Below are 144,179 nucleotides of genomic sequence, written 5' to 3' on the forward strand. Positions count from 1 at the left end.
ATGACCTCATCGCCCACCTCAAAACGATGGGCCCTGGCTGTCCGATCATAATAAACCTTGGCCCTCTGCTGGGCCTTTGCCATTGCTTCACCTGACAACTCCTGTGCCCTTCTTAAGCGCTCGAGGAGCCTAAGCACGTACTCCACCACGACTGGGTCGTCGCCCCTGCCTTCCCACGATTCTCGAAGCATGCGAAGCGGAGATCGCAGCGAGCGACCGTACACCAGCTCAGCTGGCGAAAACCCCGTAGCCGCATGCGGCGCGGTCCGTAATGCAAACATCACCCCACGCAGACACAGCTCCCAGTCAGTTTGATGTTCAAAACACAACGCTCTCAACACGCGCTTCATGACGGAGTGGAGCTTCTCAACGGAATTCGACTGGGGGTGGTACACTGAGCTGTGTAACAGCTTTACCCCGCACCTTTCGAGAAAGGCTGTCGTCAAAGCGCTAGTAAACACTGTGCCCTGATCTGATTGGATTTCCGCAGGAAAACCAACTCGCGCAAATATGGACAGTAGTGCACTGACTATCTCAACTGAGCTTTCTTTAAGCGGCACTGCTTCAGGGAACTTTGTCGCTGGGCAGATCACAGTCAAAATGTGTCTGTACCCCGTGGCTGTTACCGGCAGAGGTCCCACTGTATCAATAACGAGCCGTCTAAAAGGCTCCGTAATGATAGGTACCAACTTCAACGGCGCCCTCGATTTGTCCCCTGGTTTGCCTACCCGCTGACAGGTGTCACATGTCCTCACAAAGTGGTCTGCGTCCCGAAAACACCCTGGCCAATAGTACTCTTGCAAGAGACGGTCCTTAGTTTTCTTAACTCCTAGGTGTCCGGACCACGAACCCCCATGCGACAAGCGCAACAGATCCTGACGATAGCATTGAGGCACGATCAGCTGATCGAACTCCACTCCCCTGCGGTCTAGATACTTCCGGTAGAGGACCCCACCTCTTTCCACAAAACGAGCATTTTTCTTGGCGATACCTTCCTTGACAATGCAGCGTATGTTTTCTAGGCTGCCATCCTTTTTTTGCTCGGCTATCAAAGCCGACCGGCTGACTTTTAGCAACCTATCAAGTCCGTCTGACGTAGGCGCGATGAGCAAATCTGCAGATAGCTCTTCTAACTTTCCCTTATCGGGCATTTCCTCTCGAGTATCTGGTGCCTTTAACGCTACAGGCTCAATTTTATTCAGTTCGGGTGTGCTCTGAATATCAGCTTGCTGCGCCTCTGACCCTTTCTCATTGTTCGACAACGTCGGCCCCGCAACTACCGCCTTTGCAGCGAGCTCCCGAACCTTCGATCTGGTTAAGGCCTGAACGCTAGCCTCACCAAACAAAAGCCCCTTCTCGCGCAGGAGGTGATCGGACCTGTTCGAAAATAGGTACGGGTACTGGGGGGGCAGCATAGATGACACTGCGGCTTCCGTCTCAAGTGCTCCGAAAGGTCCTTCAATAAGCACTTTTGCTACGGGCAGACACACGCTATGAGCTTCCACGGCTTGCTTGATCCATGCGCACTCGCCCGTGAACATATCGGGTTCTACGTAAGAGGGGTGAACTACATCCATTGTAGCTGCGGAATCGCGAAGCACTCGGCACTCTTTCCCGTTCACGAGGAGGTCTCGCATGTAAGGCTCGAGAACCTTCATGTTCTCGTCAGTGCTACATAATGACAAAAACACGACTTTTGTTTTTGTTTCTGGACACTGCGCCGAAAAGTGACCCGGCTTCTGGCACGTATAACACACGCGCGCTTGCCTCGCCTCGAACCGCTTTCTCATGGGCGTGAACTTCGGCCTCTCAAACTTGGAGCCAAATTCACCCTTTTGACCGTCCTTAGCTCCGCGAGCCCGACGCGTCACAAACTCTTCGGCGAGCTCAGGGGCTCTAGCCACCATACTAACGTCTGGCCTATCCAAGATCCAGTACCGCACGTTCTCAGGTAACCGACTATAAAACTGTTCCAGCCCGAAACACTGCAGAACTTTCTCGTGGTCACCAAACGCTTTCTCTTCTTTGAGCCACTCCTGCATGTTTGACATTAGCCTGTAGGCAAACTCTGTATATGACTCACTTCTGCCTTTCTCATTTTCCCGAAACTTCCGACGGAACGCCTCCGCTGACAGCCTGTACTTTTTTAGCAGACTCGATTTCACTTTGTCGAAATCCTCTGCCTCCTCTCTCTTCAAGCGAGCGACTACGTCGGCCGCCTCGCCGGGTAACAAAGTGAGCAAGCGCTGTGGCCACGTTTCCCGAGAGAACCCCTGCTTCTCGCACGTTCGCTCAAAGTTAAGCAGGAACAAACCAATGTCCTCTCCAAGCTTAAACGGCCACATCAGGTCAGTCATTTTGAACGATACTCGTTCTCCTGCACCGTGTGCCTGACTTCCATTACGAGCGCGTTCCATCTCTACCTCGAGACGCTTCATTTCCAAAGCGTGGTGACGGTCGCGCTCTTCTTTTTCTTTCTGTTCTTTAAGTTCCCGCTCCTGTCTTTTTGCCGTCTCCCTCTCCTCAATGGTCTCAAGGCATTCCGACAGCTCGTCATCCTCAGCTTCTAACTCAAGAATAGCCCTTAGCAGTTCTGGTTTTCTGAGTTTGTCTGAGACATCCAGACCCAACTCTCTTGCAAGCTCCAGCAATTTCGGTTTGCGCAACGACTTCAAATCCATGGCTGCTCTGAATGCTGCTTTCTCTACTGCCTACTATTGTCTTGCCGCAAACTAACCCGGCAGCAACGACAACCACAATTACCAGCTCTGTTTCTGACTCTAACAAAAGCCTGGCAAAACTCGGAAGAAGAAAGTCCCGCACTCACGAAACCTCGCAGCCAAGAATTCAGCGCAGTCGTTCCGCTGCAGGCAACCAGTCATCACACAGGGCTCGTTGCACTGCTCCCGGATGCTCGTTGTGCTGCTCAGCATACAGTCAACCGCATATCTTCGCTGCTGGCCTCCGTTGTCGCGATCTCACCGCTGGCAGACAGTTGTTGGTATCTCAGCGCTGACACCCGTTGTTGCACCTGGGTTGCAAGCCCCAAGGGTAGCGTTGGCCTGGCGGCCTGGGGCACAACTGGAAGCATCCGAAGGTCCTGGCAAAGCATGAGTCGACTGCTAACAGAACAACTTGTTTATTCTAGCATCGCAAAAGAGCGGGTGGTCAGGTCGACCGAAGTGGAGAGACAGGAGACCACGTAACACAACGGAAGAAATCGGAGCCTCTCTCGGCGTCCGGGAGCAGCTGCTCTTATACTCTCGGAGTCGAGGGCAAGAGGAAGGCCTCGTGACGAGGCCACGTGACGGCGGGGCACGGACAGGCTGAGAGACACGTTGAGACGAGTGTAGTGACGCATCCGCCAAGCCGGCGCCGGTCAGACCTCCTCGCTTCACACTTGGGGAGCTCCTCTCCCCGGCTGCCGCGCTTTGACAAGCGTGGGCACCAACATGCACACACACACACACGCACACTTGAAGACACGTGGCACTGAAACATGCCTGGACGCGCGTGGCGGGGAGGCGTATCGGCGGCGCTGAACGGGCCAAAATGTCCGCCGCTTTGAACGAAGCCCCGGCGTCCGTTGCATCCGCGCCGGCTATACCGCGCGTCGTAGGCGAAACGTAACAGTGGCTTCATTTGCGCGAGACTATTGCCGAGACACCACGGTGAGCAGACAACCACTGAAGGATAATTTCGTGGCCTCTTTGTTTGTCATTTAATAATAACGCTCTTTGATTTCAACTATCACCTGTTTTTTTTTTTCTTGTTAACCACGTCGGAGAACTTACTGTAGACGTTGTAATGGTGGTTTAGAGTCAGAAAATATGACTCATTGCTTCGGAGGTTCTCGAAACAATGAAGCAATATTCTCGAAGCTATATATACTTGAGAGCGCCTCGCGTCGGTGCGAGTTAGGCACTTGTAGATGTCGTGACATGTGTAATCTTTACCTGGGCTGTCGTTAATCTTTTCGGGACAGCCACAGCTCCGACTAAGCTGGTGGAAGTAACCGAGCCGTCAGTACAGACGTGCGTGTGTTTGCTGTACTTCCAACACAAACTGAAGAAACTGGGAGTTGTGTAAGCACAGCATTGAGCAAGTCAGACTTTTAATCCCCGGAATCGTAAGGTGAACTTGAGCCTGAGTGAGGCACCACCGGATTATCGTGCTGCTGACGCGAAGCCCGACGTAACATAAACACAATTCGAAGACTCGAAAGAGATAAAAATAAACGAATATATCATGGAGGTTAGCTGATTTTGAAGAATCAGTCGCGCTGAACGTTGCGTGTGCTCTTGTGGCTAGATTGGCAAGATAGTTGGGGTGCTAAGATGGTTCGTAAGAATCGTGCTGGCGTGATGGCTAATGATGGAATCAATATAAAAAGTGCCGGTTAATGACAAAATCTATTTGGCCCAAGATACCGATGTACAACTTTGCACGAATAGAGTAAAGGTTAGTACACACCTGGACAGTAAATTCTCCTGTACATCATTCAGGAACATAAAAAAGCTAAGTTGCAGTTAATTATCGGAAATATCATTGCCTCCCCTCCACTACCTCACAGTTCGTTCGTTTTTTTCCCCTGAATTTTTCGCCAGTAGACTTTCTCTTCTTCTTTTAATCTTTCCGTCCCCTTTTCCCTTTCCCCAGTGTAGGGTAGCCAACCGGGCTCAGTCCTGGTTAACCTCCCTACCTTTCCTTTATCATTTGCTCTCTCTCTCTCTCTTCCCCTGAATTTCTACCTTCACAACAAGTCTACGAAGGGGGAGTGCGCTTTTATATGGTAATGGATATTTTCGTATTCTCTCAGGGCTGCGTTCTGAAGAAATGGTGGAACCGAAACCGCATTATTTATGCGAGATAACATTTCAAGAACGCAAAAACACATTAGAGTCAGAGCAGATTAGTCAAAGTCAAAACTTCCCACACCCTACTCTGCGCACCAGCTTATTCTCCACCTCCTTCCCAAGGGATGACTGAGCTACGCGTACATAAGCGCTGCTAAGGAAAGTAGTTGCTGCCCTGACGAAGGGTCCCCTCGTCCAAATGTTGGCTACAGCGGCACTTCTTATTCTGCCACTGTTAATCATTTCTTTGATGAGGTTAAGTTAATACACTTACACCGCTTTCACTGACATATTAGGGTGTAACCGTAGGCAATAGGTACGACAAATGCGACACACGACATTCTGTGTTTGTGTGAAACACTTATGCGCTCATTGTTTCAGTTGACGTCGTTGAGATGACGGGGGTGGCGATGTGGGCTAGTTGGTCAGTGATATTGTATTGGGATGAAGTGTAGCGCAACACAGAGACATGGACACAAGATAGGGACGACAGGCAGATGATGGCTGTAAAGGTGACATGCGTCGCTCGCACCGTCCCACTTTGCTGTGTTGGCTATTGCCGAAATGACGCATTGCAAAGCATCACAGTGATGCATTTTACGTCGTCTTTCAGGTACTGACATGTGCCTTGAGGATCGCGTTATGAAAGACAGCGTATTGTACGACTGGGGAGGGGGGGGGGGGAGGACTTGGCACATGGGCAAGAAATTGAATTTACGGGGGTTTACGTGCCAAAATCACAACTTGGTTATGATGCCCGCCGTAGTGGGGGACTGCGGATTAATTTTGACCACCAGGGGATCTTTCACTTGCCGCCAATGCACGGTACACGAGCGTTTTTGTATTTCGTCCCCATCGAAATGCGACTGCCGCGGCTGTGATTTGATCTCGCGGCCTCGTGCTTAGCAGCGCAACATCATATCCGCTGAACCACCGCGGCGGCTATGGTACCTGGTGCGAGCTCTAGCGAAGCCAGTCATTGTTTGTCTGACCATGTTGTTGGCCTAGTTCGTCATAACTAACTTTACCGTTAATAGTTGGGCTTTACTAAGCACCTAGCAAAATATTTGGCAGCGAGTTATTTATGTTGTGTTAGTAATTGTTCCAGAATACTATATATATATCTATCTATATATATATATATATATATATATATATATATATATATATATATATATATATATATATATATATATATATGGTTAGTATATGGTATGTGCGGGCATCTTATAGCTAGCCAACAATGCGCAACGCGTCCGCACCAGTCATGTTGGAATCTGGCGATATCGCAACCAGACTGGCTGTAAATGCGCCCAACTTGGAATGCTTGTATGGATTGAATGGAGGAACGCGTTTACAACTTCGGCGAGCAGTGGCTCTTCTGTTCTGGGCTACTTCGCCGCGCATGCGAAAGTGGGCGCACAGACGGTGCGCGTATATGAGCGCGCGTGCGGTACAACGGCCCTCACCGCAAACCGTATCGCACCGCAGCTTCCTTCCCTAGAAATTTCGCCAACTTCCCGAGGGGTCGAGTGCGAGGGCCAATGGGAAAGGGTGACCAGGCGGCAGCGTATGTACGCGAAACGTTTCGAAAGCGCCGCTGAGACAAAGGCTCGGGTAGAAAGTGTGCAAGGAAGGAGAAGAAAACGAGATCGGGCGAGGGCGACTCGTGGGAGAGGAGGGCGCCCCCGGCGGGGGAGGCTCGTGCGTGGTTTCGGGCGACGGCGAGTTCGTGAGCGCGACCGGCACTTGCACGGCGACGTAGCGCCAGTCGGGCCCTTGCCGAGTGCGGTTGCGCTTTCTCCCCCGCTGCGAGGCGAGCATCCACGCGGACAGAGCGACGCACCTCGGGTTTACCCACAGCGCGTGGCGGATCGCCGATATTACCCGAGTGGATCATCGTCAGGGAGGCCACGCGGACTGTGAATGGGCTGCGACTCCATGCGGCTAAGAACGACATGGATTGGCGTCAGGTGAGCTTGGAATCCCGGTGCTCGACGGAAGCGCGTGCGGTGGGACAGGCCTCTCGCGCCGGGCTGCCACCCTCGGACGCGGTAGAGATGCACCCCCCCTTTCCCCCATGGAGAAAAAGCTGTCGAGAGAAGTGCACGCGGAATTCATGAGCAGAGACGGCTTTTGCTCTTTGTTGGACACCTACCCAAAGTGTCCAACAAAGAACCTTTTCGAAAAGGAAAGAAAAAAATTATCCGTTATCTCGAAGGCTGATCAGCGCAACTTTGAGACGGTCGCCAAAAGACGTGTCCTCATCTGCATTTTGTAAGCATACAAGCGGCCGTGTTTCCTTGCTGGGCGGTGTCGTGTATAACCTAACAGCCGCAGTAGGTGACCGCATCTAATCGTAGGCGCTAACCAGCAGTGTAGCTAATAAGAATGTATGATTATGTCAACATTACCTGAAGAGTAGTGCCTGTACCAATTCTGAAGATTGATAAAATTAACGTTAGACCTCTGCCCTCACATGTGCTCATAGAGAGGTTTGTATGACGTAAGAAAGAGGTCGCTGCCAGGAGAAGGTACTAATGTAGATAGTTGATTTTCAAAGTATAATTACAAGGGCATTATCACATTCTAAAATAGTTTCTTCTTTCTTTCTATTCTGATTTCTTCTAATGCAGCATTTGGGAAATGTTATGTCATTTTTTGTTATAGTATACCATACGCCATTTGCAAACTAACAATAAGCCGCTGAACCAGTATTAATTCCCGGCGTAATGCCGCTATTGTAACACCTTGTGCGAAGTGGCCACGTTGAGGCTTTATACGCGCTTCTTTAGTTTCCCTCTCTGTATGCTTAACGTATGGAAGGCGTTTAGGTGAACGCGGTACATGACTGTCGAAATGTATCTTAGCGTCACGAAAAAAAAAAATTGGACATATATTCGCTCCAAACGGCTTATGATTGACTGGCCCCAAAGTGCACTGGCTGTTCATGGTAGTCACCAGTATGACACAGAAGGCATCGTCCAATCTTAAGCCATCATAATGTCCATATGTAATCTTAAATGCCGCGTCTCATCGGCTGGCGCTTAGATGGGCTTTGAGTATGCTGCACGATTTTAATGGGAAAGAAGATAAGGCAACTGTCTTAAAATCATCCGAACTATGGTGTGCACGTGAAATCTTTTGTAATAGAGGTCGCTGTTCATTCTGCCACCAATAAGCACACCTGTACTTCTAACGGAACAGAGCGCCTCGGATTTTGAAGATGTGTATATAGTATTGCCGAAGACTTCTGGTAGCCTGTTCCTGAGGAATGTCGCTCGTACGCCGCGGTTGCATTGGAGGATGAGTTGCCTGCAGAGCCAACAATAAGTAAAAGGAATACTGAAAGCAGTCGCGACAAGACCGTGCGGAGTGGGAAGGGTAAGAGCTCAATGGTGACGCATGTTCGCTTGTTCTACGACTTCGAATCCAAAGCACGTGTACACAGGAAGTTACGAAGTAGTTTCATCATACATTTTGGGTCCAGAGCTTGCGTAGTTGAGCGCGTGGCTTGTAAAACCACCTTCCCCTCGTCACAGGCGTCGCGATTCCAGTTCTCCGCTTCCCACACTCACTGCCTCCCTTCCCCCGCTTGGACGACAACGCAAAGTAGCGCACGGCGCGCATTTTCACTTGCTTTGGTATGTCCTTCTGCGGTGTTTTGTTCATCAGGAAGCCCATCAGCGTCAAACGTGTTCTTTTGCAACGCTAAGCCGCCGAAAGTAAACGTTCGCTCTGGAACTATAAAATACAAGACGTTGCATTCTGGTGTACAATTTAACAAAATATATATCCTGCCATACCATAGTGCATCACGCTGGAAAACCAAAATATTTTTTACCTACGACATGTCTTACAGCCAAGTGCAGTGCACGCAAACCGGTAGACTGATTCACTGCCAGGCTAGGACATATCGAAAATTTTCATATTCACAACAAGATTACATACACGGCGTTCGAAAGCAACAAACCTCTGAGGAGATTTTTTTTTTTTTTTTGCAGTGCGGTTACGCATCCCCTGACAACAGAGCTACCGTTCTTTGCTGTTTTTTGCTGTAATTCTGTGCCTGAATAACAAGCGCAAGTAGAAACAATGGCGACAGGGACTCGATATAATTGTGGCGAAAAAGGTCGTACGTAGGTGGGAATCCGTTACTTTTCCACATGGTTCAACAAGGAACAGTCGCGGCTATGCAGCTCACTCTTCGCAGTGGCGTGGACACTATGCATCTTCGCAATTTATTATGTTTCATTTTAAGTAAAATGTCGATTGTATCCAAAATATTTAGTTAGATTAGCGCTCTCGTGAGCGGCGACATGCACCTGTTTTTTCAATGATTTGCGTACCGCCTGTCGCCCTAGCATTGATTTTTTACCGCCACCTATACGTACGTTTCTTGTTAGGACTACCTCTTCCTTGAAGATAGGAAGTGGTTTAGAAGGAACTTTAGTTCCTACAGAACATATAATCTGTTCTTGTTGTATCAACCTCTTTACATTGGAACTAGCGTTTCAAGACACTTCATGTTTCACTCCGACTCTTCAAGTTCTATGCATCATATACCTCCTTATTTGTTAGGCATTAAAGAACAGCTAGCGCGAAATCTAAGATCGTACGTTACATGAAACAATGTAACATATGCCGTCATGTGGTTGCAATTATAATGAACATTAGATTTTTAAGGTCATTCATATTCCCCTTTAGCGCAGGCCTTGTCTCACTCAGATGGCATGCCCTGAAGGAGAACGGCAGTTTTCGTTGCGGTCATCCCCATGCCTTTTTAAAGATATGAGTAGAACATTCATTCAGGTAGCCGCATGTGGTTCGGGTCATAGAAATTTCCAGGCTTAAGCTGTTCAGGAGCTTCCGCTGTTATTTGTAAAATATATTGCTGCGGTAATGGTCGAGTATTGATAGCTGCAGGAAGTGAACTGCTGTTACGAAGCTCTGAGAAGAGAAAAGGATGTGCCCATCCATTTCTGCGAAGAAATTAAAGGCAGCGGCAACCAGCCAGATGCATATACAAAAATGAGACACGGCTGTTACCAGTGTCACATCAGCGCGCCTCCTGGATAGGTTGAGCGACCGCGTCGAAACGACGTTAGTCCCGGGTTCGGACAAAGGAGAATTGTTCTACAACTGCAAAAAAAAAAAAAAAAAAAAACTTTCAGATACGGTTTCCTTCGTAGATTCGTTATACTGTGATGACAATTTTTTACTTTGATAAATCTTTCTCCAGCTTTCGGATTGCCTCAAATCTGACAGATGCGCTTAACACAAAACGCAACCTATTGCCACCATTTCCTGTTAAAGCTCCTTTACGGCGTTGAAACAAAACTGTAATTGCAGTCTTCAGAAATTCCGGCCTCGTATGTCTAAAACAACGGAAGTATAGTTATCGTTACAAAGGCCAATGCAATAGCTCACGCTTAGTGACCCATGTAAAAGCGACCAGACATTATGTTGCTTATAACCAGGCATTCGATTATATTAGTTCGCAACGCCCGAACAACCTAACACAGTAATATGGCTCAGCCAAGATATGTCGCCAAATGGAATACTAATTGTAAACATTACACGCCATCGAGCGTCAAATAACACAGTTATCCTGTTTTCCAAAATGTTGCTTTCGCCTTTCATATTTTCATCGTGTAGTAGATTACGCGAACAGCGCCGTAGGAGTCCGGACTTGGTGTTGTTCGAGAGCTTACGATTCTTGTGACTGCGCGCACTTTCACGGCGACTTACTGCCGTGGCCATGAGTGCTTGACGCTCGTGCAATGGTCCTGCTCGCTTGTTCATATGTCGCTTGAGAAAGGCTCTGTCCGAGCAGCCAAGAAGGGCTGCTCGGACAGAAGGGCTATCCGGTGTGTATTGTAGCGTATTTCCGTTTTTGTAATGCACTTTTGTACCTCACCGCTTTCGCTTTCGTCCCAAATTATCGAGTTATTTATTGCATTTCTTTCTGTTTGTAATATTTTTGACCTGTGGGACATCTCTTTCATGCATGTTTGAAACCATTCCTGTATTTAGCCTCATACAGCGTGGTATAAAAAATAAGGACACTTAATTATATTTAAGTGTTACGACAAAAAATCGGTCTATGGCAACACACGAACTGGGGCTCGTAGAGAGTGCACGTTTGGGAATGCGCCTCATTCCCGCCTATGCGGTAGCGCCCTCGTCTACTATAAGCTGCCTCAGTGTTTCACGCCAGTCTCCGTGCTAATAATGCGGCCAAAATGAAAAAAAAAAATGTACTGTCTACTACTTCATTGCCTCACCTCGACGCCGTCCATTGTATGCTGCCTAAGTTGGCAAACTTCCACTCCCGCCATGTGGTCGCTGATGAAGCTAGGTGTAACTAGTTCTGGCGGCTGCGATATACCAGAAGCACAGCGGATGCCAGCTCCGTGCTACGGGCGGCTGTCTGTGTATCTCAGAAACGACACTTGCTGCTACTATAGCAGGGATGCTGGCTACTATTGCTGTAAGTTACTTAAGCAAGACTTAGAAATAAAGAAGAAAGAACAATCAACGTTCCCGCTATAGGAAACTTTCCTTGTTTAGCTTTTTTCTTCTTCTCCTGCTGTCATACATATGTACGGTCGAGAGCGAAAATCTAAAGGTGATGGTACCAACAGAAAAATCTAATTTCTTCTGGAACAACTGTGCAAAGTGGAATTGTCTTAGTGCATGATGTTGGTGAAACAGGCACACGTAGGCTGTACGACTTAAATAAATGAAAAAAAAAAAACATTCTGGAATTTTACGTGCCAAAATCACGAATCATTATGAGGCATGCCGTAGTGAGGTACTCCGGATTAATTTTGACCACCCGGGGTTCTTTAGCGTGCACCCAATGCACACACAGTGCACGGGTGTTGTTGCATTTCGCCCCCATCGAAATGCGGCGGCCGCAGGCAGAATTTCATACCGCGACCTTGGACTCAACAGCGCAACACCAAAGCCACTATAAGCCACTACGGTGGGTCCACTTCAATTAAGCCTTCATTCGTAGACCGAAAAAGCAAAAAACATTTTTTTTCTTGACACCTGTGGTTCCTAGACTTTTGCTCTCGACTGTGCATTTGATTTTGAATAAACTAAGCTAGTGAACTTATGTTAGTGCTGGGTAAATGCAAAGACGAACATTGTTTATTTCCGAATTTCTTTGAAGACAGTTGGGTGATTGTAGCGCGGGTGGCGGTTCTACAGTATAGCTGGGCCTGGCAAATCGGCCCGCAGTTGTTCCGCCTTGGCTTTTGTACTACGGTAACACAAGTAGCGACGTGAGAAGGGAAGGGTAAAGCGGGATTCCTATTTTTCTGGTTGAAATTTCCTGAGGGTGATGTGGCTTGGCAGCGTAGTGGTCGCAAATGAGCGGCCTAGCACCTCCACCCTATTCCTTCCCCCCCTCCCCCTCCCCCCCAACTCCGTCACTCACACACTCCCACTGTGGAATGAGAGCTAATAGCAATAATTATGTGAAATAAACATATCACGCGCGAAATTTAAGCAAAGTGCTTTTTTATTTATCACTTATGTTGATATCTTAACAATAACGCGAGAAAATGATGTCTTCAAGAACATAAATGATAGCCAAAAAGGCGGCAATTTGGGCGAGTTGGTATGTCATGACTTTTTTAGGCTTGTAGCGCCGCTCAGAACGAGTTGCTCGTTCTGAGCTGCGCTACAAGTCTAAAAAAGTCATAAATAATAGCGTCGTGAGAAGTTGCTCGCAATTACACACCTGCGCATCTTTCTTTGTAATTTCTTTTGTGGCATTAGTTGGAAGTATCGTGAGATATTCTTTTGAAGTAGATAATATCGGCTGTTGCCTTCGTAAATACATCCGTCCCTAATTACCGCCGAATCGCCAATAACAGTTTCTCTGACGACACTTACACTGCTAATCGAATATCGAACCGCTTTTCCCCGGCCAACAAATATTAAACGTTATCACTCGGCGCAGGGCGTGCCTGCATGTATTGATAGTCTCTCGAATGTTATCGATGGCTCTACACTCTAAAAAAAGGTTACACCCTTTGGGGTGTATATCTGACGCACAACAATAATCATCTGCCTTGCTTGCGTTTCGTTTCTTGAAAACGCCGCGCCCGCTACTTTCCTGTCCGCAATGCTATGGCATGCTGATAACGCGCATGCCGTTCGTTACTGGGAAGTACGGGGCTCGCAGCGTTACAGAAAGGAAATGCAGACAAGACAGATGACGTTTATCGTTGTGTGGCAATAGACGACTCAAAGGTTGTAAACTTTTCTTAGAGCTTATCCGTTTTATGTTGTGATGATGATCCTTTGAATTTATTGGTGCAAAGGCCAGATGTGGCCAAAGAGCGCCAAGTTTTATGTTGTCACCGACCCTTGTGTAACCTGATTGTATGCGCGACGCGAACTGTGTAGTACTTTCTGGAAGGCACGCGGGCACCAGCGATTACGTTGGAACCTTCGACCAGTCATGTAGAAAAACCGACGCGCTTGACCCGCTGATCAGGTTTCGACGATCGCCGATTGCGCTCGCCGCTATCGTTGTGCTTTCAGTGTCACATGCTTTCGTGGACACAGGTTCGCCTAATAGTTTGTTTCGTGATTCACAGTGTTGCTACCGTGTTCTTCACAGTCACTACGAGGTGACATTACATCTGTGGCGAAACGTTTAGATTACGAAGACTTGCAAAGGCTGTCATCACTGGCCACTGTTTTTGAGCTATACACTCTTAAACAAATGTACAACCTTTGGGGTGTATATCTGCCACACAATGATAATGGTCATCTGCCTTATTTGCACTCTTAGAAAAATTTACACCCTTTGGGGCGTATCTTGTCCCACAACAATAATCGTCATCTGTCTTGCCCGGGTTTCCTTTCTTTAATGCTGCGGGCCCGGTACTTCCCAGTCACGAACGGCACGCGCAATATCAGTATGACGCAGCATTCTCGACAGGAAAGTAGCGAGCGCCGAGTTTTCAAGAAAGGAAACGCAAGCTAGGCAGATGACGATTATTGTTGGGGGACAAATATACACCCCAAAGGGTGCAACCGTTTTAAGAGTGTGCGTTTCCTTCTTGAAAACGCCGCGCCCGCTACTTTGCCGTCGGGAATGCTATGTCAGTATGATAACGCACATGCCGTTCGTTACTGGGAAGTACTGGGCTCGTATAGCGTTAAAGAAAGGAAATGCGGACAAGAGAGATGACGTTTATTGTTGCGTGGCAAGATATAACCCAAAGGCTGTAATTTTGTTTTAGAGCGTAACATCTCAAGAACAGCTGGTAAGCAAGATAAATTTTGAGAATCCGGCCCTTGTTTTGTGGCCGCGTACGCACTAGTTCCGTTTTCCCAAAAGCAACGAACGGTAGCGTCACTTCCTTGGAATGCATGCGGACACTACCAACGCCACGCCCGCAGCCAATACGTGACTCTGAGAGCCATAAAAGCCTGTAAATTCGGAGGTAAGCAGGATACTAACTTTGGTGGCACGTTGCACCGTTTGCGCTCGCGCCATCAACATTCCCCCGCCCGTCGTCCGTGAGCTGAAAACGGCAATGTGTAATGACGCAAACGTCCCGTGACGTAACTCTGTACTTACTCACTCGTGCAATCGTGTTTCGCTTACATATTCGAGCATTGAACAGCGTCCATGGTCTCACCGTGTAAGGCAGTGCTTTCGTCAAATACGACACGGCTGTAGAATACTCTATAGTGCTGGTTCCCCATTTCTATATTGGCCCTCCTGTTACGCAGAGGCTGTTCTTATTCAATTAAAGATGGGCATTAGCAGAGGGTATATTGGATGAATTTGTCTCAGCCCCAAAACTTTCACGAGGCACTGCCCACACTGCCGATACGGAAGCAGTATAGGCGTTTGTAAACGCGACGACCAGCCTCAAGCGAAAGCCGCCTCGCAATGAGATAAGCCAGGCGGCAGACGAAGGCTTAATGTAAGACCCTTTCGCTTTATACGAACATAGGCCCTGGACGGCTTCCGGTTTAGCTCACTGATGTGTTTAGAAAAAGTTTATTTCAAGAAGAGACGATACGAACACTGAGTCGCAATCACGGTACAATTCCACCAGCACGATAACGTATACAAAATAGGCACGTTTTCAAAGTAGTGTCCGAATCCTCGCTCACTAACATATAACCACATAGACGCACGGAAACGCACAGTTACACATTATCTAATGATTACATCTAACTAATTATCACATATATAAAATGATGTTCTATATATACAGTGTACACAATGGTTATGTGCAATGATGACGTGACAGAGACATTTTACATAATTTTGCAATGATGGTACGAGATGTGCATATACAACAATGAGCATGTGTACGAGAGCACGCACACACAGAAATCACGGGCGCCTACATTTTGTGCACAGTCAGTGAATACTTTTGATGGCCTGGCGGCATTGGCGGCGATATCGAGTGGCAGGAGTGCGTTAAAATCTAAGCCCGCAGATTTTCAGCACTTTTCCTCTGTGCATAACGACAATTTTACAAGTAAAAGTTGCCGTAAGTTATACGAGAAATTTTATCTACTAGCCTTGAGGAATAATGCGCATGTCTTTTATCTCAAAACTTAAAGATGGGCTTTCCGCACAGTAGAACAACTTAAAAACGCGCTCTGTGTTCCGGCGCAATGGACTGATAAGGCCCGTGACCGGAAGTTTCTTGGGGCCGCACTTTCGCTGCCGTTATCGCGCGGTCAAGACAACGCATCCTATGTAGCGGGCCTGTGCACTCTGTTTTATGGGCTCATGGTACTTGGACCAAAATTTTCATTGCCAAGCCCGGCGTGACGAACGCGGTGACGTCGAAATTCCCCCGGCTTGCTCGGGAGCATGTGGTTTCGTGCAATGATTACTAGAGGGAACTCTGGTGTATATGAGAGCTGCAAAGTTCAGCCAGCGTGGGAATAATGGTTAGTACATGCATTCGCCTAAACTTCTTCCTTCTGGATTCAAACGGCTTTGTGATCTTGCAAACGCATCATTTTAAACAAAGTAGTGTGTTATAAATAAATAAATAAATGCCATTAATATAGCCCGATGGCAGGTTCCGAACACAGGACGTCTAGTAATGAAGCTGGATATCGAAACCTTGACGCTACGGATGCATGCGTCGACAACCGGCCATGGAACACCCTTACAAATATCTCGCGGGCAAGCGAACGCGTTGAGACGCTTGGCGCGTTTCGTTTTGGCCCCTCGACAGGCTGCAATGCTGCAATTAGTAGTGATTATGCGTGTTCATGGGGTCTTCTGCATTTATACAAGTAAAGATTGCTTTGAACTTTCAAACAATGAAGGCAGGTAAAAGCGTAATAAACAAAGCCGCAAGAACGTCTCAAGCCACAAGCACGAAGACTAGACAAATCCGTGTACTTCTCATCATTGCCATGGTGCATGGCTGGATCGCAGCGCCCGAGTTCCCTTTAGTATTTATTGTAGGAAACTCTACGCTCGGCAGAATCCCCACTAGATTCCATGGGCAAGGTAGCTTGACTTCGTGGATCAATGTGCACCGGCCTTCTGTTATCTTAGGAGGCATTGTTCAAGCGGGTCAAGGTAGTGCAGACAGGAGTTGGCAAATCCTACTCTGTTAATGACTTATTGAAAGTAGCGCAGTTGGAAAAGGACACAAATAATGAGGACCCATTTTAAATGCTTTAGCATTAGGAGTGTCCAAGTGGAAATAAGTGTGGGTGGGTGAATTTTTTATGTATATATATATATATATATATATATATATATATATATATATATATATATATATGCAACTGACGGCGGTCTGCCCCAGACCATCGTCAGCTGCGCTTCGCTCCTCGAGGAGGCAGGTCGTGTGTCGAGTATGGTCTCGAATAACACCTTCAAATGTGGTGAACGCGGTTTAAATCATGTATCCGTGACCTCAGAGAGGTGCGACGTACTGCTGACAAATTTCTCTCGCATTGACCACTAAACTGCCACTGACTTTTTTCTGTCCCCGTTTTCCAAGAGCGGCGCTTTTGTACAAAGTCATGAATGTCCCATCAGTACTTGTTAAACACTGTGTTCCACTGGCCTAATGTACTGCGTCGAGCAAGTATAGGAGTAGTTGCCGCGCTGCCTCAAGACTCAATCACACCGGCGACTTGAAGAGGTCGCGCGACCATTTGCGACTAGCGACCAAAAAGCGACTGAATTCGGGCGATGCTCACACCGCCAAGCCCGGCTGAGCGCAACCTGCAAGTCGCATTCCCGCAGATTATCGTTCTCAGCGAAACTATATAGGGATCTACGCAGTTCGCGCGCACTTCGGTGGCTTCGCGTTCCGGCATCAGCCATGGATTTTCATTCGAGCAAAGAGGAAGACGTCGTCACTGCGCTGATGTGCTCTGCCGTGGTGTCAGCTGTGGCAGCGCGGAAGCTTCCCAACAAAAAGCGACGCTAGTAGGTGCGCCCGTGCTTCCTTTCGCGATAAGTGGCCGGCCATGCTAGCCGCCTCCTACACGAGCTCCGTGCGCATCACGAGGAGTATTATCGAGAGTATGTTCTAATTTCTCGTTCGCCTTGTGTGGGAATAGGTGCATACTTTTTGTGCATTCGTTTGCAGCTATTTTGATTCCTGCGAGTGCTACCGCGTACATTCGACATATTGCTGGAACTGCTGCGCCCCAGCATCACGAGTCAAGATACCAGTTACATTCCTGTCATGGTGGCGTGGACTTTGTATTTTGTGCGACGCAGGAGGACGCCTGGTGAAAACACAAGATAACTTTCGGCACCCCGCTGATTGGTTTAAAAGTTTTGCGACCATGGTCGACCAACTTGGTCGCGCGACCGCTGTCAGTCGCCGGTGTGAAAGAGCCTTCACAGTGCACGTGCGTCGTATTTCTGCATGGGGCGCTTGTGTATTCGAATATTATGTCGTGCTTTGGCCTACTTAGACGTGACGAACTAGATAAGGGACGCTTAAAGGACGTACATGCAAGTAAAAAAGAAATGAAATATTATGCAGATTCAACGCACAAGTATGAATTCTGTGCGGTATTCATGCAGGATACAGATACGTCGAAACGGTTGGCTTCAGTACAGCAACCTCTTCAACTTCAGCATTCATAATACCGCACCTCAACAAACAAGCATCGTTTAAGCTAGCTCGTGCGACTTCGTCCACAATGGCAGAACTGTTCGCAATCCTATGTGCGATAAAACTTATATTGACAGTAAGAGATGCGCAAAAATGGGTAATTTTCAGTGATTCACAGGCGGCTCTAACATCAGTCTGCAGCACAAAAGGAAAACAATCAGTGATAGTGTAATATACGAAACACTTAAGGACCTCACGAAGGCTAGCCAAGCAAAGCATGAAATAGCATTCCAGTGGATACCAAGGCATTGTAACATTCCTGACAACTCAGCAGCCGATGAAGCAGCACGACAAGCGCACCTCAAAGATGACGTGGTTCCGCTCCCAATATCAAAGAATGAATTACACTGTACTATAAGGACGTCTTTCAGAATGTCTAGAAATACGTGGTTTGATCAGAATTCTAAGAGCTCGAATTTGTATCATATTGATCCGTTTATTGAATTCAAATTTTCCTTGTCATCAGACAGAAATATTGAACCCCTTATTCATCGATTAAGGCTTGGTACTGCCTACACAAAACATTTCTTACACAGAATTGGCCGTACGGAAACCCCCGAATGTGATTGTGGATTTGTAGACGAAGATATATATCACCTCCTTCTAGATTGCCCCCATCACGACACACCAAGGCGCCGACTTAGTTCAACCCTAATTACATTAGACCGCAGACCTTTCAGGTTAAAGAAACTTTTGGGTCCTTGGCTCACAACGTCCTCGCAGAAGAGCGCTTTAAAAGCACTAAAGACTTTTTTTTGAAGACAGCGGCATCGTTGGCCGTTATTAACGCTTTTATTATTCCTTTCATTTCAATGTCGCTGTATATATGCATGTGTTTGTGGATTATGTTATGTTGACTGTTCTGCTGTGACTATATGTGATAATGCATTTACACGATGTATGTAGCACCCGCTGACTAGAGACTGCGTTATTAGGTGAAAGTATCATTTGTCTTTTTGATACTTTTTTCTAGACAACTGTAGAGTCATTTAACTTCTATATTGTATGTACCATGTGCTTCTTACGTCATAGTGTTACTGTGAAAACGTTGTTTGACAAGTCCTGGTGCTTCTATGAAAAGGTTATGTGATATGTAATCCTGTACCCTGTATGTTGTAAGCTAGACCCTTTTAAGAGCTAAGGAGTAGCCGGCGCCATAAATTGTAAGTCAACATCTCCTTATATCATATCAATAAAAAAATTCATGTGAAGTTAAACACTTTTTAACAAACAGCGATTCCTATAATTTTGTTTCCTTTCATCCTATTCGAAGGAAAATGTCGCGCATCTTTATGTTTATTCATCACAAATGCCGCAGCTTTATTCTTATGCAAGCTTAATGTTTATCCTCTACACCGCTCACAAGCTATGCCGAAATGCAAACACAAAATCAGGCACAGTGTCGGATGTCTGCACAGTTAGCCGACGCGGTGGCTTAGCGGCTATGGTGTTGTACTGCTAAGCACGAGGTCGCGGGATCAAATCCCTGCCGCTGCGGCTGCAATTCGATGGGGGCTAAATGCAATAACGCCTGTGTCCCGTGCATTGGGTGCATATTAAAGAACCCCTAGCGCTCAAAATTAATCCGGAGTCCCCCACTATGGCGTGCCTCATAATCAAATCGTCGTCTTGGGCGTAAAACCACCAGAATTCATTCATTCGTCTACACAGCGATGTCACGTGGACGAAAACGATGTATGATGCCTGTTGAGTGAAGAATTGCGATGACGTGTATGCTCAAAGAAGTGCGACACATATCTAGCTAGATTTAACGATTCTGTAGTAACCTCTACTTGTGTCTCTTGTGTCACAGTGGAGCTACACGACGGCACACGAAACAATTTGGCGAAAGAGCTGGGCCTCACTTTGTAGTTCGCTGCATACGGCAAGCGGTTTCGGAAGTTTATGGCGCATACTGAAGGCTCTCCGAACTCCTGAGATCTGCACGAATCCAGCTGCTGCTATGTGCATAACGACCCAACGGTCACCAAAAATTCTCACTTAAGCATTTGCCTACTTTTTCGTATTTGCTATGTCAGGAGACAACACAAACGGCGACCTTAATTCTCTGTCACGGTAGTCACGGTACCACAACCTCCTGCTATGGTCCTGCTTGCGAGATGAATGAGGCGAGCTTTACTCTCGAGGAGCTACGCTATGCGCTTAGCCTTTCTTAACGCCGCACTGACACCCAGGAGAAGAAGCTGTCACGTGTCACGTACCAAGCCTTACGAAACATCGATGAGGCCTTTTATCAGCTTAACTTGGACGAATATAATGGAGTGTCGCGAACGAGTCAGATCCCTAACGAATGGAAATCACCTGTGGTGATACATTTTTCAAAGCCCGGACTTCCTGCAAAACACCTCAAATCATACCTGCCAATATCACTAACATCGAATGTTATGAAGCTGATAGAACGAAAGGTACTGTTTCGTCTAGATAGCAGATTACAGGAACTGAAGTTCTTTCTTGATATCACGAGCGGCTTTCGTAGCCGCCGTTCAGCCCTCGACAGCATTGCAGACCTTGTATCATGACTTCAATCTGCTCGAGAAGACAAGCACTCTGCATATATACTATTCGTAGACATAGAACAAGCATTTGATTCGGTACCACATAGGGCTATTGTTTTCGCACTTATGGCTGCGGGAATTTCAGGTCGTTTGCTTCGTTTTGTAGGCCATTTTCTATCGGAGCGCAAAATGAAAGTGCGCGTTGGAGGAGCAACAAGTGGATATCGCACTGTTAAGTGTGGTGCCCCACAAGCCAGCGTCTTATCGCCGCTTCTCTTCAACAGCGTACTTGTTGGACTTCCAAGCCTATTGCCTCAAGAATGTGACTTTCCAATAGGCACAGCAATCTATGCTAATGACATCGCACCGTGTATCAGCGGCTCTTCGCACCATGGTCCACGTCTTCGTGAAATCTTGCAGAGAGCTCTGAATGTCACATCAGAATACATGGATTAAGTTGGTTTGCAGATTTCAGCCGCTAAGTCAGCCGCAATTGCATATCATCCTAGACAACGCGCTCGTCGAACCATGAGCCGGCTATACCTCGGAGAAACACCTATAGATTGGGTGCAGCAACACCGCTACCTGGGCGTAATTCTCGATGATCGCCTATCATGGCGCCCTGCCGTTACCTCTGTGCGGCGCAAATCGCAGTTCCTACTCAGATATGTGGCCGCCTTGATTGCTAGGGGTGCCGGCTGTGACCGGATGACAGCACTGTAGGAATATCAATCATCTGTACTTTCTGGTGTTATGGTTGCCTTGCCAGTGTTGAACGTGCCGCTTAGTTTGATGTCTCAATTGTAACGCCACCATCGTGTTGCCCTCCGAGTCATTCTTGGCTTACCTCGTGAGGCGCAGTCTGTTCCATTACTCACTAAAGCACACCAGCTGCCCCTGAAGGATGCAAGCAGACCAGAGAGCGTTATATCACGTAGAGCATCTGCACCGAGCATCAGATGGACAAGCACTTATTAACCGGCTGATTCAGCGACCGTTCTCCCGCATGGGGAAAATGGCGGCATTGTTCATTGCCATTCCTGGCAGTTCAGAAAATACTACCTCACTGACAAATATAGAGACCATCTTAAACTATTTACGGACGAACCGGTAAGCATCGACGCTGAAGGCGCTGCAGCAGCTGTCTTCTCCCCTCCGACTGACGTAAGAAGGGTGTTCCGAATACCTCATCCATCCTCATCAAGAACTGCGGAGCTGGCAGCGATTGATGTTGCTCTGAAGTACGTACAGGAAGAAATAAGCACATCGAAGGTCGTCATCCTTACAGACTCCGGTGCTGTCCTTAGCAGGCTGTTGAGAAAGAATGCCAATAGCCCAATTCTACGCAGTATAACAGAGCCCGCCGACAAAATTATTTCTCGTGGGGTGCCCCTCATTGTCCAGAGGATACCTTCGCACGTGGGTATTGCTGGAAATGAGGAGGCAGATCGCCTCGCTTCAACATGTGCTCACAATGGGAGTGACTGCCCAGAAATGTCTTGTACTATTGACAACGCCCTTGTGTTAATCCGCCGATACCTCCTAAAGGAGCACTCAAACCACCGTGTTGCAGACGGCTCGTTCTAGCTTCCCTACAGTTCTAAACAGAACAACCACAAAATGAAGCCTATAGAGAGTCAAAGCAAGAACCAAGCACTCACCGCAGACACAGCACCACGTCGCAAAGTCCATCTCACCGCTGTCAGCCAGTTGTCAGGATTGCGGGCTCAATCCCATCACTCGTAATCAGTTGTCAAGATTGGAGTCAGGCATGACTTATAAGGTAGCTGGCCCATGCCGTCGTCCAACTTATCCAGGCTGAGGACGTTGTTGAAGGGAAGGACTGCTTCTCATCGAGAACGAGGAATATGAGTTTATTTACAGTATCTACAACAGGATGTTGCAGTTCATCAGTCTAGCATGACTGCGAGAGAAAGTGTACTGAACAGCCGCACAACAGCGGTTTATAAACACTCGGTCTTCCCTCGATCCCAAGGTGAGGGAAACGTTGGACCCGGTGACGAGCCGCCTCTTCGCGAGGGATTACACACACGCAAGCACGCACGCACGCACGCACGCACGCACGCACACGCACGCACACACACACACACACACACACACACACACACACACACACACACACACACACACACACACACACACACACACACACACACACACACACACACACACACGCACGCACGCACGCACACACACACACACACACACACAAGTTCACGGTACACCCCCCCCCCCCGAGGGCAGATGGCCTTCGCAGATCTCGTAGCTGACCCATTGCGGCCGCCGTGGTGTCCATTGTTTTGCGTCTTGCACAGCGCGTGGGAAGGGACCTTCGTAGACGTTCCGCGACTCATAGCAGATCAGGTCTGTGGTGGCGGGTTCAGTAACAATAGTTGGTCCGCCAATCGCGTTTAGTCACAACAGCGACGAGGCTAGAGCGTAACGGTGGCGTTCCAAGAAAAGTTGCCGCCGCTGTCGCAACGAGCTGGCAAAACTTGCACTCGAGCGGGCCGTTCTTAACAATGTGTCTGCATCCTTTCAGCGGCAGCTATATCCTTCAGCAGCTACCAAGCGGTTGACTGAAGAGCGTATTGACAGTTCTTCAAATCCGCTTCGAGATATTAGATTGTCAAAGAGTAGCGCCAGTGCTGACTATAATATATGCTTACGACCCGTGCAGCTAGACCTACTGCTGTAGAGAAGGTTTCGATAAAATTGCAATGTCCTGAAAGGTAGGCGAGTTATCACGGTCTGTCTAAGGAACTTTAAGATAAAAAGAGCAGCGGGCCAGAAAATACACTCGGTAACGGAAACGGGCACAGAATAGAGATAAGCGTAAGATTGGATTTCATGCAAAGGAATTCAAGAAAAATGTTTGCGGGCTTCACTATGTTGATTTTGTGCTTTCACATGCGAATCTATGTAGAGTCTTTTTCAAGAATTTAGAAGTCACAGGGCGCGTGATTGTACCTGTCGATGGACCATGCACTACGACGTGTACCCGGGTCATTGGGAGAACCAATGTCCCTAGAGAGCCTTAGATAATGATAGGGTCATTATAGGGCGAATATGCTGCTCCTCACTCAAGCCTCGGAGCGCCTTGTGTGTCGTATGGACACTTTGGCAAGGCTTTGGCTTTAGTTTCTAAATTTATGGCGGGAAAGCTGTCTGTATCCTGAGAGGAGTATATGTGTTCGTATCCTAAGAGGAGGCATTTCTCTTAGGTTATTGTGCTAACCTAACTTGAATGGTTACTCGGGACCCCTCCACTACGGCGCCATTCATAAACGTACTATGCCAATTTCGGGACGTTAAACCCCAGAATTTAGTTTTAAATAAACCACTGCATTTTGACCGATTTTATTTCCCACATGCATGTGCACAATGATATGAAGACGCACATGACCCCAAGCCGTTGAAATCAACGTACTAGGAGTACTTTGTTCACATTTATGTAGCAGATTATCCCTGCATCTCTAGCACGGTTTCGCAATCAGTGCTAAATTGTTCGGATCAGGTTCACAGGGTTGCTGTAATACTGCTGTCCGCTGACTTCATAGTACATCCTGCATTTACTATTTGCACTAATATGAACATGGAACTACACCTATTATCGTTTGTGCGTAAATATGCGCACAAGAACACGGGGCAGTATTATTGAAAGATGAGCGGTTATCAAAGAGAGAGAGCAAATTATGGCTACCCAGCAGTTATCAAAATACTCGTGGCGACAGCGTCCTTTCTTTGATGATTATATTAGGCATTTAAGTCGATTGTTGTTGAGTGTTGAACTGGATTCGTAATGGGAAGACTTGTATATGAATTTCTTTTACTTTCTGGCAATACTACCGTAGCGCTAAGACGAGGTTACAAGAAAAGCAGATGAACACACAAAAACACAGAAAGTATTCATGTGCTCTTCATGTGTCCTCGTCCCGTTCGCGCTACGGTAGTATTTCATGATGGCGTACCAACAAATCCGCATTGCAATTTTGGTTTGTCGTTGAAACGAAATGCGAACAGACTTGCTAGACGTATATTGTGATGCATTTTATAACTCTGGATCAGTTCTATCAGAGGAAGAACAAAACGAAGGTGGCGCGAGGAGGTCAGTTAGAAGGGCAACAATTTAATAACCTGATCTACAAGACACATGAATAACTATAATTCTGAAGCTTAAGTATGCATGGCTGCACAGTTACCTCAGTGGCCGCACCATTTTCATGTCCACTTCGGATGGCGAGCCTGATAGACAGGACCTTCGCAGGGGTGTTTCGCAGAGTGGCTTCCTTAGACCAATATTGTTCAATGTCATACTGGTGGGCCTTGCAGACGAGCTACCTGAAACAACGCATATCAGCACGTACGCGGATAATATCTGTATCTGGTCATCTGTGGTCACACGTCCACAAGTGCGTGCAAGGCTTCAACGTGCGGCTACCATCACGGTGAAGTATTTGCTCCGTGGAGGCCTGCAATCTCAGCAACTAAGTGTGCAGTGCGCACTCACAATATCCAATCGTTGTCGACGGAACGGCGCTCCCTTTAGTCACCCACCACAGATTTCTTGGCGTGATAATAGACCGCAATCTTTCTTGGACCAAACATGTTACTGCGCTTAGAGCTAAACTGACCAACTTCATACACGTTCTTCGTGTAATATCTGGACTGAGAGTGGGCCTCTCTGAGCGAAGTTTGCTCTAAGTGTACCAGGCACTTGTTGTGGGCTATGTACGCTACAGCATGCCTGTGCTATCTAACATGGGATCATCTTGTATACGAACGCTGAAGAGCCTTCAGGCAGAAGCACTGCGGATATACCTTGGCTTGCCACGCTGCACGTCAACTAAGGGCACAATAGTGGAAGCACGGGCTTGTCCAATCGACATATGCAGGTCTTGTGAACCTGTGCGAACCTATCTTCGCCTGCTAACCAGACACTCACACCATCCTCTGTCAACACTTCCAAGCACCAACCTTGACTGTGGTTTTTCTAAAGCAATTCCACGTCACGCAAGCATTATACCTGCAAGGTTCTTGGCCCCCAACATCCCCTAGACATCTCCATGAACATTGCCAAGAGCACTAGTGAGGCTTCAGATACCCGGAATTATGAAGAAATCACACGTTTCCTCCATTGACTTGAAAGAGCTCACCCTGTCTCATATATTTACATTATATAGTGGGACTGTACAAGTATATACCGATGGTTCAGTCACGCCATCTGGCACAACGGCCGCATTTGTCATCCCACAACTAGGAATTACTCGGCGATTTCGATTAGACCACAAATCGACATCTACGGCTGCGGAACTTGCGGGAATAAGGAAGGCTGTCAGTTTTATGAGACCGCAGACACCTCATAAATGGACGGTATTCTGCGATGAAAAATCAGCGCTACAGGCGCTAAAATGCTTTTTAAAGGAAGAACCATACTACCTGCTCCTGCTGGAAATCGCCGAACTTGATCACAGTGCCGACTTAAGTGGCCACGTGATCACTTTTCAATGGGTGCCTAGTCATTGTGGTGTGATTGGCAATGAACTCGCTGACAGTGAGGCAAGATCGGCATTCTCTTCCTCTGATGAAGTGTGAAGTACGGATTGCCTACTCGCGACCTGACACCAACTCCATGATCAAGGCACTCATGCAGGACCTTACAACGGCATACAGAGCCCACGATGACAACATTCACAGACGCCTACGCATATGATCGACCCAGGCAGTAAATTCTGTTTGCCCCCGAAGGTTACGCGGAGCAAAACGTCACTGCTACACAGGATTCGGCTAGGCGTTGCTTTCACCCGTCGCTACGCGCACCTCATCGGCCAATCGAAGAACCTTGATTGTGAACACTGCCAGATGCCTGAAACACTGGAACACATACTGTGCGATTGCCTAGCATATATGCTGGAGCGAAAGATCTTAGAAAGTTTCCTAGCCAGCGTTGGCGGGCAACCACTGTCGGAGGAAGCTATCCTTGACCCATGGCCTGACACTGCAACTTCGATGAGTGCAACTAAAGTGTTGAAGTTTCTGCAGGACACCAAGCTCGACGAGCGGCTTTAGCAGGACAGCTGTCCCATATACATAAGCACTCCCCACTTCTATCATCATCATCATCCATCCCAGTACTTTCACTCCCCTTCCCTCTTCCCCAGTGCAGAGCAGCAGACTAGAGCGCACTAGCTCAGGTCGACCTCTCTGTCTTTTCTGTCAATAAATTCTCTCTCTCTCTCTCTCTCTGCAGTTTAAAGCAGAGCTGACGTCACCATCCTGTGGTCTCGCCAGACAGGTACAACTTGTGGTGGTCTTGCGGCAGGAGGGTTTATACAGGTGTGTTTGGCCGGTTATTCCGCCTGAGCTTATCTCTTACGCCATTAGCGACGATGTTTTACCAAATGTTCATCAATTCAGTGTCTCGGAGGAACGCAATCAACACGCGTAGAACTTTCCTAATCACTCCAGGTCGTTCAGAGTACGGCGTAAAAGGTAGCGTGGAGAAGACCCGTGTTCTCTCGATTCAAGCAACGCCTTTCTTTCAAATCGCGAGTAGTACTATCCCATACAGGTAACGCTCGCAATTTGTTTGCACTAGTATGTGCATGACGTGACTGGCTGCAGCTGTGCGTCGGCCATTACCCCATCGTCCATGCGCCCGACTTATCTCCGAGGAGTGTCTTACAGCAGCTGCTTGGACTTAACATTAGTGTCGCATAGTTTAAGTTCCAAAGTGCAATGGTTCACAGATATTGAAACTCATGGCAGCGACCATATTCCTACCAACATGACTATCAGGACTTGACAGTTCTCTTTACCCTGGGCGCTCAGGACAGATAGACTGGCAAGAGTACCGAATTTCGATCGAGGAAAAGTGCAGACATGACCATCCCGAGCCCCTCGAAGACATGATAATACAAGCTCTGCAGGCTTCTACGCGGACGTTTACAACATCTACAAGACGCACAGATTTCGACCAAGAATTGGAGAGGTTTCGGGTGATCCGCCGGCGGGCCGCGAGACGATCGTGGGCCATTTTCTGAGATTCCAATGCAGCCCTACAAACTCTGCAGTTTGTCCTACGTCATGGGTTTCACGAGCAGCTAGCGTACGAAATAAGGCACGCTCATAATCACGCGCTCGAGAAATGCCACGACATTGTATTTCAATGGTTGCCAAGCCATTGCGGAATTGTCGGCAACGACAGCGCCGATGAAGCTGCGCGTTCGTCTCACCAAAAACATCAGTGGGTTCCTATGCCACTTTCAAGGACTGATGCTACGCGACAACTTCAATCACTTGCTCGCCACACCACAATTCTACGATGTAATTCACCGGGTTTCACCAACTTACGCTTGCACTCTCTCGACCCTAACTTGCGACTTCACCTGCTACCTGGACTCTCCCGTTCCGAAACAACTTTACTGTGTCGCGTGTGGTTGGGCGTCGCATTTAGAAATTCCTATTCATTCCTGATAGGAATCGCCAACAGTGCGGCGTGCAATTTGTGCGGGTGCGATGAGACTCTAGAGCACCTTCTGTGTCACTACCCGTTCTTTGACACTCAACGACGTACTTTACAAGCGAAACTCAACCTGCTAGACATAGAGCGCTCTCTGAAGAAAAGATCCTTGGACCATGGCCCAGGCGTTCTTGCATGCAAAAGGCCACAAAAGCCATTCTGCGTTTCTTGAATGACACTCGATTGTATGAACGCTTGTGACAGTGGATATTCCTCTGCGACTGACTGTGAATGACTGACTATTATTTTTCTTTTCTCTCGATCCTTATCTGTTCTTCCCTTTTCCCCTCTCCAAGTGTAGGGTATCCAACCGGGCACGTCCTTGGTTAGTTTCCCTACCTTTCCCTCTTCGTTTCTCTCTATCTCTCTTTCACTCGGGCATGCTCCTAACCTGTCGTATCCGAATTGTAATGTAAATAGTGCGTTCATTCACTCTTTCCTGTCCTACTTCGTGCTGTCAATAGTCGACGTGCATTTGGGCCGCTAGGTCCTTCTTTTGCTCTCAACGCTCTCCGCTTTCTCCTGCTCTTCAAGTGAAAGCTAGCCATTCATTCATGTTAGCAGTTTTGCTAACTTGAACAAGCTAGCACTTGCGCTTATCTGAAGATTGATGAATTCCACATGAAGGGTGGCTGTTTGGGCTAGTTGGTTCTCCATAGTCTAAGTTTAAAGCCCGAACCAAGACGGGACGACAAGAAACACCGACAAGCGCTTGTCTGTGTTTCTTGTCGTCCCGTCTTCGTTCGCGCTTTAAACGTATTAGAATTCCACATGATTCATCGACATTCTAGATAAGCGCGTTGGTCTTAAGAGGGTATTGGCGTTAAAAAGGGTGAATAATTCCATTTAACATAAGGTTAACCCATACGATAAGCCCATAACTACTGATGTATTAACTAGCCTGCAAAATCGTCGGTAATCTCTGTCGCTCTCCCATTTCTTTTGCCGATTCTTTTGAGACCAAGACAGTTATTCTTTGACTTTTCCATTATTTGTTCCAGATGCGTATCGCACCCGAAAGCATCAAATATATTTTTAACTACAGTAAATGAGGTATAGAATACCATGGAGAAAACCTGCCATAGAAAAGAAAATAATTAAAAAATAATTAAAACAGCATATTCTCTAAATAGGCCGAATAGCGTCATTCTAGGCCGCGATTTTATTTAGTCTTAAACGGCACAGACAAAAGCAATCGTTACAAATAGCAAATGTTAGGATCGCGTGCTCATTATTCGTGCCGCATTGAATTGAATCGTGACACGCCCCCTTCTTACCATCTCACTGCATTATTAACGCTGTGCGCAAGTATATATGAAGGCTGCTTTTCAACGTTCGCTTTTCTGCTACATATATTTATAAAGTGTGCTCTGAAATTCAAGTAGTGTTGAGTGTATACAGTAAGTACTAAGCATGTGTGTGTGTGTGTGTTTGTGTGTGTGTATGTATGTATGTATGTATGTATGTATGTATGTATGTATGTATGTATGTATGTATGTATGTATGTACGTATGTATGTATGTATGTACGTATGTATGTGCGTGTGTGTTAAGGGGCAGGCATATTAAGCGATATTAAGGGACAGGCAGACGGCAGTATGGATTAGAGAGCTGTTGCAGCCGATATTCTAAGAATCGCCGGATTGAACGTTCCGAAACTGTGGGTTATGAGGGACGCCGCTGTGAAGGACTCCGGAAAAATGTCGACCACTTCGGGTTTTTCACCCCACATCTAAAGCTAGCGTTGTCAAATTAGAATTCTTGCATTCCGTCCTGAGTGGAATGCCGCCGCCGCGGCAGGGAATTGAACCCGCAATACAATGCTAGGCAGCAGAACGGCATAGCTGGCTACCACGGCAGGTCGCTGCTATTCTGGTTCAGATTAAGAGAAAGAAGCGGATTTGGGCAAGCCATGCATTGCGTGGAGCAGATAACTGGCATTCGATCAGAGTAATGGAATGGGCGGCGAGGGAACGGAAAAGAAATCGAGGATGGCGGACGGCTGGGGTGGTGGGATTAGCTAGGGAAACTTTCACGCATAGGAGGGTGTCGACTGACGCAAGACAAGGTCAGATGGAGACCTCACGAAGGTGCCTTCGTCCTGCAGTAGTTATAAAATCACGTTGCTGCTGCTGCTGCTGCTGCTGTTGATGATATAATGATAATAATGTGAATAAAGGTTATCTATATAGATCACGAAAGCCTGTAGAGCAAGACTAATTATTCATTATTATTATCATCGTCGTCAGCTTACTTTATATCGATTTTTGGGGCCGTATTCAGAAATCTTTTTGTTTGTATGAACTGTTCGCCACTGGGCGGCCGCCTTCGCTAATTGTACGCGAGCGTTTTGCGTTTTACGACGATTGGTCGATGGCAGTTCTTACAGGCCATTCTATAGCGTACTAACTCTGTAAAGTTTGTCACACGTTCGCACGTACGAACAAATATGAGAACTCACCTTTAAAACTATCTGTTAAAGATTGTAATGAATGGTCTGTATACATATTCGCAGATAATTATCGGACCTATATTCAAGAGGAGTTGATTGATTTGCTTATTCATCACGCTCCTTGATGCTGACATTTATTCATCTTATCCGCTTTATACAAGAGCTGAATTCTCACTTTGTACACTGTGATATGTATATAAATACTTTCGCTCAATTATAGGAAACATTTATAGTGCTCTGTTTCGCTATTCCGTTGTGAATTGTTTTAATATGCGTTTTTTTTTAACAGGGCTGTGCGAAGCATCGTGTGAGGGAGGAATTAAGCAGTGAATTTACCAACCTTGTGTTGTGGGCGTTTACTTTGCTATTATACTTACATAACAGTGGACAATGACAGCTGGAATTCGGCGTTTACCCTCCGATTGTGACGCTGCAAATGCCACATAAAAAGAATACAAGCAATTTAATTTTCCTAGCGCGCAAAAGACCTTGGTCCACCTTATCCCTGAGAAGTTTCTAGTTCTCGGCGCTGCTGAAATAGCAGCAATGTTCTGCAAGCCGGACAAGATCGCATGTTAACATGTCGATGGAAATTATGCGAGCATTATGTAGGTCAAATATTATGCTTTCGCCCTTGGTCTACCTCAACGCTCTTCGCAATACCGATTTCTCCAATACCTGTGCGATAAGGAAGCAGAACGAGCCATGTATGCGCCTTTCTAGAGTCGATCTATTTTATTATTCACCTAAGGCGTTCTAAATCTCACAATAAAATTTGTAAATGTCCATCAGTTGAACAAATTAAAGGAAAGTACATAACCCGGAGCGTTAAGGCCCATAACAAAAATTGTGCGTTTCGAGAGCACACTGAGAATTATGTGCAGGCCTCATCAAGGTCATTCATAGGGATGTGGCTGCAGGCATCATCATCATGACCATCACCACCGCCGTCGTCGTCACCATCATTATCATCACAACCATCACCATCACCATCATCATCATCGCCAAAGGGGCTGCGCTATCTACGCGTCAACAACCAAATTCAGCCATTCACGTGTGGCTTTTGGATAATAAATTGAGTTCTAGAAAGCTATTTTCGAAGCAACTTTTCTAACTTTGAAGTCGCTAAAATTTCGCCACTTCTTCGGTCACGTCGCTAAAAAGAAATGTCGCTGGTTGCTAAATTGAAAAATTTCTCTCTAAGCAGACAAATGACAAAATCGCTAAAATTTCAACACTGGTTAATCGTTTGTCTCAACTTTTACTTCCAGTCGCCTGGAGTGCGACGAAGTTGATAGCGCCTGCTGTATTTTTTCTTTCTTTTTTGTAGTTGTGCTTACTACAACCAGCGCTGTGCCCATGAAGTGTGTGTGTGTGTATATATATATATATATATAAAAACGTGCACCTAAATCTAAGTACACGGGTGTTTTCGAATTTCGCCCACATCGGAATGCGGCCGCCGTGGCCGGGATTCTATCCCGCGACCTCGGGCTCAGCAGATGAACTTTTTGGAAGTAAGACCTGCTTACTTAACGTTGTTGGCTGGTCCACCAGGCCGTATATATATATATATATATATATATATATATATATATATATATATATATAATGGCCTAAGGAGCCTCTCCGGTATTAAAGAGATAAAAATTGCGCCGTGAAGATGGACCCTGGTTCCCATGTATATAATGAAATTACTTTATAGGAGTTATCGTACGATATACCGGGTGTCCCAGCTAACTTGAACCAAGGGTTTAAAAATGAAATATTGGGGTCAGGAGAGTGAAACTACCTGCATATTGGTGACAGGCATTTGGCGCACCACAGGAAATTTTTTGTATTGCAATTACTTAACTAGTAATTAAAATAATTTTTTTAAAATTTTTAATATTGACTTTAGACACTAAGTGTGATTCGCAAAGTTGGAGAGCACTTTCAGAAACCCCCATTCCATTATTCGCCATAAAGAAAACCTTACGTGTACCTCTTTTTTCGAGCTCGAAAGAAAGCCCGCGAAATACAAAAAAAACCACGTGACGAGCGCATTCGCGCGCCGCGATCGTGCTGCTCTCAACCGTGCTTTCAGTGAACGAAATCAGCTCCGGTATTCATTCGGCGGCCCCGTTTCAGAGGCAGGCCGATATCTTGGTGGTGGTTTCTTCGGCCGTGTCAGCCAGTTCGCGCGTGACGGTGTAAATTGCAGCGAGTGCGCTGCGCTTTGCAGTCGCGATAAAGACTGCCAAGCTCGAAGTTTTCAAATGAGAGGAGTTTTATTTGCCAGTTGCAAAGAAAATAAAAGTGGCGGTTTATGGCTTGGCTGTGCGGCGATGACAGCCGTGGCATGCGGTTGTCCTGACTCCATTTCATTTCGGTTTCTTACCAATTATAAAAAGTGCTCGAATAGGTCACCTTGTGCGACGATACAGCTATGGCATCTTGTAACCAAATCAGCCGTTGCATTTCGTATGACAGCCTCAGGCATGTTTAAACAGACTTCCGTTATTTTGTCTTTAAGGTCTTGCGGTGTGGAAGTTGGTGTGCTGTACACCTTGTCCTTGATATGACCCCACAAAAAGTAGTCCAGAGGTGTCATATCAGGAGACCTGGCTGGCCAGTTCACGGGACCTAGTCGTCCTATCCATTTCTGCGGGAACGCTGCGTCGAGCCAGGTCCGAGCCTTGGCGCTGCTGTGCGCGGGGCGCCATCGTGTTGAAACCACACATTTGTGGCCCTGGCGAGCGGTAGATCCGAAAGGAAGTCGTCAACGGGTCCTCTGAGGATATCATTGGTGTAGCGATCTGCTGTCAGCGTCTGGTCGAAAAACACAGGCCCGATCAAACTACCGTCGAAAAGTCCACACCAAACACTAAATGACCACTGGTACTGGTGCTGCGTCTGTAAAACCCAGTAGGGATTTGAATCGCTCCAGTAATGAGCATTGTGCAGGTTCACCTGTGAATTGCGCGAAAAACTAGCTTCGTCACTCCATATCACTTTGTTCAAAAAATCCGGGTCGTCCTGCATCTTTATCAGAATCCAATTAGCAAAATCGGTCCTGTTTTGGAAGTCCCGTGGCAACAGATTTTGATGAAGCTGTACGTGGTACGGATGCAGGCGGTGTTTGCGCAGTATTCGCCAAACTGATGACCTGGAGACTCCGGTATCCTCGCTCACGCTGCGCACGCTTGCTTGGGGTTCCAGAGCGAACAGCGATAAAATATGCGTCTCGAAGTCCTCGTCAAAAACAGGTGCTCTGTGTCGTGTGGACGTAAAACTGCCCATCCGTCGCAGCGTCTCGAAGGCACGCAGGATCGTTACTGAACTTGGCCGCCTGCCTGGGTGCCATTGTTGCATAAGGTCTGCAGCGCGCCTTCTGTTCCCATGACATGCACCTAGAGCCAGAACCATGTCTGCTTTCTCTTCATTTGTAAACGGCATGTCTGCAGTGCTAGTAATCACTACACCAAAGATTCAGTCTCGCATGAGAGTGGCATAAGAAGAGCACACGACAAACTGTGCTTCACCGCTGCTTCCAGCTTTCAAAATCCTCATTAGGAAACTGCAACACACAGCCGCCAACACCTCGCGGCGAAACATTATTCCCTGTATTTCTCTTTTGCTTCTGAGTGACAAAGCAGACTCGCCATCTCAGTATCTTATCAGATTGGGACTAAGTCGTCGTCGCCGGGTGCCAACTAGCTGATGCGGACGAAAAACCCCCGCCAAGATATCGGCCTGCCGCTGCAACGGGGCCGTCGAATAAAGGCCGGAGCTGATTTCGTTCACTGAAAGCACGGTTGAGAGCAGCACGATCGCCACGCGCAAATGTGCTCGTCACGTGATTTTTTTTGTATTTCGCGGGCTTTCTTTCGAGCTCGGAAAAAGAGGTACACGTAAGGTTTTCTTTATGGCGAATAATGGAATGCGGGTTTCTGAAAGTGCTCTCCAACTTTGCGAATCACATTTAGTGTCTAAAGTCAATATTAAAAAATTTAAAAAAATTATCTTAATTACTAGTTAAGTAATTGCGATACAAAAAATTTCCCGTGGTGCGCCAAATGCCTATCACCAATATGCAGTTAGTTTCACTCTCCTGACTCCAATATTTCATTTTTAAACCCTTGGTTCAAGTTAGCTGGGACACCCGGTACATTTGCGTGTGAGCTACATCCTGGTTTGCAAGCGTTTCTCAGAATATTTATAAAACGACATCTAGGAAGTCGGGCTAAATTAACTCTAGCTGAAGGGTATCAGTGAGCCACGAGACAACCGCCCGTTTGCAACCCTCCAGAAAAGATCGCTCACGCTGCTTCAAGGTCGTCTTAAATCACTTGTTCTTGCCGAAAGAAATCGCTGGTTTCCCAAATAGCTGGTCTGTGTGAGGTCACTCAGTTATATGGGACATTCTCTTTACGAGTAACGCCTACCATCTTCACGAAGTGCGAATGTGGAGACTTCCTTTAAAATGTGACGGATCGATATTTGATGCGGGGCTGCGAACAATCAGGCTGGGAGCTCTGAAACTTCCGTTCTGCTGGAGCACTTGCTATTGTACTCCTTCCGCTGGCGTACTAATCACAAGTCATCCATCACAAACGAGTAAGTGAGTTGTTAAGCGCACGGTGAGTAGGATGAGCACGTTCAATTGCTACAGGACAGAAAAAAAAAATGTACTTACGAATATGAGCTGTTGTAGCAATTTTGTGCGTACGAGCGCTCGTTGGGCTGCCTCCTCACGCCAAGTGGTCATCTGGTGGGAAGTCCTCAGTATTGAAGGTATACTTGTTTCTCCTTTCCACTGATTGTGGTTTATTTTTGCTTGAAGCGTTTCTGTAGCGTACAATTCATCCGCCGCTCAGAAGTGCACTTCAGATATGTAACCACCATCAAAAGTATAGCTTTCTGGTAACAGCATATATTGAAAGCGCCTTTGCTTTTCGCAAAGGCACGTCTGCTATATGTATATTCAGATGATGGATATACGCAAATTACCACCTGAGTGCTTGCACTGACACTTTGAAAAGTTCTATGTGGCACTTCTCAAAGAGCAACTTGTAGCACTGCTGCATTAGGTGTGCGTAAGCGATATTTAATACTTAAAATGAATTCCCGGCCTATATTCGAGGCATCAGTCATCGTATCATATGGCACGAGCATTTTTCGCTTGTGCAGTGACGAGAATGCTCTTCCTTCCTAGGCAGGCAGTGTGCCACGAACTACCGCCGTGTTTTAGCGGAGGTTATAGAGTCCGCCGGTGACGACTTCCCTCTCTGCCGTCGGTGGGCGTCTTGCGTGCGCCGGCACATCTTGTGCTCATTTCCGCGTTGGCCAGACACCGGCCTGCGCGAGCCAGCGGACGCTTGCGATTGCTTTCTCTTTGTTCTTGACTGCCCGCACGCTAGGCTCTTCAACTTGTCGGCGGGCTGATGCAACGGAGCCTTCAGCCTTCGGGACGTCTGTGCTGCCGCAACGGATGGTTACAAACAAGAGCTCCGCGCGGGCTTGTCGGGGGCGCGTGCGACGTGGTCGTAAAACCCATCAGGTGTCTTCATCGGCTGGCGCCTTTTTCTGGGTCACGGACGCGACGGGCCCTGCTGACCCGGCGGCTCACGTCCCGCGCGCTTCCGATGTGCGCCCCATCGCGACAGCGCCCCCGGCGGTGAAACTCTCTTGGCCGCCGATCAGCGCGCGATCGACGACGACGACAACGCGTCCAGCGGCGCGCAAAGCGAGGGCACGACGGGGCCGTTGATAGATCATCACGGCTCCCCGGGCTGGCCTCATTGGCATGCGCGTGGCGGCATCAGGCCCCTCGACGGTCCTGCAGCCAATAGGACACAGCGTGACAACCGCGAAGACGCCGGTAGCCCTTGGTGGTCCCCGTTAGCTGAGGGCTTTCGCCTTGGACGACGAGCAGATCGCGGCGCCTGATAAGCGGCCCCTGCCACGGCTTTCCCGCCACGCGAACGCTCTGTGCGGCCCATGAGCTTTGCGTCGACGTCACCTCCGCTCCCAAGATAAGACGCCGATTGGGGCTCCCTGCTCGCGACCTTCTGTACAAAATGCGTCGTTGGGGTGGTCGCAAAGTGTCCCAAGGGAGAACCGCTTTCCCCGCGTCTCGAGGCTGTGACGTTTCCTATATATCTCTTGGAGTATAGTGTCGGAAGTGAGACAATGCCAAGAAAGCGTCGACAGGATTGCGAGAGTCTACTTCCTCAAGGTCATAAGTTCTGCAATCTTACATATGCAAAAAATATGCAGAGCTGCACAAACCTCGACATGTATATCTGCGGCGGCATCAGCTATGTTTGGCACAGTGTTGAAAGTAAGCTGAACTGGCTGTTGTGACGAAGTGTCGAGAACCACAGTTCCGGGACGTTGGTTGATGCGCTTAGCATAAACGTCGGAGTGTAGCAAAATGTACCATCAAACCCTTTCCTACCAGAAGTCATGTTGCTGCACTGCCCAAAAGCTGACAACCGTGACTGCGGCATTGTCACTGGATGAAACTGACAATAGCGTGGAGAAATAAGCTTACCACACTTGGTGGCATACGTGAGTGACATGGATCTGTGAAAGAAGTGTCCGGCCAGTTCCCATCCATGGTATGTTAAGGAAATCGGTGACTGAATTCTCAAAGCTTCTCGTTCGTAAGTGTCGTTTGCCTGCCACGGTCGCTAATAATGTCCACCATCGCGAAAGACTGGCATTGGGGCATAGCGGCATAGCCAGGGTAGGGGGCAGGCAGGGGGAGAAACCCCCCACCTCAATCTCTGCGCACGAGAGCGAGAGGGAGATAAACGGGGTGAGAAAGGCAGGGAGGTTAACCGGAGAAGATTCTGGTTTGCTACGCTGCACTGGGGCGAAGGGTAAGGGGAAATAAAAGACGGAAAGAATAGCGAAGGAAAAGCAAAGGCAAAAAAAAAAAAAATAGAGGAGGTTGGGAACATCCGCGAGGACTAAAGTCTGCCTAATAGGCCACTCGAACGCAAAAACTTCAATAGTGCCTTGGCTGTCTTGTGTTGTGACGAATGTATATTTCGGCGTTCCAGGATGGTCTGCTCCGAAAGTGACCGGTCGCCAAGACGCGCCAGCGCGGTCGCGAGGGACTGCCTGTGTGTGCTGTATCGGGGACAATGGCAAAGAACACGTTCGATGGTTTCCTCATTGCCGCAGTGGTCACGCGCAGCACTATCTTCCCTTTTTATGCGGAAAGCAAAGGATTTTGTAAAAGCGACACCCAGCCACAGTCGCTAAAATACCGTTGTCTCAGGTCGGTGTAGTGCAGGTGGAGGACCAAGTTGAAGACAGGGGTCCAGTTGATGCAGACGTGTGTGCTGGAAACTAGGTGTGTTTTACAACGATTGTAAAGCACCATATGCAAGAACTCGAAGTTTCGCTGTTGCATGTGTTTTTTACAGCGGGATTGGTTCCTGCACGCCGTCTTCATGAGCAGATCGAGCAGCATCATCGGCATGTTCGTTGCCCATTACGCCACAGTGGCCAGGGAGTGACTGAAATATGACGTCGTGTCCTTGCTCGACGAGGCGGTGAAGGAGCTCTCGGATTTCTAGAAATAGTTGTTCGTAGGGTCCACGGCGTAAGGCAGAAAACAAACAATGCCTTGTAGTCATCGAAGACACTCCATTTTTGAGGCAGTTCCTCTCGAATTATGCGAAGTGCAGTGGGAAGAGCAACAAGTTCCGAGGCTGTCGATGTCGTCTGGTGCAATGTCTTGAACTTCAAGGTGGTGACTTTCGCAGGAAAAATCACTGATCCTGCAGAACCGTTCATGGTGGTTGAACCACCAGTTTATAGACATAGGCATAATTTCTTTATTTTTCGTAAAGCAGGAGCAGCGAAAGTTGCTTGAGAGCTGGTGACAAGAGTTGCGCCTTCGTTCGAATTTATGGCACTAGGAATATCTGGCGTATAACGACGTGCGAGAATACTTGCCTGACCCCCATCCCCCCGGAGATCAGCGAATCAGACAATTAGTTTAGCATCTCTACGTCTTCGACAGCGAAAAAAATATAAGAATAAGAGAACGTATAACAACTATCGCCGCACGTTGCACGTAAATGAAGTCGCCATTATTGTAAACCGCACATTCGACTGGTCGTTTAAGCGTCTAAACTTTGTCGCCACAGTAAGCACGCTCCTGTATGTAGATTTAAAGATCGGGTAGGCTCGCAGCCGTAGTGGGATGCGCGAAACGTTGTCCGCGTGCTGCAGAGGGTGTGTAGGCACTGGGTAGAGAAATGACATAACCAAATATACAAGTTACATTTATTCACGCATTAGAAAGCTCACAATTATAACTTATGTTACACATATTGCGGGAGCTTAATATATAATTTTACAATTGCGACCGCTCCCTATTTGTAGTGAACCTGTTAGTTTTGTGAACTATGTTCGGGCCCTAGAGGTAAATAAATGACTCCCCTACTGGTGGCACCGGAGCCTTTTTACCTTCCGCATGCGGGGGGCTCGATCAACCATACGAGTGCGCTAATTGGTGGTTGGTGCTCCTGCGCTAGCCTCGATTTCATGAGCTTGCGCTCTCTGTGGCGATGGACGCGTTCCGACGTGGTGAAAGGGGTTGGCTATTTCTCTGTCTTACTGCCAGAGTCTCTTCACACCGTTTTTGGACCCTGTACGTGTCGAACGCAGAGGCGCCGTAGCCGAGCAAGCGTGTAATTTCAGCAACAAATTGTACACTTGTAGGCCTTGTAACTCCTGACGAGCACCGGTTTGAGCTTGATAAATTATACCTGCTATAGCATAGCGAGCTCTCTCAAATGCGACCACTCACGCACGCACGGACGGACAAACGTACACCTGTCGAGCTACGCCCCTCTGAACACCACGCGAGAGGCTAAATTTAGCTCCGATTGCGCCATATGTAGCGCGAAAACGACGCCGTATGTGTGCGCGATACATGCACCATCGAGTAATGGATTCTTTCCTCTACACAACGATATCAAGGTAAGGCGCGTGGGTAATACTGTTGCAAAGGTATAAGCGATAATAATGCAACATTTTTTCGTTACATGCAGCTAAGCGACCCTCTATGGCTGAGCAAAGAGACGTCACACGATCATGAGAGTGTTGCCAGAGCACTCTGAAACAGCCAGTCGAATGTCCTATGAGGTGTGCTGTTTACAAGTGACGCTTAGTGTTTCTGATATCCACTACTGTAAAAACACAACAGTAATTATTGAAAGTACGTGTTATTGCTATAAGCAGTATTTATTATTGTAATACACGCACCGATAACTTATTCGGTCAATGAAACGTTGAAATGTACGCGAAAATTCTCGTATACTCTGGGAATGCCAAGCTCGACTATTAATGCGCAGCGCTTTTTGAGAACATTATGCGCAAGTGTACGCAGTCAAACACTAAGAGAGAAAGAATGTGTAATCAACGCGTTTCACATGGCTCTTGCATGTTCATAGAAATGCAATCTCAAATGCATACCATTGGCGTAATTATTTTTTACGCCCACAGGTCTGTTATCCTGGGCATATGTTTAGTCGCACAATATGCCCTTTTACGTGGTGCTCTACAAGCCACTCCTTAGTCTATCGAAGGGGGTAACCTTCGGGCAGAGCCGTCCTGCCGTGTTCGAATATCTTCCGAGGAGTACACTATATAGTAAGATTGCGGCAAACAAATTTCCATTGAGCACGCGGATGCGCAGTAGACACACCAAGCTTTTTGTTTGTTAAGATTTATTGCCATGGGCCAGCCACCTTCGTTAATAATGAACCGACTGGGCTCTATAGACCGAGTCAAAGATTCTTGAGACATGGCCTCGTGTGAAGCAGGCTGACAAATCAACGTGATCGTTGCTACTATTATTGCAATCGACTGGCCTCAGTGACCGAACTTAGGTGCGATGATGATGATTTGGGATTTTGGGATGATGATTTGGAATTTGGGATTTGGGATGATTTGAGCCGTGCGGACTATAATGCTCCAAGCACATAGGTGTAATGGGTAGGTGTAATGTAAGCACTTAGGTGTAATGGGCAGCTCCACGTGAGCGCACTGCTAGTGCCTCCTTTTGTCGCTCCTTCCCACTCTCTTCCTTTTATTTTATTGATGCGAAAGCATCATATGACCCATTGAGCGAGAGAGAGAGACAGAGAGAGAGAGAGAGCGTTATTCGTCAGAGTGGGGACCTAGTCCAATGCTCCTCAGGAAGGCCTGATGGCCGCCAGGCTATGCGTGACGGCGAGCTCTTCGGCTCGCTCCACGGCTCGGAGTTGCACGTCCGTGCTGGAGCTAAGCAGCGCTTCCTCGGGGGAATTTAGGTGCCGTTTCGCTGCTACATAAGCCGGCTTTTTCACTCAATGAGAAATTGGGAGGAGGAGCCCCCTCCCCCCGATCTCCCACTGAGCGAAAAAGCCGGCGTCTATAAACTGCGACGCCACGTCACGTCACGAGCGCGCCTCGACGGAGCAGATACGGCGACGTGACGCCATGGGGCGAGACGGGTGGTCGGCTAGGCAGTCGCGTAACGTGCGCCTGCGGGTGGCGTCGTCTAGCCCTCAAAAGGCGACGTGCGGTCCGTAGCTCTCTCTCTCTTTCACCCCACTGGGCTGCTGCGCGCGCTGCCGGCCTTGGTGGCCGCTGCTGCTTCCCCGGCCTGTCGTCGCGCAGGACGTCGGTGGTATGCGGCGTCCTTGACTGCTTAGCACTATCGTCCAAATGATTCCGGTATACAGCCAACATGCTAACGTATAAACTGTACAAAAAAATAACTCGCACCAATTTAATCACAAAACTCAATAACATACCTCGCAGCGAAACTCGAAAACAGTATTCGAAGCGCGAAACTCGAACGACCGCTCAGCGGCGTTCAATTCGACATTAACGTTTTCGCATTCACAACTCATAAGAAGTGTTTAGGTGTCCCCAGATTTTTTTCTCCCCTTACCCCATTTCACCGATCCAAGGTAGCAAAACACCCACCGTGGTTGCTCAGTGGCTATGGTGTTAGGCTGCTGAGCACGAGGTCGCGGGATCGAATCCCGGCCACGGCGGCCGCATTTCGATGGGGGCGAAATGCGAAAACACCCGTGTACTTATATTTAGGTGCACGTTAAAGAACCCCAGGTAGTCGAAATTTCCGGAGTCCCCCACTACGGCGTGCCTCATAATCAGAAAGTGTTTTTGGCACGTAAAACCCCATAATTTAATTTTTAAGGTAGCAAATCGGACGCGCGTCTGGTTGACCTTCCTGCCATACTTCTTTCTCTCTCCACCTCTCGTCTTCCTCCTCCAACATCATGACTGGTTGGCACCTCCTCTCACAAACAGTTCTAGAGCAAAACTTTTGTGGGAATACACGCCTAGATTTATCAGGGAGCTATAGCAGATCGCTAACCTGATCCTGCATGGTAGGGTACACAGCCATGATCACGCTGTGAGAAATTCAAAGCTGCTCATGAGCAGTGTGGAGTGTGCGGCTCACACATCGCATACTGTGCTGTAGCCGTGTACATTATCGAACTCTTGCCGCTATCGAACGTGAGCCTTGAATCTCACGAAACATCAGACGCACCTAGTTGATCAAATCTTGGCGGCTGAATCCAGTCATCAGGCTTTACTTACTTTTCGGCACTCACGGTTTCTGCAGACTTCCAAAACGTGCAACGATCGGGAACATGAACGCTCGATTTCTAGCCCCCACCTAGCAGAATCGTATTCCTTTAGCGAGGGCACTTGCCCATTGTGTGCCGTAACTCGTCTTCGTTTTCCGATAGGTGTAACTTCGTGCTTGTCGTAGAAATGTATGCGTGCGGCTCCCACCGCGGCCCTGGCTATCTTGCCAAAGACCACAATTTATGGGATAGTGCTGGAAACAAAGCACTTAGAATGGGAGCAGGCGGCTGCGTGAACTGCAGGTGACCTCGCGTGCCTAGCCCCTCCTTCGCGCTGCTTTGGGCGCCCGGCATCGACGGATCTCGCAAGGGTTCAGTTCGCCCCCTTTTCCAATTCAAATCTTGAAGTGCAAGAATCAGCGAATGGACCTTGGTTCACCGCTCGTCATTCATTGCTCTCGCTACTGCCTCCTCCACCTTTTTTTCTCAGGTCTCCGGGGCTTTTCTGTTCATCTTGGGCGTATGGACGGGCTAGAGTATTACGAGTGCAGAGACGAATCTAATCAGACTTTGTGCTGGGTGATCCTTTCTCTCGAGCGCACCTTCCTCACGCGATTCAAGGATGCGATTTCGTGATCCACATATTCTCGCTGCTTTTGCGCCGAAGGAGAAGCAGGCATGCGAACAGTCTTGTCCCGTTTATTCGGCTTCGAAGCGCCCGCTGGAAAGGAACGATATTCATCTCCTGCTAGGGTGTAGAAGTAAGTGTGTAGTTTTCGTCGAACGTGCCGACCATGGGGAATTCCTTGCGTAATGCGTTTGCTTGCGTTGTACGTGGCTTACGCAATGCTTACTGATCTTTCAGATTGTCCTCCTTCAGATTTAGTCGCTTGTGCGCCTGCTATACCTCACCTACCTGAACGAATACGCATTCGTTGATAAATGGCTTAAGATGAACTCGACAATGGGTGCTAAAGGATAGGCAGAACTCCCAGTGAGTTCCCACTTCTGCTCCTAATGAGCTGTTGCATGCACGTCCCCTACAGCAAAGAATCGTGATATACGCGTTGCGGTGCTGGTGGCAAAACTCGAAGACTCGAAAACTCGTCACCAAGGCTGTGCAAGTCTCTTTCATGAGGACTTGCCAAGATTTGTCAGATGTAAATGTTTTCATTTCGTAGATGTTCTAGCAAGGTCTTGAATGTGCCTGTCGCGAGACTCATGTCAATTAGTGTACATAACACTAAGCACTGTCAAGAGGATAAAGAATTTTATTTTTGATCACTTTTAATGAAGGAACTCCAACATGATTTTCTGTACAAAGGTCAAGTTCACAAATCCTCGAAAATAAAAAAAAAATCTGGGCTTGGCGTGTCAAAACAACGATCTGATTATAAGGCGCGCTGTAGCGGGAGACTCCGAATTAAGTTTGATCTCCTGAGGTTATTTAACGTGCAACGAAAAATAAGTACACGGGCGTTTTTCCATTCCACGCCCATCGGAATGCGGCCACCACGGCCGCGATCGAACCCTCAAATTCTCTCGTCTACAAGAAGCATTTATCATTGGACGACCCTCTTCACCAATAATATGCGCGCTGTCACAAAAGGCGTGTGCCTGTTTTTACGACATCCTCTTTCATACGACCTGCTTTGTGAATAACGGCCCATGGAGTCCATGTATTTGCAACGCAGGTCGTACGCTCCAGCAGTCCGTAAGGTGCCAGAGAATTGCGGTAGCCAGCGTGGTACCAGGAAAGGCAGCCGGATAATGAGTAGTAGTTTTTTACAAACAAAAGCATTCGTAAATTTTGTGAATATTTTAGAGCGCAGCACTTAGGCGCCCGTTCCTGCGGCGAGCGTCGGCGTCCCTCGTAACCGAGCGAACGAGCACACTCGAGGATGAAACAGCGAACGCGGAGTGCAGCGGGGGATGAAAGACGGTGATAGCGAACATTGCGCGAGGAGGAAAGCAGAGGAGGAGGGTATGGCAAATGCGTGAGAAGAAAAGCGTAGTGCGACGCAACACTGGCTATGCGGCTGCGATGGCTACGAGATCGCATCAGAGTAGCGCGCGTCGTAAGGTCCCAGAATAAAGCTTAAAGGTAGCGACATGCTTTTATCTTGCCGCCGCCGCTGCTGCGAAGAGCATGAGAGGAAGCAGGAGTGAAGGTCTGCGTCTCCCAGTTGGTTGAGCGCCGTCACGTGGTATTTCTCACGCCCTTTTCCCTATTTTTTTTTCTTCTTTTCCGCGTCTCGGCGCACTCACCACCATGACAGTTGGCCGTCGAGCTTCGGCGGCGAGGCTTTCGCAAGAGATTTCGGATGTTTGGGCTAAGTTTCGTGGCTAACCGCGTCATTTAAGAACTCCGTTTTTGTTTTCTTTTATGTTAGGGAGTGATTTTAAGATTACTATAGGAGCAAACGTGTACGAACGGAGCTTTTTCCATTGTTGACGGGGTACGCGTAGCTCAGACATAGGTAAGCTTATATGCACAGGTGCTATTCTAGGGGCTCGTTCAGATTTGTTTTTCTGATCGCGCTATCGTAAACAGGTGTATGAAGCTATGGAGTGCGTGGGCTATGTTCTCTCATATATCGTTCTAAAAACGTAACACGTGTTATTGTTGTAGTTCTGAGAGTGCGTAACTTTGTCAGTCCATGCTTTTGTTAGGTACTGCAAATGTATTTTGCGAGGACAAGCTGTTCACTACCATCGCAAATGATTTTGTCTTTTGTGAGTAGGCTTTCCCCGCTTCGCCGTCTCGGCAGGATAAAATTCACGAGTTTATTGGCTCATATTGACTTAATTGGAACTGCGCAAAGAGGGAAAGTGCTCATTCATGGAAACTATTTCTATGTGTAACTTTAGTCCTTGCACACGCTTTGTTCACAAATGAAGTACAGGTTTCACTGTGATGTTTGCGCTTCAGAGCCAAGGGCGCCAGTTTGTCATAAAAGCGTAGGAGCAGCTTCACTGCTTAAAGCGATGCCAGCGTCATGACGAAACGACGAGAATAGCTGAGATGCTCCGCGTTGAACGCGCGCGTTTCTACATGACGCTCGCGTTATTCAGGCCAATATGTCACGCACCTTGCGTTCGGTCATCATGATACTAAGATGATTAAATTATGAAGGTGCACAAGCTGGACACAAGGCAGTCGATCGGGTACACGCAAGTACACAGGTACGCACTTCGAGCAGCGCAAACGCATCCGAGTTGTTGAATCGGCAGCTACATAGTGCTGCACACACGCGAACGCATTGCCTTTGGCGTGTACCGGCGAAACCTTCGTCGTAGCCCTTTCACGCCGGGCAAGTGTCTTTAGAAAGCCAAATAAAGAGTCTGATTAATGCAATAGAAATAACTCGCGAAGCGGGTTGATCTGTGCAAGCCGCGACAGTGTTCTTGCCTACGAGTACAATGCATGGCACTGGACGGCATAACACTCAAACAAAGCTCTGGCATGTATATAAACATCGTGTACATTACGTATACCTTACTGGAGAGACAAAGAATTCTGATTTATGTGCTAGTTCGCGACACTAAAAGGAATTCGTCCACCAAACTAGCCTCAAGAGCCTCCTTCTAACTGGAAGAAGGCAGCCAACCCGAAGCCACAAAACAAGCGCGCAGTTACGCGCTGAAAATGCACAAAAAACAACTGCTTCCGCCAGTTTCATAGCGTTCCATCATCATTCCTACAACAGGACACAATAATAAAGCCTTAACTGCGTTAAAAATTCATGCGCAAACAGCCAACCACAATTTTTAATGTGTCACCTCGTGTAACTTTATTGGCGGCTTCCTAGCGAGCGGCCAAACTGCGAGGGCGAGCTACGAGAGAAAGAGCGAGCTGCGAGAAGTCCAGGAGAAGGAGAAACCGCGCGAGGAGGAATGTCGCTAGCTTTATTCAGTTTTGTTCAGGGATCTTAGCGCGTCGTCTGTTCACCGTTGACGCCACCGATAGTATATATGGAAACGGAGCGCTGCATGAACGAAGGTCTGTCTGCGGCGGCTGCTGTGAATCGCGCTTCACGAGTCACCCATGCGCTGCCTCTCGCGATCTCCCAATTAGCGAGGTAGTAGCGCCACACTTCGCTTTGTTTGCAACGTGCCGCACAAGACAGATTGTCCGGGCCAGCCAATGTATCGCGAAATAAAAACACGTACAGAGCTTCGCCCAAATTTCGCACTAGGGAGTGTCGTATCGTCGATGAAAATTTTGGGCTGTAATTGTTTCCGCATGTTGCTTGCTCTGTAACGTGTGAATTAAGAACATCGAGCTTTCGTAAAGCAAACGGTTAGTTTTGACGCACAGTCGTTACATTATTGTGATATTTTATTAGAATTGTTTGTTTATTGATTATATAACGCTGCCCGTATTACTTAAAAAGACGTGAAATCAATTGCGCGAGACACCTCCTTTCCATGAGATCATTTTCTCGTTGGCCAGCAATCAGGTGCCCTTTACTCATGATAGCGATTGGTCTGAAAACGAGTCTATCACCGCGGCAATAGCCAATCGCGGACGTTAGTGACACAGGAGACGATTTGTGAGTGCAGGCCATTATTCCAAGAAATGACAACGCTGCAGGCGCCAATGCCTGAGACGTACAGGAAGTTTCGGTCGATATCATGAAATATTTGCGCATAGGGTACACATTGTGGTAGCGTAGTATACTTCGTCTCATCGTTTGCTATATCCGACTGACGGTGTCATCCTGTTAGCGTGTTTTCTTGCAATAGCAATTATATTGACACTTGGTTCGCGCCGTCGGTGTCGCTGTCATGCTGTCACGGTATCGACAGCGCACCTGTGGCACGCGCGGGGAGCTTTGGAAGGTTATGTGCACACCACACCCTGGTGCACACGTAGTGGACTGAACGGAACGGACGGCACACTTCAAGTTGCAAGCGCGGACGGTTTCGTTTCCCTGTCTCAAATCACGATATGCAGTATCGAGGTGCGGTGCTCTTCGTCACGCCAGCTTTGTGCGACGCCTATGACCGATGAAATTCTATTTGTGTTGAAAGAAAAAGATAAGTGGTACCACAAATGGAAGGAACACAGGCCTAACTCCTATTTAGGAGCCGATTTAAATGCTTCAGGAATAAATCAGTATCTCTTATGTGGGAACGAAAAAAACAATATTACTCCTCGATGGTACAGCAGACCGACGGAAACACGCAAGAAAATATGGATTATTGTAAATGATGTAATCGGTAATCGCTCAAATCAGCCTCTATTACCCGAACTAGTCGACTAAGCTGCGGTAGATGCTTTTAATGACTACTTTTCTAACATACGGCCGTCACTAGCAGCGCAGTTTCCTCCGGCTTATGAATCCTGCGTACCAATACAACCTGTTAGTGATGGCTTTGCGATGCATGATATAGAGTAGGTGGATATTTTAACGCCAGTCAAAAACCTTTTCTGTAGGTAAGGCGGCGGGACTAGATGGAATACCCTTCAGGTTATTGAAAGATAATATAGATATATCAGGTATTCATCTGTTGCACATGTTTAATCATTCCTTGGAAGCTGGAAAATACCCTGACGCCCTCAAAGTAGCAAAGGTAGTACCAATTTATTAGGAAGGAGATCTTTCTGCCCCCAGCAACTATAGACCAATATCTGTTCTGAGCATATTTAATACTTTGGTTGAGAAAATTATTTCTACACGTATGCAGGAATTTTTAGGTAAAGATAATATTATTTGTCCTAATCAGCATGGGTTTCGTCCTCATATATCCACATCATCTGCTGTTCTTGCACTTACACAATTGATTAATACAGCATTACATGATAATAAGATTGCCGTTGCTGTGTTTCTAGGCTTGAAAAAGCATTTGACGTGGTTAGTCATAATATTATTGCATATAAACTGTATACTTACTATTTTAGGGGGAGAATATCGGATCTGCTAAATAGTTAAACGTTAAGGGATAAGAAAAGAGCAGATTGGGTGAGGGAACAAACGCGAGTTACTGACATCATAGTTGAAATCAAGAAAAAGAAATGGGCATGGGCAGGACATGTAATGAGGAGGGAAGATAACCGATGGTCACTAAGGGTTACGGACTGGATTCCAAGAGAAGGGAAGCGTAGCAGGGGGCGGCAGAAAGTTAGCTTGGCGGATGAGATTAAGAAGTTTGCAGGGACAACATGGCCACAATTAGTACATGACAGGGGTAGTCGGAGAAGTATGGGAGAGGCCTTTGCCCTGCAGTGGGCGTAACCAGGCTGATGATGATGATGTCAGCCTCAAGTAGTGTTTCGATGGGCGTTCCGCAGGGCTCAGTCCTTTGGGCCCGTCTTCTTCTCCCTATACGTGAACGATCTTCCGTCGGTGTTAACGTGCTCTCAAGTTTTATTATACGGGGTTGATACGGCATTATTTTTTGTTGGGGACACTATTGAAGAAGTGCAGGGCAAAATAAATCAAGAACTCTATCGTGTCGCAAAATGGTTCATGCAGAATCAGTTTACACTTAACATCGACAAAAACACTTGTGTAGTCTTCTATTGCAGGAGGAAGGGGACGACTTGTGACTCTCTGTCTATATTTTTGAATAATGTACGGTTGAACAGAGCATGCCGCTACAAGTATCTAGGTGTTTGCTTTGAATCGGATATGCATTGTAAATATCAAATTGGTAAGGTATGCATCCTTATTGGCATATGGTTGTCATGTATTGTTAAAAGCCCTTCAATGTTTTCACCCTCAAGTTTTAGGGAGACTTTGCTTCTATACAGAGTCACCTTTATTATTGTTTAGAGTCTCGGGGCAGTACGTACAAAACCTATGTAGAACCTGTCGTCGGTAATCAAAAGCGGGTGCTACGAATAGCTACCTTTTCCAAACATATTGATCCAAGTAAACCTCTGTTCCAATTGCTTCGTGTTCTGCTGTTCCGTGAGGCGTATAAAGTAAAAGTTGCTCAGGCAGTTAATGCAATAATACGTTTTACTAATCTCCTACCCATCACGATAATTAATTTTCCGGCACGAAACACAAGGGCAGCTACTAACAACTGTATTAAATTACCACCATGTCGCAATGTATATGAACAGAGACTCGTGGAGTTCAACAATAATATGGAACGCACTCCCACTCAGTATGAAGACTAGCCAAAAGTTTGTACAATGCTTAGAAAACACATTTCATGAATGCTGACAGGGTTTTTCTATTTGTATTCCCTGATGTCATAACATAGTCTTTTGTTTATCCTATATTTTCCCAGTAAGAATGCTTTAATAACGTGTGTTTAAGTTGTCTCGTACAATAAGTACGGTGTTCTTCTTATGCCCATTTTGTTATTGGACCCCAAACTGGCCGCCAAGGCTATGGGTCCAAACAGTGTTGCGTAATGAGTGTATGCAATGAATTAAATAAATAAATAAATAGTTGCCACTTCCTGCTGCGCAGCCGAAGTTGTCTCACATGCTATGTCGCCGCCAACATTTTACCCCCCCTCCCCCATTTATTTTTAGATAACCGTCTGAGAAGCTTCAGCGCAACGCTAACCCTTGCTGTCACTTTCAGTGCTTCGCCATTCGGGCGAAACTGCCCAGTCTGTAATGCCAAGTCTTCTACTCCGAGTCAAGCCAGTTCTTGTGGTGTATCTCGCCGTGTATCTCACCGTTTTCATGCGTCAACAAGCAGACGACTACCACCATCTGCAGTCCAAGACGGGAAGTAGCTGACGCTTCGGTTGGCGGCCACGGGGGAGGACCACGGAAGCGAACCAGCCAAGCGCGTTGAGCTCATCGCGCACGTGCGACGACGCTTCCCTGATCTGCCAAACACTTACCCTGGCCAACGATGCCGTGATGGAGCGCCGCCAGGGTCACCCGTCCTGCCAGGTGTGCGGGGGTGGCGGCCGCGAGGGGGACGCACACGAGCGTGGCGCCGGTCTACAACAATATTGTATAAACATAATGCATCTTCTTACAAACAGTGTGTCTTAAATATTTAATAGAAATACAAACACTACAACATATAATCTCCGCATAACAGTTCGCTACAGGACAGTTACATTATGAATAGAATCATTACGTTGATGTCGACTACAGTTGAGTCTGCCACTTTTTTTTTTGTGCTTCCTTGTGTATGTGTGTGCGGGCGCGTGTGAGCGCGGTGAAGCTCTCGTAATGATTTTAGTGACTTCATTTCTCTTTGATGACATTCACTATGCGCCTCAGAGCCAGTAAGCTCGGAAAAAGAAAAAAAAATAGGCTAGGTCACAAGCCACAGTGAAAAAAAAAATTTGAAATAAAAAATGATCCCATGTAAGAATACGACACAGGTGTAATGTGATCATAATCAAGAATGGTTTAGCATGTCAGCTTGAGCTTACACTTCTTGTAGTGCTCCTATAGTTCTTTCTTCCCAATCACCGCCGCACTCACGACGATGTCGACGCAGGAAGAAACGTACCTCACGCACTCTGCAGTATGTCAGGAAGAGGACACGGCCGCGCAGGTCAGCGGCCGCCAGGAACAGAGGAGAAATGTTTGACTCCGCAGCGGTCTCGCCTTGAAACTTCTTCTGCCAGATGAACGGCGCTTATCGGAGTGCGGGGCGCTACAAGCGGTAATTACTGCGACACGGCTGCCTGGTCATCCAGCAGTGCGGAAGCCACAGGCGCGGGCTTCGGTGGGCACATCGCTCGCTTCTCGCGCGGAGCAAGCCGCGCTCTTCCGCGACGCTGGAATCCCACGTTGGTGCACGCAAGCGGAGCGGTCGCTCGCTGGGTGCGTCCGCGCTTGGATTCCGCGGGTGCACTTCACCACCCGCCCCCCACAAAGGTGGGCCGACAGTACTGTACAGCGTACACTGCGCGATTACACTCGCCCGTGTCCGTACTTCCGAGTAGTTCTGGCGACGCGGTTGGTATTTCCGCTCGCTGTTTCGCCGACAGCGTTGCAACGCCAGAGACGGGTTTATTACTGGCGCTATCAAATTTCTAGTTATTCGCTTTACGATAACCGCTGTATCTGTGAAACCGACTCTTCGGCTGCTAGGGTTTAATCACAATAGCAGAAAACAAGAAAAAAAAAAGAAATAATAAGAGCGTCACATGTTGATTAAGATTTCACTGTACATTTAATTTCAGGAAACTGCTGGCTGGATCTCGGGTATAGTGAAAGACATGTGAAAGAGTCCTGGCATTGCCTACATGCGAAGCACAGAAAAATGGAGATACATATTATTGAAGCAGAAATAAAGAAATCGAAAACAAAAAAAGAAATACTCTATAACACTTTTACGCTTCAGCTCGAACAATGGGCGAACAATCACGCCTGGGTGAACGGACCAGCAGGCAACCGGAGCGCCGATTCATCAGCGGCTACAAAGTCGCGAGACGCGGTGGACAGTTACAACGGCGCAGGGCGAAAGGAAACGGCTGACTAGCATTCAATCAGCGATCCCTTCCTTGCACGTGCTGGCAGTTAAAACCTGACAAGTGAGTAGGCAGCGGTTATTTTTCCCGTTGAACAGTCAGCCACGTTGAACACCTTTACATCCGACCCGATGAGATTTTGACTACGTTGTCTGTCATGTTGCACGAAACTGTACCATACCGCACCAGGCTTCCTGGGCTCCAAGCCCGAAAACAATTACGTAACGGCTATTCAAGAACTTAGCCCTTTGGCGTTGTTTATGCGCGTCATCGCCCTCTCAAGCGCTCGCACTCTTGAAGGCTGACGAAAACTACATAAGGCTTCCTGACGCGTGCTGGAATTGAAATGTTCGAGGAAAGACAGCTGACCCCACTGGCGACTACGCCCTGCATGTGCGTTTGCCGCTGTGTGGCTGTGCCTTCGGCAACGCGCAGACATAACGCGTATTAAAGTAATTATAATAAAATAAGGGAAAGAAAACAGGAAGAGCTCAAGACGGTGCGAGGCCGGCGAGTGCACGTGGCCGGCGCGAGCCCGTGCACTTACGTATGCACCGTTCTCATCTCCCTGCGTGCGGAAGTATTCATTTTCTCCACGCTTCCTAGGGAAAGCATATATACGTCGCATATGGTTTTTACACTCTTTTTGATATATACAATCGTGTTTTGGGGGGAATCGGCAGTGAAGGAAAGCCGTTCCGTTAAGCAAAAGAAAGCATCATATATGATGTTTGATTAAAAGGGAGGTTTTAACTTCGTTAATGAACGCAACTGCAAGCGGTTACTTTTGGCCGAAGTGTTGAAAACTTGAAGACATGAATGTCCGTAAAACTAACATTTGTCTTGTCGCGAAATTTGACATAAAATAAAGCGCGGTAAGCGGGAAATCGAACAAAATGTTAAAGATGAATATTGGCACTGTCTCACAAAGCGATAACTGGAAGAAACGAAGGATTTCACATTATTTTTATCTTGGCGCCTATCAAACTGCAATTTAATGCACTTGTAATAATACGGTATAAGGTATAACACATGACGATGTGTGAGTTTGCGAGTGTAATCTTCTACCTCTTTTTTTTTAATTTTTGCCAAATTGCCCTGAAATAGTGAGACCAGGGGCCCTATAACGTAAAACTATTCCAATATGTTTCTATTCCAATCTCCTGACGTCAAATTTGCGTAACCACCGACGCAAGCACCGGGCGGTCACCTGCAGTGTTGTCTGAACAGACCAATTAAACACTCTCCTCGTTCATAGGAGGTCACTTTTTGTTTGCTTGAAAAACGAATAACATTGCCTACACTGAGCGGCTTGTCGTATCTAATTGGCTGACAACAGGCGAGGAGCACGCTCAAGTGGAGAGGGTTTCGATGAGGCCGAGCCAGTGCACTGAAAATCGATAACCGGATGAAGAGGGTTGTGCCGGCGTCTGCAATTGGTCGGCTTTCCCTTACTTAGCTTGTGGTGGCTGGTCGAAAATCACGGCGGCATGCAACGGAAGCTTAAGAATGACGCTAAAACGGACCCTCAGCAAAGAAGAGTTGGCCGAATGGGGTGGTAAACGTGACGAAAGTGCTTGAAAACGTTACACGGCCACGCAAGAAGATTTATTATACGCAAATACACCCATGCTCTCCGGCAGGTCTGAGTAGCCAGCTTCTCAGCGATCGGCGGCAGCCATCTTTTATTCCTTTCGGAACGGGGCAGCCTGCGGCTATTCCGAAGAAAATTCAGTTTTGTTCGGCATATTAATGCATCTTTATCGCGTACACGTCACTCTGACGCGGTGAGTTTGTGCGATTTTGTGACGTCGCGTGACAGGCAGGTGAAGTGGGTGCAGCCCGAAAACTTTTTACCAATAGCCGAGGGCTAATGGCGAAAAGGGGTCGAATCAGAAATAACTGTATTTCTTTTTTCTGTCAAATCATGCATAATCAGTGTGTACACATCATATCATATGGGGAGCTATCGCGGTTTTCGTTACGTCGCGTGACAGACAGGTGAAGTGGGGATGGTCGAAAAAAGTTTTTCACCAATCGTGGAGGGCTGATAGCAGAATTGGAATAGTTTTACGTTATAGCGCCCCAAATTCACAAAGTTTTTCGTTCTTAGGTATTGCTTATCAATGGCGTGGCCGCCTTCGCTTATTCAATATTCGCTGTTACGATTACGTTTGATCAGCGTCTCTCCTTAAAAACTGCATGAGAACTGCTATCGGAATACGGGCCGTGACCAAACTTCCAAAATAAGTTTGTGGACAGAATTGATCTCCGAAAGTAAACGCGTTTCTCAGTGCTAAGCCAAAACGTGAAACCCTCAACATATTATCAAAGGCGGCTCGTCAATGACAAGCAGTTCTCGCAACGAAAAGCTTTGTGAATTTGTACATTGTTCTACACGACATCTTCAAGAGCGCAATTTGGAAAGTTACAATTGCCCGAAAGTAGGCAGCGACAAACATGGAGTACTCGTTGTGACGTCTTTAGGAGCGAAACTCGTCCCAATTCGGCTATCAACTTGACGCTTTATTTTTGGCAAGCCCGTATTGTCAACTCTGGAAGCCGCTGTTTTATCACTTTCTCATTAAATATAGAAGTGACGCATAGGTTAATACAAATAAAACATGCACAAGTCGTTATAATTACCGGTAACTTGATATCCCGGAGCCACATAGCTCGTATTGTTGGCGCTAAATGATTATCAGGAACGAAACGAAAGTCCCAGCCTAATGACGTTCAGCACGCCTCGTGTCTGCCTCTTTGCTCGAAAGCACACCTGTAGGAAACGTAATTACTCCTTCGCGGGTCTTTGCCGGCTGTCCCGCCATCTTTGTCACATTCTGTTAGAGAAATTTCTGCCACCAGGACACATAACTATACTGGCGGCCAGTAGACGGAAGCCACTAAACACATAGATAGCACTTTACTGTGCGAAAAGGGAAACGACTCCACTTCTCTCGCCGGTCCGCTGCTTCTCAAGCGCGCACCATGCATCGTACGTTTCGCTGGGAAACATTGATATGATGATTTCACGCTGTCGTAAGTGAAACTGCAGAAGTGAGAAGGCTATGTGCAGCAGCCAAGGCGGTCGCGTGGAGTTCTCCTCGAGTGCTCCGCATATCGTTCCATGTGCGCGGGCGAGAGCCGTGACAGAAGGCAGGCCCGCTTTTCTTTATCGCACTTCCGAAAACGAGCTCGCTTGCCTGCCTCCCTCGTTTTTTTTTTTCTTTTTTGGCACGCTTGAGCGCGCGCTGAAGATGTCTTGACCGAGATGCACCAACGCAGGGCACCTGCATGCGCTCGCAGCGCTGATGCGGCAGTTCGGATGCTACGTGAATGCACGGCACTCTGCCTCTCGGTGCTGCCTCCCCCTGAAAGCCTTGCGTGGTTGGAGGCACTGATTTCGCGAAGCAGAGGCTTCAGTCCAGTTTGCGTGTGCCAGCACAAGTGCTTCGGGTTACACGGCGGGAGGCATTGTTCAAGAAGCGGGCAGTTTGCTTAACGGAGATTACAGGTGGCGTGCAAACCAAGTGGCGGACTTTGGCGTGAAGTGGCCATGGCATCAAACGATGACGATAAGAATTTTTTATATAGGATTGGCTCGAAGGCCTGTTAGGTAGAACGGGAACGTCGAAGAACAAAAGGAGACATTTTGATTGCATTCGTAGTGCGTGCGTGTGTGTGCGTGTCTGTCTGGGGTTCGCCTGTGTGCAAGCTTTGGCCAGCAATGATAGCCGAGGCGCTGGCACATTACGCTAGTGAATGGGAGATTTAGTGAAACAGTGACCCGATCACCACAAGCCTGCTTGCCTTAGCTTCTTTTCCTTTTATGGTTACTCTAAGTGGAACAGTTCGCATTATTTTTTCGTCCGTTGTGTATTAAGCTCTAGTATTTTAGTAGAGTCATGCACAGTAATCCGCATAAAAGTGTCACCCGTAGGCTCATCTCTGCATAGAATGGAGTAAAGAAGTAGCCTCCGTTCAATATAAGCTTCAAAATACGAAAAAGAAGCGAACTTAGTATCAAATCTAGTGGTGATCACCTCAGGGTCCTTTGATGTCAAGAGTGACACATGCGTTTGAACGTAGGAGCGGTGCGTGGAACCGGCCTTCGGTTTGTCGAACACTATTCGGTCATAGCAGGTCGTTGCTATGGTTATCATGTCTTCTGTGAAAAAAATCAGGTTTAGCATTTGATGTGCTTCCAAATCATTACGTAGAATGTAAACCTATGAGTAATATCTACGGAAATGTTGTAAAATCCTGCTATTTGATCCTTTCTCTTGAAAAAAAAAAACTGTGCTGGCGATATTTAATCGTGATGTCTGAAAACGCTTGTGTCTGAAAGCGTGTGAAAAGGTATCGGGAAATATCAGGCTCAGTTATGGTTGTTTGTACAATTCGAGACGTGTGCAGAGTTGCCTAATGCAAGATGCGTTGCTGCAACATCGCGTGACTAAGCGAGCGGTAGACCGACGTCTCGGTCGCGTAGTCTTCTTCCTGTTGTTGTAGCGGCGCTTGCGCAAAAGCGAGGACGGCTCGCAAATGAAATGGCTCCGCGTGTCGGGGAAGAAGGCACTGGCCGCGAAGTGAGCCGTGGCTGCGCCCTGTTCATTGATGTCGCCCGTCACGCGGGTGTCACTGAGCTGCGCGGCCTCCTCTCGGTTTCGCCGCGCGCACTTTAACAAGGCTGCAGGCTCTTGGCGCTGACATTCTAACCGGCGCCCAGAACAAACAACACCGGCGGGGAGGAGGACTGACAGCGGCCCATGAATCGGCCTTTGCGAAAGAAGAGGGCCTGACACGTTTTGCAAGGTGCACCGGCGGCAGCAACAATGCGCGCGGCGTGTCCCTCGAGAGTGCCGAACGACTCAGCCGCGTTTTGACATCACTTTCGGCAATAACCTGGCCCCACCCGGCGGCGGGGGTCAAGCCCCGAGCATGCACACACAAACAGACGGAAACCAGCATTCCCCCGGCGCGCGAACAGCACAAGCGACAAAAAACCGGTTGGCGGCGGCCGGCGTCGTACACGGACTGACGTGCCCGGCTCCGCATGCGTCGCTCGGTGCAACAACAAAGGCCAGCAAAAAGCACGGACACGACTTTTGGGAGGCCCGCAGACGTTCGCCTGCCTGGGGGGAGAAGGCGCCGGTAATGGTCGCTGCCGTGGCGGCACGGCGGGGGCGGGGAAACTTGCTTGACCTCAGAGGGTCACGCCGGGGCCTGACCCGTAATTTGGCATCCAGCTATCCGTGGGAAACACACCGGCGCCAATGGCGGTCTACCACACCCGCTCTATCGCGGCGCATGCGCACGCCGGCTGCTCCGGCAAGAGTCTCGGGCCGCGACCGCGTCCAACGCACGGCCGCGACTATGGCCGCGCTGCCGCGACCCGCTGGATGACGACGTGCGGCCAGGATTACGCGCCAGGATTTAACCCGGTCGGCCAGGACCATGACGGCGCTGGGACCCGGGCCCCAGGTGAGCGGCGCTCAAGAGCGGCCCAGAGCATGCTCTCCGCCGCCGGCGGAGAGAATCTTCTCGGCCGCTGCTCCAGGCATCACCGACGCTCCCGGCGCCAAGGAAAGACGTTCCGCTATGATCGGGGAAAAAAAAAAGGCTGTGCTTTTCGACCGTGTCGGCCAATGGCTGTCGCCCAAGTGGATCACAGTCGAAAATATCGCGCGCTATTGGACTGGCTGTAACTGACAGAATAATTGTACGAGGACTGAGAGAAGGATAGCAGCCCGCGATCTTCAATTTGGACGTACGGGCATCCTCGCATGGTCTACTCATTTCTTTCATCTTTCTTCCTTCTCCTTTCGTTACGTACCACTCGTTGTGGACCTCATTAACTGCAATCGTCGTCCCCTGCGCACTCTTACCTGGCCTTCTAGGTTTTGTTCTTTTTCTTGCTTTTTAACACCGAATAGGCTCGATGAACTTTTTCGTTGCTTTTGATCGTAGTTTCTTGTGGTAGTGCAAAAATTTAACTTCTTCTCAGCTCAAAAATCCCGAAGGACCCCCCCCCCAAGAACATAAAACATTACGTGCCCACTCTTTCATGTATTTTCCTTCCAGAGATTTCAAATTGGTCAACAAAGCGCAGGGTATTCACTGAGCCGCCGTTAACATAAAAGTGACGCAATTCATTCGCAGCAAGAATGTACCTTTTCCTAAAGTGCTTTTGCTTGAACACAGCCGAGAGATGAATGGTCTTCCCAGAATGTCTGTGATCTATACCGCTCTTCCAAATGCTTAACGAGTGCGCATATAAAACTATGCACTTTTTAATGAATCCCATATCAAACGTCAGGAGATAACGAGACGATGGCACCGAATTACCATTCGTTAGCGCCTAACTGTAAATCGTAAGCGCTAATTGTGAATTGGTGTATCACTGTGCCTTTGTGCTACTTGTACATAACCATTGGATCTTATTATTTCGGTGCAAGCCGAACGTGCTGGGATATTTGCTACTACCGTGGAGTAATAATTTATTTGTGTGCGTCCTTTGGCGTACACAGGCTCAAGTAGATACGCACGCAACAGATTGAGTGCTGAAATGTCGTTTGTGGGGCGGTCGGTCAAATCAGCTAATTATTATCGCCGCTCACTGTACTCCTTTGGACCACAAGACAGATGAAATTATTGCGTGAACAGAATTACACCAGTATAAATGGAGCAAGTCAGAAGTTAGCCAAGACTTTATAGCCACATGATTTGCTTACGCCAATGGATTGAGTACAGTCACGCTGCCAACCATTCTATAAGGTTTCTAATGGCTGTAAAAAAAACCGGTGTTGTGCTGCTTCATCATAAGGTCCTGGCAGTTGTTGCGAGTGTACTTAGTTGGCCCGCGAAACGTTGCCAGGAATGAAGAATCCTATCCCCATTAAAAGGCAAATATAAAAAATAAGCAATTCCATTTATCATAGCATGTACACAGGGACTGAAACAAATTTCTTGCAATATTTAACAGCCCTAAAAAGAAGTAATTTCTTCCACTGCCCTTTCTCTTCACACTTCACCTTTAATATTGATGGAAACGGGTAATCATTTCGCACTCAGTAATCGAAGCTGCGTTTAGGAAGTACATGTCTATTGGTTTTTTGAACTTTCTGTCTGTATTCGAGAAATAAGACAGACTTAAGTATAGCCTTTCCGCTTATACATCCTAACAGTATGACTACAACTACGAAAATTGTGCGCACACGACTGCCCATTCTTAGGAACAACACTTCATCGGTGTTCAAACGCTCACAACTGAATAAACTTAGAATGTAAGGTTGCAGATTAATAGTTCATTAATAACTATCAGCTAAATCGTCATATGAGCCACCTGTTTTCCTGTAAAGCACAATAGACGTTGAAGTTGTATCGGGATAAATAATCATATATGCGGAAAGGCGTCGTACGCTGGACTTGCACGTAAACTAGCGCCTGGCAATCGCGATAGCCAGCATAATACCGGAGAACGCGGCTAGCTGTTGACGAATAATTCTTGCGAATAAACTGCTTTGTGAATATGACTCAGGTGTTTTTACGAAGAGGGCACGACCCTATAGCGTTACTGAAAAGTGCTGTCACTTCTTTACAGCTTATTAGCACCGCTACAGGCTGTACAATAGCTAACCATTACTGCTCTTTTAGCTACATTGAGGCTTGTGCGCTTTTATGAGATGTTACTTTATTTTGACAGCTTCTAAAGTCAATCTATAAAATGCAGGCTGATCATCTTGCTCGTAAATGTCATTCTAGTGTGGCTCTTATACATTGTTCGCTGCAGACGTGAATGCACAGCCTGATGCATTCGCTATGGTATGTAATGGAGATTAGTAATGACGTGTTCCAATTAAGGGTTTCTGTGCCATACCGCTGACATCATCTCTCTTCTTTCAAGGTTTTCTCTCAGTCATTGGAATCAGTGTGCGCTCTTCGATTTGCCCCACGTATTTCACAACATTCCAATGAAAACTGTAGTAGCTAGTTGTAATGCTTCCAACCATGTTACAGTTTTTGACGATATAGAGTTTGTTGCGATATTGAGAACATTTAGAGTATAGTCCAATAGTATCATCATCAGCAGCAGCAGTAGCCTGTTTTATGTCCACTGCAGGATGAAGGCATCTTCCCTGCGATCTTCAATTACCCTTGTCCTGCGCCAACCGATTCCAACAAGCGCCCGCGAATTTCCTCAGTTCATCGCTCCACCTAGTATTCTGCCGTCCTCGACTGCGTTTCCCTTCTCTTGGTACCCATTCTGTAACCCTAATGGTCCAACGGTTATCTAACCGGCGCATTACATGACCTGCCCAGCTCCATTTTTTTCTCTTGATGTCAATTAGAATTTCGTCTATACCCGTTTGCTCTCTGATCCAAACCGCTCTCTTTCTGTCTCTTAGCGTTATGCCTAGCAATCTTCGTTCCATCACTCTTTGCGGGGTCCTTAACTTGTTCTCAAGCTTCTTTGTCAGTCTCCAAGTCTCTGCCCCATATGTCAACACTGGTAAAATGCACTGATTGTACACCTTCCTTTTCAATGGTAATGGTAAGCTTCCAGTCAGGAGCGGACAATGTCTGCCGTATGCGATCCAGCCCATCTTTATTCTTCTATGAATTTCCTTCTCATGATCAGGGTTCCCTGTGATTAATTCACCTAGGTAAACGTACTCCTTCAGACTCTAGAGGCTGACTGGCGATATTCAGTTATTGTTCCCTTGACCGGCTATTCATCATTATCTTTCTCTTCTGCATATTAATCTTAAACCCCACTCTTACACGCTCTGTGTTAAGGTCCTCAGTCATTTGTTGTAACTCGTCTGCATTGTTGCTGAATAGAATATGTCATCGGCAAACAGAAGGTTGCTGAGATATTCACCGTCGATCCTTACTCCTAAGCCTTCCCAGTTTAAAAGCTTGAATACTTCTTCCAAGCACGTAGTGAATAACATTGGAGAGATTGTGTCTCCCTGTCCAACCCCTTTTTTTATAGGTATTTTCCAGCTTTTCTTGTGTAGAATTAAGGTAACTGTAGAACCTCTGCAGATATTTTCCAAGGTATTTACGTAAGCGTTCACTAATCCTTGATTACGTAATGCCTCTATGACTGCTGGTATCTCTACGGAATCAAATTCCTTTTCGTAATATATGAAAGCCATATAGAGAGGCTGTATCTACTCTGCAGATTTCTCGATTACCTGATTGATTACATGGATGTGATCCATTGTAGGGTATCCCTTTCTGACGCCAGCCTGTTCCCTTGGTTGACTGAAGTCCAGTGTTGCCCTTATACTATTGGAGATTATTTTGGTAAATATTTTATATAATACTGGGAGTAAGCTAATGGGCCTGTAATTTTTCAATTCTTTAACGTCTCCATTTTTGTGGATTAGTATAATGTTTGCATTCTTCCAGTTTTCTGGGACCCTTGCAGTCGATAGACACTTGGTACAAAGAGCCGCCCGTTTTCCAAGCACTATGTCTCCTGCATATTTGATTAAATTGACTGTTATTCCATGTTCTCCTGCCGCTCTTCCTCGTTTCATGTTTTGCAAGGCCCTTCTGATCTCATCGCTAGTTATAAGTGAAGTTTCTGTATCCTGTTCATTACTGTTTCTAATGGAGATATCCTGACTCCTAGGGGTACTGTACAGGTCAGTATAGAATTCTTCCGCTTCTTTTACTATATCTTCGAGATTTCTGATGATATTACTCTGCTTATCTTTCAGTGCATACATCTTGGTTTGTCCTATGCCAAGTTTCTTTCTCACCGATTTCAGGCTGCGTCCATTTTTTATGGCTTCTTCCGTCTTTCTCACGTTATAGTTTTGAATATCACTTATTTTCGCCTTGTTGATCAGTTTTGACAGTTCCGCGAATTCTATCTTATCTCTTGAGTTAGACACTTTCATTCCTTGTCGTTTCCTTATCAGGTCCTTTGTTACTTTGCAGAGCTTGCCTACTGGTTGTCTGCATCGTACGTACATGACATTCTGTACGTACATGACACTTTGTGCGCCTGCCCGCAGTACAGTCCACAGAGGGCATGCCTTCGCCACGAACTTGACCAACTGGACGACCAACCGCTATCCGAAAAAAGAATTCTACAACATCGAAACGACCTACCGTCACAGAAGGCCGTGCAAGCGCTATTGCGCTTTTTGCGATCTACCGACCTGTGTGAACGACTTTAACTGGAACGCCTTTTGTGTGTGTGTCTCCATGTGTGCGCGTTCCTTTTTTTTTCCTTTTCTTTAGCGTTTTCCTCCCTGTCATCTTTCTAACCCCTATCCCCCATCCCCAGTGTAGGGTAGCAAACCGGAGACTCATATCTGGTTAACCTCCCTGCCTTTCCTCTTCATTCTCTCTCTCTCTCTCTCTAATTGCCTACTGGTTGCCTTAGTGCTCTGCCTCCCACTTCAATTGCGCCTCTGAAGCCAGCCTAGTTACGGTTTTATTCAATATCTCTGTCATCTTTATCTCTCTGTTCTAAGGCTGCATATTTGTTTGCAAGTACCAGCCTGAATTTGTTTGCTTTTGTCCTTACTGCCTCTAGGTTGACCTGTTTCTTCTTGACCAATTTTACTCTTTCTCTCTTCAAATTGAGGTGAATCCTAGCCCTCACTAACCTAAACTGCACTTTACCCTACCTATGACTTCTACATCCTGCACTATGCTGGATCAGCAGAAAGCATGAAGTCAATTTTATTTCTTGTTTCACCATTAGGGCTTTTCCAGGTCCACTTTCTGTTGCTACGCTTCATGAAAAAGGTGTTCATTATTCGAAGCTTATTCCTTTCTGCGGATTCTACCAGCATCTCTCCTCTAGCGTTCCTAGAATCGACGCCGTAGTTGCCAATTGCTTGTTCATCAGCCTGCTTTCTCCCCGCTATTGAAGTCGGCATTACTACAGTATATTGAGTTTGCACTTTTCTAATGGCTATAATTCAACATCTTCATAAAACTGATTTACTTCCTCATCATCGTGACTGGATGTTGGAGCGTAGGATTGTGCTGCATTTATTCTACACCTCTTTGATTACTTTCAAGTTTGATTACGACTACAGCTACCCTCTCATTAATGCTGTAGAATTCGTCAGTGTTGCCCGCTATATCCTTATGGATTAGGAATCCTACCCCACATTGCTTCTTATCTGACAGACTTCTATAGCAGAGGACATGGCCGTTATTCAGCAATGTATAAGCCTCACCAGTTCTAATCTCACTAAGGCCGATATCCCAAACAATGTCTGATAGTTCCTCAAAGAGTCCTGCTAAGCTAGCCTCACTCGACAGAGTGCAGCAATTAAAGGTTTACAGGGTCAGTTTCCATTGGCGGCCTGTCCGGACCCAGAGATTCTTAGCTCCCTGTGCTGCGTTGCAGGTCTGACCGCCGCCTTGGTCAGGTGCTCCGCAGCTGCTGGGGACAGAGGCCCATGGGTTTATTGAAGGAATCATTTGGGAGGTAATGGCCGAATACTGCACCAGGCAGGCCAGTTTCTGTTCTGGTGAGGGAGTGTCTTTGTTGAAGTTTAGTAGGCCTTCCTAATTTGGTTGTACCTGGATTAGTATAGACCTATTGGCTCTCGGCATCTTTTGCCGGTGTCAGGCGTCACTCCTAGCCTGCAGATGTAGCGCACTGGAGGAGATGAATTTCAAGCTCACCATCGTCAAACTATATTAAAAAAAAACTTATCGAAGGATTCGAACTTGTGAATATGGCCACCCAGCATTCTAGCCTCACCAGTTAGTGTGGCTTTATAAGTATAGGCTGCTTTGCATAAAGTGGCGTGCCTATGTGAGTATCTTCGATCGTTATACTGACATAGCACTGAATAGGGAGGTGTGCGTTATCAAACTGTGCCGCATAAATTTTAATTTCTTTTTGTGCGAAGTGTAAGCGAAGACGCGAAGCATGAGTCAGGACACGACTCTTTCCATTCTACTTGATTAGTATCGCCGTCGACTACGTTTTCTTTCTTTTTTTTTTTTTGGCGATGGGAGCCTCGACGATAGACTGGGATCAGGGAAGAATGAAAACACCGTTGCCCGTTGCTGCCGCGCCGATTATTCCCACGGCCCGTTTACGGCTTCGACGCCCTTGGAGTAAGCATGACTAAGCATCCGGTTCGCCCTCGTATGCGGCCGGAAAATGATCGCAGGACCGAAATATAGGCCATTACTCGGAGCTGATGTCACCGGTGACTCGCTGCGATGGCGCGTCTCACCGCACGCACTATGCACTACGCTGCTGGACGCCGCGTGATCGGCGCGTGAATGCGAAATCCTCGCGCGGCGGCGTCGCACTGCGGCGCAGACGGTTAGCTCATTTTTGTCACTGCTCTCACAGGCATGTCCTCTTTGTGTCTGGATGTGAAAGAATGGGATATGTGCATATAGGCTACCAACCCATCGCACCTTCGTACTCCTTCTCCCTCGTTACCATTGTGTAAAGGTAACTGATGCTTTAACACAATAACATTGAAGAGCGTAGTTAATGCGCCCCCATGCTCCAGCGTGCGCACGTTGATACGGATATTGCTGTTGGAGCGTGCGTTGTGTTTGATATCAGTAGATCACTACACTTCACTGACGAAGCGTTTAGACTATCCTGAACATGTAGCGTTGCACAAGACTACGCGACACACACACGCGCACGCACACGCGTTGCGGGAGCACAAACAAACAAACGAAAAAATGCTCTGTAAGACGTGAAGGCTGAGACGCTACTGAGACAAGGCGGGACTTTAGAATCTCATTGTCGTTTAACTGCTGACAATGTAAATGCGCAGAGAACTACACTTCAACCGCACATGCAATAAAGTTGCCTTCGACCACTAGTTTATACGCTCCACGCGGCTAGGCATTCATGATGCTGGCTCACGCATGCAGCTGCTTTGAATAGGCCGCAAACGCAGCTAACGTCCGTCAAAGTAGTAAGTTGCCGGCGACAGAACGCCAGAAAATTCTAAGTGGGGAAACTGCAGTCTTTCTCAAGAAAGCAACGCTATTTCTGCACATCTATTCGTGTCAGTGTTGAGAGAATCGTGATCAACGAGCGATCATATGGAACACATGGCGCGTAAAGCGTTTTTATTGGGCGTCTAGTCGGTTCCTGACTAACCGTCTGGATTAGCCTCTGCGTGTACCCACGCGTGTATGTTACAGCGGTTGTTGCTGAAACTCGACATGTGCAGTTTTCAATTATATTCTGCACATCTGTATTCCATTTATTTCCAGATTCATGTCAATGTTTTTTTAACACTGCATTTCAAATAATGGACAGCTTGTCACTAAGAAGGGCCATAACAAGAAACTCAAAGGCAGCCTTTTTTTTATTATTTCATGTGCAGTGTCTAAGATTAGTCAGTTATCCGTTTCCAACGTTTTTTTTTTTTTAACGCGCATTCAGCAGGCACGCCGTTTGATTCACAGTGATGTCTTTCGTATTCATGGTGTACGTAGGGTATACGTATACCCAACTGTTTAAATAAAAATTAACCTCACTCTGTTTCTTGTATACATGAACAGAACGTCCCGCCACATTGTAAACTTAGCGCTTTATGTTAACGTGGAGCTATGACGGAACGTTTTATCGATATTATGTAAGGGTATATTTGAAACTAGTGGATAACGACGGCTACTCCTTGTTGTACGAGAAAAATGAAAACATAGCATAAACGAACATTTGTTTTTACCGCTATTGGCCATTCTCTCACGACCTCGCAGTGCACTAGGCTGAGTTTAAGGCATCTCCATCTTTCAGTCTGCGCATTACGCAGATATAGGGACACGCGGCATGAATGTGCACAATATAAACATTGTCTACGCAACATGCACCTTCATGACCTGAGTAAGCAAAAAACGTTTTACTAAGCCAACATGAATTTCCACCTCTATAAGAATGACAAGGATCCGTGGGCAGTGTACCGAGCAGAGGATTTTTCTAGTTTCATACGCTGCGCCGTATGTGCCGTATTCTATAGAACATCCACTGAAAACTGCAAGTCAGCACCGAACGAGAACATAGTGCAAACTGGTGAATGGACAATGATAGAATCTGTTTTATCCGTTTATCGTAAGGAAATACATCTTTTATATATATTTTTTTTCACGGGACGTAACATTCTAATCGAATTCAAAGACACATAGAGAGTTCGGTATTGCGGTTTTGTGACACTGACATTTCCCGCTTGCTGAGGAAGGGCTAGCATTCTAATGCGTGACTAACGATGTTTGTACCTTGGTATACGGATGTCTCTAGTACCTGGAAGTACGAGTCTGACGAAGTACGAGTCTGACACACGCCGCGGTACCTTCCGAGAACACGACTGCAGGAGAGTTTGGCAATTGTGCCCAGAGGAGCAACAAACTGTCCCTTGGTATCATAAAGATGCGCACGAGGCGAAAGTCGATTTCCGGTCGTGCATCGCATGGCCTCCGACGTCGGAGGAAAGGTTTTTCCACCTCTCGTAGAGGTGGGAACAGCTTGTGGTATGTCGACGTCATGGTGACTCGAATTAACTTAGAAGAAGAAAAAAAAACATCATATCAGTGCCGTCAGCGGCAAATTTGTTGCGAAAAGTACACTGTAGGCTCTCTTTAAAAAGAATATGGAAGGCATCTAGAAAATGTGTACATCTTATCAGAAGTTCGTCTTAACAGAAGTTCAGGGAATCAGCAGGAAGAGAACGAATTTCCTTACATCGTATAGCTTACCAGAGGACGCGTCCTAGCAGAGGTCATCTTTAACAAGGTTTGTGAAAACCTACCTTAATTTCTTCGTCTTCGTCATTGTGAGCGCTGTTTCTGCCAAATTTAAGAAAGCGAATTGTACTTACCGTGTTTTCAGTCCCTGAAGCACAAGAGCTCGGCAAGAGACAAACGGAGCACGCCTGCCCTCTGAACCGGCCTCGCAAATAAGCTATTCATTTGTGTTCTTTAACTGCGTGATAAATACCACCTAGGAAGAATAATCAAAATTGAGAACTCTGTTGTATCGAGTTTCCCAACTCGTTTACATTAATTTCCTGCGACAGCAGTTACAAGCTCAAAACTAAGTTTCCTTTTTTCTGTTCTCTCTGTTACGCACCGACTAGGACGAGGACGATCATCAAGTCGTTGTGGTTGTCGTGGCGTTGTCAGCTTCACCAGCTCAGCTTCACCATTGCCTAAACTTCGCCCTCCTCCGCTACTACATTGCTTGCAACAGATTAGGTTTTAGATACGTGAGGGTAGCCACATTAGCGCCTAAAACAGCACTGCCCGCCGCCGCAATTTGAACTTATTACTTATATCCGAAAGGTCGGGCTTCAACTCTATATACGAGGTTGTCACAAAACAGTATTAGAACTCTTCTCAACCACAGGACTAGTCTGTCGTCTGTAGTGCTCGTACTCTGCGTGTGATGTGATGTGATGTGCCTTCCTCTTCTTTTTTCTATCTTTATCTCCTCCCTCTCTTCTTTCTTTTTCTTTATGCAAGCGGGTGGGTGTGGTGTCCGTTTCAGGAGGCCATTGCTAGCCCTCTTCTCTTTCTCTCTGTGTGGGGTTAGTATGTGTTCACATGATTCATAATAATAATGCGCACTTGGCAGCCGGAAGCGCTAACATGGGCTCGATTACTCGACGCAACGTTCGCGTCGGGTAATCTGCGCAAGGTTTGGGGCACCATACAGAGTCAGAGAGGTGTGTTGTCTCTGCATCTGTTTTGGAGGCTACAACATTCAATACTGTAGCGGACGAGAATGACGTTGTAGGCATGGCAAATAAAGATTTCTTGAAGGCGGCGTCCGCGGTGAAAGCCTATACTGCTTTCACAGGAAATAGGTTCAGTGCTATAGGAATCACTGAAGTCTGCTGATCTTTTTTTTTTTCGAACGTGTCACAGCTACATATTATCAATAAATGAGCAGGTACTCTAATTCAATTAATGTCGGTTATAATATATCGGCGTATATTTTTTTCTTGTATCTTATCTTGGGATGGCCATATCCACGAAACTGATAAAAAATTCTACAGAACTAAACAAATGTAAACAGCTCATGCCTCAATTTATAAAACGACTACTGCACAACTCCTCTTTCTCAATTATCCTACGCGCACCTGGTTTGGGGCAAAACAACAAAAACGAATCTAGGGGCGCTATAACGTAAAGCTATTCCAAACTTTTCCATTCCAAATCTGCAATCCGCCCTCGACGTTTGGTCAAAATATTTTCGGGCCACCCCCACTGCGTTAAGAAACGCAGTGGGGGTGGCCCGCGAGAACGCCCCATCTGATATTATATGTCCACACTGATTATGCATAGTTATACTGAACGAAAGAAAAATTCTAATTTCTGATTCGACGCATTTTTCGCCATTAGCGAAAAAGGCGTCGTTTGACCACTTGCGGTCAGACGTTTTCGGGCTGCGCCCACTTCGCCTGTCTGTCGATCACGCGACGCCACAAAACCGCGAAAACTCGCCGCGTCAAAGTGACGTGTAAAGATGCATTAATATGCCGTACAAAACTGACTTTTGTTTTCTTAATAGCTGGAGCTGCCCCATTCCGAAAGGAATAGAAGATGGCTGCCCGCCAATCGCTGTGGCACTGGCAACTCAGAGCTGCTGAGGAGCATGGATTTATTATTTCCGTAAATTTTTTTAAAAATGCGTGGCAGTATAACGTTATCGAGACCTTTCGGCAAGTATACATCGATCGCTCTGCCAACTCCTCTTTGCTGAGGATCTGCTTTAGCAGCATTTTTAGCCTTCCGTTGCACGCCGCCGTGATGTTTTACTAGCCACCGCAAGCTAAGTGAAGGGAAGCGGACCAATCGTAGACGCCGGCACCACCCTCCTTCATTTCATTTCATTTCATTTATTATCACCTTGAAGGACCGAAGGCATTACACAAGGGGGGGCAATAAAAACACGTGTAAGAGTGGTTTCGTGCAAAACAACGAAAAAAAGAAAAAAAAACATTGCTGATTTTCTACGACTTTTAGCAATAAAAAAAAATCGAATTGAAAGATGTAACACGGCAATACATTTGCAATAAAAGAAACAAAAGAAAGACTAGGTGGAAGAGTTGACAAGGGTGGACTATTCCAAGTGGTTTATGATGGGTTCATGAACGATGTACACTGGGCACAGAAAGTTATTCAAAGTGATTTATTAGGTATCCACGTAATTTTTTGCGGTCAGCACAGGTAACGAAGTTGTCAGGGAGCGCATTCCAATAAACGATTGCATCAGGAAAGAAGGAAGTGGTCATGGCAGATGAGCGGCGGGGTAAACGTGCTATGGCAGAGCTGTGACTTATGCGAGAGGAAGTTCGTAATGGTGGTTTAAGAAGGTGGTGCCTTGAGCGTGGATTGTAAAAAAAAAGAGTGCAGCAAGCAAAGACGTGATATGATGCGGCGAGACTTCAGTGTTGGTAGCCCTATTGTTTGCTTCAAAGAAGCGACACTAGTGTACCGTGAATAATGTGAAGTGATGAAGCGGGCGGCTCGGTTTTGAACGGATTCCAATGATGCGGCTAAGTAATCTTGAGATGGATGCCAGACAGCAGAAGCAAATTCGAGTTGTGCACGGACAAATGTCAAATGTCTTTACCTCTGGGGACGCCTTGTTTAGATTTCTTTGTAGATACCCGAGTGAGCGCGCAGCTTTGCGACGCATTGTTTCGATATGTGTTATCCAAGAGAGTGATGACGTGAAAATAAGACCCAGGTACTTGTAAGATGAAGTGGCGCTGATGTTGACAAGAGCTAATGCGATAAACGGACTGAAAGGGACTGCGCTTTCGGGTAAAAGACATAGATTTGCATTTCGATAAGTTGAGAGGCATGTGCCATTTTTCGCACCATGACGGTATGGCATCGAGGTCACGCTGCAGGCAAAGAACATCGTCAGAGGAGTTAACAGTGTTGTAAATAACGCAGTCCTGTTATCTACTTTTACTGTGCTGGCTCGGCCCTATCGAAACTCTCTCTCCTTGAGCTTGCTCCTCGCCTCTTGTCAGCCAATTAGATAACGAAAACTGTTCAATGTAGGCAATGCCATTTGCTTTGAGAGCACAAAAAAAAAAAAGAAAGCGACATTCTTTAAATGAGAACCGTGTTTGATTTGGCTTTTCGAGCAACACTGCAGGTTACCGCCCGATGCTTGCGTCGGTGGTAACGTAAATTTGACGTCAGGAGATTGGAATAAAAACAGAATGGAAAAGTTTTACGTTATAAGGCCCCATACCGAGGATTCTTAATTCAAAAGAAGATTATGAGAATAATTGCAAACGTCTGGTATGAGTTTCACACGCATCAACTCTTTAAACAAGTTAAGGTTATAAATGTAAATAACTATTATAAATATCGTTTACTCCAGTCATATTGCTCCGCCACATAAAAGAGAAATTCTGTATACAGGGACATTCTGCAACTAGCAAAAAATGTTCTCGCAAACACAGTATACGCGTCGCCCCAATATTTGGCACGTGTCTACTCCTCATAACACCTATGCGAAACAATGAATCACTTTTACCCTTCCAGTTTTGCTCAGTAATTTTTCCAACAAATCTGTAGATGTGTCACAGTTGTAAAAAAAAAACAAATGCAATATGAGGTTACTCTCTCTGAATATGTTGTGTATATATATATATATATATATATATATATATATATATATATATATATATATATATATATATATATATATATATATATATATATATATATTGTATTTTTCCTACTAATTTTAAGCTCCGTTTCTTTCTATTTGTAGAATTCTTATGTTCCTGTGGAAATCATTCTCTGTACATCTATGTAAAAGCAGTCATTTGTATTAAACCGAATTCTGGGTTTTTACGTGCTAAATCTACGATCTGATTATGAGGCAGGCCATAGTGGAAGACTTAGAATTAATTTCTACAACCTCGGGTTCTTTAACGTGCTCCCAATGCACGGTACTCGGGCGTCCTTACATTTCGCCCGCATCGAAATTCGGCCGCTGCGGCCGGGATTTGACCCCGTGACATCGCGCTTAGCAGCGCAACGCCAAAGCCACTGCGGCTGATCATTTGTATGAAAAGTGTCTGTAACTGCTACTGCTGTGTAAAAGGGCAGCCACCCCGTCAAGCTACTTCCTTCAGCAGCTTTTTGTGGTTACTCCTTCCTTGTATGTTTTGTTCAGTTAGAGTAAAATCAAATTCAATTCAATATACCAGGAGGCGGGCAGTCACGGTAGTTAGATAATAGCCGTTTCAAGGTTTTTGGTCACTTTAGTTTCTTAATAATTATTGGACGAGATGGTTACTGAACGATTTTAAGATTAGGCTATAGTTCTTCATGAGTATAAAGTTTGGATAGGTGAATAAAAATGAAAAAAAAATGTGTGTTTAATAACCCGTAACATGCTTTACATACCACAGCGAGCTGGCGATTATCGTGAAAGTATGCTCATGGTGCGCATCAGCGCCCGCTACCGGCCATTGTGTCGATTGTGAGTTGCGTGCTGCATCTGTCATCAGGAAAGCCTTCTATAGTGCATATCTGTATAACTAAATGGTTACATGTCAGGAAATTTTCTTGCATTTAAAAGTAAGACTATTTAGTCATTGAATCACGCCACTATAGAGGATTTGTCCTCTCCGACGAGTAAAACAATAATCATACGCAAAAGAGAAATAGTTTCTCAGACGGCATAAGTCTGGCCTAATGCTTTCTGAGTACACTATTTCTCTTATTCTCAGCATTTATGCTTTATTCGTTTCATGCGGAAGACAAATTACATTGAAAGTAGCTAAACGAACTGGGAAAACAAATATAAAAAGAAGAAAGAAAAAGAAGCACTGCAGTCTTCTGATACCTTGCAGAATGACAGCACAAATTTCGGGGAAGTGGGCGAGTTTGGGGCACGGAGGCTGCGACGCCCTGCGCTGTTGTTATAGCCTCGGACCGTTTTCCCGGCAGAGAGGTGCTTTCGGTTGAACCTTTCCGCAGCCCTGCTGCACCGTGCTCACCGCCTTCTTGGGCCGCGTTGCGCCAATGCTGGTGCGCTGACGACGGCGGCGACGAAAGCACGACAGCTGTCAATTAAGAGGAAGCTCGGGCCCAACTCCGACGCGGCCTATTCAAATACATGTAAAACGCAAAAACGCTTTTCTGAGATAATCCCTGGACTGATTTTAATGAAATTTGTTGCATTTGAGAGAGAAAGTTAAATTCTAGCGACTGTTGTAAGCGGAATTTCGATTTAGGGTCTGAATTTAGTTTAAAAATTTTTACAGAAGTTTATAAATGAACAGCTCTGCATCAAGAACAGATATCGCGTTTCTGTAAGCGGCATCCATTAGACCATTCAAAGCGGAGAAATTCGATATGTCAATTTATATGTTACGTGACTTTGTTACGTTGTGTACAAGGGTTCTGCAAAAGCTGCATTGCCGTATTACAATTTTCTGGGGATTCATGTGTGACATGTCAATTTTGCCCGCTTTAGATCTACTATTATATCGAATTCACAGAATTGCGATATCATTTAGCATTGCTGTCTTACAGAGTTGTAAACTTGATAGTTTCGTTTTAAGAAAATTTTTGATTTTTGGCAATTTTTAATAAAATATTGCTGACGGAAATCAAAAATTAGAAACCAACAGTCACTAGATTTTAAGTTTTTATTTCAAATGCAACAAACCTCGTCAAATTTGGTGCCGTGGTTGCCGAGAAAAACGAATTCTCCTTTTACATGTATTTAGATCGGAGCATCCGAGCTTCCTCTTAACACTTTCAAATCAACTCCTCTACAAACACTTCTGCACATAGAAAGGAAAAATTCAGCGGCTGATTAGGAGCTTATGAGAATACGAGAAATAAATTTTAGAGTTGCTGTTGTTAGCAAACGGTTCAACATCTCTCATTTAATCATTGTTTGCCTACGTTTACAAAGAAAGATTTAACCAGGAAACTTGAATCATTTGCTTACAGCAGCAACCCTCAAATTTATTTTGCCACTCTAAGGAGTGGCTTGTAGGCTTCTAATGCGTACTGAAATTTCGCCATGGCTCTATCAGTAAATCTACAATATTCTTGAGCTTCATTTTGATATCATTTGCGAGCGGCAGTCGTTTTAGTGCCGCAGTAAGCACCAAGAAGAACCACAATTAACAGAAATTGGATAATTTTCTTCAGCGCCCGCAAGGCACCTACAATTTGGAAGTTTCCCCAAGATGTTTCCCCAGAGACAAAATTAATTCCCAACAACTTTCATTGCGGCAAGCACGACAGTTCTGACAGAACGCGTTTTTCTATAACCTTTAAAGTTGGTAATCGCAAATGACACAATTTTTCCAATTTCCCACGGCGTGCATTATACAGTTACACTGCATGGTATATTATAGGATACACCATAGGTGGCAAGTGGTTAGCTAAGTTTTTCCAAGTAGATAGGCAGTTGCTCTGCAGATCTGCCTGCATCTGCGCCGGAGATGTGCGTCTTGATGGAGTTGGTTGCACAAATAGATTTCGCCGTTGTCAACACTAATTGCAATAATCGAATTTTACGTGAGTAGCCTTGCTAATAAACACCAACCACTGAGGTAATTCCAGCAATAAACCGCTTTTGCTTTGCAGCAATCTTTGAGCAGGTATATAGTACTTCAGACGTGAGAGCTGTAGCGTCAGTGGCTGCCGGTACCTATTGTAGGCTTCTTATGACTGCAAAATAACTTACACCCTTGCAGATGATTTGAGTTGTCCGGAATTCCAGTAAATGCACGGGAAACACGCTTCCTTATATATGTCACATTCTCAAACAATTTTCGTGCATGAAGGAACAGAAATGTCGTGAACTGTTCCACAAGGAGCAACGTAGCACAAGGAGTGGGTGCTGCGTGGCACTGCATGACTCCACGTGACTACGTGGTCGTGATCTCCGTTGCGCACAAAGGGCACCTTTCTATATCAGAAGGAAAGGAACAATTTCCTGAGCTTATAACAATGATAGGTGTGGTAAAAAAGCCATCGCCGCGGCAGTGTCCAATTGTGGAACGGCACCTGCCTAAGAAAAGTATTGTGAATACGAGCCCAGTCGTCCTGAAACAAAACAAAAAAAGCAAAGAAATGGTTTCAGTGACCTATGGGCACATGAATGGCGGGGTTCACTCTCAGTATGGTTGGTGAGGTTGCGAATGGCTGTTCGTCAGCTTTCTCAATTCGGCTTCCATAACAACTGAAAAGGTTCGTGCAAACGGTGCAGGTGGCGCGTTTCAAGAACATGAACCCACATATTACAACGTTACATCTTTACAGCAAAGAATAAAAACCTAGAAGCTTCTCCAAGATTCCCATTAAAACAGCCTACTCCTGAGTATCACGCAGGCTCTAGTATAATTAGGAAGACCTACCTCAACAAAACAACACCCTTCGCAGCTAAGAGCGAAAATGTTCGATGAAAACTGGAGCTTCTCTGCTAAATCGCAAACCAGGGCTATTGATTATTATTATGAGACATTACCGTTAGACTTTAGGAGAGTTTATATACGAAACAAACTATGCTGAAGAGGCCTGCGTCTCAGAGCGTCTAGGTCGATGTGTATTGCGGTGGCAGCAACGGTGCGAGTTGGTGCACCTTTGAAACTTCGTGTGCGTAGGCAAACGTATCAACGGATAAAGTGACATGCTGCAATGGTCAAAGCGATGATTCAAGCGTTATCTGTGGATTCTATTAAAAACTGAAGCACTAATTAATGCAATAGTAAACGCTCAGAACATTTTAAATTATGGCATTTTAAGAATGCCCGGCAACATACGCATATCACACGAGAAGAGAAGAGGACAGCTAGTTGACAGCCTGTACTCTCCTATGGCTTATTCCTCGGCGGTGTCACTAAAACATACAACCGAAGGGATCGATACAAAGGAAATGTGACCTAAAAGGGCTGAGGACTTGAGTATACGCCAGCTACGCTCTCAGTAAGCCCTTTTAAATAATAGCCTGTATGCTATGCGTTCTTTCCTTACCTCTATTTGGTCAGTCCAGTCGTGCGGCGTCATGCGAGGAACTGCGAATGGCGTGGAAAGTAATTGAGCAATGAAACAATTCAGGCGGCTGTTTTACCTATGCGACGTAAAGTGTGTTCACAATGCAGAGGAGGCGCATGACACCAGTTTCTATACCTGTCGCTATTGGCAAAAAGCGGTTATTTTCCGTCAATGTGAGCCAGTGGCATAGTGGGCGTATAGTGAAACAAGCGCTTGAGTAAAAAGTGTCGATGGTCTGTGGCGGCGAGTCTGTGGACTCGCTGTGCTTGGTCGGGCACAAAGGCTCAGCCGACACGTATCTGCGCTGTGTAATTTTCACCCAGGTGGAATAAATCTCTGCGGAAACTTTTTCTTTTTTTTAGTTGACATCGCTAGAAACTTATCGGCATAAAAGATGAAGACGGATCGTCGGTATGATAAAATTTCATCGAAATGTTGCAATGTAACTTACCGCATGACGAAAGTGAACAATGAGGCCTTTCCAAGCAATCCTGCCCGTATATTTGATATGTATCGTTGCTGAAGTAAGGTGGGTACTGTTGCGTGACTATGTCGGTGACTAGCGTCACAAGTACTAGCTTTTAATAAACGTTCTTTAGCTTTAGCCGTGGTGTAAAGTTATATGTCTGCATGTCCTTTTAATATCAAACATGGTTTTAGTGATGTGTTGAGCGCATGTTTAACTTAGGGCGTGCTTTTAATCAGTTGCAGCACTTCGCGCCAATCCTGTCCGCTTTCTGTTCATGCCTTGAAACTTCTTGCCTTAAACGTAATAGCAATATTTGGCACCACATCGGTTTCATCTGGGCATGAATAATTCAAGTCTGCATCGAGAACTTGTTCTTTATTCTACTGGTTGAAATTGGCAGCTGTTCAGTTTCATGTTGGGTGTGTCAAGCTGTTTTGACCTGCGACGCTGGCGATAGGAATCTCGTGGATGGAAATACTGGAAAAGGGAGTGTGTGTGCTGGCGGGAGGGGGGGGGGGGGGGGGGAGAGGAGGATATATTTCGCAGTCGCCTATTTTTGTCACTATAGGATAATGCGGACCTCTTGTGTTGTGCGCCGAAAATGATACCGCCCTTGAGATGGCTGTTTACTCGTGCGTGCTGTAACCAAACGTATGAGCTGTTTGGAACTTCGCTAACGAGGAGACTCATTTCAAGTTGTTTGCGCCTTTGATGAGCTCTAGACTACATGAAAAAAAAAAAAAAAAACATGGCATCAATTCATGAAACGTGGTAACAAGTATATCCAAGTAAGCGGCTCGTAGGTCTTTACAAAGCAGTGATCCTGGTGTGTCGCAAGTTCTTGAACGATAACATCGACTACCGAAATATGACTGTAGACATAAGTTTCGTGTCTACATAGAAAAGGTCAACGTTGCAGCTTAGAAAGCTTGCCTTTGTAGATGCTGACGAATGCGATGAGTTCAGACGAATATATCTGAACAAGAAAAAAGATGTTTTATAAGCGAGCCCGCTTTTTATACTTCAAAGTCATCACTAGTGCACCTCTTGGGAGTTGTGCATAAAATTGGGTCACAACGCATTTTGCTAATGCGTTGCTTCAGAGGCCATTGAACATGGTAGGTTAAGGAAGGAAGGCAGGAAAAAGAAAAACAGAAGGCAGGGAGGTTAAGAGAGGTCAGATGACAGAGGTGTATGCTGCTAGCTGCATGCATCTGCAAGCTGTTGCTCTAGAAGCTGTACCAAGAAATTTCGTTATGGCCGAGAAAATTGATCGCTGTGGACCAAGCGGGGGAGTTTTGAGCTGAAAGCGAGACATTTTTCCAGAGGATGCCCTCATACCTTACATTCCCTACTATGCGTACTTCAGTCCCGTGATTGTTGCCAGTGATCAACGTTTCACAATGCATTTCACTCAAAAGTCATAAAAATACTGACACTTACAAAGGAGCAGCCGCCCATATTAGTAAAACGACTTTTATCCCTAATAACTGTCCGCAATAGGTCATCGCTACCACGAATGTGTGTTTATCATCCCGGTCGCTATCAAGAGTGGCGGGCCTCTAAACATCACTAAACGAGGGAAAACCCTTAGGTACGCATAAGAGAAGTTTTGTGAATATGGGCCCAGATTATTATCATGTATTCACTTTTATGACTGGCCGTGCGCTGTCATCACCACTCGCGCATCTTCAGTGATTGCGAATCAGGAATCCGAAGAATTCGATATGTAAATTACAGGATATCTATATGGCAGTGCGTACAACGTGCGCGAGAAGCTCGGGTTGCGGTGGACGTTTATCACGACGTCAGACAACAACTGGCAGGTGTGGAGGCAGTCGAACAACGTGACTGGCGCGTCCGCGACAAGCGGCACCTTGCAGGCACCAGGGCACTCCCTTCGCGTACTGCGTAGTATCCCAACAAGTATCCAAACATGAGCGATTCCGCTTTGCTAGGAACTATAGTTTGACGGACGGCGAAAAAAGGCGCACGGAATGCTGCTCACCTGCCATGTAATACCAACTAACCGTAAACACTTTCCTTCGTACACAGCCAAACACGGCATGGTTTCTGAGCGGGCGCGGAAAGGCAGGCGGTGAAAAAGAAATATGTAAAGAAAGGACATGACGTAGCACATGGCTCCGTAGCATACGACACCGGTTTTGTTGTCGACTGCGGCCTGTCATATTGCAGCGATTTCGGATCTTCGACCGTCTTGAGCGGTATCCACCAACAATCGCAAACTTGGCTACCAGCAATACTGTCACACCGGCGAGTCGCCCGATTCCTGCGATCTCGACGTTTGCGGCAATATCGTGTTGCCAAGCATAATACAGGTATTTGAGGCTGTGGATGTAATTTCATATCTGACGCCAAAGTTCTCGTTTTATGGTGAGTAGGCTCGCTTCAGCGAAAGAAAACGAACCGATGGCTGCACGCTTTTTGAAGTCTAGCCAGATGCGCTATAGAAGAGAGAGGCTGTTGAGTGATCAAGCGATGAGCGCTCGAAGGGCTTGGCAAAGCGAAGAGCACATCGGGGTTAGAAAAAAAGGCTGTCCTGAAAGTCAGCGGCGATTTTTAATGTATTATAAGTTAAAAAAATTAAAATTATGGGGTTTTACGTCCCAAAACCACTTTCTGATTATGAGGCACGCCGTAGTGGAGGACTCCGGAAATTTCGACCACCTGGGGTTCTTTAACGTGCACCTAAATCTAAGTACACGGGTGTTTTCGCATTTCGCCCCCATCGAAATGCGGCCGCCCTGGCCGGGATTCGATCCCGTGACCTCGTGCTCAGCAGTCTAACACCATAGCCACTGAGCAACCACGGCGGGTATTTTGTAAGTTCGAAAGTTACGCACTCATCTGGGTAACACAAACTTTAGGGTGCTTTAGAAATAGCTTACTTAAAGGGCTGTTATTGTCCAGGCGTGAAAAGGAGGAAGGAAGGAAAGAGAAAAGCAGAAGGACGGGAGGTTAACCACAATGACGTCCGGTTGACTACCCTACACCGGGGGAATGGGAAAGGAGAAAACAAAGATGACAGGGGAGAGAGGAGGGAAGGAAAGAAGGAAATTAGCGGTGGAGTTCGCTGACGCGTGTGGTCTAATAGTAATTGCACTAATAGTCACAGACGTTTACACAAGCCCGTCGTCCTCAAGAAGCACAAAAGTTCCTTCGCACCACTTTATGGGCTGACGAGCGATGGGGGCGGTTTTCCAGCAGCACCGGCACGGAAAGCGGCCGACTGTCCATTTTTTGGAGAGCGTTAGCAAGTTCTTGTCTTTCTGGGGCATATCGTGGACAGTGGCACAGCAGGTGGTCAATATTTTCTTCGGTGCCGCAGACCTCACATGCTGCACAGTCGGTCACTGCAATTAATGTAGAGTATGTCCTTGTGAAGGCAACTCCTAACCAAAGGCGACAGAGATGCGTAGCTTCACGTCAGGCTTTTTTTTTTTTTTCAGGCGTAAAATAAATCTAGAAGGAATGCGGAAGGACCGTAGCAGAGTATTGGTTCTGCGTTGATCAGTTCCGCTGAATCTATTTTTGGGTACGCAAATCAACTTGGGCATCAGCTTCCTATTACTCATAACTATAACTCACTATAAAAGAGGACCCACTCATTTTTCTGCAGTACATACGAAAGCTAGTAGGCAAACGCACACAGCGACGCAACTTAAGGAAAAGTCATGCAAAAGGACAGCTTCAGAATTTCTCATCTTCTTTGTGCAAATTAAAAGTGATTTTAAAAAAATCTACGAAATATCTTAATAAGTTAGTTAAAACTTACCATTGTCAATAACTATCCAGATATACTGAATATATATTTGAATCTTCAAACTACGAGCATTTCTCAACCTGTAAGGTATCCTAGTAAGTCGCAAAGATTTTGCAGGAAAGGACATCGAATTGTGAAGTTCTACAAACAGGCTGTTGAATTGTTTGCTTGAGCTTTCTTTTCTTTATTTAGCGCAGGATTGCAGGAGGAATTTTAGGATTGAAGTTGGTAACATCTTCTCTAACTAGTCCCGTCTTTCTAGCGTTTCAACATTGAAAACGGCGTTAAGCCTCCCATCGCGTTCTTCGCCGCATAGGGTCTATTCCTTGCTGTCGTAATAACCATCACTTGTATACTTTCATTCCTCAAAGATGTAATAAGTGGAACCACTTGCCCATCTCCATTGTTTTTATTACAGATCCGAGTGACATTAAAACTTAGTTTGATAAGCAAGTTGCGACCTGATATTTGTATTTCTGTTTTTAGTATTGTATGTCCCAATTACCTTCTGTAGCGCCCTAGGGGCCCTCAAGGTATTTAACTAACTAACTAACTAACTAACTAACTAACTAACTAACTAACTAACTAACTAACTAACTAACTAACTAACTAACTAACTAACTAACTAACTAACTAACTAACTAACTAACTAACTAACTAACTAACTAACTAACTAAATAACTCATCAAATAAGCAAATAAATAAATAAATAATTGAATAAACAAACATGAATCTGCGTACAAACTTAACCCGTTCATTCGATCGGTTGCCCGTCGGGACGCTTGTGAGCGCGAGGCAAGCTGCGTGCAAGAAAATACGCAACTAGCCTTTCCGATTGCTTTTACAGTAGTCACACTACCTTTATGGTAGACGTGAAGGTGTCAAAAATTTAATCGTATGGTTTAACACTCCAAAACTTGACAGCGGGCTTTGAGGGAAGCTGTATAGTGGAGTGCTCTTGACTAATTACGCCCACCTTGAAAAACGCTCACGTAAACCTAAGAAGCACACGAGCGTTTTTCCATTTCGCCCTCAGCGAAATACGACGACCGCGGCCGGCAATGAAAACTGTGATCTCGTGCTCCGCAGCAGAACCCCATAGCCGCTGCGCCTTGGCGAAGAGAAAAAAAAGTAAAATTTCTTCGCGAAGTAGCCGCCAGTTAAACTTTATCGTGGTATGCAAGCTGACGAAAATTGCCCATAAAGCAGCTATACCACAAAGAAGCATATTGGTAAAGAGCGGACACTGGCGTAGGGCCCTGCGGCCTTCGCTTAAGGAAGGGTATTAAAGTATACCGATTTGGGGCACGTCCTGGAATATTTAGAAAGGCGGCTTTCTATCGATATAATTGAATTTAGCTACTTATTGCCGACCAATCAGTACTATATATTTGAAACGTTACTTTCAGCAGCAAAGAGTACTAACCAGCGTGAAAAGCAATCCTCAAAGTTAAAAAAAAAGCGTCATTTTGACATACAGCATGTACAGGGGTGGTCAAAAGTTTCCAGGCCACAGCTTGTTCGAACACGTTGACTTCGTGCCCATGTGGCGTGTCGTGTATCCTTTTATAAAAGCCCCAATGTTCTTGTGAAGTGGGTGAGGGACACTGTTTCTCACCACCCACAGCTTCCGAGTGCCAAAATTACTGCAGGAACGCCGCCACTTACTTGAGTGTGAACGTTTTCGATCACGCTGTGGCCTGGGAACTACTGACCACCCCTGTACTTCCAGCAATTCGAAGGCAAGTCGGTTTTAATAAAAAATACCCCAAATACTGCACATCGCGCATCAATGTGTTGTGTAACTTGTGCTTCAACAATAAATTTAGTAGCCGTGACTTCTGTTCTATATCAACATTTTTTCTTCGTTGTTTTCTTATTTTCCCTATTTTTTTATCTCATACTCCCCCAACCCTGCGATCTTATTATTTCTTCTTCACCACCTCGAAGCGTCCTGGTGGCATATTCAAGTTCAACTAGCGCGTGAGCTTTCTCGTTGCAGTTTCGCACTGAAAATAAAGGTTGTGGGTTATTTCGTTAACACTGCCTTCCTAGCTCCAGATTATCGGCGCATTGATGAGCTGAGAATCGTGCAAACGGGCCTCTTACTCGATACGACTCAGCTGACAAATGACTGACAATTAAATGAATGTGTAATTACATGCGCGCGCGCGCGCGCGTGTGTGCGTGTGCGTGTGCGTGCGTGCGTGCGTGCGTGTGCGTGCGTGCTTGCGTGTGCGCGCGCGCGCCGTAACCTAAAGATATTCCGGCAGTACCCATCTCACGATGGCTGTCGCGTTAATGCATTCAATCAATGTAGTGACAGAACGTATTGATGAAGAAACATTTATTTCGAATCTGTAGTGGTTCTGAGATTTCCATTGTTTCGGCTATATGTAACGTACACAGTCTCCGGGATTGGCCCACTTTGCTATGACACTCACTCGCCAGGGCCGGCCATGACGGCATGACGATGACAGTATGACGACGACCCAGTGACGACGATTGAATATCGAAGAAGGAATTACGTCGGTGGAAGGCAGACGACGACGGCATGACGATGGTATAATCGCGACAGCGTGACGACTATGAAAAGACATCAACGGGATGACAAGGAATGCATGACGGCGATGCCGTGAAGACGGTATGACGGAATTGTAATGAGGAAGCTAAAATCACGATGACGGAATGACCAAGACGGCCTCACGACGACGGTATGACAACGAATAACTTTACGACGATGAGTGATAATGATGTCATAACAACGGTCGCATAATAACGACTGAAAGACGACAGCATGATCACGACGGAATGACGAATAAGAAATGACGTCGATGGAATAACGAAGGCAGTATGACGATGACGGCATGAAAACAATGGGATTAGGATGATTTCATGATGATGATGGCCTGACGGCGACTGTATGACGATGATGGCATGACAACGGCTGCTTGATCCCGATTGAATGACGACAGCAGGGCTACGACGGAATGACAAAGAAGTAATGACGTCAGTAGAACGACGACGGCATGAGGACAATGTGATGACGATTCTGAAATGATAATGGTGACGCGACGACCTGCAGGCATTGACGGCCTAATGACAATGGGATGACAACGACTGTATGACGATGACGGCATGACGAGAGTCGGATGACGACGATGGAACGAACAGAACGGCATCACGACAGTGGTGTGACAACGAATGCATGACGACTACGCAGTGACGACGATGGTCTGACAACGGCGGCATGATTCCGATTGAATGACAACAACATAATTACGGCGGCGCGTGATTAAAATTCAGTTTTTAAGTATTTTGTTTAATTGAAGAGCGGCGTAAAATAGATAGATAGATAGATAGATAGATAGATAGATAGATAGATAGATAGATAGATAGATAGATAGATAGATAGATAGATAGATAGATAGATAGATAGATAGATAGATAGATAGATAGATAGATAGATAGATAGATAGATAGATAGATAGATAGATAGATAGATAGATAGATTTAAAAATTAAGTGCTGAGGTTTTACTTGCGAAAACCACAATATGATTATCAGGCACGCCGTAGTGTGCGACTCCGGTTTCATTTTTCCTCCTCGGTTTCCTTCACATGCACCCAATGCGCGGTACCACGGGCGTTTCTGCATTTCGCCGGAGTTCGATCCCGATCCCTCAGGCTTAGCAGCGCAACGCCAAAGCCACTATACGCCAACACGGGGGGCGATAGACAATGTGGCTGAAGTACACTAAGAATGCTAATCGCATTAATAACTGCGGTTATGTACAGGGTTGCCTGAGTTGATAGTTTGGGCACCCAATACATGAGCACATGACTAACGCACCTAGTCGACGATGACTTGTCCTGTTGCCCTTGTTTCACCTTCCTCATTCAAATTGTTGCAGAGGTAACAGGCGAGGGATGATAAAAAAGAAAATGGAAAATAAATAAAGAACCGGGGTATAAATTAGTGCAAAGAATCGAAGAAAGCGTTCATTGACGTGAGAAATGTATGTTTATACATAAATTGGCAATGAAAATTTCGTATAAGCGGGAAATAGCGTAAAACGAGCGAGACTTCGTCAGTAAATGCATTAGTTAACCGTTTGCTACGATTTATTAGGAACAGATTTCTCATTGCCGAGCACGCCCCTGATGCAGCGTGAAAATGTGAACACCTAGACAGGATTTCCGTTTCTGCCAAGGTGCCGTGAATATACAAAATACAAGATAATAGTAAATACTGACTTTACAAGGTTTCTAAATTCTTCTCGCCTAAAGCAAGAATCAGGGGCCGTGTTCACAAAAATATATTATCTTAGAAATGTTCGTAAGGGAAAATTTCAGCCAATCGTGATCCTCGACATACTATTAGCGAAGGCAACCGGCAATTGGGAAATATCACCTGGGAACGACAAGCTTTGTGAATTCGGCCCCTTTTTGACAAAATTCTGTCGGAAGATATTTTCTCCATCAGCTGCTCTATCTAGCATGTTTCTAGTATGAACATTTAACTGCTAAATTAGCCGTTAAAACAAAGGTAATAGCGGTGTTTTCGGTCGCGGCAATGACGCTTATTATTCGCACCGGCCTATACTGTTTGCTTCTAGAATAATTTTAACACGTTTATTGATATCAGAAAATCACCTACATGGATATAGTATAGCCAAACTAACAAGCAAGTTGTTGCCAAAAATCGCCCGAATTGGTCATTTTTAAGCGTTAGCATTTCTTAGCTCGTTCTTCAGTTTCATGTTCTCGGCGCCGTCCGCAGTGCAGACCCCGACATCGCACCCGAAGATTCTTTGCAGGCAACCGAGCTTTGCGTCACGTGACCGAGCTCTCCTCTTCCATTGGTGGTAGCGCAGACGGCGTCACGTGTGCTTCCACCAATGGAATAGGAGAGCTCGGTCACAGTGACGCAAAGCTCGGTTGTCTGCAACACCACCAGATGGTGTTGTCGTCCGAACATCATTGGTGAAAGAAAAGTAGGGAAACGACAAAAAAACGGAGACGTACAAAAGCAAAGTTCGCAATAGGGGGATCAGAAAATTTGGTTGGCAATAGGGGGATCAGAAAACATTGGTGTTACACGCTCGTAACCGTCGTGTAACTTTTTTTTTATTGTGTAGCAAGGAGAAAATTTATTCACATTGTTTGTAGGCACTTCTAGATAACCATATTGAGCGTGAATTTCGAAATAAAACAAAGAACACCTCTCGTGGTGAGGCACAATACGTGGTTTGTGGTTTGTGGCGGCTCCTTCTTGTTAGACATAGTTTTGCAAATTACGATAAAATATTCATGGCGCCCTTGTGATAATTTCTTCCCCAAAAATACTTTCGGCCAAAGCTGTTCATAGGACTCTCTGAAGCCACGCAATCGCGACGCATCGAAGGTCATTGAGCGCCAAGGTTGAGACAGTCGGTGTGAAATGGCCCGCAGGGCTCCTTTATTTCTTTTTATATTATCAGCCGACTGCACGAAGCACCTAGCTGCGACCATCACCAAACTGACACTTACAGAGATATTACGAGCTAAAGCTATAATATTGTATTAATCCTTCAATCGAAAGAAAGTTGCACATTACAAATAGAAAAAAAGTCTCGATTATGTAAGAAAAGATGTTAGCAGTTCCTGTAGGGAATTCTCTATGAGTGAACCATCATCATAAAACAGAGAAAATAGGAGCTAAAAGGCAGAGAGTTACCCAGAATAGATGTTTAGTTGGCTGCTCTGCACTACAGGAAGAGGAAAGGGCAGGAGAAATAACGAAACAAAGAACAACAAAGATTTGAAGAGGATTCGTCAGCACAAACAGGATAAGGCGCGCCTGACAACGTTCACAACCTGTATACCGCCGTCCCAGCGTGTGTTTTCCGTGCTTAAACAAACGTGAACTGCGTGCGGTGGATAACCGAATGAACGCGGGAACGACTGCTGTGAGGGTCCGCATAACAAACCTAATAATTCTCGTCGGTGTAATACCGCCCATAAGAGCGTAGCACATTCTTTAATTTATTTACGTACGGGAATGTCACTTGCGGCGTGCCCAATTCTGATAAATTCTGACTATGTGGCTCAACACCCCAAACTAACACCTAATGAGAGACGTCGCATTGAGGTCTCCGGATTTATTTGGACCACCTGAGTTTGTCTTAAGGGACACTTTAACCGGCCACGTTTTTTTTTTTTTTTTCATTCCGCCTCCATAGGAATGTGGCCGCTTCACATGAGAATCGAACCCACGACTTCGTGCTCGGTAGCAGAACGCCATAGCTACACAGCCGCTGCCACGGGTGGAATTCGTATAAACGAGAGGAAGCTGCCGCGAAGACAGAACCTTCAAAAGTGCACTGGCTCTAACGGCAGCAGAAACACTGCCACGTCAAAGGATGTCGGCCGTTATATACCATGGCACATTGTGTTGGACTCTGCGTCACGACAGGGTGAAAGCATCGCCGAAGAAGATCGGTCGATGATAAAAACCGTGGAAAACAAGAATCGGAGAAAGACGAAAGAAACAGCATTTGACTGGTTACACTAAGTGACGTGTTTACTGATTGTTATGGTGAAGCTTGGGCATTAACTTGTGTTTTTCTATTTTAGTTAAATTTAGTCATGCTCATGTTTAGGTTGCTTAGATATCAAAATAATGACAGCTATAGATAATTCTGAAGGTGTTTGAATTGTGGGTTCTGAAGGGTTAGGCGATCATTAACAATACGTAAGAGCGATAAGGGGAGAGGGTATAAGAAAGGCAGGGAGTTACCTAGACTTTGTACAATTCGCTACCGTTCGCGTGAGGAAGGGGATTGGGTAGTGAAAAAGAGAAATAAAAGTGTGTGTGTGTGTGGGGGGGGGGGGGGGGGGGTGTACAGATTAATCGCGTGCATTTGGTCGGGTGCTCAAGTCCGTCCCTACGTGCACGCGGACACAAGGCTCGTGCTCTTCGCAGCTCTCCCAGATCCCTCAGAATGGGCGTGGACTTGTTTCTTTCTCAACTCCCTTTCTTGTGGGTGCATTATTCCGCATAATCAGTTTGAACGATTGTGCCTGGTATGAGGTGCCTCGCCTTAGAAACAAGCGTAGCTCACTGCATTGTTGTGCAGAATAAAAACATTTTCTCTCGAAATTCGAACTTGTTACAAGCAATTGTAAGAGCGTACTTTTGGGGAAGCAGGTTATTGCGAAAACGCACGCGTATGGCATGGGGAGTGGTGTAGCAGTGCGTTCAGTCATGGTTCAGTCGAAGCACAGAAATCCAAGTGGCGCGGTAGAAGAGGGAAGGGGCCGCGCATAAAAGATGGTCTGCGCGCCCCCTGTGAGCTGCACAGATAAGCACAATCATTGTGCGGCGCCACATTAGCGGCATGTGCTAGTAAATCTGTCGACGGTCCGCCTAACGTTTCTGTGGGACCACCAAGGTGAGCACGTTGTCTAGTGCTTCTAAATGCTTGTCTTGTCGTCCCGTGCTATGCATGAAATGCCAGCGAAATACACGGGACGTACCCACGTGACCCATCTTGACCCTTTGTCTTGTCACGCCACGTCATCCTTCATTTCACATGACTTCGTTAAACCCTGGGTGCTGCTACATTGATCGACTGCCGGATGGCGTGGCGCTGTTGCAAAGCCCATCCGTTTCTTGCAAAAACCACTGCTGCACTACGTAGTAACAGTAGTCCAAGCTTTAATGGGTACAAGGCGGTTTTAAAGGGTACAAGGCGGTGGACCGCTGACATCCCTGCGAATGAACGCATGTGTGCTTGTTTCTGTGTACGCGCTACACTGGTCACTGCTGTGCTGGCGCGTTGACGGATTGCCTATATAGACCGTGCTGGGTTCACTCCGTGGAGCGCTGTATAATTCCTTTACTCACTGAAGCGCGGCAGCTTGCAGTTAGCCTGCAATACACGAGCTATGTTACGGTGAACATCCGCACGACATAGTTCTGGATCAGCGATATCGTTTAAGCTACCTGCTTGACTGACCTGGTTCACAAATTGAGAAGATAGCAGTGTTGCTGTCCCAAGGTTTTGGACGCTTGCCTTCAGATGAGAATGGGCCAATTTTGCAATCCTTTGTTTCTCGTAGAAATCCACGGGCTTAGCATATTTCAGAAAGGTAATCTGGAACACTCAATTTAGAACTGTTTTCTGTGTTTCATCATCTATTAATTCACGCATGTCTGCATCAGGAATTTCCAGGTGCTGCAGCACTTTTTGTCCCACAACAAGCGACCGGCGGTGGGGAGGCGAATAGCCTGTACTCATCTTCCGTTACCACGGCTATGGCTGTAACCACGCAGTGTATTACCACAGTTACCATGGCTGTAAAGACATGTGTTAAGACCTTGTATAAAGAAATGTAGTTCTCTTCGACCAATGCGTCGGCTTCAGTGACCCTTTAAAGCGAATGGGTGAGTTCTACTGTACTGCCAAATAAATCAGATCACCTCAGGAGCTGTTATGAGCCCGTGGAATTTTAGCACCAAGATCGACGAGGAAATGAATTGGCCGGCTTGACATCTTCCGTGTGCTAACCAGGGCTCTGAAGTTGCGTGATATCTCGATGATGACATATGTTGTGGCGCTTCTCCGCATTTAACACGGGGTAAACCGCGTCCTCAGCCGCGTCTGCTGTCGCTTCTCCCGCAAAGCGAAGCGCCATCTCACCTCCCGTTTCCTATTATCGTGTCGAGTGCGTTGGGCTAGAAACGTTCTAGAATATAACCTGTTACACTTTAGCTCTCCTTTCGGCGAGTAGGACCTGCAGCCTGCATACAATGTACCAGGCTGACGCACGCCCGTGTAAGTTGTTTGTGACTCCACGTGACCTCAGAGTCCGACATCTTCCGTGTGTTTTTAACTGGTCACATTAAAACAATACACAATGATTCATTCGTAGCGCGTTCAAGAAATTGGGCTCCTATACCGTGATCACGGAGTCGGCAGCTGAGAAAGAAAATGACGAGATAAAGTCTGTTCTATCGAGAATCTTTGCGAATGTTTGAAGATCCATTTTATACAATTTGCTGCATATCCAGAGACCTGAGGACATATATAGTGCTCGCCACGACGGACTGGTAGACCATTTACCCACGCGATGATAGTCACTGCTAACCTGTCTCGTGCATGGCACAAATTTGTGGCAGTTCGCCTTTGTTGCCGCTTATTGCGCTGGAGAAATAAGTTTGCGCACATTATTATTTCTTTCCTTCTTGTTTCGTTGTTCCTTTTTCTTTTCTTTACTTATTCTGACCTGCCAGTGAGAGAACATTAACTATGGGAAAGGGCGTTGTAGGCTATGGGATAATTCGGGGGCATTTGGGGCATCGCTTCTCTACGCGCCCATCGCACGCTCGTGCCGTGAAATGCAACGGAAGCACAGCTGTCGAAGAAGGAAGATAAAGCTTGCGTGGGCGCTGCGTGGGCACGCACAAGAGAAAGAAAAGACGGAGCTCTGACCTGATGCAGTTATTACATGAGTTACATGTAGTTGCGACCAATGAGGCCAACGGACACTAAACCTACGGAAGGCATAGGTTGACGAATATCTTTCTTTCCTGATGTAGAGGCGACATAAATTTGTGTTTTTAATTAGACAACAAATAAGTATAGGGTTATTAGAAAAGCAAAATAAAATATTATTGGAAAGTGATATGCCACGGGAGACCGCAGTGGTGTCCTTAACGTGCATCAATTCAATTCCATATAACTCAATGAAACTGAAGTGTGTAGAACAACTCGCGCACAAAAAAATAAAAGCAGTTAACATAGAGCTGTCCTGCCTATAGTTTCGGAATTAACCAACGTGCACAAGTTTAAGTTTTAAATCAATGATTCGACAGGTATTCACAATTCACCCATATACCGCAAGGACTCCATGCGGTCCATGAAGTGGTCAGCCTGGCGTCAGTTGTTTCCAGAGGAAGAGAAAAATTTTACGCGCAGAAGTCCCGATGCACGGTGTCACTTTAGTTGTGTACAGCTGTGATTTGAAGCTCTCTTTTCCTATCATGTAATATCTCTTCTTCCTTGAAGTATGAATGGTCGAGCAGTGTTCGAAGTGAGTCAAGTTCTGGGCACCTATGCGAATCCGCAGTCGGACTCCGGTCTCGCTAGTACTTGTTTTAACGAAAATCGCGAGGGAATCTTCGGCGTCTTGCGACACTCGGGCCGTGCGCTAGGATTACCTCCTTGCCGCGGAACAACCGTCTTAGTTTTTATGGCGCGACGCGCGTGAGGTGCGCGCAACAGCCACTCTGGCCAGAGAGCGGCGAGTGCGCGCGCCCTGGAAGCCGCAGCAGCAGCAACAGCAGAAGCCAGGAAGGGTGCAGCAGCAGCAGACCGCGTGGCGTATGCGGGGGAGCCCCCCAGAGGCCGTCGAGGAGCGGGCCGAAAAAAAAAAAAGCGAGAGATAGCGGCGGCGGCGCGGGGCATCTCATTAGCCCCGTGTAGCCGAGGGGCGGACGAGGTCAGCTTGGGGCGCATGCCCTCCGCGGGTCGCGCTTTCTCACGACCTCTAGAACGCTCGACGGGCATTCCATTCGCAGCCGGCCGTTCCGGTGTCCACTGTGGCATCCTCGCCTCCGATGCGCCTCACTTGAAGACCGTGAAAAAACACCGCCACTGCCCATTGGCTGCCCCCATGTGAGAGGCAAGCGCGCCGTTTCTGTCCCGTTCATTGCCCTGCGGTCTTCCTGGAGGAAAGGCGTGCGCCGTCCGGGGCGGCGGCGCGCGAGCCGGTGCCTTCGCCGCGTGGGTTCGAACACCGATGCGCGGGCGGCCAGCAGCTCTTCGGACGCCTGGAACCCGCGCTTTGGCGCTCAATACAAACAGACCGCCCGCTAATTGATCTCGCGAAAAGTTGTACTGCGCTCATCTTGCGTACACCTCTGCTGGCGTGCGAATAGGATTAAGCACGCAATCGTCGTTCTTTACATTTAGAAAACGCACTCTTACTTTCGAAAAACGCCATTATCAGCACTAATTGATGAATAGAGCGGAGCATGCAAAATGTTAACTGGTAATTTCCATGGTAACATGTTTCTGCAAGAAATCGTACAGTCTGATCTCATATGAATGCTCATATAAAAATAACTGACAAGAACGAAAGGGGAAAACAAACATATAACATCGCGGAGACTGAATTTTCACTTTCGGTGCAGTTTCTTCTATTTTTTTTTTTTTTTACCGTTTGCGTCATTTGTCTTTATGCCGCTTTTCCATTTGTGAACAGGGTAATGTGCCACTGCTCGAAAAAAGATATTCTAGCAAGTAGTAGTTATAACTGCATATGCAGAAATGAGACGAAGAAGACAGAGAAAGGATCTGGCTTTATTACCTGTTTTCGCTTATAAATAACAAAAACAAATCGAGTCCTTCGGATCCCCTTACTCTCGCTCTAGCGGGGGTCGTGGCGGTACGACCAGTGCCAGCGCAAAGCCTCGTGAGAGTAGTTTTTTGGGCATTTACGAATGCTTCTTTTGGCCCATGTATGACAGGCCGTAAGTTAAAGGCAGCATTTTGTCAATGTAGGTCTTCTGCGGAGTATCATTCAGAGGAAGCATGCGTCGACCGCACAACCCAACTATACTTGCATGGCTACAACGAGAAGGTCTCTACTCCACACCTCCATTAAAATAAAAAAAAAAAATGTATATGTGCTCTCTTCAGGCAAAATGTTTGCTGCACTTCATTTTCGTCGACTAAGCGCCAAAAAAAAAAAAAACGAACACGCATCTGAATAAATTTCTGTCCAGACACAAAAAGCCATTGCAGACATTCCGCATATTATTCATTCGTGCAATACTATTTGTTCGTAATGAAAGACGAAAGGCTCCGATCACCACTGACTACAAGGTGTCTCTCGCTTTTTCTACTGCGCCCTAAAGCTACATTGTCCTGCTGTAAGCGTCCCTGAAGTTGTCAGGCAAGTCGGTCGAAGAAAGTTGGCTGCCGTGGCTTCAGAAGCGTATACGACAAAGAACGCGCTGGTTCGTGAACCCCTCAGGCACCGCGCACTGGCCGGAGCACAGCGCTCCGAGGTCCATAGGCAAGCACATAGAATAAAGCCGCAACACAAACAGGCTCTTTACTCTCGCACCGGGGTTTCTTCTCTCAGCGACTGATGTTTACATTCCAACAATTGCTGCTGTCCGTGCTCTGGGGCCCGCTTTCGTGTCATTGGCTCGCATTTCGGACAACGGTGGTCAGTTGCGTTCAACGCAGCGCTCGCCGCGATCACCGCGGGTGAACGTTATACAGGCGCCCCGGCTCTCGCTCGTGCGCGCGTCGTCCGATCGGCCGGGACATTCCACGTTGGTCACGACCGATCGCTGCCGAGGCACGCGGCACTTCCGTCCATCAGGAACACTGCTGCGCGCGCCGAAGAGGCCTCGATAATCATCTGAGCAGTCGGGCGAGGAGGCTTCTCGAGCTGCTTGGCCCTCCAGCCGCCACTCCTCGCTTCCCCTATGTTACTCCCATTCTTATGCGTGGGCCTTTCTTGCACTCGAACAGCGTGGAATTTTTTGTTAACTCCTGTTTGACGAAGCCGCGGTAGTTGCTTCGTATCCCAGTCGCATCACTCCGCCGCGGAGGACGCGCTCGCCACCGGCGGAACAAGACGTCTCGACCGGCGCGTGAGGGGGCGGCCGGAAAAATAAAGAAAACGGTGTCTGAAACGACGCGAGGACTGGCGCGTTTATGGGCTCCTCCGAGGGGGACGTGTGGGGCGATGTGTCCCGGCCAGCGGCGGCAGGTGCCGGCGCTGACCTCGTCGAGTGTGGTCTCCTCGCGTGCCATGAAAACAGCGGCTCCGCCGGTCCCCGCTCGCGACCCATTGTGTGGCCCAGAGAGGACGTCTTTATCGATTCTTCGCGGCGGGGTTTCACGCGGGACCTGGAGCTGACGAACGCTGCCGCTGCTCCGTCCAATAGGCGCGTCATTTCCACCACGTTGGTGGTCGCGTTATGCGCCGCCGCTATCGTCAGGGGCTGATATTGGGACCCTCCCCCTACTTGGCCCCCGCCCTTCCACTGCCGACGAAACTTCTTCGAGTTCCTGGCAGCTCATTTCGTTTGTCCGCTGTTCGCGTCTCAACCGCCGAAGGCTGCACTATTTGCCTCCTGGTCAAAGATGGACGTGTGGCAGCTACTACCGACTTCGTGCCATCTCCAGGCGACGACGGCGCACCGTCTATCTCTGCCGACTTCGCGGTGGCGTGTAGCGACGTGTGTACGATGAGCAGAAGGCCGCTGAGAGTTTATTACTAGCTTTCATGCTATCTGCATAATGTCACTGTACACCGCCGGACGATGTAGTAATAAATTACAGCCAGAATATAGGCAAAAATAAAGAAGAAGCGCAAAATAATCCGCACTACTATAGCGCTCTTAGCCAACGCTCGTATAAATATATTGCAACTAGGCTTTTTAACAAAACTTCAGCGCGTATCTGTGCATGCATGCGTGAGAGATCAATTATAGCACGTAAAGAAGCTTCACGTCTTCTTATTACATCTTTAAGAGAGGCTGGTCTGATGGACATGCGGTGAAACACCGCAGTGATGTGGTAAGAGACGCTCGGGCAAAGCAAAATATTGCCGGCCTTGATCGCCAGGCTAAACTCGACTGTTGTTACAACCCACCACTACCGCCACCATAGGGGAGTGTGTATGGGGGCCCGCGTGCAACACACACAGATAAAAATAATAACAGTTGACGAATTTATTCACATGCCTGTACTTAATCTGTAGTTCCGTCAGTGAGGTGGATTTCATAAAACTGGTTGACAAATAGATGATTGACTTGTTAAAATTCTGGTTTGGGAGTGAGCGAGATATTGAAGTAATTTATGCGCCAACCATGAAGCGTAATTGACTATACGCAAACACATAACAAGGGTACGCCAAGCCTACCGAGTCTGCGTTTTATGACAGCTCGGAATTGTGACAGCAATAATTAGCTGTACAGCGAATTTACAATAAGATAAATTAGTGTTATTAAGCAGTGCAATCTTATATCGGGCTAGTTACCCCTGGGCATAAACGCCGATGACCCTTGTATTTCTCAATGCAGTAATCTTTGATAGGTCATACATAGCAAGTAACCAAACGCGACATCTGTGATGACGATCCTGTCGGAGCCGTGGGGCTGCAGTTTGCGCGGCTTCACCCTTAACAGAAACCCTGCTGCACATATATGCTTCCGAATACGGGGTATAGACCGACAAAGAGCGAAGTCTTAAATCGCAGGCTGGTTTGAATTTTTTTTAGATATTTAACAATACATGGTAAAGCAAACACATGACGTTTTAATCTTTTGACATCAACCATACCTACATTTACATTTACTGATATTTGAAGAAACCACAGGTCAGGACAATGTTGGTAAAAACAGGTGCTGCTCGGGGAACTCAGTATTGAGAACGAGGACGGCATAACTTGTACATAAGCATCATGGATTAGGAAGCAGTGTAGAGAGTGGAGTGGCTATATATGGTACAATACTGTCGCACTTTAGCGCGCTTTGAGCTCATTCACCAGCTTACGTGTACCTTGCCGTCATGCTTTGTCACGGAGCTAATTCTCCGGCTGACGCAGAGTACCGCGCCGTCGTCTGTTCACCGATGGCATGCGGCGAACGCGTCCACCGATACCATATACGGAAACAAAGCACTGCATTAGCGGAGGTCTGTCCGCGGCGACTGCTGTGAATTGCGCCCACGTGTCACCCACGCGCTACCTGTCGCGATCTCCCGATTAGTGAGGCAGACGCGCCGGACGACGCTCCGTTTGCAATGGGCCGCACAAGAGGGATTGGATGCGCCAGCCAATATATCGTGAAATGAAAACACGTATAGAGCTGCGCTCAAATTTCGCACTAGGCAGTATCGTATTCGTCGGTGAATGTTTTTGTACACATTCTGAATTGTGTTTCAATCCAATGAGCCCAAACCTCTTGGAAGATAATGTCCGCCATTAGGACGCCGTTTCAGCAGTATTACGTGGTTATATGCTCTTGTAACATTTTTTTTTTCTTTATTGCAAGGACACTGGGGGCATGGTGCTCTCTGGCTCAGGATGGTTCGCTTAATGTCAAGTGCACGTGAAACTGCGGCTTGAATAGTTTGACGTGGAAGCCAGCACTCTCCTTTCCTGAACTTCAACGATATCTGTCCTCTTGCTAGTTAATAAAATAACCAAAAAATGAAACGATAGAAAAGAGAACAGAAGGGACAAAGAAATAAAACAGAGAACATCTTCAGCATGGTGGAAATATTGGCCTGAACGAAGGCGCTATATACCTTACTATTCTAGACTGGGGGAGGGGAGAGGGTATATGAAGGTTCCATGAAGGATGATGCCAGAAGAGGAGTATGCAGACGCAGATACAGAACCATGCGGCAGTTTAAAAGGCGCAAGCCCAGAACAGTGTCTTGCAAAAAGTGAAAGAGATCACTTGCTGCAGCAAAACTGTTTATTTTGGCTGATGTGAAAAATGGAAAATTCAGTCCCTGACACTTGTCAGCCGCTGCATGCACAAGAGACCAGTTTCTCTTATTACACACGTGCACAGGACAGGCTAAAAGCACGTGCTCCATATTCTGTTATTCAACAACTCCCTGAAGCGTTTCTGCCCCGTCAATTAGGTGCATGACAGGCTTACCAGCAGGTGTTGGCAAATCTGAAATGATTATACGCTTTGGATTAAGCCGACGCTTCGAAACATTTTTGACGCTGTCAGTGTTATTAATTCCGTCATCTTCCTTATCCAAAGTTTCGCTACACGACAAAGATGTACCTGCGGTTCAAAGACCACTTGACATCTAAAACAGCCGAAGTCGGTTGAGCGAAAAGTGGGCTTTCATGAAACTTCGAGGTGCTGTATTGCGTACATCCTCGTGAGTGGTAAAGGCATACGCGGCAGTCAGGAAAGTCATGAATAGCACTGCGGTTCTGTTGGCGGCCTGTGTCATGGCCGGTGACTACGATGACGAGCATACGCTGTATCTTCTCTGATGATTGCATGGAGTAGTTCTGTGCCATCATTCGAAAGATGCTAATTTTTTCTTTCAGTTTTGCTTTGATGTTTCATCATGTGGAACAGTGTAGTGGCGCACTTCAAAGCAGGCTCGTAGTTATTGTGATGGTGAGGCCAACCACATCGCTGACATGTCACTTGCTTCTCGCAAACTGCACGATGTTCCCCCAGTTTCAAGGGCCTGTGGCACTGCACTCGTTTTAGAATAAAGGGCGTATCGAGTGCTTCACACACGCAACCTTCACGTAATCCTGCAAGGGACTCAAACACAACTTTGATGCACCGGGAACGCCCAATCCGATAGATCTCAATGGCGGGGCTGGTGACGGTCAAAAGTTTTCCGAGTTCAACGTCTATATATATGATTTCTTCGTCCACGTAAGAAGTGGTGACGGTTGGTGTTCCATTGCCGTGCACTATATACGAAAGCCAGAATCAGCATATTCCCCAAGTGTTGCTAAAGTTCGGCGCAGGTGAGCTTTGTTGAGCGTTCAGCAAGAAAAACCGTTCGTTCGTTCGTTCGTTCGTTCGTTCGTTCGTTCGTTCGTTCGTTCGTTCGTTCGTTCGTTCGTTCGTTCGTTCGTTCGTTCGTTCGTTCGTTCGTTCGTTCGTTCGTTCGTTCGTTCGTTCGTTCGTTCGTTCGTTCGTTCGTTCGTTCGTTCGTTCGTTCGTTCGTTCGTTCGTTCGTTCGTTCGTTCGTTCGTTCGTTCGTTCGTTCGTTCGTTCGTTCGTTCGTTCGTTCGTTCGTTCGTTCGTTCGTTCGTTCGTTCGTTCGTTCGTTCGTTCGTTCGTTCGTTCGTTCGTTCGTTCGTTCGTTCGTTCGTTCGTTCGTTCGTTCGTTCGTTCGTTCGTTCGTTCGTTCGTTCGTTCGTTCGTTCGTTCGTTCGTTCGTTCGTTCGTTCGTTCGTTCGTTCGTTCGTTCGTTCGTTCGTTCGTTCGTTCGTTCGTTCGTTCGTTCGTTCGTTCGTTCGTTCGTTCGTTCGTTCGTTCGTTCGTTCGTTCGTTCGTTCGTTCGTTCGTTCGTTCGTTCGTTCGTTCGTTCGTTCGTTCGTTCGTTCGTTCGTTCGTTCGTTCGTTCGTTCGTTCGTTCGTTCGTTCGTTCGTTCGTTCGTTCGTTCGTTCGTTCGTTCGTTCGTTCGTTCGTTCGTTCGTTCGTTCGTTCGTTCGTTCGTTCGTTCGTTCGTTCGTTCGTTCGTTCGTTCGTTCGTTCGTTCGTTCGTTCGTTCGTTCGTTCGTTCGTTCGTTCGTTCGTTCGTTCGTTCGTTCGTTCGTTCGTTCGTTCGTTCGTTCGTTCGTTCGTTCGTTCGTTCGTTCGTTCGTTCGTTCGTTCGTTCGTTCGTTCGTTCGTTCGTTCGTTCGTTCGTTCGTTCGTTCGTTCGTTCGTTCGTTCGTTCGTTCGTTCGTTCGTTCGTTCGTTCGTTCGTTCGTTCGTTCGTTCGTTCGTTCGTTCGTTCGTTCGTTCGTTCGTTCGTTCGTTCGTTCGTTCGTTCGTTCGTTCGTTCGTTCGTTCGTTCGTTCGTTCGTTCGTTCGTTCGTTCGTTCGTTCGTTCGTTCGTTCGTTCGTTCGTTCGTTCGTTCGTTCGTTCGTTCGTTCGTTCGTTCGTTCGTTCGTTCGTTCGTTCGTTCGTTCGTTCGTTCGTTCGTTCGTTCGTTCGTTCGTTCGTTCGTTCGTTCGTTCGTTCGTTCGTTCGTTCGTTCGTTCGTTCGTTCGTTCGTTCGTTCGTTCGTTCGTTCGTTCGTTCGTTCGTTCGTTCGTTCGTTCGTTCGTTCGTTCGTTCGTTCGTTCGTTCGTTCGTTCGTTCGTTCGTTCGTTCGTTCGTTCGTTCGTTCGTTCGTTCGTTCGTTCGTTCGTTCGTTCGTTCGTTCGTTCGTTCGTTCGTTCGTTCGTTCGTTCGTTCGTTCGTTCGTTCGTTCGTTCGTTCGTTCGTTCGTTCGTTCGTTCGTTCGTTCGTTCGTTCGTTCGTTCGTTCGTTCGTTCGTTCGTTCGTTCGTTCGTTCGTTCGTTCGTTCGTTCGTTCGTTCGTTCGTTCGTTCGTTCGTTCGTTCGTTCGTTCGTTCGTTCGTTCGTTCGTTCGTTCGTTCGTTCGTTCGTTCGTTCGTTCGTTCGTTCGTTCGTTCGTTCGTTCGTTCGTTCGTTCGTTCGTTCGTTCGTTCGTTCGTTCGTTCGTTCGTTCGTTCGTTCGTTCGTTCGTTCGTTCGTTCGTTCGTTCGTTCGTTCGTTCGTTCGTTCGTTCGTTCGTTCGTTCGTTCGTTCGTTCGTTCGTTCGTTCGTTCGTTCGTTCGTTCGTTCGTTCGTTCGTTCGTTCGTTCGTTCGTTCGTTCGTTCGTTCGTTCGTTCGTTCGTTCGTTCGTTCGTTCGTTCGTTCGTTCGTTCGTTCGTTCGTTCGTTCGTTCGTTCGTTCGTTCGTTCGTTCGTTCGTTCGTTCGTTCGTTCGTTCGTTCGTTCGTTCGTTCGTTCGTTCGTTCGTTCGTTCGTTCGTTCGTTCGTTCGTTCGTTCGTTCGTTCGTTCGTTCGTTCGTTCGTTCGTTCGTTCGTTCGTTCGTTCGTTCGTTCGTTCGTTCGTTCGTTCGTTCGTTCGTTCGTTCGTTCGTTCGTTCGTTCGTTCGTTCGTTCGTTCGTTCGTTCGTTCGTTCGTTCGTTCGTTCGTTCGTTCGTTCGTTCGTTCGTTCGTTCGTTCGTTCGTTCGTTCGTTCGTTCGTTCGTTCGTTCGTTCGTTCGTTCGTTCGTTCGTTCGTTCGTTCGTTCGTTCGTTCGTTCGTTCGTTCGTTCGTTCGTTCGTTCGTTCGTTCGTTCGTTCGTTCGTTCGTTCGTTCGTTCGTTCGTTCGTTCGTTCGTTCGTTCGTTCGTTCGTTCGTTCGTTCGTTCGTTCGTTCGTTCGTTCGTTCGTTCGTTCGTTCGTTCGTTCGTTCGTTCGTTCGTTCGTTCGTTCGTTCGTTCGTTCGTTCGTTCGTTCGTTCGTTCGTTCGTTCGTTCGTTCGTTCGTTCGTTCGTTCGTTCGTTCGTTCGTTCGTTCGTTCGTTCGTTCGTTCGTTCGTTCGTTCGTTCGTTCGTTCGTTCGTTCGTTCGTTCGTTCGTTCGTTCGTTCGTTCGTTCGTTCGTTCGTTCGTTCGTTCGTTCGTTCGTTCGTTCGTTCGTTCGTTCGTTCGTTCGTTCGTTCGTTCGTTCGTTCGTTCGTTCGTTCGTTCGTTCGTTCGTTCGTTCGTTCGTTCGTTCGTTCGTTCGTTCGTTCGTTCGTTCGTTCGTTCGTTCGTTCGTTCGTTCGTTCGTTCGTTCGTTCGTTCGTTCGTTCGTTCGTTCGTTCGTTCGTTCGTTCGTTCGTTCGTTCGTTCGTTCGTTCGTTCGTTCGTTCGTTCGTTCGTTCGTTCGTTCGTTCGTTCGTTCGTTCGTTCGTTCGTTCGTTCGTTCGTTCGTTCGTTCGTTCGTTCGTTCGTTCGTTCGTTCGTTCGTTCGTTCGTTCGTTCGTTCGTTCGTTCGTTCGTTCGTTCGTTCGTTCGTTCGTTCGTTCGTTCGTTCGTTCGTTCGTTCGTTCGTTCGTTCGTTCGTTCGTTCGTTCGTTCGTTCGTTCGTTCGTTCGTTCGTTCGTTCGTTCGTTCGTTCGTTCGTTCGTTCGTTCGTTCGTTCGTTCGTTCGTTCGACAATCATCGTCGATGGCTCCTGCACAACTTTTATTCTTTACAGCTTGACGTTTTGGTCAAAAACTGACCAGCCGGTGACGCATTTCGTAGTCTTCTCTTGCAGGTAGGATTGGTGGAAGCAGTGTAGTCGCCGTCAGAGTCCGTTGCTACCAGAGATGAAGCCTTGAAAGACATTAGAGGGAAGAATGTTGGATTGACGCGTTCGCTCACCTATACGGAATTCGGACTGGCGCGCGCCCTTAAGTCTGGTTTTTGTCCCCAACCTTAAGGAGAGCATCTTGCTTCCATTTGATGCCTGGTTTTGAGAAAACGCCGCCAGCACGCTCAGAAGCAAGTAGACATCATGAAGTCGGTGCACACGCAGAGCTTGTTTGGTTTGCGTGGACTGCGTCTTTCAGAAAAGGCTGCGTTCCTAAGCGGGACAGTGAGAATGGGCGTTCTCCAATTGCGATTAATCATGTTATGCCTATGCATACTGTTTATTCGAATAATTTATAGGCATTCAATCTCTCCGAAGTCTTGATTATTGCTCTTGATTGTTAGGACATCGAACGCATTACATTGTAACGCATTACATTGTAATGCGTTCAACGTCCTAACCATCTAGAACAGTAATTAAGACTTCAGTGAGAATGAATGCCTCTGAATTGATGAAAAGGAAAGTTGCCAGCTCTCGATGTCCGTGGATAAACCAGGATATACCCACTATTTAGTTAATTGGGCGGCTCTTCTAGGTGGTTCATGTCATGTAGCTATTTGTAAACCTGTGTCTTGTAGCTTACTGATAGCAGCTTGCTGGTGGGAGAGAGAAAGAGAGAGAGAGAGAGGGGGGGGGATAATTTATTAGAGAAAAGGCAGAAAGCTTGTCCTGAGCTAGTCTGCTTTGGCCTGCTAATCTGCACAGGGGAAGGCGTAAAGGGGGCAAAAAATAGTGATGAAAGGTGATGATGAGTAGTACAGGAAGGAGAAATGTGGCATACACTAAACACGGAACACATTGCATGGTTTCCTTAAAGGCTGGTTGCTGGTTGCTGAATGGTTGCTGAATCGCGCTTCGAGTGCAGAGCATCTAGTCAGGGCCGATGTGTTTACTCGTGCCGTTGCTCACGGAGAGATTTCGTGGGAACATTCGGCGAACCGGGTTATTTAGACGCGACAGGGCGCTCGCTTAACTGCAAGACTCCTTGCACGCCAGTCGTCAGCGTATGCCTGGGGTTGATGTGATCCCGTCGTAGTCGATGTCAGCAAGTAACTCTCTCAATATGTAGCTCCTCCCTTACGAGTGCGTCGACGAAGGCATTACTTGGGATGCCACTATGGCAACATGCCCATGCATGATATTGGAATTCTCTGCCCTCGAATCATGAAGTCTTCTTCTTTCGCAAGATGCACACAGGACAAATATTTTTATGTTGATTGTTATACAAACCTGTTTTGATTTTTGATCATGGTCTGAAATTCATAGACTGCAATTGACTTCGCAACTACCTCTCCACTTGTTTCGAAACATCGGCGACTTTTGTCATAACTGTGCGGTGGCACCTCTGAATCACATCTACTGGTTTCCGGTGAACAAAGCAGTTAGCCTCGGCGTTGTCGTATTGAGTTGTCATTCTGTTTTTATTAGTTCGTTTCAAAACGCTCTTTTCAATGCAGTCTGTGATTAATAGCTTTCTCTTCTTTATGCCACCGTGGCCATATTCATTAATCACATTGTATACCATGGTCATTTCTTACATTTTTGGCCTATAGATTAAAACGTTGTTATCTAGGTCCCAGACGCTCGCTTGCGTGGTGGTGATGGTGGTCGTGACGTTACAACAGGTGCATTAAGCCTGGCCGTGAAGGCCGCGCAATTCTCCGCCGTAGCGCCTGTTCCAGGGGTAAAAAATCTTCTCACGACACTTCTGGAAGTTCACAGAAAAACACTAGCACAATACACAAAAATGATCTTCAGTTGATCTTGTGGCCTTCTATAAACAGGAAATGCTGCACACAATTGTGAGAAGTCCCAAGGCATCAATTCGCACATTTCGCTCCATATGGTATCATGCCGACATGACCACAGTGTTTCTCGGCCCCCATCGCACTGCACTATTCTCTCGCAATGTGGTGAAACGCTCCGTGACGAAGTTTAAGTTTGAATGATGGAATGTCGTGGCAAAATACTGATACGGTACGTCGAGGCAGATGCCTGCTAGGCAAAACGTGCCGTATCAGTATAAATCACGACCTTCAGTTTCAAGCTGCAGCACGCTTTTCGCCTCGCGGCATTTTTGTCTGAGTGTATGACGGTGTGTTTATTGCAATATTTTGTTGGGCGATTCGTTGTTTTCCCTCAGCGTTATTTCTGATTAACTGCTAGTCAACCTTCTTTGACCTCTTAGTATTGTCCGCACTGTTACTACGTGGCCAAGAAAGTGCGTTGCGTGCGCATGCATCGTACACCTTGCAAGTAACTTCATATCTCACTGCTTTGTCATTTATTACCCTCGGTGGCTCATTTCAGCTGACATTGGCACTTCTATTGGTCTTGTGCGCTCTGGACCTGAAAGCAGAAATCCTCAAGGGGTATCCCTGCATCCGAAGGCTCAACCAGCTGTACTGTCCAACACCCGGCAACAGTTATCCAAAGTAAGTGTTCTTATTCATTTCCATTGATTTTTGCGCCGTGTTTTCGGTGCCAGAAGTTCGTCACCGGGCAAAGCCATCAAACAGTATTCAAGCGTGCAAATGGGATGCAAGTACACAGGACAAGAAAGGATGGTCGAGCCACTGTTTAACTTCTTGTGCCTCTCATTTGAGTTGCAATAGTTCTGACCTTTTTGGGCGCGCGAAATTTACTGCCTGGAGTTTCGAGAACTTAGAGCTCAGAGTACCGTGTACAAATGGAAAAACTGCTCTTTGTTCTTTGTACCACAGAGAAACTCGCTTGGTACTCCAGAGAAATAGCACGTAATTGTTATGCACCACGGAACTGATATATGGAGTTCTTACCCAAAGCTTTGTCGTTTTCGGGTATTAAAGAATTCAGCAAACAAGTCAAGAAAGGCAGCGGCAATGCATGCGTATCCATGTGGTTTGAAGGCTGAAAAACTGCATGACACATTTGGCGAATGCTTAAAATGCTCTTCATGCGATGTTATCGCGTGGTGCTACGTGTTCTGAACATCCGGCTGAGGGACGATCCTTACGAAAGGAAATTGTTTAGCATGCATACTCTGAAAAACACGCTGAATCTTCCTAAGCGTATACAATTAATCAGTAACTGTTGCATCATTTATTGAGCGCAGTGCGTGCTTTAATCCCGCGGAGACACTTTATGCTGCACATGTAACCCTTTGCACTCATCCACATTTATCCCTTACTTGTTACATTCTCTCTCTTTGTGAAGCGCTTTACTGTTTCCCCGCTACCCATTTGTATGCAGAACAGACAGGCGGAAAATCTCTGTGGTGAAACTGGTAAACGGCCCGTAAGAAATGCCGTCATCCACAAGCCACACTCGATTGCCAAACGCTGGTATCGAAAAAAATGCAATTACTTCGTTGCAAAAGGAGCAGATATGTATATATTATATGAGGTGCTTTGTACTGAGATCTGCCGGCACGCCACGCTTTAGGAGCAGATCGCGACAGTATTTGAGGCCGTTGTTTTTCTTTGCGAATTTAGTTGCTGCTAACCATGATAGCTTTCTTAATGTATTTAGCACAGCAAAAACAAACTTGACTCTCAATATCTGTCTGTATAGGCTGGCAATTTATGATGTACGTGATTTAAAGCTGCTTCAAATAAAACTACGTACTCCGCGGTCTTCGTTGTCTCCCCCTCTCCTCTACCAACAGCTATTTATTTATTTATTTATTTATTTATTTATTTTTCTTTCATTCTAAACAACCGCGCACGCAAAGAAAAACAATAAAAAAAAACACCGAAAGCATGGTAACGCGAGAGCGCTCACGCTGTCTCGTTCAATCCTCGACTTTGTTGTCTATCGTTGGTGCTGAATAGTATACCTAGAAATTTACTTCTTACGAACAGAGCAATCATATTTCCCGTGTTCATTCGGAAGCTGTCGAACTAATGAAGCGCACTACTGAAATACGGCTGCGATGAAGAAAGCTTCATAAATGATGCGTGCAGCGTTAAAGGGACACCAAGGACCAACACTAAATCATTATAGGCTTGTAAAGTATTGTTTCAGAACTCTATCTTCATACATTTTATAGGAAGCTTAGTAGTAGGTTGCCCCCCTTACTAATAAAGAAAATGAATACCAAAGTGATCCCCCTTTTTAAAATTTTATTTCACTCCTAAACCTCAGCGCCCATATTTCAGTATGACGTCACAGATTTCAAAGCCCTTTCCTTTATAAGGACCGTTCTGGCAAAGGAAAAACTCTCTAAGCTTCCTAGATTGACTCGTTGCTTCCTTTCTCATGCTGTCATCGTTCTTAATTAATAAACAATAGCTAGTCCCAAGTAGGCGCCGTCAAAATTTATGACGCCACGGCGTGATGCTGCAGGAATTCCATGGCGGCGTCGACACCCCACCAAGCCTCTGTCCTCTCGGAGTGTTTTTTTTTACGCTTTGCTTAATATTTAGTGTCCCTTTAGTGCAGCCTCCACTTGTAGACTAGTCTCTTTTTACGCCTCTGCAATGTGCGTGCGTACGTGCGGGCGGGCGTGCGTGCGGGCGGGCGCACGCGCGCAGGCGTTTTCAGTGTGAAAAATCCCTCTAGTCCAAACTTGGCCAGATCTGTCAGGACCAACCAAGTAGTATTGGTTGGGGCAGATTTGGCAACGTAGCTTGGGAGCTGACATCGTTCTCGTGTCGGCCGACTGTCAAAGTGCCTAGACCCTCTACAGACCCCGCAGTATCCTAGGGACGAAATACATTTTAAAGTTGTTTTTTATTTTCAAAGGGCCTGTTACGAACCCGAAAAACTACTTCTTTGATTTGATTGCGCGGGCACATGCCCGCGTCAGCACCTCTCTGTACGTGGACAGAGAGTCCGTTTCTCCAGTTTGTTCAGATCAAACCGCTCCCCCCCCCCCCCCCCCGCCCCCGGTATAGGCACTCATAAACGTATTTCAAACCACATGGCGGTTGCTCGCGTTCACTGTTCATCCTGGCTTACCGCGTCATCTGGTTGCATTTGAAATGTACTACGCGCTCATTTTTCGTCATCGCGGTGACGATGCAGCTGTACCCCTCACAAGCATAACACCGGCGGCAATATACTGATTACGCGCCTGACATGCAGTATCAGCTGCATCTAGCTTGATGTTACATCAGAATATATTAGCTTACTGTTTCAACTTTAATTTTGGAAAGGATGAAAGTCGTTGTCGACGGTCGTGGACACGGCATGAGGATGATACGTTTGCTGAGTGCAACGGCCAGCGTTGCGCCTTGCATGGTATGACGAATTCTGCCCAATGGTTTGCCGTAAATCAAACGAAAATGCTTTTCATGTATAATTGCACGTTTCAATGGGCATTCAGTCTCGGCGTGAGCACGCACATCACCCCATAGAGTTATTTTTCTCGAGGTACATTTATCGCAGCCCCTGTCTTCGACCGCACTGAAAATTTTGCCTGAGCTCCGTGTGCCGACTGACTACATGCGAAGATCAGCTACACATATCTTATGACATACTTATATGTATGAGGTTCATAAGTGTACAGCAATTATATATTTGCAAAATAAAAGAATTAGTAATTTATTTTTCATGACTCGCAAGAGAGCTAGAGGGAAAAAAATTAAAAACGAAAATTCGACCTTTCAAGCCGCGTATGGCTTCGCAGTGAGACGAATGTTTTGTTTCTTTCAGTTTATTTTATTATTGGCGAGTGTCGGATATCTTTCGTCACGCTCCCCTTTCACCAGACTGGGTTTCCTTATTTCTATTTTTAACTGTATAGTTATTGCGAACGCATCCTAACTGATACATTGTTGCATGTTCCGATTTTTGTCGTTTATACATCAAAACGTGCACCAAGTGGTGTCTCAGTGGACAACGCCGTCAAGAAATGTGAAAACACGAAGCCCGTCCCAGATAATGGTGCAAAGTCGTTGGCACAGAACCAACCCAAAAAGATATTCCCAATCTCTTGAACCGCCACTGTTCCCGTTGGTGCGATGACACGAATAATCCTTTTTGATGTCAGTATAAAATAATTACATAAAATATCGTATACGTTCCAGCTGCGGAGCTAGTATAGCACACGGTTAAAAGTATTTAGCAAAGTGGATTTCCCTCGCAGAAAAACTGAAATTTCAAGCCGATACCGTGTACCAGGGGTAGCGCACTACGTCATCCATATGTCGCGGCAAAGCGTTATTCCAACTTCGCATTCCGGCCGGGCTGCTGGGACATAGGAAAATAGTCTTACTGTGTTCTGAACACACGTCACTGACGAATTGCGCATCAGCGCAGAGTTGGCTACGAAATGTGGCCCACCTATAACAGACAAGCGGCTGGCAGACGAAAACGGCAGCGATCTCTTGGTAAACTATTTGCCAATCGACATCCATCGTCCAATTCTACCTTCTTGTGTGCGCTTAAATTAAATTAAAATGTGGGGTTTTCACGTACCAAACGCACGATCTGATTGTGAGACACGCCGTAGTGGAGGGCTCCGGGTTATTCTTGGCCACGCCTTTAGCGTGCACCCGATACACGGCACACGAATGTTCTTTTTTTTTTTTTTCGTTCCGCCTTCATTATAATGCGGCCGTAGTGGCCGGGATCGATTAAAAAAAATTAAATTATGGGGTTTTACGTGCCAAAACCACTTTCTGATTATGAGGCACGCTGTAGTGGAGGACTCCGGAAATTTCGACCACCTGGGGTTCTTTAACGTGCACCTAAACCTAAGTACACGGGTGTTTTCGCATTTCGCCCCCACCGAAATGCGGCCGCCGTGGCCGGGATTCGATCCCGCGACCTCGTGCTCAGCAGCCCAACACCATAGCCACTGAGCAACCACGGCGGGTGGCCGGGATCGAATCCGTGACCTCGAGACACTGTGGCAGATCTTTTTTCGCTTTCTGCTTGCGTGTGAATGCGTGCGCGCGTGCATGCGTGTGCGTTCGGGTACGCGCACAAATACACGGAAAGAGCCATGCAAGGGGTAACGTTGAAGAACAGTTCATTCTTAGACTCCTGCTCACTGCTATGTGTTTCTTTACTGGAAAAATTGCGGACGCACTGAAACAACTGCTGACACTAAATATGGGAGACAAGGGAAAGCCACAAATTATTCTTGATAAGTACTCTCTCTTTCTCTCTCTCTCTCTATCTCTATCTTTCTTCTTTTTTATCTAGGGATCACTGCTGTCTTTCTCCTTTTCCTGTTTCTTTTCTTAGGAACGCTTACGACGCGCGATAAATTGGCGATTTAGAGGAGATGTAGCAATATTCCTTGTTTCTTGGGTTGGTTCTGTGCCAACGACTCTGCGCCGTTATGTTGGAAGTGTTTCGTGTTTCCTCATTTCTTGATGGCGTTTTCCGTCTACACACCAGTTAGCGCGCGTTTTTATCTAGAAACATGTAAAATCGGAGCGTGTGACATTGGATAAGTTGAGACGCGTTCGCAATACCTGTACAATTAAACATTGAAATAAAGGCACCTAGTCTGGTGAGAAAGGAGCGCAATGAAAGACATAACCGACACTCGCCAATGAAAACAAACTGAAAGAAACGAAATATGAAGTTGATTCCGCAGCCATAGGTGTCTTTCGAAGGTCCATTCTCTTTTCAACGCCCGTGTACTTAGGTTTAGGTGCACGTTAAAGAACCCCAGGTGGTCAGAATTAACCCAGAGTGCCCCACTACGGCGTGCCTCATAATAAGGTCGTGGTTTTGGCATGTAGGGCCCATAATTTTTCTCATTTTTCTTCTTTCATTTTTTTTTTCTCCTGCAGTGGCCTTGCTGGTCACAAAAAATTCTATTGCAATTTTGTTTTTCACTTACTGCCCGGTTCTTCTGCTGAGGGCACTTTGCCTACGTATTCCGCAAACTTTCTTTTTTTTTTGCCTTCTGCATGTCCGAAAGCATCGCTTTCCTTTTTTCCTGTCTTCTTTCGTGTCTCTTTGGCGAGCGTAATTTGCTTTTAATAAAGTACCGCGTCGAGATCTCCTTTTAGATTTACTTTTTTAATTTATTTTAGCGCTTGCCACCGTAGGCTCATTACTTTTCACAGGTGGCAGTCGTACCAAGACGGCATACAATAGAGACAGGTGTGTGTGGGTGTGCTTGCCTCTGTGTGACGCACGTGCGGTCTTTTGTCCAATCGCAAAGTGGCCCCCGAGCTTCGTACGGGGTCACTAAACAACGGAAGGATTGTTTCGCTTTTCTGTTCAGCCACCCGTCCTACGCACGCACACGCTTCCTAGTGCAGCTCTGCAGTCAGTTTTAAACGTTAGCTCTGAGCCTATTTGATCTCGTCTCCATTTATTTGTTTTCTCAATATTATCTTTCAGTGGTATCTGAGCATGCTAGGCTTATTATTTTGTTTTTCGCGTAGCAAGTGAAACCTGTCTGTCTGCTGATTAAAAGCGCCGTTTATGCATGCACATCGACTTTCATGTTCTGCGCTACAATTCAGCTTCATGCTGCTTAGGAAGGCTATGCGTGCGGAGCTCTTTTGCAAGCGCATCGGCTCAGCGTGCTCCATCTAGGTCACGGTGCAAGCGTTTTGTCTTGAGAGATCTGTGCTACAAACATACTTTATAACAATCGCTGTCGTATTGTATACGAAGAGCAGATTCATCTGGACCCTCCTTGGTTGCTTAGTGGCTATGGTGTTAGGCTGCTAAGCACGAGGTCGCGGGATCGGATCCCGGTCATGGCGACCGCACTTCGATATAGTGTCATATTTAGTGTCAGCAGTTGTTTCAGTGCGTCCGCAATTTTTCCAGTAAAGAAACACATAGCAGTGAGCAGGAGTCTAAGAATGAACTGTTCTTCAACGTTACCCCTTGCATGGCTCTTTCCGTGTATTTGTGCGCGTACCCGAACGCACACGCATGCACGCGCGCACGCATTCACACGCAAGCAGAAAGCGAAAAAAGATCTGCCACAGTGTCTCGAGGTCACGGATTCGATCCCGGCCACCCGCCGTGGTTGCTCAGTGGCTATGGTGTTGGGCTGCTGAGCACGAGGTCGCGGGATCGAATCCCGGCCACGGCGGCCGCATTTCGGTGGGGGCGATATGCGGAAACACCCGTGTACTTAGATTTAGGTACACGTTAAAGAACGCCAGGTGGTTGAGATTTCCGGAGTCCCCCGCTACGGCGTGCCTCATAATCAGAAAGTGGTTTTGGCACGTAAAACGCCACAATTTAATTTTAAGTTACTTAGCTGTACACGTGTACTTATCCTTTTCCCGGGGACTGCATTTCACCCGCTAGCAACCTAATGTTATTGCTCAGCGCTAGACGCGCCGGCATTATTTCAAGCTACCCGCCGTGGTTGCTCAGTGGCTATGGTGTTGGGCTGCTGAGCACGAGGTCGCGGGATCGAATCCCGGCCACGGCGGCCGCATTTCGGTGGGGGCGAAATGCCAAAACACCCGTGTACTTAGATTTAGGTGCACGTTAAAGATCCCCAGGTGGTCAACATTTCCGGAGTCCTCGACTACGGCGTGCCTCATAATCAGAAAGTAGTTTTGGCACGTAAAACCCCATAATTTTTTTTTATTATTTCAAACTTACTCGATTGTTATCGTTGATTCTATATGTTATTTATGTTCTCGCCGAACCTTGCGTAATCAGATTGTATGCGCCACACGAATTGTGTAGTACTTTCTGGAAGGCACGCGGGCACCAGCGATTTTGCTGGAATCTTCGAAGAGTCATGTATAAAAGCCGGCACGCTCGACCCGCATATCAGATTTTCGACGATCGCCGGCTGTGCTCGCCGCTATCGTTGTGCTTTGAATGTCACTAGCTCTTGGGGACATGAGTTCGCCCACCATTCACAGTTCTGCTACTGTGTTCTTGACCGTTACTACAACGTGACAATATTTCATCCTGAAGTTGGAAATAAAAGGTGAGAACAGAAGAAGGAACTGCTTATGTAAGTGTCAACTGCCTGCTTCGCACATGGCTAGCTTTCTGAGACGCGCAGCCTCTCACCAAATAGGCTAAGCGTAACAACTCTTATGGGTCAAGGCAATCGATTTCTTTTTAAATCAATGTGACAGTATCGCTACACATTACCGGTGTTTCTGTGAACACGGCGAACATTACTCAGTATAAAGAAGCGCCTCGCGTAAAATTTACACATTTTCTCGTAATTAAAAAAAAGTTGATTCTGGCTTTTTACATGCCATAATAACGATCTGATTATGAGGCACGCCGTAGTGGAGGACTCCGGATTAATTTCGACCGTCTTGGGTTCTTTTACGTGCGCCCAATGCACGGTACAAAGGTGTCTTTGCATTTTGCCCCCATCGAAATGCTGTCGCGGCACTTTCTCTCGTATACTGCACGCATATATTGGTAGTTCAAATTTGGATGTTTTAACATCATCGCATCTGGTGTGCTCTTTTCAGAGGTATTTGCATTGTTTCTAGAGGTTATTGTTCGAAATTTTCTGGTGTGTGCAGAGTTTTTTTGTGTGCATAATGTTTCTGCAGTTGGATCAGTGTACAAGGCGCCACTGTGAAATTAATGGGATGACAGCCCACGAACTGTGTGCACGTGTCGTATTAAAGCACGTGTGTCTTCCCGTGTTGGCAAAGGACGCGTGTCGATATACAGTGGAAACACGCGTTATTGAAAAGTCGTCTATGATACAGCCCAACTCACTGTAAACAAAGGTGGCGATTCCAACTGAATTTTCTGCTTGCTGTGGCGAAAACCCCCAGCTAAAGTAAACAGCTCAATGGGGCCAACCTAGTGCATTAAATGCCAACAACGTCTGCAGCGCTGTCACCAGTCATGAACGCGCCTCGCGAAGCAGCTGTCGGGACGAATTCCGACTTCTTGGAGTTCGCCAATGACGAGCCACTGCGACCGTTTTCTGTAAGCCATGTCCCACACTTCAGCTTCGACTTCCTAGTCACTGTTTCCAGACTGTCAGCTTCCTGTTTACCTTAGTGCACTGGGCAGGATTACTAAATGTTCCACGTATAGCACATTCAAGCTGCCATAGAGGCCTGGAGAGTGATAATAGTTATCGTGATTTATTATTTAGCGTTTTGCGTGTGAGGGTTAGAAGCGATGCTGTTCCTGGAATTAATGTTTGCAGGTTTGCGATGACTCCGCTCAAGATTATATTAACTCACGATACAGTGAGCGTTTAGCTCGGTTCGGACTAGTCTGCTGCAACGCGGTTGCAACAGATGCAACAAGTACAGCTCTCAACATTTTGCCTGCCTTGGGGGAACCATGTTTCGGCTGCTTTACGCGTGTTGCGCTATAAAGCTGACAGATGAATTTGATGGCTCGTTACGCGGCGTGGAGTGCTCATGGCCAAATCTGAAAGATACGGCGCACTAAGCGCTGAAGTGGAGGAAGTGCCCTGAACTTGTCAAGTTTGCGTCAGTGCTGTGCTTCCCGTTATCCCGCAGAGTCAATTGGACAGGCATTGAAGGCGGTGAAAAATACAAGGGAAAAAGAGTCAAAAGGTAGGTAGACAGACATCCACAGTCTGCACGTGGTTGTGAATTCCCATGTGCGACGCCTCGTCGCACCAGAGTACGCGACAGACCGAGCGCCAAACGCCCACCTGCGTAAGCTACTAAATTCTTGCTCGTTAACGCTGGTTGGTAAGGCTCATGGAGCTCTATCAATACTCTACTCTGTCAACAAATTGAATTTGTTACATGTGCTAACTTTTGTAGAGATTTCATGTGTCCAATGAAATGTAGCAGGGGAAAAGCCAACGAGACCCCTCTAATATTCAATTATTCGAGCAGTCAAGGCAGTGGCGCTCGGCTGTGGTGTGTTTGTGGCGAAACGAAGCAGTCGTGCTGGGAGTCACTCCAACATGCACGACGCCTGTCCCCGGCATGCCCGACTGGAAACACGCCTGCCACGAAGAGAACACCTAGTGCATGTCACGACTAGTGCATAGATGTTTGCACTGTTCGCACCATTGTCACGGAAAATTTTCCACAGTGTGCTGGGTGGTTTTTTCTCGAGGTTGCATGTACGATGTTCACTGAGTGTGACTGTAGGGGGTCTTTCACCTTTCCTTCTCTACTTAAAGATGACACCGATAGCTTTTGTTCTTGATGTGCGATATTAGGTAGTCTCTCCTCTCTTTATTTTACATACTTTTAAAGGATTTCCGCAAGCGAATATGTTGTTTGTCAAGATGACAAGTGTGCAAGCGCGAATGGCACTTTCCCCTCTTCTTTTTTGCCTGGTCCCATTAGGCGAGTACGAAGGACGCCCGTGGGTCGGACAGAAAGGATACAGAGCGGCTCGTTGCTTCTCAAGAAAGCGAGCCGATTAGTCAAACGGGGAAACGGCGGCTCCTGCGTGTGTCGACCGTGCCGTCGATCGGCTTGCGTGACCTCGGGCAACCAAGCTTTCTTATCCGTGGCTCTATCTGTCTCGTTAGTGTAAGACCAGTCACGTCGAGTGGAACGTGATGTGAACGTCAAGCAGGCGACAGTCCCATATGCTCGTACGTGTGCTTGCGCGCGCAGCCCAGCGATAACCTTCCACGCAAGCCGTTTGGCGCACAGGGTTTCCCTACAGTGAATGATTCTGTCTGGCCCGCTATGATGTGACCGAGGCCCTGGCTGAGAGAATGAGGGACACGAGCTGCTCTTCTGTCTTCAGCCATGCGGGTCACGGAGTCACCTGTTGGCTCTGTGCGGATGAGACATCGCAGAACTCGCTCGCGCAGGGGCACCGAGCCAACAAACCATGGTCGAGGGTCGTGGAAATGGACGTCATATAACTGTAAAGAAGAACTGTTATCTCTGCTCAGGGGTTGGCTCCACAGCGCCCAATATATCCGGTCGTAGGTGAGGCTTAACGAAAAAGTACCTGTGCACGCCGAAATGTCCTGCTAGAACTTGAATACAGCGAACGTTCTGAAGGCGAACGTTCCTTTTGGTATAAGATGCTATATAATAAACATCTCTAAGAAACGAACTTCTGACTTCTTTTTTTCAGGTTGCCTGCGTATCCCATGGTCTTCTGGTTGCCTTCGTCGTCGTTGCATGTTTCCTTCTCTAAACATCGTTTGCGAGCACCTTGGCACTGGTGAATGTGGTTGCACGATAGCACGCTGCATGTATGAGATACTGATCGGCGTTCGTCACTATCCACAAGTTCCAACTTGTGCACTGTTATCTGAGGAATAATCTTCCTCCTAACGATGTGTGCAAGTCTTAGGGAATGGACCTTTGTCAGGTCTGTGAATGTCGAAGCGTCATTTATTTGTTCTGCCGCTGCAGTCAGTGGTTGCCTTCATAAGCGGTTGTGTGAGATGTGAGCAGCACCGAAGCAATTTGTCATGTCTGAGTTGTGATATAAGGCGTCCCCAAATTGTCGTACGGGTTTTAAGCAAAGATTTAGGTAAGTTTTCTCGCGCCAGTGCACACTATTGAGTGTTATGAATAACTAAGAGATTTAAACATTAATACGGCGGACGCTTAGAAAGTCGGAAACAAATAAAGCACTGTCTGGGCGAGTTACTTCACTGCACGTTCGTATAACTCATTCTGCTTTGCAGCCTGCCTTTATACAGGGCAACACTAAGCAGGCCTCGAAATGAATAAGGTGTCCATGATGGCTCGCGACAAATATAGAAAGAGAGCTTAAAATGACGTGAGGGTCTGGTGGCGTTATTCACATTTTATTTGCCGTCGTATAAAGCAGACGCGCAGTCGTCACGGGGCAACGCATAGCTAGGGACGTTCTGTCATGCTAAAATGCTAACTCTGTGGAATACCCCTGTGTAACGCCTACAGTGAAGTCTACAGAACCGAGGGAGTTGTGAACAGCGATAATTGACAGCGTGCAGTTGAGTATTACGTGTTGTGTGCCATCTTCATTCGGTGTTCTCGCTCCCATTGTACATATATATATGCATGCTTAGACTGTATTTCAACAGCACGCCTACACCTTTGCGTTGCAATTAGTCCCGTAGTAATGTTTACTGCCTCGGCGGAGATATCTTGCGTATAAGACTACATCTGAACATTTATAAACTATTTTATTTTATGGGGTTCATTTCGCGATTTTAAATGTCTGAGCGCACACTAGTGCTTGATCCCTCGCAGACTACTCTTATATAAGCTTACGAAACATAGAGCCATGGCAGTAAGCAGAAAAAGAGAGACGACATTGAGTCCGGTAGCACTCAGCGAACGTGGTTATTTAGATCAATATGAGTTGCATTCCATGCGCAAAAATAGATGGTTTGGGTGCGAATAAAATAAATGTTGCTGCCATGACAAAACAGTAAGGGACTAGGACACATGCCATGGCATTATTTATGATCTTCCTTCTGAGAAGCCACATGTTCTGTAAGAAAGTGGAAAGGGCTGCGGGAAGGGGCTCAGGAAATTTTTCACGCTCATCGAGGACCGCTACGCTCTTCTAATCGTTCGCTAGCTCTCTCATTTCACATGACATTCGTTCCACCGTTTTTGCCACGCAACCGATATCACATCGTTGCGTTTTCATGGTCCAGTCTAACCAGCGGCTTCTAAAGGCAACATCCTGACTACAGCGATGAACATACCACGGCTGCTGCTATTTTTCACGACGCTGACCCTGGCGTTCCAGAAAATTATCATTCGGCGCATGCGTGCAAGCATTGTGTAGTAGCAATATTAGCTGCAGGCCTTAGATGTCGGGCACGCAGCGCTTATCGACACCCTAGCTTCCCTATGCTGGAAGCGTAAAGCAGGACATGCGGGTGGCTCGCAGGGAGCGCATCGACATGTTCATCGACGAGAACAAGGCCCTGATACGGCGCATGTTCGGCGAGTACTCGTCGCCCGACGAGGACGGTGGCCACCGGGACCACTACGAGACGTACGACGGCAAGACCATCCACACTAGGACGGAGAGGTCCCGCTCCTCATTCGCCGGTGCCTCGTCCAACAAGTGAGTCTCCGCCGGCGATTCGGATTGCGCAGCAGGCGTGTGTGGTGTGAAAGTGCTTTCGGCGATCCCGCTCCATTGTGAAGAACAAAGAAAAAAAGTAAAATTAAGAAATGACATTAGCCAGACAAACATGCACCGTTCCATTCCATAAAAGTTATACATTTCGCTAGTAAGCGCATTAAAACCGCGTTATAACGAAAGTAGTTCTGTCCTTGTAAACTCTGCTTCATTGGAAACAGTTATTTACAGCCGATTACAGCCACAGGACATTCAGGTCTCTTGTACCAACCTTTAAATAAAAAGCACATGCTTGTTGGGCAAATGCACCAAACGCGCTCACTCAACAAACTCGCTGTTCACTGTCCTCTTGAGCAACTTGAAGTATTATGCAATAAGCTTAATTGAGAAATCAACCATGATTCATTTGCCAACACTGAAGGTGCCGAATAAAACGCAGTGCCCAATTAAGAAGCTGCAGAGCATAGTGAGAAGCATCAAATTTGTTTTGTTCCGTGAAGATACCTGTCGTCGGTTTAATATTTCCTGCCTCACAGGCAGACTGAGCGCCAAAATAGTGGGAAGAAGTCATGAGGTAAGCGAAAACACTGGTCACGAGACTACAGCCACCGTTGTGTTGGAGGTATCACCGTCCAATGCCGCCAGCTCCTCATCCTTTCCGCAGACCGTCAATGGCGAAAATAGACAAAACATCACAAAGTTGCTATGCGCGCTTTATCGCTATCGAGCCTGGCGTAGCCACGTCATTTCATCCGGCAAATAATCTACACAGAATGAGTGGCCAAGAACGCTCTGCGTTCTGTTCAATTTGTCACCGTTGTTTACGGTGTATTCATGCGCCATACGTTACATGCATCAACGATGATTCGTTCGGAGCAGTCACGGCTACGCATAGCTGCTGTACACTCACGGCAGCGGATCGGAATTATCAGGAATTATCCAAACACGGCATTGTATCTACTACTGCTTATTCCGTTAACATACTTCCGGTAACCTACTAGACCGACGCAGCGGTGGTGCGTCCGTGAGGTGGCGTGACGGTATATTCCCTCGAGGCCAACGGCAGTGAGCGCAGTATGTACACTCTTAGGCAAAGTTACACCCTTTGGCTTGCCCCTTCTGCCACACAACAATAATCGTTATCTGCCTTGATGCGTTTCCTTTCTTTAACGCTGCGAGCCCGGTACTTTCCAGTAACGAACGGCACGCCCGTTATCAGCATAGAACAGTTTACACCCTTTGGATTGCCCCTTCTGATAGCGCGCGTGCCGTTCGTTACTGGAAAGTTCCGGGCTCGCAGCGTTAAAGAAAGGAAACGCATCAAGGCAGATAACGATTATTGTTGTGTGGCAGAAGGGGCAAGCCAAAGGGTGTAACTTTGCCTAAGAGTGTATATGCTAACAAAGCATATACAGTAACTCTAGCCAAGAGGGACCCCGTAGCTCCATCTATCGGGAAATGTGAACACGGTGGTAGCCAATTCAATCCTGTCGCCGTGTTTCGATTCGAGCCGTCTGCGCGCGCGCGGCCCGCTATCGCGTGTTGTTCATCTTGCGTAACTCCCGCGCGAAGCTGTCTACGTGCGCAATCAACGCGCGCAAAGAATCGAATCTCACGTACGTCCGTGAGACGCGCGCGCGCCCGTTACGTTCTACGCATGCGCAATGCTCACACGTAGAAGCTCTACGTACTCAAAGCCTCTACGTGCGTGTAACTAAAACTGTCTATTGTCGATAACATCATTCATGCGAGGCGTATTCAGAAAAGTCTCGCTGAAGTTAACACCACAGCATGCAATACCTTTCATGAAAGGGGCTGCAGGGTCACTGTAAGAAGTAGGCAGCGCTTTTCATTGGGTATCGTATACTTGTTTAAAAAATTAAATTATGGGGTTTTACGTGCCAAAACCACTTTCTGATTATGAGGCACGTCGTAGTGGGGGACTCCGGGAATTTCGACCACCTGGGGTTCTTTAACGCGCACCTAATCTTAGTACGCGGGTGTTTTCGCATTGCGCCCTCATCGGAATGCGACCGCCGTGGCCGGAATTCGATCCCGCGATCTCGTGCGTAGCAATCTAACACCATAGCCGCTAAGCAACCACGGCGCGTCGTACACTTGTGCGAAGAGGAATTTGCCTCGGGGATCGACACCTATGAAAGTGGAGGTCCCAGGAATAAGATACCAATGTCATAAGACCTACAAAGTCTGCAAAAACGTAATAAAAATAAATCCAGGATAATTTGAGTGTAAACATTAGAATGTAGCAAAGCAGTTTTGCGGAAGCCCACAAGGTGGATTCTTGAGATGGAAAAATTGTGTGCGGCATGAAGCTATAAAGGAAACCCTTCGCATTTAAATCCGCTGGCCAGGACGAATTTTCCTTCAACTGCGAAGCTTTCTTTGTGAGAAACCCGTATGTCTTTCCTTCGCTGCTTAGTGCTACAGTCGGTGGATGACATTTTTTCCCTGTCATAAGAATACAACACAAATAAAATGTACAGACTGGTTTTACGCTAATGACCCGAGCTGCTCACCGCTTCTCTCCCAGAGTGGATGCCTGCGAGTCGGCTGTGGAGATCGTCACACCGTACTGGGCATCGAACAGCGCTGGCAAGATTCGGGCCATTGTCAACACCCAGCACTTGCAACAGGCGATACAGCAAGAAGTCTGCCAGTGCGTATCTCGAATCCATTTCTTTTCGTTATAGCGTGATATCTAGCGTGATACATGACGAAATGTTCGTGATCCACACTATCATTATACACAAGCGAGAGTCTAATAGCTGATACGAGGCCTTGTTTTGGATTTTATCTACATCACCTAAATAATGAACACCGCCTCCACCGAACCGAACGAATATGTCAAAACGGCAGACTTTGTGCCCGCAGGAAATGTACTCTGTTCAGCCCACTCTATACTTGCAGGTCCGTGCAGACCAAGAAGTGCAACAACGACTGCAGCTGCGAGCAGAAGTACAAGTGGCATAGGCTCCTGGCTTACGACCCGGACGACGATTGCAAAGGAATCTTCATGGACTGGTTCCTGTTTCCCTCGTGTTGTGTGTGCCGGTGCGCAAACCCCATAAAAAAGTGACGCATAAGGATGCTCGTGACGTGGCTGCTCCACCGGATAGCGCTTGAAAGCAACGAACGTCACGCTAAAGTAAATGTGGTATGCTGCTCCGAAAACCTGACGCTGATCGCAAATCACACCAGTAACATAGGACGGAAATAGAGGAAGCAGCGAAGAACGGTGACTGGCAAAAAAACTGTGTGACGCATTGCTACCCAGACAGCTGTGGTGATGTGAGCCTTTTGGGACGAGCGGCCAAAACAGCACGGGACGTGAGACACCACCCGCTAAACAAATTGTGCGTGCGCGTTCGATGACTGGACAGCGTGTGTATACTGGACTGGAAGACGCGGAAATGGCGCGGGCCGAGTCTCCGCGTGCGTCGTCGGCGTGGCCGTCCGACCGTGGAGCGGTGTGCGCGTGTGTGTGGTGTGTGTGCGTGTGTGCGCGTCAAGCGACTTTGGCCGTTTGACGGCGACCATGGCTGTTGTGTGCACGCACTCGGCAACTGGTGCTCAGAGAACTGACTGTTTAAGAAAGACGCGGGCAAATAGAAGTATTACACCCGCGTAACTTGTTTGAGAAAGCAGGGACTGTCCGTTCCTGAAGATCGATAGAGCGAGAAGCTCTTTCATCGTTGTAATTTTCCAGTAGGGAGCATGCAGATATTATATCTATGCTTAAGTGTGGCGTGCATGGTCATGATGATGAATCAGCTTGAGAAAAGTGAACGTTAAATCGTTATTCCAGGCCGGCACAGACGGGGGAATAACAGAACGAAAGATCATACTATAATTTAAAGAGTGATAAGCAGGTCGACGAACCATTAAGTTATACGGTTATTTGAAGGAAGAAAATGCTTAGGGAGAGAAAGGGTTAGATGGGGAATTCAGAGCTGGCTGGGAAGACTTAATAAAGACTATGCAGTTGCATGCTGCAGAATATAATCCCGGTTATTTTTTCAACTTCTCTGTTACACTAGTAGCTTTACGCAGAAGCCACTAAGGCGATTAACTGTCCCTCGCACAAACCGCATAAAACCCTTCTCGTTGTGTGCCATTACTTCGGTAATGAGCAGGCAAAATCAGCAGTTTCGCCTTGTTTCTGTTTTGTTTTTTCTGTTTTTCTTCTCTAAGTTATTGATAATTGCTTTTGAGGACTGCACGAATCGCGGTCGGAGAACGCGGTTGGGGAACACATTCGTGGCACGATGACATGAGCAATTTTTGGTTGTCGTATACGACGTACAAATATTCCTTCTGGGGAACTGCCAACGAAAGCGGCTATTTACTGTTCATGAACAGTGGTCGGAATATTTTTTTTTTATATATATGGCATGCACAATAAGCGGTAGCAAGTTGCTATATTAGAAAAGCTATCTTTAGCACGCTGCCCGTTAGGAATGAGCGATCCCAACTGCACAGCGCAGCATGCGAAATTTCATTCATGCAATCTGTGTTCGATTTATTTTAACTCGTTATTTTGCTATAGTTCATGTGTTCTGTGTTTTGAGCAAAGACTGGGATATTATGGAGCTTAGTGGCATGTTCTGTTTTATGAAAACATGAATAGAAAGTTAATAAAAAAAATAACAGGCATTTTGCCCTCTTCCCTCCGCATCTAGGAGGGGCCGAGTCCATGGCCGCTTGCAAGCGCCTTCTGTATCGCAGTGGTTAGAGATGCGCAAGTGTGGTTTGCCGTGTCTTTCTTATTGTCTTTGCTAACTGAATCATCTGACGTTTTGGCAAGGAACGAGTGCATTGCGATCAAACCACGATAATAACTATACCTAAGAATTATTTCGCTTTATGTTGCTGTATAAAAAGTGAGCGGGAGTAAGAAAATAAATAAAATATATGAAAGCGTAAAACGATGCCCATTCCCTGCAAACGCATTAAAAAGAATATTGCTCTTCGGTCTCGTGACGTAAGGAAATGGTACACGGAAAACATTTTCATTATACGTGGCTTCGGAAATGATCATGCTACGATACGACTTCGCGAGGCTTCAGGAGCTGCCTGCTTCGGGCCACGGCGCGCCGGGGCCGTTATGTTCAAGGCATGGCGCTTCAGAGCTACACAAACGGATGAAAGCAATGGTAAGAAGAGGTACTTCAGAAAGGCCAAGAACTGTTTACCTCCTTCGAAGACAACGTCGACGAGGTGTATGTTTTGTATGTACGCCTTTTTGTTGCGGTTGCTCCACCAGTCGATTTTTTTTTTCCTTTTTACCCAGTACATCGGCCTCAATTGTGATCCTTTACGAAATAACCCAGCAGTCAGCTTTATTGACCAATGCTCAAATGTTTGTTACTGTTTGTCATATAGTGAGCAAGACGAAGTAGTGCCCGCGGTTGAGCGAGGACACGAACGGACATTAAAGAAGATGGCGTTTGTCAGCGTGCATGTCCGCGTCAGATTCACTGACGAAGGCGTCTCTGAATGGTCCAGTTAATCTAGTGTTGCTGTCATGAGCTTTCATTATAGTGGCTTGATTTTGGTGAAAAATGATGTTGCGTGAATTTTGTGCCTCGTCTCTAACAAACTCCTCAGATTTTCAGTACCTATCGCATCCTTGAAACAGCAAACCTTGTCAAACGCGAATACTTGAAGTCACAATCACTAGACAACGCTGTCGAATACTATCCCTACATCTTAGATGCTCCGAGCTGGTCCGGAACCTTCACCGAATTGTTCTTTTCGTGAGGAAGATGAAATAATAAATCGGTTTTTCATTGCTTGTTGACGATCTTGTAATTTGCGTAAAAGGAAACTCAAAAAGACCGCTCCGCTTTCTTGGGTTAGATTTAGCTATCGCAAATTTACTATACTTGGGTGCCTCGACTCTTGCGCACAGCTACATGAAGGTTTGCCTTGACATCCATGATTTCATTGTAGGGTCAATGCGATTTAAATTCTAAATGCATACCTTAACGTCTCCTTTTCTTTACATGAAATTCAATTTCATTTGTTGTTTTTTTTTTGCTTTCATTTAATCCTTCATTCACATACATTTATTATCTCCAATCTGTGTTGGTTCTAACCTATATTTCCTCCAATTTTGTTAATTTTTTTAGATTCCACCTTTTGCATATTATGTTGAAGTACTTTGATTTTCGCTACACCCTCCAGAGCAGGTACGGGCCAGTAATTTCAAGGCTCTAAATCTACATTCGTGTCGTTCCTCTGTGAGCGCCTAAACAGAAAATTTTGGCAACGGGTATTCGTCCAGCCCATGTAAGATTCCTGGTGAATCCTTCTAGTTCAAAACAATGAGCGTTCCGGGGTTACAAATGCAGCCCCGTTTCCTACCTTCGCCCGGACACTGTGCCGTTCCATGGAACCAGTGGCAGCAGGCCTTTGAGGGGTACGTGGTAGTCTCCGGAGCATCCGAAGCGATTCTGCTCACTTGGTATGGAGAGGCAGTGATACTACTCTACACTGCAGCCAGCAGACCTCTAGTCTGGCGCTGTTAGCATTACTACTGCCACTGCTCCTCTAGTTCTTCAAACGCAGGTGACACCGCTTCGCCGTGCAACGCGTACGACACTGTAATTGCCATGTTGTCCGACCATTAAAAGCGTCTACTCAGCTTCATTGTGGCACGTCAGTGGTTCAGTCGCCGCGCTGAACAAGAACGTGAGACAGCGCAAGACTATATCATCGCTACTGTACGAACCCTTATTGGTCACTGCAGTTTAGGAAGTCTCACTGATGAAATGCTTCGTAAACAGCCTGTCTCGAAAACCATAAATCAGCATGTACGTGACCATTAAATTTTTTTCAGGCTCTTCACTGGCTTTATGGTGAGCTCTCCCTATCGCAAGCCAGTATGAACAAGCCGTGAGTCAAGCTAAATAAATTTGCTAAGACGCCATGGTTCACCATGTTAAAAAAAAGCACAAAGCTGCCGCTGATCGTCAGCACTTGCAGTTAAACACGTACGTTGTGAGAAGTGCAAAGCGGGCGAGCGTCACATACAAGATGTCTCGAAACTTCGAGTATGCTTCCATTGCGGAGCGACTGATCTTCGTTCAAACAGCACCACATGCAGGACGTGTGGTAGCAAATATCGTCGAACAGGCAAGATTTGGCATTTAGATTTTGTGTGCAAGTGACTAGTTCACAGAGCAGTGAAAAGACAGTTTGTCTTGTCAATAAACGCGAGAACAGCATTTCCGCATCCGTCTTCATGGAAGGTCAGGCTATTTCGTTCTTTATTGATAGGAGATCGTTCGTTACACTACCCTCTACCACCACTTCGTTCTAAGCGCTTGGCCTCTGAAGTCTCCTTCGGTGTAGCTCTTCGACTACACCAAGTCAAGAATAAGAGTTCAAGGATGCTTCGTCACGTCGCCTAAATTTCAATATAGAAGTGTTTGCATTTTTCTTTATGTTGAGTCTGAATGAAGGCACTGAATCTTAGGGGGACAAGATTGTGATGCTTTTTATGAAGGCACCAGTGTGCATTCTAGGTACTATCGGCGTCAAATGAAACGTGAACAGAGGAGCGCGTGGCGCAAGCATAAGTGAACGTATAGTCATAGAGAAAAGATTTCAACCAGAGGGGACACTCGGCAAAAATTGGAAACAGGAAATACGTCACACTAGTATTAATGTCGACCGTTTGCTGCCGCGAGAATCGAAAAAAAAGGAAAATGAAGTTAACAGACATTCTTTTATTTTTTTATTCTTTCCCTGCAAAACTAAAAATATCTGCGTATAGATTAAGTTATACTTTGCGGCTTACTTGCGTTACCTATCGACAGGCCAATGACGCGCCGGACACGCCGTCGAAGCGAGCGAGACTGGCTGCGCATCTGAGCGTCGGCCTGTTCAGCGACCCGTCTGTTTGTTTTTCTATTCTTGCATTTAGCCTGGTTTGTTGGGCTCCCGGCGAATTCATGCGTTCCTTCTACACTTCGACATGGCACCACTGCACTATTGGACTACGGCAAGGTGAGAAATTTTGACAGCATGCGACGCATTTCAAGCAATTCGACTTACGGCACGGAACCTAGACGTGTGACGCAGTTAGCGAAAAACAGCTCAGCCGTCGTGGCGCAGTTAAATTGAGTTAATGACTCGTACTGGGAGATGTTTGAGACGCTCTCTATGAGCCCCAACATTATTTTAACTTATTTGGGTTGTTTTTGTGCACGCTGGTCGCACAGGGCGCTGTGACGCAGTTTCGCGTGTACTGAATCTTATTGGGACAAGTTCTGGCGCTTTCTCTGACCCCCAACATTATTGTAAACAATTTCGTTACTTTTTTGGGCACTTCTCAAGCGCAGTGGCCGCGCCCGGCACTGTGACGCAGTTAGCGAAAACAAGATCGGCCGTGGTGCTTAGTGACGTTTCACTTTTTAATACATCTGACAAGTTTGTGGCGCTTTCTCTGACGCCTAACATTGTTGAAAATTAATTTCGGTACCTTTTTGGCGCTTTTGAGGCACGCTCGCCGCGCCTGGCGTTGTGGCACAGTTAGCGAAAAGCAGTTCGGCCTTGTGGCGCAGTTTTTTCGTGTGTACTGAATCTTACTGGGACAAGTTCGTGACGCTTTCTCTGACCCACAACATGATTGCGATTTCGTCAAATTTTGGAATAATTTTGAGGCACGCTCACCGCGCCTGTTGTGACGCAACGAAAAGCAGCTCTGCCGTGGTGACATTTAATTTGGCGTGTACTGAATCTTAGGGGGACAAGATTGTGATGCTTTTTATGGCCCCCGCAACAACATATGCCTTCTTTCGGTACTCACGCTTGTCAAAAACTCGACGAGCGATTGCCAAGAGTGATAAGACGGGAGTGTGTTGCTTGCACCGGCCGAACGCGCAAAAGAACGCCAAGGAGCTCAAATACCAGGAACTTGTAACTCAAAAATTCTGCCTTCTGAACGATTGAAACAAGGCTTTGCACCCGAGCATTTGTTTTGAGTGCGAGTAGAAGGAATTCTGCGAGCGTCCAGCATGGTCTGAGAGCCTGTGTTGTGGTCACCTCTGTGTATACGTAGCGTACTATCGTGTCGGTTGAAGCCATGTTCTTTTGCAAACGTGCAGTCGCCCATTTACTTGTGCTCTTAAAGTGCAGGAAATAAGGCCCAGGAAAAGGGGAATACTTGGAAATGGGATGTTTTCATCATATGTACGGTATTATTTGGGATGAGTCGGATATTTTCTACGCCATGTATGTAAAAGCGAACTGCTTTTGTTTGTAATGCCGCCCATTCACCACTTTCGCACGCTTCGCCTCTACACGCATTATTCTTACATGTTAATACCAAAATGGCATTTGCTTGTAATTTACTTTTTTCAGCTCACGTCGTCTGGTAGAACTTCGTACGGGTACTGCTGCTTAAATGGTGCCACAACTTTGGATGAATGCACAAAAAGCCCGCAACGAGCATTTATGTAGATTAACATAAACATTTCCTCATTTCACAAGGCGTCTTGCGTCTTTATTCATATTGCACGTGGCACATTATCGATGGAGGCTTGTAAAGATCGTTCGCAATCAATTTTAATAATGAAACTATTTCGCACGAAGACCGCGCGCGGTTTAGCTGTAGAAGCAAAATAAAAATTAAAAAAAATAAAAAGATCAGCGCAGCAGGCGTCGCGCGTACCAGCTAGCGTTCAAAACGCGCGCGCCCAACACCGAAACCGGCAGTGTGGTTCAGGTATTAACGCCGACGGCTTGGTGCGCTGCAGTCAATTCGGTCATTGGGCTCTATGGGAGTGTCCGCTCTTGTATAATTTATTTCTCTATGTTCACTCTTTCAATCGGCAGACCTGCGCAGCGCGGTATCACTGGCAGCCGCGACGGTGGCCGGCGTGAGCGTGCCGAGCGCGTTTGGCCGTTTGACTCCCAAACGAGCTTAGTGTAGCCAAGTCGGATGTGCGCGCCTGTCACTGGTGACGACTGGGCGGCGCGCACTACACCTTCAGTTATGCTTGAGCCACGCGCTCCGCTGTTCACGTTGCATTTGGCGCTGACAGTACATCGCTTCAGTGCCTGGCAGTGACACAGCAAACCTCTACTGCCACCTGAGCTACTTTCGGACTACGAACATCTGTTCGCCAAGTAACTAGGACTTGTCAAGAGATTCACTCATAAAATGAAAATTCGTGAGTCCGCTAACTCCATTACCAGCAAGCTTCGATATTTACCATTTACTATCCGCGAGCAAGTGTAAGTTGAATTGCAGGAACTTGAAGCACAAGATATTATTGAGCATGTTGACGCCTCTGAGTGGGTTTCTCCGATAGTCGATGTTCGGAACAAAGATCAATACGAATATGCATTGATCCGAGAGAACACGTCAAAGCCATAATCGTTGACGGCTTTCCGCTACCTTGCCTGCACGTTAACGAACCACACGTGGTCAAAAGTAATCCAGAGTCTCGCACTACGGTGTGCCTCATAATCAGACCTAGTTTTGGCACGTAAATCCCAGAATTTAATTTACATTTGAGTTGCCTGCAGCTAAGCCTGCTGCTTCTCCATCTACGCCGCGGGAAGATCAAACAGCGTGCCACAGTGAAACGCAGCGTACGAAGCCATTGTCGCAGCAACAAAGCACCAGTGGACTTATGCCAGCGCCACGGAAGCACAGTCGAGTGAGAAAAACTCCTACGCGCTAAGCAAGAAATAGTGTTTTTTAGCAGCCGGAGAAATGTCATATAGTGAAGAACTCGAACTACAGTGCCCGCGGTTGAGCGTGGGTACGAGCGGGCGTTAAAGATGATGATGTATGTCATCGGCATGCATGTCCGTGTCTTTAAAATCTGTGGGTTTCTAAATGCAACGCTGACATCTGTTATTTGGTGTAACTAGTACAAAGTTATTTAATTAGTGGTTTTAACGAACCTGCACATTGTATTGTACAGCGACACGGCTTCGCACCGGTTTTGAAACACGCGTTATCCATTGAAGTATATTTTGATGCTTTTGTAGAGGAGAATGAATGGCCGCAGTAGAAAGCGATAAGAGCCAGCAGATTTCGCCAACCGCTTAATAGTGTGTTCGTGCGTCGTTACTTATAAAGACGCTATAAATTTATTTATCTATGTCCATAACCATGGGATGTTGTAACAAAGGAAGAAAAAAAAACATTCGGTTTTTATTTTTCATTAGGTTAAAATGGCTGGTTCATGCTCACCGTTGTAGCAGGAAGATGAAGAAGAAGATCGCGGCACCGAGGCTCCAAGAACTATGGAAGGTGAGACCCTTGACTGGCAGTTTTCTGATATTCTAGACTAGTTCCAACACGTACGATTCTTGTGGCTTTGTTGCAACAATCAAAGCATTTCTGCGTGCTTATGCAGCGGAGTGTACACATAATAGCTGGCCTGACTTGCGTAATTTTTACGCTTACTGTTATACGGGTCGTCGAGTGAAGTCTTGTGGGCTGACACTGATTTAGAAGCTGCAGTGCATGCGGAAGAGCTTGATGGTCCAGAGCGAAATTAATAGAAAAAGAAATTATACAGATCCAACGCATGTGAAATTGGTATGTATGCGAAGCGAAGCTTTCGTGAATCGGTTAAATACCAGGCAACTAGATGCGATGCGTCGATTTGCGTTTATTCTCGTGCTGATCGACGTGTAAGCTCATACAATGTGTATGTTTATGCACCGCAAAGGTGACAACTTTATTGTCATGCAACGTTTATATTCATACACGTGACCGTTCAGAATCTGCGCAAAACGTAAATATCGAATCAGGGGGACGCACATTTTGAGACGTCGACGCAGCCACGCCACGAGGTATAAGTTGATGTATTATGCTCCTCGAGGGAAGGATGCTGATGTAATGTTTATGCACCGAGAAGTGCGACACACGTCTAAATATACATTGAGGCCTCTATATACCTCCTGTGACACAATGGTACATACCCAATGGTTCAGGAATGGGGTGTCCTAAACATAAGAAAGTTAAGAAAATCACAAAAGCCGTTATATATTATGCACTATTCCGTTAAGAGACACGTGTGCTTTAGATATACAAATCTTCCCACGTTATACGCGTGCATGCCTTAATAATGATTTATTGATTTCACACGCAAAAAAGAGGTGCGTCAGTCAAAATTCTACGCGATATAAGTCTGAGCACCCAGCGGTCTTGGTGTAAGCCATATATACGTATAAGAAAATCAAAGCAGCCATGGAATGTATGCGCTATTATAAAACACCTGTGTTCTTTAGAGATACCTTCGACGCGGCATTATATACGCTCAGATTTTATTTGTGATTTATAGTTAGATTACGCAGAGCAGAGGTGCGATGATTGGCACTATTTTGACGCTCGACACGCGCTATGCTATATAAGCCGGTTAGCCGGAGCCTGCATTCGGCGCGCATATTGACCCTTTTCACGGCGATCCCGTGGGTTGATCCTTGAAGCCCCTTGATATGTTTGATCATATGGTGACGCGCCCATTGCTTGCTTCAGCTGCCTCCGTTGCCTCTGTGCTTACAATGGATGTACAGTCGCTTGCAATATAAGCTGCAACACGGTGCCCGAGTTCGAAGGAGCCCCAAGACTACACGGCGGCGCCGACAAACGAAAAAAAAATACTCAGGGCCCTTAAACTCTCTGAAGAACTATGACCAGCGAAGCTGTGTATGTGGGCCCTTTAACGGCGAGCTGCACCTCCGCCGCACGACGGCTCCGCATTGCACTATGTTCGGGCTCGGCCCACGTATAGGGAGTGCTTAACCCCTGCTTCGCCTCCGCCGCGGATCGGCTCGGCATTGCACTATCTTTGGCATCGGCACACGAATGCGGAGTGCTTAACCCCTGCTTCACCTCCGCTGCGGATCGGCCCGGCATTGCGCTATCTCCGGGATCGGCCCACGTAGGGGGAGTTTTTCGCTTACCCCACCAACGACACGAAAATTTCCTTGGACAGCAGAGGTATACAGCTTCGCTGTAAAAATATTGTTTCATAAATAACGGTAATCGGAACGGTGTTTATACCTCCAATTTATTGTGTGTCGGCGCCGGCGCGCAGTCTTTGGCCCCTTCAATCTCGGGCCCCGTGTTGCAGTTCATATTGCACGCGACTGTACATGACGTCGGTGTGGCTCTGCAAACCTCTGTTTCGGAGGATATCGTAGACGGCGACCGGGTGGACGACACGCGAAGCTTTGGCTACAGCTTTAAAGTAGATGTAAGCGCTTTCGGAGCCCATTACGCTTTGTCCAAACGGCGCGAGCAGCGTATACGGTCCTTGTAAAAAAAGCGGAGTTAAATATGTATTCCAAGCTATCCTGACATTTCGCTTACGAGTTGAATCCATATCAGTGTGTTCAGCTCTTCGTTCTTTATTTAACAAATACCTTTAGGCAGCGGCTTGTCACGTTTCTGACTCAATAAAGTTACCCGAGAGGTCACTATCTAATTGTTTATTTGCTGCCTGATCGCACGTGCGTGTGCTCAGTTGCGATAAATTTGTTCTTGCTGGGCGTAAAGCTTGTACGTTATAATACGTTGTAATGTACGTTATTAGATGATTTGTACGTTGTAATAGCTTGTGGCCAATACGTATTATCGCTAGTCACTCTCCTACTGTGTGGTCCATTACAAAACGTTCAGCTTCGAACGTTAGTGTGCTATCGGCGTAGTCGATGTCATCCATGCTTCGGCACATTGATTCAAGTATACACCCGTTCACTTATTCTTTATACGTTGGTAACAGAGTGGGCGATAAGTTTGCGTGTGAGTTTGGGTGGATGTGTTTAGATCGCGAGCTAGAAACCTTCTATATGTCAAGAAGCGGCGCTACTCTATTTGTCACTGTATAGCGAGCGGTACTCACTCGTGCAGACGTCCCGGGGTTGAAGTCTTTCCTTGGATGTTAGCGCTACAACGCTGGCGGATGAGTGAATATTTTTTTTTTATTCTCGAGGGAAGGCGTGCATCGCGAAGAGCCGTAACACAGGCAGACCTTATGCAGCAGCGGTCCGTCAACTTGGACAGAGTCATTTCATTTCTTAATATGCAAGTCACAATTTTTGCAGCCAAATGCTGCACACTTCTTCACTCCACCGCTCCGTATTTGGCAGCATGAATGGAGCACAGTGCGTTAGCGAAAACCCATTTCCATTTCTGACAGCTGACCACACAAAAGTAGGGCAGAAGAGGTAAAGGTTTGGTATTCGTGCGCTTTCGCTGATGAACGTGCGGCGCCATCTAGCGTTCCTGTATATGCTCCCGCAGGGAGCCTGTGGGACATACAGGAACACTAGCGCCATCTAGAACCCCTAGATAATTTGAAAGTAGCGACGCCCTCCTCCCGGCGGCGCTTTCCTCCTCGATGCTCCCCGCCCACCGGCCACAAGCGCTGCGCGCTTTTTCTCCTGGGCTCCCGCCGACGGGCCGCAGCACTCTATGGAGGCGCGTTATTTTGGGCCAGTTTTGCGCGCCCCAGTGATGTTGCGAATTTTGAGAAAGACTGATTATAGCATCGATAATGCTGAATGCAACGTTTACGATGAGGTTGTCTTTTTCTTAAAGCCGTATGAACGGGGTATATTAACATAAAAGGAGCTTCGAGGCGAGTTCTATACTCCAGACAATTTTTCTGCCACATGTTGAGATGTTTTACTTTGTGCGTCTGATCTAGTATTGATTCTGGCACATCCCGCTGCGTGTGGCTTATAAGCGAAAGCCTTAGATCTCCGTTTCAAACTCGCGTTGTGAGCTACAGAAAATATCACGTGACCCAAGGAAGCCCGAAGCGAACCAAAGCATGCCCAGCCGTGCATAAGGGATGATTACTGATTATCGATGTTAATTAATGATTGATTAGTGAATGCATTGAGGAGCAAGTTGTATGAAGGACGATTACGGTGGATTAGGGTGGATTAAGGTACATTACGGAGGATTATGGTGGATTAATTAGGATTAAGGTCGACGGAGGGGGATTAGGGTGGATTAAGGGGATTAAGTTCGATGAAGGAGGATGAAGATGGATTAGGGAGGAATAGGGTGAAACACATTGCAGTGCTAAACATTATTGCCTGCAGAATGTTATCTGCCTTACTACATCATGACTACAATCATGATTGATTGCTCAACCTTCGTAATCAAAGCGCATTGATGCAATCATTACGGCTTGTGTTAAATCAATGGAAAAAGTTTCCTCACAGAACAAACCCGCAGAAAGGTGGTTTTAAAACATTCGCCATAGAAGCAATGATTCCCGGCCTCCGCCTAGATGTCTATATCAATAGCAAGCGTGCGCCATCACGTGAACACCCCCTGCACATTGCCTGTATCCGTGATAAAAACAAATAGTCGCCGCCCACTCATGTGTGCGTGGAAGTGCAGTTCAAACCAAATTCCAAGAATCCACGGTGTCCTGAGGCACGCGAAGAGACGCGAATGCGAAAGCCTTGTAAAGCCTACTGTAATTCACCTTAATTCACCTCCATCAAACATAATCCACCATAATCCTCCATAATCCACCCTAATCGATCTTAATCCTCCTTCACCCACCTAAATCCACCTAATCCTTCTTAATACCCCTTAATCCTTGTTCATGCACCTTAATCCTTTATACACCATAATCCAGCTTAATTCTCCATAATTCGCCCTAGTCGGTCTAATCCTCCTCCATCAACCCTAATTCACCTTAATCCATCTTAATCGACCTTAATCCACCTTCATACACCTAAATCCACCCTAATCCTTCTTAATACGCCTTAATCCTTGTTCATGCACCTTAATCCTCCTTTACACACCCTAATCCACCTTAATCCCATTAATCCGCACTAATCGGTCTTAATACTCCTTCATTACCTTTAACTCACCTTAATCCACCCTAATCCACCTTAATCTTCCTTCATTTATCTTAATTTACCCTAATCCTCCTTAATACACCTTAATCCTTGTTCATGCACCTTAATCCTCCATAATACACCCTACTTCAACTGAATACCCCCGAAATAACCTTAATCCTCCCTAATCCACCTTAATTCAATCACTAATGAATCATTCATTAACTTGCATTAACGCGCAACACGTGCAACCCCCGAGGAATAGCAAACGCGAAGGAAGCGCATTGCACGAATACATGCACTGTAATAAATTAACTCTAATAACCGAATTTCTTCCGGAACAATGTCCACGACTTGCTGGGACGGTGGGACTCTTCCTAACGATTGCAGAAGGGTAACGGCCATGCTTGTTCATCTTAGGACGCCCCTGTCACAGCATGGCCCACTCCATGACCAGACGAGCGCGTGCATCGGATGGAAGGTCTAAACCGCGCGTTCGAGCTGCTGGAAAGCAACTCTACAGAAGCAGAAAGATGTGGGCCTGAAACCCGCATGCCTGTATTGATGGCAAGCGGCGGGAGCTAAAGCTACTGTATATGCTACGAAAGGTGGTAGCATATACTGTAATTCTGGCCGGAGCTTGAGTCAGCAGAAGCTTACTCGAACAGCCACTACCACGGCCGCTTGATGAAAACGCATTTGTGTCTTTTTATCGAGCGGCCACGTCAGTGCTAGCCACCCTGACATGGCTTCTACCATGGTTGCTCACGCATCTCCGTGTTTTCGTAGCCTAGGGAACACCGCCGCTTGCGGTGCACCGTACGCGTTCTAGTTTCTCACAGCAAAATAAAACTATCTTGGGACTCTCGACGCTACCGGCCATGCTACCGTCGCATCCTGTTGCGAAAAGAGGCAACCAAAGACTGCACCGACAGCGCAGGAAGTTTCTGCAAAGGCTAAGACGTATAAAGTATAAACCAAAAATCGTATTATTAAGCATTGAATTGACTTCATAAAAAAAACATTAACTAAAGAAACAACGCTATGAAAGAAAGGAACACTAAACATTTTCCCGTCATAAATACTGTCTGAACAGCAACTAAATAAAGTTGGCAAAGAAGCCAAAAAAAGCTTGTACGCCTATTAGAGTTCTGTGTAATAGGGTAGCAGTAGCATTTGCTTTCATAGAACGCTCACGTAACGATACATGGCCGTTTAGTCACCAGTTCGGAAAAACGAAGTATGTTGTGCTTCAGAGTGAGCGTTTAAATGTGAAGACCAGAACGCAAGGGATGCTCCACTGTATATTTGATAAATGCATTGCCACAAGCACTTCAATGAGGTGACGCCGTGTTGCTTTGCTTGCGGACACTGAAGAGAACAATTTCGCTTGTATTAGTGAATCACCCTTCTGCAAATACCGAACAGCCGCTCTTACTGTGAGGAGAAACTAGTTAAACCAGAAAAGACGCTAAACGAAAGACGGATCGTGGCGCTGCTGCCTTGATGTCCCCTCCTGCGGTGCGTCGTCCATCAAGAACGTGGTCGCCTGGCCGGTCAGCGTGTACGGAAAACATCCCCTGGGCACCGGGGCTCAGAGCTGCACGCCTATTGGCTCTCGCCGCAGGCCACTTCCGCTAGCATGGCGGCACCCAGGGCCGTGGCCTCCGACGTTGCCTCCGAGATTTAAGTTTGTTTACGCTGCGCTGCCGCCGCGGTGAACGCGATGCAGTAGTTGGCACTGACGCCCATTTGGTGATAGGAGCACGCATCACTTTCATTGTAGTGTATCCCAGGCACGTGAAGCAACTTGAATTGCTTCAAGAAACGCCTGTGCGACGTTGCGCAAGGGTTGTGTGCAGGCCTTTGGACAACCCCACGCCTCGCTGCCGAAAGCCCCGTCGCTCCGTTTTCAACGAAGCCGAAAAAGCATTCCTGCGGCACGTGGACACGCGCCACATCGAGAAGGAAGAAGACGGCGGCAGCATGATCATGGAGCCATGTGTTGAGGCCACAGCAATAACGACGACACGGTGAGTTTTTGTTGCAGTTCAGAGTGCATATTTCCGAGAGCGCTGGTACGAACAGGTAATACATAAGGCCGCATACGTTACGCGGATCGCGCGCTCGTTCAAAATATTTCGACGCCACACATAGTGACTGAGTGCATGCCACGCGGAATGAGAAGGGCGCATATATTTGCAGATGTGTGTCCATAAGCCTTCAAAGCATGCGTCAAACCGTAAGCACATTCCTGCTGCTGCGCGTGCGGCCTAGCTCTGACCCCCCCCCCCCCCATTGTTCGCGGGATATGATTTTCTTATACCCGTTATGCGTGAAGGAAAAACGCAGGGCCAACACGTAATTGTCTTGTCTCTTATTGGAATCAAGCGTAGATCAATGGGGAAACTCTGAGCTTGGTACGATTCTTCAGTTATGAAAATAGAAAACGATAATTTCTGATGGCTTCAGCGCACTGCATGTCTGTAATGCGGCAAAGCATTCAGTGTCTTGCAGTGAAGCGAGTGAGAATTTTTGCGTATACGCAGTGTGAGTAACGCGTTATTATAAAAACTGTAACCTCACTCGGCCACGCTTCTAGCCTTTATTATTGTCTCAGGTGCTCCCCTGATCGTACTAGCGTTCTCGGAAATATGCACTTTGAACTGCAACAAAAACTTACCGTGTCGTGGTTATTTGTTGTGGCCTCAACACATGATGATGATGAAGCCTCAAATAATGGCACAAACCCACTACGGGGGATAGGCCACGAAAGGATGGTAATATGATTGAAAAATTAAATAAATTAGTTAATAAATAAATAAAACAAAAAAGGAAAATAAATAAATATTCTAATATTCATCTATAATCATATATCACCTATAAATGAATGAGATAATGTAGTGTTTAATACGATAGTCAGCCTTGCCTTGATAGGAGTAGTAACAAGAATATATTACTGAAACACAGGATATACTTAAACATGAGCTAGTTAAATTTCGAATAATATTAATATATGAACTGTGAATTTGTGTTTTTACTTTCTGAATTTTCTAAACTGAAGTAGAAGTAAATCAAATATGAAAACTACGAAATACTAATAAGGCATTCTTTTCGTGTCACATAGGAAATTAAAAATGGCTAGGCAAACGTTCTTGTGGCTGTATCCTAATACCGTTGCTCCAAGGGAGAGTATAACAGTACTGCTTAAAGGCAGTCCTAGATTTCTAAGCCGAGTTTCTAGACATCGTTTTCGATGAGTAGAAAACCGCCGACACGATAATAAAAAGTGATCGATAGATTCCGACTCAATGCAGAGGTAGCATAAAGGGATACCGCCAGATTGCATCTGATCAAGTAAAAATTAGGTCATGCAATGCGGCAACGGCAGCCTTGTAAATGATACTTCGAATTGCCGGTTAGGACACCATTGTCGGTTCCAAGATTAAATTAAACGCATGAAATCTGTAGATTTTGCTAATGACAGGCCTTTTTTGTCTTCGGTCGAAGAAAACTGTCTGTATCTGGCTGCAGTGTTGTGCGCAGTTGCCGGCAGCACAGATATCACCGGACCTGTTAAAGAAGCTCGTGCTAAGGACTCGGCTATTTCGTGGCTCCGTGATCACGCCGCCGCCGCCTTCCTTTTCGATGTGGCGCGTGTCCACGTTCCGCATGAATGCTTTTGCAGCGTCGTTGAAAACGGAGCGACGCGGCTTGCGGCAGCGAGGCGTGGCGTTGTCAAAAGGCCGGCACACAACCCTTGCGCAACGTTGCACAGGCGTTTCTTGAAGCATTTCAAGCTGCTTCACGTGCCTCGGATACATTACAATGCAAGTGATGCGTGCTCCTATCACCAAATGGGCGTCAGTGCCCACTACTGCATCGCGTTCAGCCCAGCGTCTGAGCGTAAACAAACTTAAATCTCGGAGGCAACGTCGGACGCCGCGGCCCTAGGTCCCGCCATACCAGCGGAAGAGCCCTGTGGCGAGAGCCAATAGGCGCGCAGCTCTGAGCCCCCGGCGCCCCAGGGGATATGTTCTCCGTGTACGCGGCCGGTCAGCTCATGGCGTGCGCATGAACACACTCGTTCCCATGGCGAAAGACATGGCCAGACGATTCGCACCGTGGGGAACATGATGGCTTGGATATGATGGGGTGGGGGATTGGTCTCTTACGCATGCGCGTAGGTGCATGAGGCGGCCTAGGAATCGGTGACATTGGTGATGGATTTCACGGTGACTGGCTGAATAGATGCGTGTACAATATCTCGCGCAACTGCATCTTTCTCTGCCTAGCCACTATCGATTAGGGGAAGTGTACCCGAATCCCGAAGGGTGTCTGTGTTGTCAACTAGAACAAAACAATTTGCTGACAGATTACTGGGCCGCGTCGGCATACAGGAGGATGTTGTCGACAAAGACGTGCACCAGGGCTTGAGCCCCTGCATGGCAGCGGCTGGAGTGACGCTCCGGATGCATATGTTTCAGAAGACTTGCAAGAGACCTGAATGGTCGTGCGTAAGTCACGATGGCGCTGATGCGGAAGGGACTGCAGGACGGCAGGGTAGGGTAGTGACGGGGTAGCCTAGTTTGCCTATGGATGGATGGATGAATAGATGGATGCTACGAGCGTCATCTTTGAAACGGTGCGGTGGGTTGCGCCACCAAGCTCTTGTTCTTCTTTTGCCTGTCATACGTATCTCTAAAAAGAAACACACGCACATAAAGAATTCCCAGCATCAGATTTCCTGAACCACTATTGGGAACTTTGTTTTTGTACGCCTCCGTTGTTTGTGGTTTCCCTACTTTTCTGTCACCAAACCTCTAAACGCCATTAACTAATCTATATTGTGGACATATTAACTTTCCCCCTGTCATACCTGAACCCAAGGGCTCCAAGGAGGCCAGAGGAGTCTAAACGGACAGCTCGGTCCTCACCTTCACATTCTAATAAAACATGTTCCATCGTTTCCCTAGCTTTACCGTTCGTTTCGATGAGCTGGATGTTGCTTTGGTTACTAAGTTTTGTTTATTCTACTTCGCATATGCATGTCATATACATATGCAGTGCGGATCAGAGAGCAAAAGGGAATCACCGATATTCTAGTTGACATTAAGATAAAAAAATGGAGCTGGACAGGCGAGGTAATGCGTTGGGCAGATAACCGGTAGACCATTAGGGTTACAGAATCGGTGCCAAGGGAAGGGAAGCGCAGTTGAGGACGCCAGCAAATTTGGTGGGAGGATGAAATTAGGAAATTTGCAGGCGCAAGTTGGAATCAGCGCAAGAAAGGGGTAATTGGAGATCGCAGGGAGAGGCCTTCGTCCTCAGTGGACATGAAAATAGGATGATGATGTTGTACTTCATTATTATTATTATTATTATTATTATTATTATTATTATTATTATTATTATTATTATTATTATTGATATCAGCGGTATAAATGAAACTACATCCCAGGTTGCCTGGGATGTGGTTCAACGAAGAAGTTGAATTTTCAACTGCACGTGGTTAAAGAAATGACGGAGCTAGTACTAAATTGCAAACATTACTATAATACCTCTGAAGGTGACCTGATCTACTCAACTGAAGAGGTCACCCCGTGTAAGTATAATCAGGACCTTTCTGTATTATTTCTGACGTCGACTGCTGCAAGTGACGACTACAGGTTCGCGCGATTTATGTCAGTGTGCGGTTGTAGTAAACCGGAAAGTGCCTGTAATATACATGCCTTTGTTTGGAATTGCAGCAACATTCTCTTAAGAACGGTCTGTGGCAATTCCAGTTGCAAAAATGAGCAGCTAGACATCCATCGTCAGTGTTGATAATCAATTCGGCTAATGCACGAACTAGTTAACAGTGTGCCACGAAATAGACATGTTTAATGGCAGTGACATCCCTATATGCAGGTTTTAGACTTTCGTAGCGCGTCAGAATTTATAGCGGTTCGTGCGAAGGCCGTCCGCCTTTCATATAGTGTGCTGACTGAAAATTGCGTAGGACATGTCCTTTCTATTGTAAATCAACGTTTCGGTCTCTCCTTCCCATTTTTAGGAACGATTTTCTCTCATTATTCCTCTCACGGCCATTTCCTAACTCTTTCCGCCCTGCTGTCTTCGCGCAAAAAACAGTGGTCGGACCATTCCCGTAATAATGAACGTATTTGCAGTGAGTCAACTTGAGACGCTTTTCTATTTCTGAATGAGTAATTATGGGGGACTCGCAATTTATACATAATATTCCGGGCCTTCTAATAGCCGAAATGACGAAAACGACCTTCAAGTGAGGTGACGCCGTATTATACCTTGCTTGCGGACACTGAAGAGAAAAATTATTTTACTTGGTATTAGTAAATCACCCATCTGCAAATACCGTACAACCGCTCCTGAGTTATACGTCAACATGCGTTATACGGCGTTTTATTTACAGAATTAGTTTTGTAAATTTGCTGGTACGAAAAATTTGCAATTAGTTGACAGTGCAAAAACTCCACGCTATGAACTGGTGCTCGTATTTTCTTTTGGAAGCAATTCTTTCTCGATCCAGTGAGGGCGATTGTTGCCCACGTGCGATAACCTTTTTTTAATGTGTTCTCGCTAACAACGTGACACTATACATTAAACAAAGAAGCTATAACCTAAACAAATGTAAGCCGAAAGAGTACGCAGTGGCGTAAAAATTTAACGTAAGGAAAGCTTAGGCCTGTAACATACAAGTACAGGGTGTTCTTTTTGGACTATACGTATTTTTTTTATTATTATTAAAAGGCTATGAGTGTAGCGAAGTGGCGTTTTTTCAGAGTAGTTGCTTAGCGAGACGGACATACTTTGCCACGAATCACGTAAGTTTCAGAGTAACAGTTAACAATGTTAACCACCTTTCTTTTTCATAACCTTGGCGACAGCTGTTTACACGGCAAATACGGAGGCAATGACATTTTCACGCACGCCACATTTTTTTCTATTTTGAAAATCGCACCAAATTCGTGACACTTATCGTCGAGTTTCAACGCTCAATCCACGCACTATCAAAACTGCTAATTAAAGTATGTTTCTAATCATTCTTTTGCACTCACGTTATTAGCGGCAAGTATGTCCTCCTCCACTTACAGCTATCGCGCAAAAAAAACGTTATGTTGGCTTCTCTCATAGGCTTTTTATAAAAATTTGTTGTAAAAGAAAAGCACACACACTGCCCGAGTTCATTGACAGCTTCAGCAGAAAAATAACGTAGCGGTAAGCACAAGGAATTAGTTGAAAGGTGAAAATTACTTTCGTTGCATGACGTCCACCAACACTGGCACAGTTTCAGCCTCAAGCGGCCTTCCAAATTAATACAACATGACTTCAGCTGCGTGGGGCACCCTATATATATATATATATATATATATATATATATATATATATATATATATATATATATATATATATATATTATACAGTGAAGCAGACGCGCGTATGAAGCGGTTTATTGACGTTTCGGCCGGGGTCCGGCCTTCATCAGATATATATATATATATATATAGGGCCCAGGATACATTTTTACCACACGATGTTCTTGAACGTGCACCCAGTGCACGGTATACCCGGGGGTGTTGTTGCATATTTAGTGGCCGGGATGTGATCGTACGCCCTCGGGCTTAGCAGCACTAGGCCATAAGCGCTACGTCAGCACGATGAGTGTATTGTCACGTCGTAGTGACGGCTGAGGACACAAACAAAACTGTGAATGACGAAACTAACTTTATTGGGCGAACCTGTACCCAGAAAAAACGGGCTACACTCAAGGAGCGGCAATAGCGGCGAACACAGTCGACGATCATCGAAAATCTGATCAACGGGTCAAGCGCGTCGGCTTTTATACATCAGTCGTCGAATGAACCAGAGTAATCGCTGGGACCCGCGTGTCTTGCACAAAGTTCTACACGATTCGCGCCGCTCATACAAACAATCAGATTGCACATTGTTCGGTGACAGACAGCGGATGGAACCATCGATAACATTCCAGAAACTTCGGATACATGCAGGCGCATCCGGCGCTGTGCGATAACATTTGTTAGGCGGTGAAACGTGGTCGCTCGATAAAGATAAACAAGTTCACGTGTCACTACTCCCCTCTTAAAAAGCATCGACCCGATGCTTCAAACAAACGAAACTAATAAAGAAAAACACCCGTAGCAATGAAACAACAAAATGAGGAAGTTCGTCAGCGTGCGTAAAAGGGTTTAGACGCACCAAGTGGACCACTTCAGATCGTGCGCGGCGCCGTTGTGAATGCGAAATGCCGTCTGTCACGACCTCATAGTCCAGTGCGCCAATACGTCGGATGACCTTGTAGGGCCCGAATAACGTCACAATAGTTTCGCACTGAGTCCTTGTCGGCATATCGGGGTCCAAACACGGTCGCCGGGCTGGTACTCGACGTAGCGTTGTCGGAGGTTGTAGTGTCGGCTGTCGGTACGCTGCCAGTTCTTGATTCGTAGGCGGACGAGCTGTCGGACTTCTTCGGCTCGCTGGAGGTAGGTAGCGACGTCAAGATTTTCTTCGTCAGTGACGTGCGGCAGCATGACGCCGAGCGTCGTCATCGGGTTCCTGCCGTAAACCAGCTTAAACGGCGTGATCTGGGTTGTTTCTTGCACCGCCGTGTTGTAAGCAAAGGTTACGTACGGCAGGACCGCGTCCCACGTCTTGTGCTCGACGTCGACGTACATTGCTAGCATGTCGGCGAGGGTCTTGTTGAAGAGCCCCGTGAGACCATTCGTCTGCGGGTGGTAGGCAGTTGTCCTCCTGTGGCTTGTCTGACTGTATTGCAGAATGGCTTGGGTGAGCTCTGCTGTAAAGACCGTTCCTTTGTCGGTGATGAGGACTTCTGGGGCACCATGTCTCAAGGATGTTTTCGACGAAAAATTTCGCCACTTCGGCTGCGCTGCGTTCGGTAGAGCTTTAACTTCAGCGAAGCGGGTGAGATAGTCCATCGCCACGACAATCCACTTATTTCCGGAAGTTGACGTCGGAAACGGTCCCAACAAATCCATCCCGATCTCCTGAAATGGTCGGTAAGGAGGCTAGATCGGCTGTAGTAATCCTGCTGGCCTTGTCGGTGGTGTCTTGCGTCGCTGACAGTATCGGCATGTCTTAACGTAACGGGCGACGTCGGCGGTCAGACTCGGCCAGTAATACCTTTCCTGTATCCTCGAGAGCGCCCGGGAGAATCCGAGGTGCCCAGTGGCACCTCGGATTCGACAAGGTGCCCAGTGGCACCTTGTCGTCATGTAGGGCGTGCAGTACTTCTGGACGCAGCGCTGACGGAACAACAAGAAGGTATAGTTGGCGCGCACCGGTGAGAAGTTCTTCTTCACGAGCAGGTTGTTTTGTAGCGTGAACGAAGACAATCCGCGCTTAAATCGCCTAGGGAGAACGTCGGTGTTCCCTTCCAAATACTCAACGAGGCCTTTTAGCTCCGGGTGTGCTCGTTGCTGTTCAGTGAAGTCTTCCGCGCTTATTATTCCAAGGAAGGCATCGTCATCCTTGTCGTCTTACGGCGGGGGATCGATCGATAGATAGATAGATAGATAGCTAAGCTTTATTAAAAGAATAAGCGGAAAGACCGCTAATGGTCGTGGCCCTTAGTCCAGGGCTCCGCTGGCTCTTGCCATCTTCTCAGCTCTCTTTATCAGCTTGAGCTGGTCGTCGAGGGCCGAGCTGGATAGCAGTGCCTCCCATCGATGGGGGCGCGTGATAAGCAGTCGGCGTCAGAGTGTTTTCTCCGGGACTTGTATATTACGGTGACGTCATATTCTTGCAGTCGGAGGCTCCACCGCGCCAGCCGTCCTGAAGGGTCCTTTAAGTTAGCTAGCCAACACAACGCGTGATAGTCGCTGACGACTTTGAATGGCCTGCCATATAGGCAAGGGCGGAATTTACTGTAGCCCAAATGATGGCGACGAATTCCAATTCAGTCGTAGAATAATTGCCTTCCGCTTTTGGCAGCGACCGGCTAGCATAAGATATCACCCGTTCAAGTCCGTCTTTCCTCTGTACTAGGACGGCACCGAAGGCTAGGCTACTGGCGTCAGTGTGGATTTCGGTACCGGCGTCCTCGTTGAAGTAGGCGGCGGCGACTGCATGCGTCGTTTGAGTTCTTGAAATTCGCCGGCCTGCGGCGTTTCCCACTTGAACTCGACAACAGATTTAGTTAGATGTGTCAGCGGCTCAGCAATGCTTGAAAAGTCATTGACAAACCGCCTGTAGTAGGCACATATGCCAAGGAATCGACACACTGCCTTCTTGTCGATGGGCTGTGGGAACTTTGTGATGGCAGCAATCTTCTGCGGGTCGGGGCGGACTCCAGACTTGCTGATGACGTGCCCTAGGAACAGAAGCTCATCGTAGGCGAAGCGGCACTTTTTCGGCTTCAGAGTGAGCCCTGATGACTTGTTGGCCTCTAATACTGTCGCAAGCCGCCTAAGGTGATCGTCGAAATTTGCGGCGAAGACAACGACGTCATCCAAGTAAACAAGACACGTCTGCCACTTCAATCCTGCTAGGACCGTGTCCATGACGCGCTGAAACGTTGCAGGCGCCGAGCACAGTCCGAATGGCATGACCTTGAAATCGTAGAGGCCGTCTGGCGTGATGAAGGCAGTCTTTTCGCGATCTCTCTCGTCGACTTCTATTTGCCAGTAGCCAGACTTGAGGTCCATCGACGAGAAGTATTTAGCGTTGCAGAGCCGATCCAATGCGTCGTCTATCCGTGGAAGGGGGTACACATCCTTCTTCGTGATCTTGTTCAGTCGACGATAATCGACGCAGAAGCGTAGGGTTCCGTCCTTTTTCTTCACCAGGACTACAGGAGAGGCCCACGGGCTTTTCGACGGCTGGATGATGTCGTCGCGCAGCCTTTCGTCCACTTGTTGCCTAATAGCTTCACGTTCTCGCGTCGAAACTCGGTAAGGGCTCTGGCGGAGTGGTCGAGCGCTCTCTTCGGTTATTATGCGATGCTTTGCAACTGGTGTTTGTCGAATCCTCGATGACGTCGAAAAGCAGTCTTTGTATCGTCGGAGAAGACTTCTGATCCGTTGCTGCTTACTAATAGGAAGACTTGGATTCACGTCGAAGTCTGGTTCGGGGACTATGCTCATCGGGGTAGATGCGGCTGAATCCGAGAGGACAAAGGCATTGCTGGTTTCCACAATTTCCTCGATGTATGCGATTGTCGTGCCCTTGTTGATGTGCTTGAACTCTTGGCTGAAGTTGGTTAGCATAACTTCCACTTGCCCTCTGTGGAGTCTAGCGATCTCTCTTGCGACGCAAATTTCACGGTCGAGCAGTAGATGTTGGTCGCCCTCGATGACGCCTTCTACGTCAGCGGGTGTTTCGGTGCCGACGGAAATAATAATGCTGGAGCGCGGCGGGATGCTCACTTGATCTTCGAGCACACTCAAGGCGTGGTGACTACGACAGCTCTCCGGCGGTATCGCTTGATCTTGCGACAGCGTTATCGATTTCGACTTCAGGTCGATGACTGCGCCATGTTGATTCAGGAAGTCCATGCCGAGGATGACGTCTCGTGAACACTGTTGGAGGATAACGAAGGTGGCAGGTTAAGTCCGGTCATGAACGGTAATTTTTGCCGTGCAGATTCCAGTCGGCGTAATGAGGTGTCCTCCAGTGGTCCGAATTTGAGGGCCTTCCCATGCAGTCTTAACTTTCTTCAACTGGGCGGCGATGGGTCCACTCATGACGGAGTAATCGGCTCCTGTGTCTACTAAGGTGGTGACTGCGTGGCCGTCGAGAAGCACGTCGAGGTCGGTGGTTCTTTGTCTTGCGTTACAGTTAGGTCTTGGCGTCGGATCACGGCTGCGTCGCGTTGACTTTTGGCTGGTACGTGGCGTCGTCAAGTCGTCTTTCGTCGGCGTATTCTTTGCTTCCAGACTTCCTCGGGACGGCGGCGTGACGTTAAATCGTCGAGGTAGTATTTTCGGCGTCTTCGTCGGCGGCGGAGGATCGTCGTCAGTTCGACGAACAGCAACCGCACCTCTATCGGTTGTTGCTTTTAATTTTCCGGATATGGGCTCGCAGACCGGCCCCGGGCTGGGCCAGTGTATGGTCGGCGCTGCGGCGACAAGTAGCGGCCTTGTGACGGCGAACGGGATGGTCGTCGAGGGCTCCACTGAGTGGCGGCGAGGTAGTCGGCGATATCGCGAGGTCGTTCGCCAAGCTGTGGTCGCGGCGCGTTAACGGCGAACCCTCGCAGTCACCGGTATGGGCATCGTCGGTAGACGTGACCCGCTTCTCCGCAGTGGTAGCAGAGTGGGTGGTGGTCAGGAGCGCGCCAGATGTATGTCTTCCTCGGGTAGTTTCGCTGGACGACGGGTGATCGAGCTGGCAGCGGCGGTGGCGGAACTGCGTCGTTACAGGGCCCTGGCGCGGTCACAGAGGGGGACTTTGACGACGGGCGACGGCGGCGTAGGTCATCGCTTCCGGCACGGGAAGCGGTGATTCGGGCGGCACTTCAGGAACTCCAAGGTATCGCTGAACCTCTTCTTTGACGATTTCCGCAATTGAGGCAACTTGAGGCTGCGTGCTCGGGTACAACTTCTGCAGCTTTTCCCGTACGACCACTCTGATAGTCTCGCGCAGATCATCGGTGGTCAATGAATGAATTCCGGCGTATTTTGTAGAGTTCGCTCGGCGGTTGAATTGCCGGTTCCGCAATTCGAGTGTCTTCTCGATGCTGGTGGCCTCGCGAAGGAACTCTTCTACGGCCTTCGGTGGGTTTCGTATCATTGCGCCGAAAAGTTCTTCCTTCACACCACGCATGAGTAGGCGGCTTTCTTTTCCTCGGGCATGTCTGGGTCGGCGTGGCGGCAGAGACAGCTCATTTCTTCTGTAAAGATGGCAGCGTTCTCGTTAGGTAGCTGCACTCGGGCGTCCAGCATAGCTTCGGTCCTTTCCTTGCGCACGACGCTCGAAAAGGGGCGCAGGAAGCCGCTACGGAACAGGTCCCATGTTGTCAAGGTCGACTCCCGGTTCTCAAACCACGTTCTGACGGCGTCTTCTAAAGCGAAGTATACATGCCGCAGCTTGTCGGCGGAGTCCCAGTTGTTGAAAGTCGCGATTCGTTCGTAGGTCTCCAGCCAGGATTCCGGGTCTTCAGTCGCTGCTCCATGGAAGGTCGGTGGGTCCCGTGGTTGTTGCAGGATAACGGGGGACGCTGGGGCAGCCATTGGGGCTGTCTTGGCCACGATCTTCTTGGTCGTCTCAGGTAGAAATCCGTGTTCCGGGGGTAGCTGTTTCAGCCAGCGACTTGCACGATGATTCAGGACTACGTAGGTTTTGTCTTTGCGGTCCGGGCTTGGATCATGGCTTGTCGGGGACGTTCGTTACATGAACGAACCTGCACCTCCACCAGATGTCACGTGGTAGTGACTGTTGAGGGCACAGAAACAAAACTGTGAATGGTGAAACTAACTTTATTGGGTGAACCTGTGCCCAGAAAAAACAGGCTACACTCAAGGAACAGCGACAGCGGCGAACACAGTCGGCGATCGTGGAAAAATCTGATCAGTGGGTCAAGCACGTCGGCTTTTATACATCCGTCGTCGAATGTTCCAGAGTAATCGCTGGGACCCGCGTGTCTTCCACAAAGTTCTACACGATTCGCGTCGCGCATACAAGCAACCAGATTACACATTGTTCGGTGACAGACAGCGGATGGAACCATCGATAACATTCCAGAAACTTCCGATACATCCATGTGCATCCGGCGCTGTGCGATAACATTTGTTAGGCGGTGAAACGTGGTCGCCCGATAAAGATAAACAAGTACACGTGTCAGTATATACGAGCAAGTAATTTCGCATTGCTGCACACGCTTCAATAATCCCGAAAAGCCGATGTCTATAGAATAACATTTGAGCGAGTCTGAAGACAATTTTCGAGTTTTCCCCCTCTTTTGAGCTTAGCTGAAGCTCTTTAGCACGAGAACCACATGGACGATCTAAAACTGCACAATGTGAGGCGGCCACAAACGGCAACACTATTCCTAAATACTGACGCTGATGAAAACATAACTGAAATGCTTTTGTAGCTTCCTGAATCGCAGCCGGCTGCATTGCTCCGCTTGTTTTTGCAGCTGACACCAGCACAACTGGGTAAGTACTCTAGAGACACTTTGTTCAACTAAATGCCCCCGCAAAGGCCTGTAGATGGCAGTAGAGAAGCTCGATTTACGTTTCACTATTGGATCGGACTGGACCTAACCACATTTTACGTCAAGCATGCGTGCTCATTCTTTTTTGTTCTTTTTAATGGGAATGAATTTCTTTGCCTATCCCTACTTACTTTGCTTAATCTGAATTTATGGCCACTATGCTATGCTAAGGATTTCAAAGATTGCGCCACAATGCTCTCTCTGACGCGCCTACATTGCGTGTGTTGGAGAAGCGACATCACTTAATGACGATTTCCTCTGAGATAATGCTCATGGTGATTATGACTCTTCAGGCGAATTTTCATTCAAATGCTCTCGCAGTGAAATTGACAGTCATCTATAGGTAAGTCCTACTGGAAAATGTTTTTTTTAATTACCAGCTAGCATTTTTTAACTATCCGAAATTGTCACTGCAAAATTTGCTTCTTCGTGTCAGGCCGTCGGTCTAAGTTTCTCACTGACCTGAT

General features: G+C 46.9%; 1 protein-coding gene across 3 annotated transcripts; it reads left to right on the top strand.

Moving 5' to 3' along the window:
* The first annotated feature begins 6,607 nt into the window (after positions 1-6,607).
* spz3 (Spaetzle domain-containing protein 3) lies at positions 6,608-118,582 on the top strand. Of its 3 annotated transcripts, none has more exons than XM_055062092.2 (6): positions 6,608-6,829; positions 101,037-101,161; positions 110,114-110,170; positions 113,439-113,618; positions 116,188-116,313; positions 116,565-118,582. In XM_055062092.2, exons 1-6 carry the CDS (start codon positions 6,815-6,817, stop codon positions 116,731-116,733), a joined length of 672 nt encoding a protein of 223 aa, XP_054918067.1. In that variant the 5' UTR covers positions 6,608-6,814; the 3' UTR covers positions 116,734-118,582. The 3 variants fall into 3 exon arrangements, with proteins under 3 accessions (XP_054918067.1, XP_054918066.1, XP_054918068.1); XM_055062091.2 differs by lacking the exon at positions 6,608-6,829 and adding an exon at positions 56,820-57,039; XM_055062093.2 differs by lacking the exons at positions 6,608-6,829; positions 110,114-110,170 and adding an exon at positions 56,820-57,039.
* Positions 118,583-144,179: the final 25,597 nt, after the last annotated feature.

The sequence above is a fragment of the Dermacentor andersoni genome, chromosome 1, assembly GCF_023375885.2.
Source record: "Dermacentor andersoni chromosome 1, qqDerAnde1_hic_scaffold, whole genome shotgun sequence".
Taxonomy (NCBI): domain Eukaryota; kingdom Metazoa; phylum Arthropoda; class Arachnida; order Ixodida; family Ixodidae; genus Dermacentor; species Dermacentor andersoni.

What these genes read in the sequence shown, in the direction of transcription:
- spz3 (XM_055062091.2), top strand. Translation starts at nt 57,013, where the DNA reads ATGACGGCGCTGGGACCCGGGCCCCAG. An exon ending in CCCGGCAACAGTTATCCAAA is followed by an intron (nt 101,162 to 110,113) that starts GTAAGTGTTCTT and finishes GTTATCCCGCAG; the next exon opens with AGTCAATTGGACAGGCATTG. An exon ending in GCCGGTGCCTCGTCCAACAA is followed by an intron (nt 113,619 to 116,187) that starts GTGAGTCTCCGC and finishes CTTCTCTCCCAG; the next exon opens with AGTGGATGCCTGCGAGTCGG.